The 144,179-nt window shown below is 39.8% G+C and overlaps 5 protein-coding genes across 11 annotated transcripts in view; 3 read left to right on the plus strand and 2 right to left on the minus strand.

Moving 5' to 3' along the window:
- The window catches only part of LOC131234794 (WEB family protein At3g51220), a 760-nt gene extending 101 nt beyond the window's left edge, over positions 1-659 (plus strand). Inside the window, exon 1 of the mRNA XM_058231752.1 lies at positions 1-659. This exon is cut by the window's left edge and continues 101 nt beyond it. Coding sequence (XP_058087735.1) covers positions 1-619 — 619 coding nt within the window. The 3' untranslated portion in view covers positions 620-659.
- A 23,583-nt stretch (positions 660-24,242) lies between these two features.
- LOC131234721 (nifU-like protein 2, chloroplastic) lies at positions 24,243-45,917 on the plus strand. 2 transcript variants are annotated; one of them, XM_058231657.1, is made up of 4 exons: positions 24,243-24,504; positions 24,583-24,685; positions 37,554-37,861; positions 45,527-45,917. In XM_058231657.1, the coding sequence occupies exons 1-4, from the start codon at positions 24,412-24,414 to the stop codon at positions 45,713-45,715; spliced, it is 693 nt and encodes a 230-aa protein (XP_058087640.1). In that variant the 5' UTR covers positions 24,243-24,411; the 3' UTR covers positions 45,716-45,917. The 2 variants fall into 2 exon arrangements, with proteins under 2 accessions (XP_058087640.1, XP_058087639.1); XM_058231656.1 differs by having other exon boundaries at positions 24,244-24,504; positions 37,551-37,861.
- Positions 45,918-54,854: 8,937 nt separating this feature from the next.
- Positions 54,855-75,640, plus strand: LOC131234677 (uncharacterized). Of its 3 annotated transcripts, XM_058231596.1 has the most exons (6): positions 54,856-55,342; positions 59,173-59,409; positions 69,557-69,791; positions 71,477-71,699; positions 72,318-72,472; positions 75,233-75,640. In XM_058231596.1, exons 1-5 carry the CDS (start codon positions 54,929-54,931, stop codon positions 72,460-72,462), a joined length of 1,254 nt encoding a protein of 417 aa, XP_058087579.1. In that variant the 5' UTR covers positions 54,856-54,928; the 3' UTR covers positions 72,463-72,472; positions 75,233-75,640. The 3 variants fall into 3 exon arrangements, with proteins under 3 accessions (XP_058087581.1, XP_058087580.1, XP_058087579.1); XM_058231598.1 differs by lacking the exon at positions 59,173-59,409 and having other exon boundaries at positions 54,855-55,342; XM_058231597.1 differs by lacking the exon at positions 75,233-75,640 and having other exon boundaries at positions 54,855-55,342; positions 71,477-71,682; positions 72,318-72,453.
- A 6,721-nt stretch (positions 75,641-82,361) lies between these two features.
- Positions 82,362-86,080, minus strand: LOC131235054 (pentatricopeptide repeat-containing protein At4g21065-like). Of its 3 annotated transcripts, none has more exons than XM_058232151.1 (2): positions 85,783-86,080; positions 82,362-85,286 (listed from the first exon to the last, which is right to left on the minus strand). In XM_058232151.1, the coding sequence occupies exons 1-2, from the start codon at positions 85,882-85,884 to the stop codon at positions 82,533-82,535; spliced, it is 2,856 nt and encodes a 951-aa protein (XP_058088134.1). In that variant the 5' UTR covers positions 85,885-86,080; the 3' UTR covers positions 82,362-82,532. The 3 variants fall into 3 exon arrangements, with proteins under 3 accessions (XP_058088134.1, XP_058088135.1, XP_058088136.1); XM_058232152.1 differs by having other exon boundaries at positions 82,362-85,109; positions 85,783-86,079; XM_058232153.1 differs by having other exon boundaries at positions 82,362-85,576; positions 85,783-86,078.
- Positions 86,081-121,975: 35,895 nt separating this feature from the next.
- On the minus strand, positions 121,976-141,743 carry LOC131234873 (1-phosphatidylinositol-3-phosphate 5-kinase FAB1B-like). Of its 2 annotated transcripts, XM_058231860.1 has the most exons (14): positions 141,573-141,742; positions 139,827-139,942; positions 139,608-139,748; positions 139,334-139,367; positions 138,576-139,211; positions 131,367-131,511; positions 130,933-131,280; positions 126,178-126,867; positions 125,754-126,088; positions 125,542-125,668; positions 125,296-125,445; positions 123,622-125,157; positions 122,747-123,004; positions 121,976-122,655 (listed from the first exon to the last, which is right to left on the minus strand). In XM_058231860.1, exons 2-14 carry the CDS (start codon positions 139,879-139,881, stop codon positions 122,305-122,307), a joined length of 4,806 nt encoding a protein of 1,601 aa, XP_058087843.1. In that variant the 5' UTR covers positions 139,882-139,942; positions 141,573-141,742; the 3' UTR covers positions 121,976-122,304. The 2 variants fall into 2 exon arrangements, with proteins under 2 accessions (XP_058087843.1, XP_058087842.1); XM_058231859.1 differs by having other exon boundaries at positions 139,608-139,942; positions 141,573-141,743.
- Between the last annotated feature and the right edge of the window lie 2,436 nt (positions 141,744-144,179).

Below are 144,179 nucleotides of genomic sequence, written 5' to 3' on the forward strand. Positions count from 1 at the left end.
AGAGGCTGTAACCATTTTTGGTGAACGTATCCTAGGGGCCCAAAAGTCTAACATTGCTACTTCTTCTAATTCTTCTACTGCTGCTGCTGTTGCTGCTGCTTCTTCTTCTTCTCCTCCTGTTGTTGCTACTGCTTTTTCTTCTTACTCTTATTCGCCGTCCTCGTCCCATTTCAAACAAGAGAACGAACATGAACATAAGTTGATAGATATACTACAAAAGTTGGAGGCTGAGCTGGAGGAGACGAAGCGAGAGTTAAAGTCACTAAAGGAAAGGGAGTCTGAGACCGAGGTTGCATTAGCATCGTTGAATGCGGAACTTCACAAGAACATGTCTAAGATGGCCGAGGCTGAGGCGGCGGCTGCATCGAGAGCGGTGGCTAAGAGTGGTGAAGAGAAGAAAAAGGAAAGAGGAGTGAAGTCAGATCACTCACCTTGTTTAGCTCAAATACTTAGAATTGGAGAGAAGGAAGAATATTTTGAGATAACAAAGGAACAAAGAAAGATGATGAAGAAAAAGCCCATCATTCCTCTCATTGGAGACATGTTTGCAAAGAAGAAAAGCTCCATGTCTCTTTACAATCCTGCTCCCTACAAACACTCTCAAGCTTATGCAAGCTAGGGTGGAAACTAGGCTGGGCCGTGTTGGGCCCCCATGGCCTGTGGCCCAGTAATTAATTTATATGGGCTTGGGCTTGAAACCACCAATGGCCCATTTGGTCCTAAGGATATCCGCTGTGTGCTCAGGTTTTTTGTAATCCAGACCATTGATCTATTGGGTCCTACCATGGATAGACTATGCCCCAGATCTGACTCCAAGTGGGCCTTTTTTTCAGTTGAATGTTTGAACGTTGTTGTATTTCTCTTTTCAACCATCATTTGCATCTCTCAAATCATGATATTCAGGTTTTTCCATGGAAGAGATTGTTGGGGCATGGACCATCCACCGATGGGCCCAATAGATGTATGGCCTGATAATTAGCCTATGGGTCCCACTTGTATTAATTAAAAACTGGTATCCATCTAGGGTCATGCAATTCTACTTGGAGTGAAATTCATGTTGTTTTAAAAAAATTAATTGATCTTGTAAGAAGCACCTATTTTCGATTGTTTTTCAACTAATGCTAGCCGTTGATTTGAAGATGATGAATCATGTGAATTCAAGTGTGTACGTTTGTTCATGTTGGTCCTTTTTCTTCCTTTCTTTTATGTGGAATATTAATTTTTCTGTTCCTTTGGCATGCTTCACGTTTGTATCTTCTGCAGAGAGAGAGAAAGAGGTACAACCTTAGAGAAAGAGAGGCAACCTTAAAAAGATTATTTCAGGAGGGGTGCAACTTGTGTTGGGTCAACCTGAACCCAGTTGGCCCAACCCAAAGTTTGGGTCATGTCGGGTTGAGGTTGGGTTGGGCTTGGGCGCGCTTGAGTTGAAAATCCTCAACCTACCCTTCAAACCTGACCTAGGTTATGTTGGGCTTAGGTTTGAGTTGAAAATCCTCACCCCCACCCTTCAAACTTGACCTAGGTTGGGTTGAATTGGGGTTGAGGCATTAAGTAACCTGGCCCAACCGAACTCAACCTTACATGCAGTAGATATACATATGAGTTATGACTAAAAATCATGGCCTAGATGGAAAACAAAGGTCATGTAAGTTTGACTTGCATGAATAATCGGCCACTATTATTTTTGGTCTATAACATGTTCACATTGCGCGCTACTTGATGAATGACATGGATCTATGATGCATGTTACATCCATTGGGATCTCCGGCACCTGTTCCAACCTCTTACATGAGGGGCTCTTCATTGAATATTCAAGAGTCGCATCTTGGAGTCATGACCTTATTAGAGAGGTCTGAGTCGTCTACGTAGACGTGCAAAACTCGAGCCCTCTATGGCCCACCATGTCATGACATCAAGTCAATCTATTTCTTTAATTTCTTTGTTTATATGCAGTGATTGAGACATTATTTTAGTAGTATTATTGTATAATAGTTACATGTGTTACTTTAATGATTTTATTTGATGGTTACATAATTTATTTTATATGTTAGTTTATTGGTTATAAGTGTTAACCTGAGCCAAATCAATCTAACCTAACCCAACCCGATCTAATTGACCTAACCTAAATTTTGATAGGGTTAAGTATTTAATATCTTGTTTTGGGTTCGGTTGGATAGCTTGGGTTAGATCTAGGGTTGAGTTGGGCATTGAGCCAACTTCCCTTGAGGTTAAGTTGGGTTTAGGTGGACCTTCAACCTGACTTAACTCATTCAACTTGCACCCCTAATCCTAACCATCCACTGGAGTTTCAATGTTGAACACATTTGGTTAACTTTCTTTTATCAATGTCTACTTGTAAGCCATTGATTTCTTTTATTGAAACTCTATCTTATAGTATTTCTATTTTAATAAGGCATGTTTGGATTTTTGAAAAAGAAAAGAAAATGAAGCACTTTTTCAATAATGCGATGTTTCACATGCTTGGATTAAAAAATAGGAACGGAGAGCACATAGCAATCACTACCCTTCTTCTCACAATTAATTTTTGCAGTGAGGTTGAGGGTGATCATTGTTTAACAAATATTAGATTTCACCTGCTATGTAGACAACATCCAAAAAATGAGATCCGTGAGAATCCATATCTCAATAATGCTTGTGGAATTCTTGGGAATTCATAATTGGATAATCATCAAACGTTCTATTCTTTTATTTTCCCACAATTCAAATGAGTCATTGACACAAGAAGAGATTGAAGCAGAAATTCAACAACTTACATGCCAATGTGGCTCATGTTTCTAAGAACCAATCCTTTCATCAGACAAGAGGCCACAACGAAAATGCCCTTGCCTAGAAATTAAGCTTGTCCTACACTAGGTGTGAGAGAAACTTTTATGAGAAAAATAGATGGTAAAAAAAATCATTGCCAACATCCATGTTCAACATATAATTATGGCCCATGTGATGAGTAGACGGTAGGATTTTAGAAACATAGCGGAATATAAAAGGTTTTGAAAATATAGATTTGATTTTATTAGCCTAAGGATCCCATTTAGATATCTTCAAATTTCTATAAACACACACATTTTATGGCTAGGATTACATTGATCAGTGTTGTTAATAACCGAAGACTTTGGAAGAGCGTGATTGTCATGCCCTAAATATAGTATTCAGCGCCCATTCGCCATAACCTGAATTTGGAGTTGATAGCCTCCCTAGTTCTCCAATTTCGGCTCCTAACTTCCATACGTCAAGTTCCAAAAGTGAAATCCCACGGAGGATTTATGAGAAATTTTAATAACCGAGTATAACCAAAAGAACTCCACAAGCAACTTACTTCTTCACTATACAAGTTTGGATACAATGCTGATAAGGAAAATACATAGTATAACAAAATTCAAAAAATTAGCCATACGCTCCGGTATCAGTATTACTAATATGCTCTAACAATGTAAACAAACGTTCATGAGCTTCCTACGAAGTTCAGTAGAGTGCGTGTGTGCATGCGTAATGCATATGACAAATATATTGCTTCAATATCAATATTCACATGAAAGTAAGCAACAAAGATGGATGGTCAATTATGTCAATGTTCATGCCTGCAACCAGGCATACCAAGGCTATGCATGTGTTATGTGAAGGCTAACTGGGCTAAATATCATATGTAGCCATGCGATGCAATTATGCCAATCTTGGTGTCTACCACTTCTTAGTACGATTTTCAATTGGAATCACTGGAGTCTAGTACACAAGCACCAAACCGTATTATGCAAACATGCAACCATAAGAGACCTCACTACTCTCTCGTCAGTGGTATTGCAATGCCCACCCAACTCGCAAGTAGCGGACCCTATTTTTAAGCTGATTAAACTTAGTCTCAATTGCTACCACACACTTCGAGTAGGTGAGGCCATAGCCCTTTCCAACCGACACAATACAGTGACAAATGCGACCTACTAGTATTCTGCACACGGATGCTCATGAATTCACTCGATTTATATATTAGAGCATCTTGTGACTCACAGGGGTTTAGAGACTTTCACCGAGGGACATCCATTGCATCTAGTAAATGTAACCAATTTTTTATGGTTATACTCATATATGTTAATCATGGGAAATGCGCAAATGCTACAACCATGATGTCACTAGGGTGTATGCAACGACCCTAATCCTGCTATGGTGTAGATGCACATGGCTCATGCAATGTGTGAATGCATGTATCCATCATCTGAGTCATGCAACCTGATCTTTTGGATATCTTTACATTCTCATGGTGGCCTATGTTTCAAAATGGGTGGAATCGATTTTATGTAGAACCAACAATCAAAAGATGGTTCTATGATTTTTGAAAGAGAATATTTTGTCTAGATTCATAATGCATATACTCATCATCAGTGATAGAGACTCTCATTTTTGTAATAGGTCAATTAAGAACTTAATGAGAAAATATGATATTACTCATAAAGTGGCTACACCCAATCACCCATAAATGAACATACAAGTTAAAGTTTCAAATAGGAAAATCAAACAAATTTTTAGAAAAGACAGTAAATCCGGAAAGTAAGGATTGGTCTCTCTAACTAATTGATGCGTTATGGGCTCATCGTACTGCATATAGAGCCCTGTTGGAATATCTCCATACAGACATGTCTATGGAAAAGGTTGTTAGTTGCATGTGGAATTGAAATATAGAGTATACTAGACTATAAAGAAATTCAATTTCAACTTAGACAAATCTAACTTGTTGTGTAAACTCCATCTTGTCGAGTTTGAAGAAATTTGGAATGAAGTATATTATAATGCAAGAATTTATAAGGAGCAGATGAAAGTTTTCCACGGTGAACATATTTTCAGAAAGGCATTTGTGCCTAATTAAAAAGTTCTTTTGTATAATTCAAGACTCTTTCTTTTTCCTAGTAAGTTGAGTTCCAATTGAACAAACCCTTTCATTGTAAAAAAAAAAAAAAGTTTATCCATATGGGGTTGTTAAAATTGAAAACTCCTCGAATCGCAACGTGTTTAAAGTAAATGGACAAAGATTAAGGCTATTTGTGGAGTGATTTGAAGGTGATTCAAAAGTTAGAGTGAAGCTTAATGAGTTTAGTTTTATAGAAAAATAAATAAAAATTAAAATATAATTAATTTTAGGAAGATTTGAAAATTATGTAGAAATTATTAGTTTTAAACAGTTATTACTTATGGAATTTTAATATTATTTCTAGAAATTTAAATAGAATGAAATTTTGTGGGATAAGATTAAACTTAATGATAAATTAATATAAAAATTTTAAAAATAATTTAGTAAATAAAAGTGTAAAAAAATGTTACATGCAATAGAGGCATTTTGGAATCATGCAGAAAATCGTTGGTTTCAAATGGGTTATACTTCTGGAATTTTTATAAATTTTCTGGAACTTGAAATATAATGAAATTTTGTGGGATAAAATTAAACTTAATGATGAATTATTAATTTTTTTAAATAATTCTGTAACGCCCTGAAAATCGGGGGTCGAGTATAACTCAGCTCCCGAGTTCCAAAACATCACTTATACAACATATTGAATGATGGATGTATGTTGTCTGTAAGAGTACATAAAACATGGAATAGATTAAGCCAAACTGCAAACATAATTCAGGGATAAGTGAAAAACGCAAGCGGAAGACTTAAAGAAATATATGTGTACATGTGCAAATTCCTGAAATACATATACATACCAGGTCATACTTACAAGTGTTACTATCAAAATTATAAGCATCAAATGACATTCATCTATTTCCAAAAAAGAAATCCCAGAATCTCACGCATCAGGACATGACTCACAAGAACCCGCCTGAAAACTGCATAAAAGAAAATGCGGCCTCATCATCCTCGAACCCCTGCTCTGCCTTAGGGGTCGCATCAACATCTCCATCTAAGACAGAGTCTGGTTGGTGTTTAAACACCGTCGCAGAACGTGGGAGTGAGTGATCAACTCAGTGGAACAATAAAGCAAAGGTTAACATGTTATCAATTCAATCAAGTAGTAATGATAAAGCTGAACAATCAAACATGTCCTAATTACTCTTGTTAGTGCAAGGATGTATGTAGAATGATGTATGCCCTTGCTTGTACACCCTCAGTGTCTTTATCTTACGTTACGCATGACATCACCTCAAGTGCTTCACCTCTTCCAGGCACATGCAATGCGGTGCATGAACATGATTACCAAGTTGTTATTAGTCCTTTTCATACAGCAGGATTGGGAAGCTAAGGTACCTTCCTCATATCAATTTTCAAACAGTGATCCATTCAAAGGTCGTCAGTCCTAAACATCTCAGACGATCATATGGTTTTAGGTCGTTGCAAAGGGCTCGTCACCAATCAATGCACGCCTATCATACCTTCGTTACTACAATAAGGCTTGTCACCTCAATGCGGTATCCAAGTATGCTCGAGGTCACTACAAAGGGCTCGTCACCAATCAATGTAGGCCGACGGCACGAATATAGTGTCCCATACCACCATAATCGGCTCACGAGTTTGGTTGCTCACTGGTCACTACGGGGAGGCTCGTCACCCCAGCGTAGGCCGACAGCTCGACCACGGTGTCCCATACCACCATGTCCGGCTCATGAGTCTTAGCGGATCAATTTACAATGGTTAACAGGATTTCATCGGTAAGTTTGGTACCCTAGATTCAAGCAATAGCGTCCATACATGGTGAACATACATCGGACAATCAGGTTACTTGACGAACTCGACTAGCACGAGCGCACGTTGGGTTGAACGACATAAAGTACGCAAACACTCTGTGTGGCCAAACCACTGCCGACAACTCTAATACGACTAGGGTTCGTCAAATCGTGCCCTTCGTGATGAAAGCAACCTCAGCCATGAACTCAAGGCTGATTACCGATTTCTTGGACTATTCCATAGTCCCAAACACATTCCATTATAACAGATATGCATATAGAATTTAGAACAGTAATGGAACAATAATTCAAATCATGTAGTATATGAGCATTTGCAGAATATCAACTTAACATGGATTTAAACATAAGTAATACTTGAAGTTAAACAACAAGGAATGTGACTTGCATGTAGGAAAACATACACACCAATAGGAGAGTTGAGAATCTCTTCTCAACGCCCGGAATTAGGATAATAAATTACACTTTAGACCATTCAGACATTTCTACAAACACTTAGACTATATAGCGCAACATACATGTAATGACCCGAAAAATTTTGTGCCAAGACCCGAGTACTACCTTTATTTTCCTTAGTAGTTAATTGGGGTAATTAGCGCTAAACTCGATTGCTTGTGAAATTAGCATCAATCACTTTAAATCTGATCTGCATGACTCAAAACCTGTAGAATCATTAGCGCTAGGTTACTCTGAACTCTAGGATTCATCGCTTAATCCAGTTGCTCTTAGGAATTTTTAGAAACTTTGGATCGGACCTGGACCGCGCGTCGTAAGTCCGATAGCGATGATCTTAAGCTGTATTGGTCACCATGTTGGACTTGGCCATCACCTAAAAAATCAAGTCCAGATAATGTTCTGGGTCGATTTGATTGAGTCCGGAGTGAAGAGTGTAAGAATGGTGAGAAATTAAATATGCTTTTATGAAATCTGAGTCGTGTCGCTTGCGCGATGATTTTAAGCAATCTGACCGTTGGATTCTGAACCAATTTCACCCTCTGATCAGGAAAGATGGCCCAGGCATGTCATAGTACTTGTGGTCCTGATCGAGTTTCGGTGACCGTTGAATTGAGTGTGGTCTGCCACGACTGATTTGAAGATCCGGTCGGTACGAAAACTCAGCTTGATCTAGATCCATGGTCAGTGAGCTTAAGTCCGACCTCTCATGGAAAAAGGCCCACCGGAAGTGCTCCGTTGGATCGAGAGAAGCCTGTTTTGGTTATAACCTAAGTATACCTTGGCCTTGTAGTTATTTTCATCAATGTTAGGCCTATATAAAGACCTTAAAACCCTAACTCTCTTTTCCATACGAATTTCCTAACCCTAGCTAAGAAAGAGAGGAAAAGAGAGAGAAAGTGAGAGAGAAGTTGGTGAATTATCTTAGATTCTTTCCTGTTCTTCTTCATCCTTAAACCATCACTTTAGAATCGTTATTCCGGCAATTTTGAGTTCATCCTTGGGTAAGTTAACCTAACCCTAATCTGTTTTAGAGATTAGAATAGTTTATGTGTTGTTGTAGCTCATTTCTATTCTTGTCTTAGGTTATCTAGTCACCATTGACGAAGACATATCGTCTGAATTAGTTTGGTGTTCTATTTCTGGTTTAAAGTGCGGACTTTAATTGTATAGGTTATGGTTTTCAAGGCTTTCAATGTTAGCTAATGGTTTATTTTTGTTATGGATGAGATTTCACATGTCAAATGCTATGTTTATCTTGTATTCCTGATATGCATGTGTTATATTGCGATTTGGGTATTCTATGTATATGTATGAAGTACCGTATACGTATAAAATATGAACTTGTGTTTGCCATGATTAATCATCGTATACTTGTGCTAATTGTATGTGTGATGACTCTTTAGCAAAAGGAATTGTCCAAATGCGTGTATTTCCAACATACATCATGTATATTGACCTATGTATTCTAAGTGTTTGTAGAAATGTCTGAATGATCTGATGTGTAATATATCAACCTAGTATGGGCGTTGAGAAGCGATTCTCAACTCTCCTATTAATGTGTATGATTTACCAAATGCAAGTCATATTCCTTGTTGTTTAATTTCAAGTATTACTTATGTGAAAATCCATGTTGAGTTGATATTCTTCAAATGCTTACATACCACATGATTTGAGTTGTTGTTCCATTACTATTCTAAATTGCTGATATCAATATCTGTTGTAGTGGAATGTGTTTGGGACTATGAGTAGTCCAGGAAATCAGTAATCGGCCTTGAGATTGTGGCTGAGGCTGCTTTCGCCACAAAGGACGTGATTTGACAAACCCGATTCGTATTAGAGTTGTTGGCAGTGGTTTGGCCACACGGAGTGTTTACGCACTCTATGTCGTTCAACCCAACGTGCGCTCGTGCTAGTTGAGCTCATCAAGTAACCCGATTGTCCGATATATGTTCACCATGTATGGACACTATTATATGAATCTAGGGTACCAAACTTATCGATGAAATCCTATTAACCATTGTACCTTGATCCGCTAAGACTCATGAGCCGAACATGGTGGTATGGGACACCGTGGTCAAGCTGTCGGCCTATACTGGGGTGACGAGCCTCCCCGTAGTGTCCAGTGAGTAACCAAACTCGTGAGCCGATTATGGTGGTATGAGACACTATATTCGTGCCGTCGGCCTACATTGATTGGTGACAAGCCCTTTGTACTGACCTCGAGCATGCCTGGATACCGCATTGAGGTGACGAGCCTTATTGTAGTAACGAAGGTATGATAGGCGTGTATTGATTGGTGACGAGCCCTTTGCAACGACCTAAAACCATATGATCGTATGAGATGATCTAGGACTGACGACCCTAGAATGGATCACTGTTTGAACGTTGATATGAGGAAGATATCTTAGCTTCCTAATCCTGTTGTATAAAAAGGACTAATAACAACTTGGTAATCATGTTCATGCACCGCATTTGCATGTGCTTGGAAGACGTGGCGCACTTTGAGGCGATGTCATGCGTAACGTAAGATGAAGACGCTGAGGGTGTATGCGCGAGGGCACGCATCATTCTACATACATCCTTGCATTAACAAGAGTACTTAGGACATGTTTGATTGTTCTGCTTTATCATTACTGCTTGATTGAATTGATAACATGTTAACCTTTGCTTTATTGTTCCACTGAGTTGATCACTCATCCCCTCGTTCTGGGGCGGTGTTAAACACCCACCAGACTCTGTCTTAGTTGCAGATGTTGATGAGTCCTCTGAGGCAGAGCAGGAGATCGAGGATGATGAGGCTGCATTTTTCTTCGTGCAGTTTTTAGGCGGGTTCTAGTGAGCCTTGTTCTGATGCGTGGGATTCTGGAATTTCTTTTGGGATTAAATGATTTAATTTGATACTTGTAATTTTGATAGCAACACTTGTAATACGACCTGGTATGTATATGTATTTCAGGGATTTGCACATGTACACTTATATTTCTTTAAGTCTTCCGCTTGCGTTCTTCACTTATCCCTGAATTATGTTTGCAGTTTGGCTTAATCTATTCCATGTTTTATGCACTCATACAGACAACATACATCCATCATTCAATGTGTTGCATAAGTAATGTTTTGAAACTCGGGAGATGAGTTATGCTCGACCCCCAAATTTCAGGGCGTTACAATACATGACATATGTTGGAAAACACGCATTTGAACAATTCCTTTTGCCAAGGAGTTGACACACATACATTTAGCACAAATACACGATAAATAATCATGGCAAACACATGTTCATATTTTATACGTATACGGTACTTTCTACATATACATAGAATACACAAATCTCTACACAAGGCATATATATCAGGAATACAATATAAACATAACATTTAGCATGTGAAATTGCACTCACAACAAGAATAAACCATTAACTGACATTGAAAGCATTGAAAACCATAACTTATATAAATATAGTCTGCACCTTAAACCAGAAATAGCGCACCGAACTGATTTGGACGATATGTCTTCGTCAACGGCGACTAGATAACCTAAGGCAAGAATAGAAATGAGCTACAACAACACATAGACTATTCTAAGCTCTAAAACAGATTAGGGTTAGATTAACTTACCCAAAGATGAACTTAGAATCGCCGGAATAACGATTCAAAAGTGATGGTTTAAGGATGTAGAGTAACAGGAAAGAATCTAAGGATGATTCACCAATTTCTCTCTTACTTTCTTTCTCTTTTCCCCTCTCTTTCTTAGCTAAGGTTAGGAAATTCGAGAGTGAGGGTTTTAAGGTCTTTATATAGGCCTAACTTTGATGAAAATAACCCCAGGGCCAAGGTATGCTTAGGTTATAACAAAATCAGGCTTCTCTCGATCCAACGGAACACTTCCGGTGGTCCTTTTTCCGCGTGCGGTCGGACTTAAGTTCACTGACCATGGATTTAGGTCAGGCTGAGTTTTCGTACCGATCGGCTTTACAGATCAGCCATGGCGGACCATACTCAATTCAACGGTCACCGAAACTCGATCAGGTCCACAAGCATAATGACTTGCCTGGGCCATCTTCCCTGATCCGAGGGTGAAATTGGGTCAGAATCCAACGGTCAGATTGCTTAAAATCGTCGCGTAAGCGACACAACTCAGATTTCATAAAGTTACATTTAATTTCTCACCGCTCTCACACTCTTCACTCCGGACTCAATCAAATCGACCCAGAACATCATCTGGACTTAATTTTTGAGGTGATGGCCAAGTCCAACATGGTGACCATAACTGTCTAAGATCATCGCTATCGGACTTTCGACGCGCGATCCAGGTCCGATCCAAAGTTTCTAAAAATTTCCAAGAGCAACTGGATTTAGCGATGAATCCCAGATTTCAGAGTAACATAGCGCTAATGATTCTACAAGTTTTGACTCATACAGATCAAATTTAAAGTGATTGATGCTAATTTCACAAGCAATCAAGTTTAGCGCTAAATAACCCACAAATAACTTCTAAGAAAAATAGAGGTAGTACTCGGGTTTTGGCACGAAATTTTTCGGGTCATTACAATCTACCCCCCTTAAAGAAATATTTCGTCCTCGAAATTCGTACCTTCTCATATTCCTCAAGGATCTGAGGGTAGCTCTTTCTAACCTCAGCTTCAGTTTCCCAAGTAGCCTCTTCTTCACTATGATGTGTCCATAGTACTTTCACAAGAGGGATGACCTTGCTACGCAATACCTGCTCCTTCCGGTCTAGGATACGCGTCGGTCGCAGTACATATGTGGCATCCTCGCTTAACTGCACCTGCTCCCAACTGATAATATGCGAAAGATCAAGAACGTACTTCTTCAGCATAGAAACATGAAATACGTTATGCACGCCTGCAAGTGGTGTGGGCAAAGCAAGGCGGTATGCTACTGCTCCCACTCGATCCAAAATTTAAAATGGACCAATAAATCTCGGCGTGAGCTTTCCCTTCTTACCGAACCGCAGAACTCCCTTTATAGGGAAAACCTTAAGAAACACATGGTCTCCAACCTCAAACTCAAGCGGTCGCCGCCTCGTATCAGCGTAATTCTTCTGCCTGCTCTGGGCTGTCAGAAGTCGACGTCGAATAATGTCAACTTTCTCTCAAGTCGCCTGCACCAACTCCGGGCCAATCAAACTACACTCACTAACTTCTGCCCAGCAATGCGGTGCTCTGCACGGACGACCATACAATGCCTCATAGGGAGCCATGCCGATACTCGCCTGGAAACTGTTATTATACGCGAACTCTGCATACTGGAGACAATTATCCCAATTATCTTTGAAATCCAAAACACAAGCTCGCAACATGTCTTCCAGAATCTGATTCACACATTCCGTCTGCTCGTTTGTCTGCGGATGAAACGCAGTGCTAAACTTCAATTTCACACCCATCACTTCCTGAATACGAGTCCAGAAGATAGATGTGAAACGCGTATCTCTATCAGACACAATCTCCAAGGGAGCTCCATGCAGACGTATAATCTCCTTGATGTACAACCTAGCCAACTCGTCTGCAGAGTTTGTAACTCTGATCGGTAAGAAATGAGCCGACTTCGTCAATCGGTCGACGATCACCCAAATAGAGTCATGTCCCTTCCTCGTTCTCGACAACCCTGAAATAAAATCCATAGAGATGAAGTCCCACTTTCATTCTGCTATGGGCATGGGCTGAAGCAGCCCAGGAGGTCGGTGATGCTCTGCCTTGACCTGCTGGCACGTGTGACAACGAGATACAAACTCAGCAATGTGGACCTTCATGTTGTCCCACCAATAAGATCTTCTCATATCTTGATACATCTTCGTGCTACCTGGATGCATCACAAGCTTAGAATTATGGGCTAACTTGAGAACCTCCCGTCTCAAGTCAGGAATGTCTGGGACACATAACCGGCCACAAAATTATAGGCCCCCATCTGAACTAACACTCCAGTCGGAGTTCTCATCTGTACCATCCCGCTTTCTTATCTTCGCTAAAAACTCATCATCTGCTTGAGCTGCAACGATCCTCTCGTCAATGAGGGGCTGTACATGAATGTGTGCGATAACCTCATATGGCTCTTCCACCATAAGTTTCTGCTCAAAGTCTCGCACAAACTCCAACATGTCCCATTCTGCTATCATTAGCGGAGCCGCAAACTCTATAGTCTTCTTGCGACTCAACGCGTCTGCCACAAGGTTCGCCTTGCTCGGATGGTAAGAAACATCGAACTTAAAGTCTTTCAATGTTTCCATCCATCGGCGTTACCTTATATTCAAGTCACGCTGCGTGAAAATATACTTAAGGCTCTTGTGGTCATAAAAGAGCTCAAACTCCTCTCCGTAGAGGTAATGTCTCTAGAGCTTTAATGCGAAAATGACAGATGCTAACTCCAGGTCGTGTGTAGGGTAATTTTCTTCGTGTTTCCTCAACTGTCTCGAAGCATAAGCAATCACCTGTCCTTCTGCATAAGGACACAACCCAGGCCAACGCGAGAAGCGTCAGTATATATCGTATACTTAACCCCTTGCTTTGGCAATACTAGCACAGGGGCGGACGTCAACTTGTCCTTCAGCTCTTGAAAAGCTATCTCTGCCCTCTCATTCCAAGTAAACTTCAAATCTTTCCGTGTCAACTGAGATAACGGCAACACAACAAAACAAAGCAAAGGACGACTACAACTGCATTTACTCATCGGAATCAGGAGATGGAGGCGGGGCACCCTTATCCTGCAAACAACACAGGATAGACTTTAGAGTTTGAGTCACCTTCTTAAACTTATGCTTCACAAGGCCTCGAAGATCCATGATATCCTGGCGTATAACAGCCTGCCCTTCCTCAAGCCGAGCGATACGGGCATCCTTGGCAGCCTGATCTGCGCTCTGCTCTGGTGCCACAGGAGGAGAACTCTCACTCGTATCCTGTGCCTCAACCTCTTCCTTATCCTGCTCTATTTCTTCTTCAATCTCAGCTCCACCCTCGGCATAACTCTCTTCCTCATCGCTCTCTGACTCATCCTCACTTTCTGAGGCTTGCCGACGAGGACCAGTATCCATCTGCTTAAGGGTCGTCAGATTAATGTAGAGAACATGTACCAGCTTTTCTGCCCCAAGCCTATAGCCAAACTCATGTGCAAGCTTACAAATGAGTTGGTCAAATGGGAGCGATTCGGTCCTCCTAGTCGAACGAGCGATAAGGATAATCTGACGCAAGATGTACGTTGGCACACATAACTTCGCTCCTTGTCCCACCTGATACAGAAAATCTACCATCAGGCACGTACACTCGCTGCGGTTGCTCCACCTTGGATATACATTGAAGGTGCACATGTGGTGAAGCAAGCGGAACGTCCGTCATGTTGGTAGCTAGAAGGCTTCTATTAGGCTGCCACTCGACCAGACGACCACACAGGAGCCGGGTGCGGCGATCCCTCTCGCGGCCACTGCTCAAATTCTTCTCACTGGCATGCACCTCACCAAGTGGCACATTCAAGAGTCGGGATATCAAAGCGATGTTGACCGTGGCCTCCCGACCACTTCCACAAGAAATCTTGAACTGCAGAGGCTCCAGCGAAGGATCACGAATGTTGGCATAAAAAGCTCGAACAGTGCTTGCATTGGCGCGATATTCGCCCTCAAACAAGGGACACCAATTGGCCCCTTCCAGGCGCTCCAACAACAGAAACTCGCCAAATAGCCGCGGATCAACATGAACCTCAAAAAGGACCCTAAGGCCTTCATAGACTCCATGTGATAGCTCCGCCAACAAGGTTCTTTCAGCGAGACCTTGAGATACCAACTTATAACGCCCTGAAATTCAGGGGTTGAGCATAACTCAGCTCCCGAGTTCCAAAACATTACTTATACAACATATTGAATGATGGATGTATGTTGTCTGTAAGAGTACATAAAACATGGAATAGATTAAGCCAAACTGCAAACATAATTCAGGGATAAGTGAAGAATGCGAGCGGAAGACTTAAAGAAATATATGTGTACATGTACAAATCCCTGAAATATATATACATACTAGGTCATACTTACAAGTATTACTATCAAAATTACAAGCATCAAATGACATTCATCTATTTCCAAAAAAGAAATTCCAGAATCCCACGCATCAGGACATGGCTCACAAGAACCCGCCTGAAAACTGCATAAAAGAAAATGTGGCCTCATCATCCTCGAACCCCTGCTCTGCCTTAGGGGTCGCATCAACATCTCCATCTAAGACAGAGTCTGGTTGGTGTTTAAGCACCGTTGAAGAACGTGGGAGTGAGTGATCAACTCAGTGGAACAATAAAGCAAAGGTTAACATGTTATCAATTCAATCAAGCAGTAATGATAAAGCTGAACAATCAAATATGTCCTAATTACTCTTGTTAGTGCAAGGATATATGTAGAATGATGTATGCCCTTGCCTGTACACCCTCAGCGTCTTCATCTTACGTTACGCATGACATCACCTCAAGTGCTCCACCTTTTCCAGGCACATGCAATGCGGTGCATGAACATGATTACCAAGTTGTTATTAGTCCTTTTCATACAGCAGGATTAGGAAGCTAAGGTACCTTCCTCATATGAATTTCTGAACAGTGATCCATTCTAGGGTCGTCAGTCCTAGACATCTCAGACGATCATATGGTTTTAGGTCGTTGCAAAGGGCTCATCACCAATCAATGCATGCCTATCATACCTTCGTTACTACAATAAGGCTCGTCACCTCAATGCGGTATCCAGGTATGCTCGAGGTCACTACAAAGGGCTCGTCACCAATCAATGTAGGCCGACAGCATGAATATAGTGTCCCATACCACCATAATCGGCTCACGAGTTTGGTTGCTCACTGGTCACTACGGGGAGGCTCGTCACCCCAGCGTAGGCCGACAGCTCGACTACGATGTCCCATACCACCATGTCCGGCTCACGAGTTTTAGCGGATCAAGGTACAATGGTTAACAGGATTTCATCGGTAAGTTTGGTACCCTAGATTCAAGCAATAGCGTTCATACATGGTGAACATACATCGGACAATCAGGTTACTTGATGAACTCGACTAGCACGAGGGCACATTGGGTTGAACGACATAAGTACGCAAACACTCCGTGTGGCCAAACCACTGCCGACAACTCTAATACGACTCGGGTTCGTCAAATCACGCCCTTCGTGACGAAAGCAACCTCAGCCACGAACTCAAGGCCGATTACCGATTTCCTGGACTATTCCATAGTCCCAGATACATTCCATTATAACAGATATGCATATAGAATTTAGAACAGTAATGGAACAATAATTCAAATCATGTAATATATGAGCATTTGCAGAATATCAACTTAACATGGATTTAAACATAAGTAATACTTGAAGTTAAACAACAAGGAATGTGACTTGCATGTAGAAAAACATACACACCAATAGGAGAGTTGAGAATTTCTTCTCAACGCCCGCAATTAGGATAATAAAGTACACTTTAGACCAGACATTTCTACAAACACTTAGACTACATAGCGCAACATACATGACATATGTTGGAAAACACGCATTTGGACAATTCCTTTTACCAAGGAGTTGACAAACATACATTTAGCACAAATACACGACAAATAATCATGGCAAACACATGTTCATATTTTATACGTATACGGTACTTTCTACATATACATAGAATACACAAATCTCTACACAAGGCATATATATCAGGAATACAATATAAACATAACATTTAGCATGTGAAATTGCACCCATAACTAGAATAAACCATTAACTGACATTGAAAGCCTTGAAAACCATAACCTATATGAATATAGTCCGCACCTTAAACCAGAAATAATGCACCGAACTGATTCAGACGATATGTCTTCGTCAACGGCGACTAGATAACCTAAGGCAAGAATAGAAATGAGCTACAACAACACATAGACTATTCTAAGCTCTAAAACAGATTAGGGTTAGATTAACTTACACAAAGATGAACTTAGACTCGCCGGAATAACAATTTAAAAATGATGGTTTAAGGATGTAGAGTAACAGGAAAGAATCTAAGGATGATTCACCAACTTCTCTCTTACTTTCTCTCTTTTCCCCTCTCTTTCTTAGCTAGGGTTAGGAAATTCGAGAGTGAGGGTTTTAAGGTCTTTATATAGGCCTAACTTTGATGAAAATAACCCCAGGGCCAAAGTATGCTTAGGTTATAACCAAATCAGGCCTCTCTCAATCCAACGGAACACTTCCGGTAGTCCTTTTTCTGCGTGCGGTCGGACTTAAGCTCAGTGACCATGGATCTAGGTCAGGCTGAGTTTTCGTACCGATCGGCTTTACAGATCAGCCATGGCGGACCACACTCAATTCAACGGTCACCGAAACTCGATCAGGTCCACAAGCATAATGACCTGCGTGGGCCATCTTCCCTGATCCGAGGGTGAAATTGGGTCAGAATCCAACGGTTAGATTGCTTAAAATCGTCGCGAAAGTGACACGACTCAGATTTCATAAAGTCACATTTAATTTCTCACCGTTCTCATACTCTTCACTCCGGACTCAATCAAATCGACCAAGAACATCATCTGGACTTGATTTTTGAGGTGATGACCAAGTCCAACATGGTGACCATAACTATCTAAGATCATCGCTATCGGACTTTCGACGCGCAGTCCAGGTCCGATCCAAAGTTTCTAAAAATTCCCAAGAGCAACTGGATTTAGCGATGAATCCCAGATTTCAGAGTAACATAGCGCTAATGATTCTACAAGTTTTGAGTCATGCAGATCAAATTTAAAGTGATTGATACTAATTTCACAAGCAATCGAGTTTAGCGCTAAATAACCCACAAATAACTTGTAAGAAAAATAGAGGTAATACTTGGGTTTTGGAACGAAATTTTTCGAGTCGTTATAGATTCGGTAATTAAAAGTGATAAATACATTAAGAACAAAAGACGTATTGAAACTAAAAAATTTTACAATTACGAGCTGTTGATGGACCAGACGTATCTTTTTCATCTTAGAGTTTTAATATTCAGTGTCTCTTTAGGAATTGCTTCTAATTATGCCAAGAATCCATCCTATATGATTAGATTAGATCTTATATATATATATATATATATATATATATATATGGGAAAAGGTACTATGCGCTCGACCTCATGAGTCCGTCCCATGAGGTCGAGCTGTGTGGGCCCCACCGTGATGTGTTTCGAACATCTACCCCATCAGTCAGATGCACCATTCCATCATGAGCCTAGGTCTCAAAAATCAAGTCAATCCGTGACTTGTGTGGGCCACACTACATACAGAAGTGGGGAGGGGCCGTGCACCATTAAAACATTCATAATCAGTTTTTTGGGCCCACCGAGATGTGGTTTGCAAATCCAGCCCATCCATTATGTGTGTCCCACTTGGATGAGGGTTCAGACCAAGTTTCAGCAGCATTAAAAACTTAGGTGGGCCCCACCAAGTGCTTTTATATGTTTTAACGGTGTCTTCACACGATTTTAGATGGTATGGCCCACCTGAGTTCCGTATACGGCTGATTTTTGGGATATCCCATAATTTAGAGGGGACCCATCAAATGCACGGTGTTAATGGTTGACACGCATCACGATGGGGCCCACACAGCTCGACCTCACGGGAGCTTATCTTGAGGTCGAGCGCATAACACCTTTTCCATATATATATATATATATATATATATATATAAAGTAGTATTCAGTATAGTCAAATTACGTCTCTTGAGTGGGGTTGAGATTTATCGTTAAAATTGATTGAGAACTTTATGAAATTGACCGAGAACTTAATGAAATTGACTGAGAATTCGATAAAATTGATCGAGAACTTTGTGAACCGAGAACTTTATAAAATTGACCGAAAACACTGTTAAATTGATTGAGAAATTCATGAAATTGACTGAGAACTTCGTAAAATTCACCGAGAACTTCATAAAATTAGCCGAGAACTTTGTGAAATTAACTGAGAACTTCATGAAATTCACCGAGAAATTAATGAAATTAATCGAGAATTTCGTGAAATCATGCCAGGAATCATCTTGTATGATTAGATTAAATCTTTTTTATGTATACTTTTCTATTTCAAGTAGTCTCTAGTATAGTTGAATTATGCCTCTTGAGTAGGGTTGAGTTTCATCGTTAAAATTGATCGAGAACTTCATGAAATTGATCGAGAACTTGGGAAAATTAACTGAGTACTTCATGAAATTGACTGAGAACTTTGTGAAGTTGACTGAGAACTTTATGAAATTGATCGAGAACTCAGTAAAATTGACCGAGAACTTCATGAAATTGATCGAGAACTTCGTGAAATTAACCAAGAACATCGTGAAATTGATCGAACTCGCAGAAATTCACCGAGAACTCAAGCAAATTGACTGAGAACTCACTGAAATTCACCAAGAACTCGGGCAATTGCTTGCATACATCCTCTACATTAACCTTCATCCATTGCTTCTTTTTTTTTCATGATGAGGGGAAATATATCTTATTGTAAATGGGTAATGGCTTGAGGGCTTCTCAGTTATAGATGAGCAGTTTTATGGGATGAATATTAGATTATATGCAGATGAGTTGAAATTAATTGGGGTGAGGTTTGAGTCGATGGATGTATGCAGATTAATAATCAATCGTGTTACAACCCTTACTTTATCAAGAATTATTAGTGAACATGGAATTTTATTACTGGAGTTTATTAGGTACTTAAAGAATGGAGAAAAACTCGATGATGAATTTTTTAAAATTTTAAAAAAAGGAGAATGGATAAAGAGCTCTAAAGGGTATGCAACTCCATTTGGGTCAGTTTTTCTTCCATCCATTACAGGAGCTCTTTTACAAAATACAAACCTTATTGTCATCGAGCTATACTGTTGAGCTCAAGTTGTTGGGACTTGACCGAGAACTTGGGAAAATTGACCGAAGACTTCGTCAAATTGATCGAAAACTTCATGAAATTGACCGAGAACTCAATAAAATTGACTAAGAACTCATTAAAATTGACCGAGAACTCGATGAAATTAACCAAGAACTTTGTGAAATTGATCGAGAGTTTCATGAAATTGACTGAGAACTTTGTGAAATTGATCTGGAATTGTATAAAATTGACCAAGAATTCAGTGAAATTGATCGAGAACTTTGTGAAATTGACTGAAAACTTAATGAAATTGACCGAGAACATCATGAAATTGACTGAGAACTTGCAGAAATTGACCGAGAACTTCATGAAATTGACTAAGAACTCAGTGAAATTGATCGAGAAGCCATTGAACTTGACTGAGAACTCCCTGAAATTGACTAATAACTCGCAATGCGCGATTTCTTGAATGAATAATTCAATCTTCTCGTGGCAAATATGAGTTGATTTCCCTATATTCATCAATGTCATATTTAAGCTCAGCATCCACTTTCATGATTATTACTTTTCTTTCAAAGTTCCAATTGTAATAGTAAATCCATAATTGATTTTTTTTTTTTACAAAAGTCTTCAAATTAAATCATTCACTGTTACATTACATTCAAACATAAAATACATTACAAAATACATCATTCAAACATAAAATACATTATTCCTTAGGTATTGAAAACTTGCACTTTCGGCGATTATACTTCGTTTGTTTGCATCTTACGCACTTTACTGTTTTTCATTCCTCTCCATGTGAAGGAATTCATGTAGAGCGGGTCGCAGACAGTTTCATGGCCAAGATGGATCAGAAAAGGCCCGATCGACGACAAAAGTGATCCAGACCCTCAGACCTTAGATCGGGCATATCTCACAATATCGGGCATATATCACAATCCGAAATGAGTTATCGGGCGTAAAATATATATTTTGGGGTAGAACGAGCTACTTTAACTAACCAACCCTGCTACGTTAGGTTGTGCAAGCCGGATTTGCGAAATACCCCTAGATTGACGGTCGTTTCCTTGTTTTAATTTCGTTTTTACTATAAATAGGAAGTTTTAGTTTGATTATAACTCTTCATCCGTCTGGCTTTAGGAGTTACGTCCAACGTGAAAAAAGCTTAGAATAATTAGGAGAATGTTTTGGTGAAGCCAAATAGGACACTTACTATTTTTAGCCGAAAACCTTGCGCACTAGTAGACATCACAACCGTCTATAAATTAATAGTCAGTTTACTATCTATAGTAAGTCGGAATTCTAGGAGTTTTAGTTGTAGTTTGATTCTGATTTCTTTCTCATTGCTTGGTACCCCTATTTAAAGGGTTGTGAACTCATTTTTATTAATTCATTAATCAATTTCGAATTTATTAGAATTTATTTCTATTTTTTGTTTTCTTTCCTCGTAGATTCGAGAAGTCTCTGTGAGGAGTCCAGAGAAGTTTCGTGGATTCAGAATAGTTATCCTCTTGAGGTAGATGGTGCTCGACCTCACGTCCTTCCCTGCATCAAATTCTTGTCTTTTTATCCCACCATCTTTTTAAAACATCCTTACCTCTCACAGTCGTTGTACCAGTGAAACCCGAGTTGAAGAAGAAGAAGAAGAGTGCATTGAAGTGAAAAATGATTTAAAACCCTTTGAAAGATTGTAGAAAATTCTTATAGAAAAAACCCAAAAGATTCCAAGTTTATCAATGCAGCCAGTTTGAAGGAATGAACGAAATCCTAAGCAAGATTGCAGATGTAAAATGATAATATCCAGAGATTCAATAGAGATTTTAGGAAGAAAAACGTTGAGAAGAAGATGCGTTCTTAGGTTTTTGGGTATAAGTGAGTGAAAGGAATATAACCTATAAAGCAAGTGTATTTTCATCTACAAATAGTCAATCTATACAACAGGGGTAATGTCTGGGTCATCAAAAACGATGGTGGGTAAAATGTGAAGTTTATAGTGAGAAAAAACTCTTGGCTCATTAATGTAAACATTTCAAATTGTTGGATCACTGACCCAGAAGTTTCAAACCGTTAGATTAAAGATATGATAATTTAGATCACTGAATGGTTGGCTGTTTTTAGACCATTGGCATTAACCAGTATTAGTCGCCTCTGGAAAGTGCACTACTAACGTCTCTGCAAGTACTCAGCCTCACTACTCATGCTCTTGTGTTCCAGTACTGCGCATTGGAACACGCAACTCAAGCTCTCTTCCTCTTTTCTCTGATTAAGTAAATTCACTATAAAAAAGTTTATAAACTCAAAAAAAAAAAAAAATGCCTATCCCTAAGCAATATAGGATTAAAGAAAAGCCAATTTTTTTCACAAAATTTTAAAATAATTTTTAGATAAAAATAAAATTTCATTTGAAATTTGAAAAGTATATTATTAATTTTAGCCAAAAATTTTCAACATTTACATGCCCTTTAAAGCCTCCCCTCTATGTTGATCTACAGAAATTCCTTACTCTTAGAAGTTAGATAAGGCCCACCATGGTACTTTCGAGAAATCAATCCTGTTCATTCATTTTTTAAACTTATTTTAGGACATGCAGTCAAAAATAAGTTGAATCGAATAATCAAGTGAGCCACATGAAGGAAAAAATCCTTCCCAGTCTCCACTTAGATGTTAATGTGCCATCCAAACCGTAAGTGAAGTCATTCTCACCGGGGTGACCTGAAAGCACAAAAACAACCTGGTACAAAACTTTTGCAGCTGTATGAATGTTTCAACGGCAGTCGTTCAATCCCAATGGCAATATGGTCTGTTAATGCCATCGACAAATCCTGTTTTTCAATTGACTTAAAAAACAGTTAGATGGCCCACCGTAATATTTTCGAGAAATTCACCCTGTCTGTCTATTCATCGTTCGAGCTTATTTGAAGACATGTTACCTATGAGTTGGATCGAATACTCGAGTGGGCCACACGACAGGGAAAACTGAGGAAAACAAATGCCTACCGTTGAAACCTTCCCGGTCTCCACCTTGACGTTAGTGTGCCATCCAAACCCTTGGTAAGGCCATTCTCACTGAGGTGAACTGAAAACACAAACACAACCTGATGCAAAACTTCTGCGGCTGTACGAATGATTCAACGGCAGTCGTTCAATCCCCACTGTTTCCTCTCATGTGGCCCACTTGATGTTTGGTGGCATGTCCTAAAATCAGCTCGCGAAACGCATGTACTGAGTAGATTTCTCACAGACATCACGGTGGGCCCCACCTATCTTCCATCGCAGGAAGCTTTTTGCAGGAATCCGCGTTCCTCTACCTTGCCGTGAAGTGGGCCCACTAGGGTTTGTCCCCAACACGTGTCCAACACGCGTGTCCAGCACATATGGCATGTTAGGGTGCATGCATGCAGTTGAAAAAGCATTTTTTTTTCCTGGTCTGTCTTGGACCGCAAGAAAGTAGCGTTCGTGGGCAACGTTCTCCACCGTAGATTCATCTTACTATCATGGCCAATGAGAATGCCCGATAACTACAGCTTTTCAGCAGGGAATGGACACATGGTGGTCCTTCAACTGGTCAAAACTCCCCACATGGGAAGGGATGAAGAAGGTAAGTTTGGCCGCGGATTTCCTGCTGACAGCCTTTCCGCATGAAGTTCCTGCGCAAGGATGCTAAGTGGGGCCCACCTAGATGTTTCTGAGAAATCCACTCCGTCCATCCGTTTTTCGATCTTATTTTAGGGCTGCAACCAAAATGAGATGTATCCGACACTCAAGTGGGCCACACAAGAAGAAATAGTGGGAATTCAGCGAGCACCGTTGAAGCATTCCTATTGCCATAAAAGTTTTGTATCAGGCTATCTTTATGGTGTCATCCCATTGGGAATGACCTTATAAACGGTTTGGATAGCATATAAACATCAAGGTGGAGCCAGGAAGGTTTCAACGGTAGAAATTTCTCTCCCCAAATTTCCCTCTCATGTGACCCACTTGAGTTTTCCATTCAGCTCATTTTTGGTCAAAAGTCCTAAAATGAGCTAGCAAAACAGATGGACGGAATGGATTTCTCACATATATTGTAGTGGGCCCCACCTAGCATCGTAGCGCAGTAATTTCATGCGAAAGGCTTTCGCAGGAAATCCGCGTCCGGTAAGTTTCCTCAACATTTCTGATTTTGAGAATGTGAGTGGGCGCTACGTGGCTGATTTCGGAGTGCCTGTATATGAAGCGTCCCAGGTTGGCGGAGTATCAAATAACTACCGTCCCTTCACGACTGAGAGGGACAAAAGAGAGGAGAAAGCTACAAAATTTAGAACTCCACAAAAACCAGAACCTTCGCCTCTTCCTCATTTTTCTTCTTAATAAAAAGGAGAAAAAAAGAGGATTTTGCTGATTTTCTCTTTTCAGAGAGAGAGAGAGAGAGAGAGGTGCAGAGATGCAATCAGTGGTTGTAAATCCATGTTATTGCAGGGTCCACCAACCCCCAGAAGCCTCCTGTTCAGGCGGCTCCCGTCTTCCCTCTTTCAAGGTTTCTCTCTCTCTGCTTATTTATTTATTTATTTTTGGTTGTTTTAATTTCTAATTCTTCCGAATATCTAAAATTCAGAATTCGAGTATACATGGCCGCCAGATTTCGTTTGCCCCGATCGGTTTTCAGATACGAAGGAGTTGTTTTCGCACTCGTACCTTTACCAAAACACATGGGCGCAGTGAGTTTCGTGTCCCCTCTCTTTCTCTTTGCCTTTTGTTCTCTTTTTTTTTTTCCTACGTTTCTTGATTATTGGGTTGGTTTTGGTCTAATTCATTTATTAGGTTAGTTGGTGTTATTCATGGATGAGATTCCTAGACATTGATTGCTTTGATTTTGAGCAGAATATTGAACTGTAGAAAAATTGTAGTTGTATGGATGCTATTAATTCGTTGTTTTCCTTTTTTGCTTTCAATTGGAAGAGATTGTGAGATATGAGTGTTGCTGGTTATGGGCCAAGCGGATTCTTAGGACGTCCTTAATAGAAAAATCATGCAGGTTTTTTTTTTGGGTAGGAGGTTTTCTCCAATACATCCTGAAGTATTACAATAAGATATGTTGGGACTCTAGCTGTTTTATTTGGGCCTTTTTCAATGATGCAAATTTTGTATTTGATAGGGCTAGTCTTGCATGGGGGATTCCCCCCCTCCTGGAAAAAAAAAAAAAAAAACTCTGGTAAAATATTTCACCCCTTTTGATTATACAGAGGTTATGGTGGTAACTTGTTCAAAGCAAAAGAGCCAAATTATTGAAGGGATGAAATAATTGAATTGAGAGCTTTTGTTTGTTGTTGTGAGACTTGTCATTTAAACAGTTTGGATCATTGGAGACCCAGATTCAAAGGCTATAGTCTCCACATATGGTATTTCAATATGTTGGGATGTGTTAAATCTAACCCATTTGGGTGGTGCATACTTTTCTTTTATTTTTATTTGAAAATCCCCTCTATGCCAAGAGAAATTTTAACCATCAATTGGATTTGGCTGAAAATTGAATTGTATAAATGGCGTCTTTGTTGGAAAAACCATGAATTTTATTATGTGAATGGAAAAAAGAGGCGTCAGCAAGGACCAGGAGGGAGATGAGTTCACCATTTATCTGAATTATTGCTAAGAAGTCTAAAAGGAAATGCTGAGTAGGCTTGCTTGAGTTGCTTGATGTTTATTCCCCACAACTGATGATCCATTCTGTTCATCCATAAAGCCCTAGTGCAGATAAGCCGCATGGAAAAAGTTGTGCTATTCAGTGATCACACATCCAAACAAAGGTGGGTTAGAAATGTACAGGTTGAGAATCTCTGATCAATGAGATATTTTGTGGCCGATATTCTACGGGGCTTTCTAGGTGAATGGTTCAGCATATCATTCCTCTCAAGAAAAGAAGAATAAGGTTTAGATAAACACATGGTGGGGATGATTGGGCAAGCGTCCCAAATGTTACCAAGATCAATCCCCCTGCATTTTCCGAACCTGAGTCAGGCCATCTAGATTGCTACCCTTTTCTACCTGAAATTATGTTTCTATACTCTTACTGTTGTTTAGGTTGTTATGTAAAGTTGTATTTAGAATATGGAAATTTATAGCAAACGGATATTATAATACCACGCATGCAGGATTTATAATAAAATAGTTCATCATCATATATATCAAGTACAATGTCAGTTTATATGTACAACTATGATATGTATACTTTATAGTATCTACTCTTATGACCAACATGACTGCACCCCTAGCATACCATGCATTGGAGGAAGCAGTGTGCCACATGCCCATTTCTGTGCAACATACCAGAGAGAGTTGCGATCCAGGAAACCTTGCTCCCAATACTTCCTCAACTCTAAATTCTGAAAATGGCAAAAACTTGTCAATTGTCATGGTCATGGATGTAGATGGATACGTTTGATTTGACAAGACCTGTCCCTCAGATTGCCTTAAGATGTCTACTGGACCTCATTTTTATTATTATGACAAGACTCATCCCTCGGATTGCCTTAAGATGTATACCGGACCTCATTTTTTATGATTATCTGTTGGCCATTAGGAAAGAATTTGCTTATATACATGGTTGTTTTTGGAGCTAGGGGGCCACAGGAGCTTCTTAAACTTTTGGTTGCAAGAGCACCCTGCGTGAAGGTGTTGCACTGTTGCTGATAAAAGAAGTTTTTCACTGTTGACACTTTGCTCCTGTTAAGGACCTTGCTGGATGTTGCTAATTGCATTTCACCTGAAAAATTCAGTGCTATTTTGGAAAATAGTTGTGTTGATTTGCTTTTTGCTGCAAAATTAGAAGCACAAGCACCTGAAATGGTTTATGTATCCTAGTTTTTTCATAAGAAGAGAGGTGATAAAGAGATTTGTGCAATGAGGATCGAGTGTTTTCATTGCTTGCTGAAGTGTCATGTTTTTGAGATTTGGGAAAATTCATCTGGTGGGTCCCACTGTAAGCATGCCCTAACCCAAATTCCGGCCTGTTTGCTCATCAAGTTTGCCACTAGTGTACTTTGAATGTGGACCTGACCTTTTTCTTTTTTCTTTTTCATTTTTTAAAATCTCAAACTGTTTATTTTTCTCATACACGTGTTGCCCATATAGTGAGTGGATCAGTCCGATACTTGGGCCATGTCATGTTAACAGGGACATCAGAATGACGAACTTGGCTTTCTCGCGGTAGTGAGGGTGGCGATTCAGGAATGGGGATACCTTACCGGTCAAGGAAATTTTGGTGGATAAATATGGGATGTTGAAGAGTGGGTGGAAATTTTGGGCGCTACCAGGAGGAAGTGGCATGTGATTTGGAGGGGAGTCTCATGGGTCCAATCAATCTGTCTTAGATTTGCTCAATTCTACGTTGGTAATGGTTACAAAATTAATTTTTCGAGCAATATGTGTTGCAGCCACTCTGCTTCAGGAAATATTTGAAGATCTCTTCCTGATTGCTGTTGACAAAGAGCTAAAAGTTTCTGATTACTAGCAAAGGCATGTGGTAAAATCAGCTGGGGCCCTATTTTTCACCTTAATTTGAAGGAGCTAGAGATCCAATCCCTGGCCAGCATGCTTGCATGTTGCATCTAGAAAAAGTTTACGTCCCATTAGAAGGAAGAGAGACCTAGGAGTTTGGACAAAGGAGTCGTACAGAAAGTTGACAAATTAAATCTCTAGCTCGTATCCTCGCCACCTGCCGGTGTTCACCAGACATAGTCTTTAAAAAGGTATGGAAAGAGTACCTTTGAAGGTAATGGCCTTCACTTGGTTAGCTTGTTTGGGGAAAATCCTCATTGTTGATAACGAGATGGATGGCGATGGCAAATAGATTTGTCATGTGCAATCAAAATGAAGAGTTTGTTAATCATCTCCTAATCACCTGCACAACTAGGTTATCAAGTTCGGGTTAAAGTGGGTTATGTAAGGATTGTTGACTCAATTTTGGAGCAACAATCTGTAGGTGGTTGGGGTAATGTCGGGAGGACTATTTGGAAGATGGCGGGGTTTGCTATTCTTTAGGGGATTTTTTAAAAAAAGATGTTTCTTTGGGGGATTTGGCTGGAAAGGAATACTAAAATATTTCGGGAAAGCAAGCTTAGGCAAAAGGAATAGTTCACAAAATCATCAGACTCATTGTGGAGCAGAGCAGTGGTGTTTGGGTGTTGAAGGAAATCCACTGATCATTGTTTGAGATTAATTGGGCTAAAACGTTACTATAGAGGCGGGTTTAGATGAACATACAGAGATATGGTGTCAACTATTTGAAGGCCATTTCAAAGCAAATTTTAAAAGATGCTCCTTTGGCAATTCGGGCTTTGTGTGCATGGGAGGCATTATTCATGACCACAACTGGAAGTCTCTATTGGAGTTCTCGAGCCCAATTGGAATTCAGAAGTCCAATTATGCAAGGTAGCGAGTATCCTTTTGGTGACTTAACCGGTAATAGCAAATAATTTAATTCTTATTTTGATAAGCAGGGGATTCTAGAAATATCATTAGATGGGTCTCCAATGTTCATGGACCTTAGAGAGCCGTGGATTTGATTGCATAAGTCATTGATCCTTATAGAGGTTAGCCACTTCATTTCAAACAAATCAGGAGGGACGCCAATGAGATAACTGACTCCTTGGAAAAAGTAGAAGCCTCCAGGGGGGGTTGAAGGTGTGGGACCTTAGTGAGCCGTAATGTCTCAAGGATTATTTTTGTTTCAAGTTGGTTTGTTCCGGTAGCAGGTTTGATGTTTCTACTATATTTTTTTCCTTTCCTTGATAAAGCATTTTATCCTTCAAAAATAAAAATTAAAATTATACAGCTTAGAAACTTCACCACTAGAAACCTTCTCAAGTATGAAGTGACAATTGACTTCAATATGCTTACTTCATTTGTGAAAGACCGGGTTATTTGCAATATGAATGACTGTCCGATTATCAAAAAACAATTGAATCGGTAGGTTCATTACAAAACCTATTTCTTGTAAGTAGATCTTCAACCACCCAAGCTCACAGGTGTGAGCCATAGCCCTATACTCTGATTCAATGCTGTATCGGGCTACAATACTCTGTTTCTTACTCTTCCATGTAACCATATTTCTTTCCACAAACATAAAATAGCTAGTTAACTTGCTAAATTTGCATTAGAATATCATGTAACTTGTAGATGATTATGTCGCTCATATTAGATTTCTTGGCTTGGAGCTATCTTAAGATACCACAGAATCTAAACTACTGCATCCACATTGGAATCTAAGAGAACTCATGAACCGATTGACCATACTCACAGCATACAAGTAATGGTCTAGTAAATAAGTTTTCCAACTATCTTTCTATACCTTCGTGGGTCTTCAACCACATCTCTTTGATTGCTAACTATTTTTTTATTAGGATCCATTGGTTTATCAGCTGGTTTAACACAAAGAAGGCTTGTCTTTATAAGCAAATCCAAGAGTGTTTATTTGAAATACATTAATATCCACTTCCAGTGTTGTAACTTCCTTCCTAAGGAAATACCTAAGATGACCCAACTATTTTGTCAAAAAGTGACGTTGAAGGTGTTGTTTAAGTTCTTCAATCCCTCCGCTATCACTTCCTGGGATCGAAATATCATCCACAAAAAAAAAGCACAATGAACCCTGACTCATCTCTCCGCATGAAGATTGAGTGATCGACTTGACTCCATTGTAACCCATAGGCCAACATAATCTTATTGAATTTGTTAAACCACACATGTGAAAACTGCTTCAACCCTTGTGCGCTCTAGCAACAAACCCACTTGGTTGCTCCGCATAGAATTCCTTTGTAAGATCTTCATGAAGAAAAGACAAATTTCAAATTAAGGTGGAACATGGGCGATCGCTAATTGCAATTGAAATAATATTACAATCGAGTTAAGCTTGGCAATTAGAAAGAAAGTCTTTGTAGTCAACGTTGAGCTTCTAAGTGTATCCTTGAATGCAAGCAAGCGATCTTTAAACTTTCATGGTACTATTTAGCTAAAATTTAATGGTGTACGCCAACCCACATCCAATAACAAGCTTGCGATGAAGAGCAACCATTTCTTCTTCTAAAGCCCACATCCACCCCTTATGAGACAAGGCATCCTTATACGACTTAGGAACATAATGATACGAAAGAGGGGTTCAAGCCCTTAGCTCAATGGTAGACAGTGCATTTCCACATTTAAGTCTTAGGTTCAAACCCAATTACCTGTAGAAAAATAGAATGTGAGGAAAGGATAATGTAAATTTACGAAATCTTGAAGACAAACAATGAAAGGAGACAAATTTGGAGATTTGATGTTTAGTACAAGCAGTGTTTTAAATATCGATGATATGGGCCGATATATCTCACGATATATCTTGTAGCCCACCAGTGCGATACGAAACGCACAAGTAGTGCGATATATCCCACATGTTTGATCTGGTGAGCATTTTCGAATTTTGATCCTTTATTTTCTGTAAACAATGTTAAATTTGTGTCAAATTGTTACAAATTCATGATTTTTCATGTTTTGCATGAAAAATCACGGATTGGGAACTTCAATTTCGAGATTTGGAGGAGATGGGCCGAGTTGCGGAAAATTTCCTAATTTCTCGCAAATCATTTGTAATCTGTGTCCAAACATCAAATCAAATGTAAGCTAATCTAGTGATTCTTCTTTTGCTTTTGAATGCATCGCTTTTGTTTCTACACGTCTTCTTACATTTATAAATTATATGAATAGACATGAATATACTTGTATCAATTCAGTTAGACAACGCATAAATTAGGACCTCATACAAAGAAAACCTATTATGTGTACTTGCTTTTTTTATAATGTTTTGATTTATAAGTGTGTATTGATGTCTTTTTTAACAATCACCGAAGTTTCGTTGAAAAATTCAACCAATTTCCCAATGTTTCCCCATGTTTTCAACAACAACGATACATTACGCGATACAACCGATATATCCCATGCGATAAACCGATGCATATCCGTATCCCAAGAATGCGATATGTAACGCGATACTGATATTTCGAACACCGAGTACAAGCACATCTACCTTTTCCAAGTGCAATAGTGAGGTCGGAAGGATCATAGAAATTGACCACATGCTTGGAAAAAGATGTGGTGGATGGCACGTTACAGTTAGCTTCACTATCTCCCTTCTTCCATTGTAATTACACTTTGATAGTAGGTTCGACTGTAGGAGTGAATTGACTAGTGGGAGATGGTGACTGGGTAGTGTTGACCTCAACAAGAAGAGGCACTGGCAGAAGAGAAGAAGATTGAGGAGCATTCATCTCAAGGGGCTTTCTTTTCAAATTGAATAGTGGATTCAGAGACGGTAACATTAACCCACTACTGCTTAAGAGAAAGGATGAAAAGAAAAGAAAAAAAATAAAGCAAACACTCCGAGATTTCCTCTACTAATTCAAATACAATTTATAAGTTAGAATCTCATCCATGAATTATCAACTCTACCCAAAAAACATATTGTTTTCTCCCATATTGCTGATCCTGTCCTTTTTTTTTCTTAATATAATCCCGTTATCTTTGAAAAAAAAAAACACAGATGCAGATCTCAAATAAATTATCGACGATCAATAATAACATGTGGCTCGCATCATGATTAGATTGTCTCAATATTAACTAATTGGGCTGTGTACACATTTAACAAAAAGACACCCCCCAACACATGCACATACGCAGGTCTCAAATAAATTGCTGATGATCAACAACTGACGTTAACATGTGGCTTGCTTTATGATTAGATCAGCTTGATATTTCGCTCAAGTGACTTATACAATCGATTTCTTTGTTTCTGATTATGTTTCTGGTATTGCCGATATTATTACTATCAATGGGTTAGCGATATGGATACTGGGGATAAGATAGAACTATCGATATTATGCGATATTATCAAAGATACCAGTGTTTGTACCTACAAAATTTCTGGAATAAAGAATTTAAAAAAAACCCAATGTTTCTTTTTGTTTAAAAAAAATAAAATAAAATTTGGGTATCTTTCCTAGGGGTGTTTAAATTAGTGCATTATATGTGCTAAATTATTACATTATTTCTTAAAAATTAGTGCATTAGACAATGGAAACCTATTATGTATAGTTGTTTTTGATAAAGTGCATGACCATGTCTTTTAATATCTCTTGAAGTTTCACTAAAGAAAAAAAAAACCAATGTTTTATTTTTTTGGGTATCTTTCCTATGGGTGTTTAACTTAGTTTATTATATGTGCTAAATTGTTGCATTATTTCTTAAAAATTAGTACATTAGACAATGTAAACCTATTATGTATAGTTGTTTTTATTAATATTTCAAGTTCTAAGTGCATAATCATGTCTTTTAATATCTCTTGAAGTTTTACTGCCAACTTCTGCGATGTTCCTATTGTTTCCCTCAGACAACATTTTACCTGGTATCTGTGATATTATGGATGATATCATTAGATGTTTTTATATCCTAAGTCATTGACACATTTTCTACTCACAATAAAGTGTGTTTACGTAATTTACCATGAGTCCAACCATGTTCATGGCCTATGGTTGGAATTTTGCTTACTTACCCTTAAGAAGAAAGGATGACAAAGATTCTATCCGCTCACTAGAACCAACTAAATGCTGGCTGAGTCTGTACTCATCCCTCATAAATACGTACATGCATGCATCTATATATGTATATTTACGTTGAGCTTGTAGCCTATGGACCTGGGGTGCTTATGCAATGATCCACACTGTTTTGTATGATGGGCCACATAGGGGATCATTGAACGAGAACAATCTTCAAGACGCAAGATCCCTATGGATGGTCTTGGAGAGAACGTTTAAAGGCAACAATCCATATTCAAAGGAAAGAGTAAATGATCCAAGGGTTGGAATATTCTGATATGAGTTTTTTTTTTCCTTTTTCAATTCATTGATTGTAATCAGCTTATGTAATAGACTATTAGATGGTGCTTGATTGTCATCAACCCATGTAATAATCTCTTGCATTGCGCCTATGGGAGTCAAGGTATTCTGTAATGGTAACAGTGGCCATAACGGCCACCACCATTACCTTTACGATATGGGTCCTAACGGCTGTTATGGCCCCTTGTAACGGCCTTTATGGTCTCTCTGTTCTTCTTCTTCTTCCTTTTAAAGTTTTTTTTTTTTTTTAAATTTTTTAAATTTATTATTATTATTATTTTTTTTACTGAAAGAAAAAACCCAAAAACTTGTATCTGCCCTATAACGTTGAAAAAAAAAATCTGAAAAACCTGTATTTTCACTGTAACAAACCATTATGGGGCTGTTATGGCCAGTGTTTCAAATATCGATACTATCGGCCGATATATCGGCCGATATTATCGGTATCGCACCACTGCGAGACGATATACTCGCGATAACCTCCGGAAGATACCAAAAAATCCCAAATCTAGATATCGGCCGATATTATCGTCGATATCGCACGATATATCGACGATATCGGCTTCGAGCAATGGAAAATCAAAAAAAAAATTGAATTAGAAAAAAAAGAAAAAGAAATCGGAGAGTACCTGGCTGTAGCGGTGATCGGAGGTGGGCCATTCGACAAGTAAGTGCGATTTTCTTCCTATTTTCTTCATCTTCCCTCTTTCTCGGAGATTCCGGGGAGGAATCAGGCCGGATCGACCTTTCAGAACGAGATTTGAGGGGAGGAACTGGGTCGGACTGCGCGGATGGAGAGATTTGAGAGGATGAACCCTAAAATGAAGAGGGAAAGTGAAAAGAGGGGCGGATGGGGAAATCGGTTTGCGTACCGACTTACTCAGTACGCTCTTATCGTACTGAGTAAACTCTGTAGGGCCCATTGTTTGGTATATAGTTCATCCACGCCGTCCATAAGTTTTTCCAGATCATTTTAGGGGTTGACCCTAAAAATAAAGTATATCAAAATCTCTAGTAGACCATACCAAAGGAAACAGTGGAAGTATTGATTTCCACCGTTGAAATATTTATAAGGCCCCAATGATGTTTATTTGTCATCCAAACTGTTCATAATATCATAAAGACATGTATGAATGGAAAAAACAAATATCATCTTGATCTAAAACTTCTGCGGGCCCCCAAGAACTTTTCAACGGTAGTCTTCAATTCAAACTTAGAACTGTTCAGGTGGTGTGGTCCACTTGAGCTATGGATATGATTATTTTTTCTTTAAAAAGCCATGAAATTATATGATAAAATGGATGGCCGGATTTGATAAAATGCATGAATGACAGTGGGCCCCACAGAGTTTACTCAGTACACAGTGCGCAATCCGATTCGGCGGATGGAAATAGGATTGCGTACTAGTTACTCAGTATGCTTTTATCTTACTAAGTAAACTCAGTTGGGTCCAACTTGAATGTATGCAGTTTATCCAATCCGTCCATAAGTTTTTTTACATAATTTTATACGTTGAGCCTAAAATTAAAGCATATACAAAGCCCAAGTGAACCATACCATTGGAAACAGTGTTGAATAGTGATTTCGACCGTTGAAATCTTTCTAGTGCCCAAAGTGATATTTATTTCTCATCCACCATGTTCATAAGATAAAAAAGACTTGGATGAAGTGAAATAAAAAATATCAGCTTTATCCAAAACTTCGGTGGCCCCTAGAAATTTTCAATGGTAGTCACTCATTTCACACTATTTCCTGTGGTGTGGTCTACTTGATCTTTGGATATAATTTTTTTTTTTGATATATCGAACTGAAATTAACTTTTAAAATGGATGGATGGTGTGGATCAAATAGATAAATCACGGTGGATCCCACAGAGTTTACTCAGCACGCTTAACATACTGAGTTACTCCGTACGCAATCCGCTTCCCTGCCGATGGGGTAAATGCTTTCCACCGTTGAAACCTTTCTCCACTGATTTCTATGGTAGGGTCCACTCGAGCTCTGGATCTGACCCATTTTTTGGCTCATGCTATAAAATGATCTCTTCAAATGTATGGACGGTGTAGATAGAAAAAATACATCATGGTCGGACCCACATAACTTGGTGACGTCTCGTGCCTCCGTCACTGACGGGTATTCACGTTCGAATGCGTACTCAGTACGCTCTTACCTTACTGAGTAAACGCAGTTGGCCCACCGTGATTACACGTGGTTTATCCACGCCGTCCATCCGTTTTTAATGATCATTTCAGGCGTTGAGCCCTAAATTGAACCATATCCACAACTCAAGTGGACCACATTACAGGAAACAGTGTTGAATGAACGTTGACCATTAAAAACGTTGTGAGAGCCATAAAAGCTTTGGAACAACTTGATATTTATTTTTTCCCTTCATCTGGGTCTTTAGGACCCAATCAACAGATTGGATGTCAGATAAACAGTACAGTAGGCCTTAGGAGGATTTTAATGGTAGATATCCAATCATTATTGTTTTCCTTTGGTGTGGTCCGCCTTCGATTTACATCCCTATGATTTATTGTATCAACCCCTAAAATGATCCGTAGAAATGGATGAACGGAGTGGATGAAACAAATACATTATGGTGAGGCCCACAAAGCACCGACCATCAGCCATGAGGCCCGTGTCAGGGGGAGTAGCCAATCCGTCTCCCCGCGCACGAGACTGACGGGTTGCGTAGCCAGACTGCCTACTGAAGTGATGCACCAAGTTCTGTGGGGCCCACCATGATGTATGTGTTGTATCTACACCGTCCATACATTTAGGTATATCATTTTAAGGCATGAGACAAAGAATGAGTCAGATCCACTGTTTTCTGGGCCTTAGAAAATTTTAATGGTGGGCGTCACTCTCTCCACTGTGTTCTATGGTGGGGTCCATTTGAGTCTTGGATTTGACTCATTCTTTGGCTCCTACCCTAAATTGATATCTTCAAATGAATGAACGGTGCGGATACAACAAATATATCATGGCGGGTCCCACAGAACTTGGTCACGTCACTTCTGTAGGGGCTAGCTACGTCTCAGCCTGTCAGTAGCTAATCCGCCTACCACACGCAACCTACAAGAGGTGAAAGCCATTGTACATAGGTGTCATGCAAGGAAATGATATATTTATAAATATTATGCTTTTCAATTTAAATATAGTTGCGTTAGTTTAGTTAAACATCGCATAACTTAGGACCCTATACAAAGGAAATTTATTATGTGCATCTTTTTTTTTGAGATGTTATGATTTAAAAGTGTGTATTAAGGGCCTTTTTAACAATCCCCAAAGTTTCATTAAAAAATTCAACCATTTTCCCAATGTTTCCCCATGTTTCCCAAAAAGTGCGATAAACTATGCGATACAAACGATATATCCCGTGCGATAACCGATACGTATCTGTATCCCAAGGGTGCGATACATTGTGCGATACCGATATTTCGAACACTGGTTATGGCCTTTACAGGTGGTGTAACTGGCCGTTAACGGTGGTTACAGATCATTTTTTCCATAACGATTGCTACGACCATTACTACGCCGCAAAGTGTAACGGTTGCCACCGTTACCCTTACGTAACGGCCTCTAACACTCTTTATGGCACACCACTGAGAGTTTTATGTTCTCTTGCTAGTCCCCGGCCCAGAGAAACAAGGGGTTGCATCAGGTTGGCAGCTAGTGTCAAACTGATGCCATAACTTTCAACATGAAAAATCCGATTGGAAAAGGATTTGTGTAGCTGAGGCCAATTAGTTGGGATATGGCTTAGAGTGATTATGATGATGATATATTTTTATTTGGTTATCCCCATCCACAATGAGGCCCATCATATAAATGGTTTTGATTATTGAAACATGAACTCAACTTCAACGACTACAGTCCCTACCTAAAACAACAATTCCTCGATATGTGTTGTAGCAAATCCCTCGTCAATGTGACCTTTTCATAACTGCTTTTCCTCCTGCATTGCGCGTATATCCCACTAATAATCTTATTTCACAAGGTTTGGCATGCATCACATCATTGTTTTGATCTTTTTTATTCTTGTGTTGGGATATGCATGATACACATGCATGCTTCACTTTATCCTAATCTTAGTTCACAAGGTTTGTCATGTATCACATCATTGTTTTAATTATTTTTTATTCTTGTGTTGGGATATGCATGATACACATGCATGTTTCACTTTATCCTTTTTAAATAGTGGGTAGTGCACAATTTACACTGCTGTAGTTCTTCCAGGGTTGTAGAACTTTATCATTTGTGTTAATGTAATTTAAAAAGTGGAGTACAGTGCATCTTGAGGTCTACTGGCCCTTGAAAGCATCTGAATTCTAAGTCCGATGCAAGGACTATTAATTTATAAACATCTGGGTTCCTGCATTCTTTGTTCTTTATTGCTTGTAAGCTTCTATGTGCAACTCCTATATGAAGTTGAGATTTCTCTGTGATTAATTCATTTTTCTTACTTCCTATTCTATGAGATGGAGGTTGATAGATAGAAGGCTTAGTGTGAAGTAAATTGGTGCTGATTGTCTTATTGCTCTTGTTTATTATATTTACTTATTATTCTGTCATAGATGATCTGTTTTATCTTTTTATGATTTGATGCTTGTTTTCTAATATTATGCATGCCTGACATTGCTCCCTCTCCTTGCTGAAGCAGTCAAAGCCATTGCTACTCCAAATTCAGTGGTGGAATTGCCACTGACTGCGGAAAATGTTGAGAGTGTATTGGATGAAGTGCGGCCATATCTCATGGCAGATGGAGGTAATGTGGCATTACATGAGATTGATGGCAATGTTGTGAGATTGAAGCTGGAAGGAGCATGTGGCTCATGCCCAAGTTCTGTAATGACGATGAAGATGGGCATCGAGCGTCGTTTGATGGAAAAGATTCCAGAAATAGTCGCAGTCGAACCAATTGCAGATGAGGAGACAGGTCTTGAGCTAAATGAAGAAAACATAGACAAGGTATTTGTCCCTTTTGATAGTTGTTTCCTTGTCCCATTTATAAATTCGCTGCTCTTCCAAGCGCTGAACTGTTTTAATTCTTATTTATTCCATGGTAGTGTTTTTATCTGAATGATCATGCAAAACTGAGTAGTTTGATTGGTCCTATTTACCAAATTTTGGCTAGTCCGATGAGGGATGCTGTTGGGGTGAGCTAGAGTGGATTCCTTCAAGGTACACATTGAATATGGCGATCATGGCAAATCAAGATACATAGTCAGTCCTTCCTATTTTTTGTTTATTTGGAATAATATGGAGTAGGCCCTTCAAATGTACTTTCTGCACGAATGGTCCTTAAGTTGGATTTGGCCGAGGTGTAAATGTCTCACATAATCCATCCTATGTCGACATGGGAGTAGATGGCTTCAACATTGATATGAAGCAAGTTGCTTCAACATTGATATGAAGCAAGTTGTGGAACTCATTGGACGGTTTTCTGGACCGTCAATAATGTGACACGTTGTCTTCTGAATGTCACAGGCCTACCAATGAGTGGACAATCGATATTTGATAGGTGCAAGAGCTGAAGGATTTATATAGACTTGATGCTCTCAATGATGGTGAAAAGATTGGGTCAAAATGGTCTGTTGGGTCACTGATGCAGGACCATGTGATCCATGCAATTGGTTCCCACATTTCTGGTTGATTAGAGTATTTAGCCAAAGATTCCATCTAATTGGACTTTCGGGCCCACAAATCCTAATCAATGGCCCATATACACAACCTGATTGGACTGTGGGGCCCACCGGTTGAGTCAGATCCCTTTAACTCCATACACAAAACCGTGTAGAACTGGGAGTCCTTGTACCAACAATACAACACAAATATCCCTTTTGGTTGTGTATATACTTCCATACCTTGTCTTTTATTACCAATTTGAGACAATTAAGGAGAGCTATTTATGTAAGCCAATACTTCTAAGCCTAGCTTCTTTTGGTTTCTATGGTGAGATTCAAACTCTAGGAGAGCGATTCTTCTAGAACCTTTTGATGCGATTCCTTTGGGGCCTTGGGTGGAGTGATTTTGCATATTTTGTCCTTATTTGTGGTTCTTTCTTATTTATTGCTGATATTGAATAGATTAAAATCATGAGTCATATTTGAGCATCTAGTGATGGAATCAATTGCCAAACTTGGTTTAGATTTGAATATTTATGCTTCTAGTTTGATTTCATTGTTAATGCTACTTAGTCACCCTCAATGGAAAAATAGGACATCATCATCTATACTTGATTTGCATGGATTGGGGTGCAACCCAAGAGTAGGTCCCATGAAAGCTCAATTGTTGGAATTCACCCAAGAGTGGGTCCTGCAAAATCCTAGCTATGCGTCCCTGAACAAGGGTGTCAACGGGGATGGGGCCAGGCCGAGCTTTGTCCAAGCCCTACCCGCATTGTCCAATGTAGCCCCTAGCGTGGCGTGGGCTCGCGACAGGCCAAAATAGTCTAGCTTGAGTGCAACACGACATGTTTTTGCTGGGTTAGAGAGAGAGAGAGAGAGAGAGAGAGAGAGGCCCTCTCAAACCCTAATTGGTCGGATCAAGCCGAGTTGCTAGGCCATGGTACATGGTCTAAGCCTGGCCTGATTGAAAAACGAGCTTGAATTTTGAGCTCGAGCCTAGCCCTGAGAGAGAGAGAGAGAGAGAGAGAGAGAGAGAGAGAGAGAGAGAGAGAGAGAGAGGTGGTGTGGGTTAGAGCAGGGGGAGAGGAGAGATGGTGTGTGTGTGTGTGTTTTTTTTTTTTTTTGTGTATTACAAAATTGCATTCCCAAGCCCTAATGGATTGGATCCAAGGCGTTCCAAAACGGTAACGGTGGCCATAACAGCCACCACCGTTACCGTTATGATACGGGCTGTAACGGCTGTTACGACCCCCCTATCGGCCGTTACGGCCGTTTTTTATTTTTTGAAAAAAACTGTTATTGGACCATTACAGGGCCGTTACGACCTGCTTTTCTGTAACGACCATTTCGACCTTGTAACGTGTAACTGTTATGACCGTTACTGTTACGTAACAACCGTTATGTAACTAATTTTGAATACCTTGGTCGGATCGGACCGGGTTGATAGGCCATGGTACATGGTCCAAGCCTAGCCCAATTGAAAAACAAGCTTGAATTTTGAGCCCGAGCCTGGTCCTCAGGCCTGGTACTCCATCTATGTACTATCTAATTGAATTGATGCAAGTATGTTCAAAATTTATTCATATAATTTGTAAATGTAAGAAGACATGTAGAAAGACAAGCAATACATTCAAAAGCAAAAGAAGAATCACTAGATTAGGTTACATGTTTGATTTTATGTTTGGACACAAAGATCGCAACTGATTTGCAAGAAATTTGAAATTTTTGATTTTTTTTTTTCGCAACTCGTCCCACATCCTCCAAATATCTAAATGGAAGCTCTAAATCCATGATTTTTCATGCAAAACATGAAAAATCATGGATTTGTAACAATTTGACACTGATTTAACATGATTTACAGAAAAAATGCTCACCTGATCTAACATGTGAGATATATCCAACAACTTATGTGTTTCGTATCGCACAAGTGGGATACAAGATGTATCGTGGGATATATTGGTCAATGTCTTCAATACTTAAAACATTGTAGGAAACCACTATTTACCGCCACCTTGATCAATTCACTGGCACCCATTTTCCATATCGGGAATTGGACTAGTACAAAAGTGTGCTTTTTAGGTCCCAAAAATGGGGATGGGTGTACCAAAGTCAAATAGGACACCTTCCCTTTCGATCAGACCATATGCTATAGAGTTAGGCTGGATGAAAAGGTAGGATAGTTTTCATGGTGTTTGGACTGCATATGGACCATCTTCACTTCTAATTGGTGTTGGCTTTGAGCTAGGCCCATGCCTAGCAAAATCAGAAGAGGTCTAGTATGAGAAAATCCAAGTCCAATTCACATCCAAGCTTGACCATTATTTCATCCATCTATTTCTTAATGTAGGGTCTATTAGTGTAGGGATTCTAAAAATATTGGGATTAAGCATAATCCTGACTTTGGTAAACCTCACACCGTCCACATTAGATTTGTTGTCATAAAGTTGTGCTTCCCTCCACATACTTGGAATTAACAAAGTTAAAACTTGAAACGTCGCTAATTGCAATTATGTAGAGGGTTTTAATGCAAGAAATCTAGCATGGAGAGCATGGGGCCTACTAAAATCCGAAATAGACTTGAACTCGCTTATGCAGGATCACCTACCCAAATGGACCCTTATCTTCGAAGGAAATCAATTGTGATTCTAAAGTTGTAAGATGGTTACGCCCTAGATCTTTCATGCAGGGTTCTAAATATCGGTATCACGTTACGTATCGCATCCTTGGGATACAAATATGTATCAATTATCCCACGGGATATATCGTTTGTTTCGGGTAATTTATTGCACTTTTTGGGAAACATGGGGGAAATTGTTGAATTTTTCAATGAAACTTCAAGGATTGTTTAAAAAGACCTTAATACACACTTTTAAATCATAACATCTCAAAAAAGAAGTGCACATAATAGGTTTCCTTTGTATAGGGTTTGTATAGGGTCCTAAGCTATGCGTTGTCTGACTAAATTAATGCAACTATATTCAAATTGAAGGCATAACATTTAGAGTGTATGTGATGATCATTTCATCAAACACTCTAAATACTTTGAAATTAGCCTCAATTGACAGTTGTTGAAGGGAAATTTTGAAAAAAATAAATAATATTTTATTAATTTCTAATTAAAAATGATTTTTTTTTTTCCCGAAAATTGACAAGGAGTTGATAAATCGGTAGCTCAACCCTCATACATGCTTGATTTCATGTTTGGAGTGCAACATTGCAAGCAATTTGGGAGAGATTGGGGCAATTTCGAATTTTGCCCAAATTGGACCACCTACTCTAAAATTTCAAACTTAGAGTGTATATGATGATCATTTCATAAAATACTCCTAAATAATTTGAAATTAGTCTAAATTGATAGCTAGTTGAAGGAAAATTTTGAAAAAAAAACAAAACATGGAGAACATTAAGAACCAATGGATATTGAAATCAAAGCTCCAATTTCATGCAAAACATGAAGAACCAATTGATTTGTAACCATATGACACTGATTCAACATAATTTCAAAAAAAAGAAAAGAAAAAAAGGATCGAAAATTGAAAATGCTCACCGGATCAAACATGTGGGATAATATCGACACTACCCGTGCATTTTGTATCGCACAGGTGGGATACAAGATATGTCATGGGATATAATAGTTAAAACATTGCTTTCATGTAGAGCTTCCCTCATGCATCATGTTCAGTTCCAACACATTCCCGTGAATCTGTGATCCTATATGCCAATAATCTTGGGCACATGGAGTGTTCCAAATATTGGTGATATTATTGATATCGCTTGGTCAAATATACCGAAACTTTTGGAAGTACAATTTTTTTTTTTTCAAATATTGGCAATACTTGGCGATATTATCTATATCAACAATACTTTGAGAAGAATCCCTTATAAAAGTTTCCTGGCATTGGCTATACTATTGGTAATATCCCACTTTCTAGCGATAATATCCCTGATATCAAGGAAACATCCCTAAAGAGGTTAAATTTGGCAGAAAATTGAAAAAAAATAAAATCAGAAACCCAAAAATCTCCATTTTTTGGGGTCTCTCTCTCTCTCTCTCTCTCTCTCTCTCTCTCTCTCTCTCTCTCTCTCTCTCTCGTGCGCGCACGCCTAATTTTGTTCCTTTAGGTAATTTCGATCACTCATGGTTTTTATTGAAGAAAAAGTTTGGATTTGGGGAGAAATCTCAACTTGAAACAAAGATGGGCTGGAACTGAAAGGTGATGAAAAATTCGGAACTCAAACGTGATGGAAAATTCATAAAAACTATTTTTTTTAAATGAATGTTAGCATGGATTGCAATGGGATGTCTATGCATGATTCTCATGCATTGGCATGGATTGGTGGCAAAAAAATATATTTAAGTGAAAATGGAGGAAATTGGGAAAATCCTAATATTTCCATTTTCATGTTGGAAAATGCTTTCTTTACTATTAACTAATATAGACATTTTATATGTCAATGAGTGTTGGCCAATCTATTGATTGGCTATAAATTTTATATATTTAATCTTATACTGATTTTTTATTTTTATTTTTATTTTGACAGCATGTGGTTAGGATCCTATAAAATGGAAACTTACTATGTATAAATTTTTTTTTTTTTAAACAATATCTTGATTCCTACGTGGAAGCATGGATCTTGTAGCGTCTCCTTAGGTTTCACTGAAAAAATCCACTTTTTTCCCAACATTTCTCCAATGTTTCCCTCGGATAGCGATTTTATCCAAGGATCGGCGATAATATCGGTAATACCAATATATGGTTCGTATCCTTGGTCATCGATATAGGTAATGATACCAATACTCTAAACGCTAGGCACATCTTTGTTACCAAGCGTAGAATGAAATAGATAAGTTGACTGTATTCTACAACAGAGTAGAGTTGACTCAGCAGAATTTCAAGTTGAGTGTCACCTTGAGACTTGCGTTTACCGAAATTTGGCTATGACTCAAATGAACTTGACTAGTGGGACATTGGAGTCTGCTTAGTATGTTTAAGGTTGTAAATGGGCAAAAAGAAAGTAAAAGGGGTGATTTTGGAGGGGTTTTTTTATTTTTTATTTTTAAATCTTCTTTTGATTGGCTCTGGTAATACAGTGGTGAGGTTTGCTAAGCGACCTCAAGCCCACTCGCATGTACAAGGGATATCATCTACACACCACATCTACCAGTATGGGCCGTATGGCAGATGGGCATAATGTCAAGCTGGCCATCAGATGGGTCAGACCTGGAAGATGTTTCTTCCAAAAATCAGGCTGGTCCACTCATCAGGTGGGCCACAATGTTAGAAATAGGTGGAAGGCTTTGAAAACTCAGTAAACATTTGTTCCATAGTTACTATAGAACACCTGATTAGTGGACTAACCTGATTCTTGGGCCGGCAGATTTACGTGATGGATGGAATGGAGCTTGTAGCTGTGTGCTGGGACATAGAGTGCATAGGGGTGGTCGCCTGGCCTGGCTTGGACCCAGCTTGGACCTTATCAGCTAGGCCCAGCATCTAAGCCTGATCGATTTTCAGACTAGGCTTGTGCTTGGCTCATTTTAGCCTGGCCCACCCAGGCCCAAGTAGACTTCATGTGTACCTTTAAAAAAAATAAATAAATAAAATCCTACAAATATACTATTCCAATCATCTGTTAGGCAGCATATGCATCTTACATGGGGACCATTGGTTTTCATTTTTCTAGATGTCTATTTCGGAAGGATGAGGGACATTCACCATTGCTAACCAACAAATAGGGGTTTGATCAACTTTTGGATGGGCCGGGACTGGGCATGGCCAGTTATTTGGGTTCAGTATGTTAAAGTGATAGTCCCTTGATATACATTGATACACCACACTCTGATAGCTTAAGCTTTTGGAGTAAATGGTTGCTTGTCATGGTATTAGAGCCCTTGACTCACGTCTGATCCATATAAGCGAGGCATATTTGCTACTCTCGAGATTCGAACATAGGACCTTCCGCTCTGATACCATGTCAAACAACCATTTACTCCAAAAGCTTAAGTTGTCAGAGTGTGGTGTATCAATGTATATCAAGGGACTTTATCACTTTAACACAGTAGAGCTGGGAAATGAGTTGAGTCGGACCGAGTTAGGGCTGACCCGACTCGATTCGGTTTTGAAATGGGCCTGACCCAAACTCGACCCGACTTGTACCGAGTCCAGCATGCTTGACCCAATCTGAGTCTAGGTCTGGCTTGCACTAATTTGGACCGAGTCCGACCCAATCACAAGTAGTGAGTTGGGTCGAGTCGAGTCGGGTGCAACGGGTATCCACGGGCTAAAATCACAACTCAAAACCTAGATTTACTTGCCAGAATTGCAACCTCTCCATCAACTCAAAACCTAGTTGTTGTTGTTGTTGTTTATTATTATTATTATTATTTTTTGATATATATGTATGAGTTGAGTTTCAGATCTAGTTGAGTCAATATAGTGTTGGATTTCGGGTTGAGTCGAGTTACTGGGTGACTTGAACTCGACTTGGTTTGAGTTAGGATTGGATGAAGTCTAACTCGATTCGGATCGAGTCGGATTTGACTGAGTTGGACAAGTCATCTAGTTGTCCCATGCCCAGCTCTAGGGTTCTGGCTTGGGCCTCTTATGCAGTTCAATGTTGGCTCGGGTCTTGGGTCTTGGGCCTTATAGCATCGGGCCAAGCCCGTCCAAGCCAAACCAGCCCATTTCCAGCCCTACATGTACATGAACTGCCTTGTACATGCTTGTGGACATAGCAAAGCCCTGTGGCTGTTTATTATGCATACCGTTTTGTCCAAATGATAATTTATGAATTAGGTTTCATTGAGAATATGTGCTGAATTTTTTAGTGTAACTGACCAAGACGAACATCAATCCAAGTTGACAAGTCCATTTTCCAAACTATGCTATTCAGTAACTGCAATGATTCAGAGTTTTGCTGGCTTTTGTGGACTGTTTTGTAGTTTTGAACCTTGCAGGCTTTATTACTGATTGCATGCATGCTTGTAACTGTCTTCCTGATTTAGGTACTCGAAGAAATAAGGCCTTACCTTGTGGGAACTGGGGGTGGTGAGCTTGAACTTGTTAACATCGAGGAACCTATCGTGAGGGTCCGAATCACTGGTCCAGCAGCAGGGGTCATGACTGTTCGGGTGGCAATAACACAGAAGCTGCGAGAGAAGATCCCAGCAATTGCAGCTGTCCAGCTGTTATGATTTCTAGGCAAATCAGACCTTGGAACTTAATTGCTGCACGAGTATTGATACATTCCAACCAGGCCGTAGTAATAATAACACTTATAAGATGTACCCAACTATTGTATAGCTGAAATTATTTGTTGGAAAGTATATTTGTATTTGTCTTGTTTTAATCTTCAGCGAGAATGCCATTCATTACCTAAGCCATTTGCCCCCCTCCCCCATGGTCTCAATCGACATCAATTTTTTCTTAAACTTGTTGCAGGTTTGCATGGATTTGATGTAGGAGGGGGAATTATCCACTGGGGAAAACCCAAAAGGTGAATATTGCGACAATTGATGACAATTATCACTTTCTTGCATGCAGTAATATCTGAGTCGAACAGTAACAGCCCTCTCTTTCTCCAGCATTGCATTGATTCTTTTGATTTTGATTTTGTTTTTAATTTTTGTTAAAACGTTCAAATGATGGGATCATAGCTGCTTTCAAGCATTATGCATGCATGGTTGAGATCTTAGGCTGGGCTGGGAGGTTGGATGAAGCAGAGCAGTTTTTGTACAGAATACCAAACGGGTGGAATGCATTTGTGTGGCGAATGTTCCTGACATAAATGCATCACAAGGGATGGTGTTGTTGAGGTTGGGAGACTGATGAGAACAACAGGTGAGAAAAGAGCCTGAGAAGAGTTGGATTGAAATTTGGAGTTAAAAAGAGTAAATGAATTTGCGGGGGGCGACTGTTTGCACCTGCAAAGGGATGGAAATATGCTTGAAATTGAGTTGTGGCAGAAATGAAGCTTGCCGGATATCGATTCTGTTCTCAACTTTGGGGAGGAAATGGAGGATTTGATATGTTACCACAATGAAAGGTTGGCTATTGCATTGGGGTTCATCCATTCAGCACCAGCAATTACAATTAAGGTGTTCAGGAATCTGCACACCTGTGGAGATTTCAATAAGGTCCTGAAATTGATATGTGAGATTGTTGGTTTGGTAATTGTGGCTGGAGATGACACCCAATTTTATCATTTCAAAGATGGGATGTGCTCTTATTTGTACTGAGGCCCTAACACAAAATCCTTGTTAACATTCGTTTATATGATTTTAAAACACGGGCCAGTTTAAAACACATGGCAATAGAAAATATTTGTGTGACATATACAGTTGTCCTAGTATACTTAGTTCAAGATCAGTGTAGGAGTTTAAATCTCTCCTTTTTGTTGGGTTTGAGTCTTATCTATTCCCATTGTCCATACTCTTGCATGCCTGAGCACTACCTCTGGAGAAGCCATTTTTTCCCCTAATTGTTGGGTCAGTGTTTTAGGTTGAAGAGGCCCTTAATATGGATCCTTGCAATCAGGTTGGCCCCATGGCGTGGGGCTCATGAAGGTCCTGACAGGAGTGATATCAACCATTAGATTGAATCAGGTTGGAGCGAACCGTTGGATTGTGCGTGGGTGCCATAATGTCTCCTAGTTTGTTAACTGTTAAAGACTGATTTGGCACAATTGTAAATACAGCAAACCACCAAGAGCCACTACTAAGAGGTTTGTGATTGTTCATCCTGAGCTAATCAAGAATCATCAAAATCTATTCACTCTAATCATTCCTATCAAATCTCTAACATGTTTTTCTTGTTTTACCAGTCTGAAAATAGGTGTTTGAAAATTTTGCTGAAATTGTAAAATGTTATAGGTGAGGTATTTGGATTTGCAAGCCGAAGCCTACTTTTTCCGAGTTGGGAAGGAATGCTTGTTATGCTTCAGATAGCTGTAATCCTCATGTAAAATGGTTTATTTATTTATTTATCAATAGGCAAATATCACCTTAAAGATAGCGGCATTGTAACATGCCTCAGCATACCTTGGAAGTGTAATTTTATATTCTACCTCTTTTATGTCCTCTATTTTAGAATTGCCAACTGATAGGCCCCATCATGGATGTGCGCCATGGGTCATGCCTAGAAACTTTCTAGGTTTTGATGATTCTGTGGCCATCCAAGCATTGGCTTTTTCCTTTCAAACGTGGAACTTTTCTTGGCCAACTATTTGCAGGCAGTAATTAATGTTGTTCTCCAATGGGGAAGCATTGGAGATGTATGCATAAGGGCTTGAGGCAAACTCCATGCAGAAAAAATACAATGAAGGGCACCCGATTGAAAATATTCATATAACAAGAAATGCTCAAATGTTTGGCAAAAACATGCTTTAAACTAGGATTGATTTTATGGATTCAATGGAGTGGATAATTAGCAGAGGGGACATCAGTTTTCGGTTTGATCATGGGAGCTGTGATGGTCATCTCTTTGAAGTGATTATTAAAGTCCCAAAAAGAGAATAACTATGTATCTTTATGAGGTTGTAGAGCAGAATCGTATCTGAGATTTTCACAACAGTAAATCACGGAATGTTGCATGAAATTGGGGTAGATCGGCAAATAGTATGATCTCTCTGAGTTCTGCCGACGATTATATGCTTCCCCAATGGATTATTTATGTAAAATCAGCTGGGCAGCAAACTTGAGCGATGAATGGGCGGTGTTTATTCTAGAAATAGATTTGGCATAAGCTTATAGGCCAAAATTATCAACCTTTGTGTGGAAGGGCTTTCACTTAATGGTGCAAGGTTCTAGAAGGGAGGGCTCACAGGATCTAATGGGTATCTACCTAGGCTAGACCTTTTGATCTCGCTTAAAGATGGAATGATCTTAGAGACCTTTACTCAAAGCTAAAGGTAGATACGTCCATTGATCCGTCTAACTACTATGAGAGTAGAAAGGAGTTAATCACTTCTCTAATTGTATGCTTAAGGTGGCCACTGAATATGATAAATTGTTTAGATCATCTAGAGATAGCTCATTAGACAATCAATATTTGCTTGTTATTTCTCTCGATTCTTTTTGGGGATTTACTCGAGTGCATGCATTTATTGAGGAGATGCCTCTATTTTTATAAAGGAAGAAACCAAGATGATTAGGAGTTTAGATAGAATATGGTAGGATAGGGTTGATCCCTAACATATCCAAATTCTCTACCTTATTACATTTCTCTCTCATTTGAAATTGAATTCAAATTAGAACTTCATGAGATATTGAAAAAGGCGATATTCACTCGAAAATATTTCGGGAAAAATTTATGTGACCCACCAGTGGTTACTCACAAATAAGCTTCATTAGCTCATATTGAATATCTTCCACTCAATCATGTTGAGAGAAGGACACAATGTACACATCTTATAACAATCAAAACCAAAAGATCATGGCCAAAAGCACATGGATATGGATTAGTTAGAGCACAGTTGTCTTCTCATAAGTGTTTGAGTACTAAGTGATTACCTTACTAGTACTCAATAACCTAAACTTTGTTATGCATGTTCTAGTTTACATAACCACATCAGATAGAGTTAACTCTTAATCTAAAGTACTTAGCTAAAATATGCACTTATCTAACATATCGAGTTCATATAGAAAATTGATTTTTTTTTTTCCCACTAATATCAGTTCAATCCTTTTAAAATTAACAATATACTATATATGTACATTTCAAAAGAATATTGTTTGCAAGATCTTATCAAAACTCAATACTATTAGATGATAAGTCTTTAAGTGTGTATTAATAGTTTTATAAAGTTGATGTAGTTATCATGGTCTATTCTCAATACAAATATGTAATTTAGAACCAATCAAGCCGCTTGGGGAAAGCTAATCTTGAGACTTTCGTCACCATACACTAAATTAGCAATACTCAATCTCATCATTTTATATACAAAAGGAGGAAGTTGAGGATACGAAGTCACCTCAAGGACTACGTACTTGCACAATATAGTAATTAGATTGAATTAAAACATTCTACAAGTAGTAGGTCTATGCGCATTGCTATAATCTATGTTGTTTAAAGTAAATAATACAAAGTATATATTGAATCTACAATATGCAAGTAATCATGTGTGAAGTATGACTTATCTCATTTTCTCATGACCTAGCTTTTAAATTAAAACATAATGTTAATCGCATAAAAGAGTAATGAAATAATTAAATTTTTAAAAAACTTTAACTAGTCTTATCTTCATTTTTTTAGGACCGAAAATAAATACAGTGTCTCATCACTCATATCATTATCATTTATTCTTCTTAGCAGAGGAAACCACATCTCAATGTACAAACGTTGCTCTAATTTACCTCTCTTGTACATTTAAGGTTGGTCTATCTGTGCCATAGTGTTCCAATGAGCACCAATGGAGGTAACGAGTCTACCATTCATTTGTTGGTTTTGAGTGATGAGCCCTTACCGATTTGATTTAGTTTTGGGTGACGAGCCTTTACCATATTATTTGATTTTGGGGTGATGAGCCCTTGATATATTGCTTAATTTTGGGTGACGAGCTTGTACCTTTAGATGATTATTCACGTTTGATATTTTGATGATAAACCCTAATTTAGATTAAGATACACTGGCGATGAGCTACATGATACAGTTTACTCAACTTGTGATATAATGGTGGTATCCTAGTTTCGCTAATACGACTGTTTGTAAAATTGAATAATAAAGGTTGGCTAAGGCATGCACGTTATGGTATATTATTGTAGGTAATGTTGGTGACGAGTCACATTACTGTCAATTTTAAATTATTATTTTCACGGGTGATGGGCCACATCAATGTCAGCTTTTATTTAAGCATAGGGCATGCACATTAATCATGATATACCTGCATTAATCAACTAGATTAGAAAATTGTCTGTAATATTGTTTTATTGCTACATTCGTTTGATTGTGTTGATAATACGTGTAACTTAGAAAAATGGTAACATAGATTGATCACTTACTCCCACCTAAGACGGTATCTAAAAACACAAACCAGATGGTATCATTGATGCAAGAACTATCGAGGTCGACATTATTGATGATGCGTACATAGATCCCTTGGGAGGAGGTGCCTTATTTTTAGATTTTGGATGAGTAGTAGTACATGTTCCACCGTAGTTCATTGCTGAGGTTTTTGTGTAAAGTCACTAAACACTTGTTTTGTATATTTTGGATATGTATATTAAGTTTTTAGTTGAGTGGATATTGTTGTTTAGATTGATTATATGTACATGTTGTGATTGTCATGGTTCAACTTTATTTATAGGCTTATTATACACTATTTAGATTAGTTCCATACAGAAGATTTGATGCCATTATGATTACTTAATGAACCCACACTCCTACAAAGTAAAGGTGATGCCTAAAATACCGAAGATTGAGTGTATACTCGATCCTTGAAATTCAAGGTGTTACATTAAGTGACAAAGGAATTATTGTCTTTATGTTAGAACATTCACAAACACAATGGTTGGTGTTTCATATACAACATAGATGGCATTTGACATCTTCTTCTCTTTTCCCTTCTTGGAATTAGGAGGAGGCATTGTGGGCTTCTACACTTGAGTTCTTTCTTAATTTATTGTGACCTTTAGGCTATTTCCTAGAGCCTTCCGCTTGCGAATCTCTAATACAAGGGCTCTAGCTTCACTTGATTCAGGAGTAGTATTCATTTCACCCTCACATACTAGGTGGCCATTAAAGTCTTTAAATGTTGTGATAGAACCAGTATGACTCAATTTTTATTTTATTTTTCAATCGACAAGTTCACGACCTGTGTAAGAAATGACAAATTGCAATAATTTTTTGATTCTTCGTAAATTTGCACCCAATGTTCGTAGATTCATCTATCATTTGCTCGACCTCTTTGAATATAATTTTTGATAATGCAATCGACTAGCATCATATAATCTTGGAACTTGAGTTCCATCACTTAACGCGTGCATTTGACTTCTTTGTATACGTGTTAGTCAATGTATATCACATCTATTTAGTAATCTCATATACCTCATATGTGGGTATGAACTCTTTGTGCATAGTGCTTAATAGAATGTTTGATGATTCATCGCATCCCTATGCCACTTACTTTGATGATTCATCACATCGCTATAGTCGGCTAAGTCATCTTTCAAGGTATGTTCTTTCTCAATTACATCTAGAGTATGTGATATTTCATTCTCATGTTGCAGGATTCTCATGTCATGAGACCAATTGTTATAGTCATCTCTGTCAACTTTTGATTCTTAAGTTGTTCACCAATTAAAGTTCTAGTAACATTTATACATTGCAAAAGTATAACTACCGAGCTAACACTTGACGTTGTACCACATGTGATACATGTAAGGTGCTTCAAGCCATATATAGTGGCTCATGTGGCACAAGACAAACATTGACACATTTGACACATGGGCACTTGAAGCTATATGGCAACACTTGTACACATTGGCCCTTGACAAAGTCACATATTTAGGGTGATTGGAGATGGACAATGGCACATGCGGCATACTGGCACATGTGAAATGCTTTGCACATGTGTGGTGTAGAAGAAGATGAATGGTGGTACATGCAACACATAAATGCATGTGGGGGTGTAAGAGAAGATGGATGGTGTCACATGTGTGGTACATTAGCACATGTAGGATCCTTAACAGGTGGGGTGCAAGATAAGATGGATGGTGACACTAGTGGCACATTAACACACATGGCTTAGTGGCATGTGTGGGGCATAATCGAAGACGGACAATTGTTCATTTCACATCTCGATATATTTGAAACATGTGAAGTGATTGGAGATAGATGATGGCATATTTGGGCTAAACCCTCGAGAAATCCATTTTAGTTGCACTATGAGAAAATATATTTTTTAAGAGTGGAGATTCCAACAATTATGATGAAAAATTGTGTTCCCCACAAATTTTTACTAAGAAAAGCTTCTATAGAAAGTGAATTTCATGAGAAATAATATTTCCTTTTCTTTTTCATCAATACAAGCATGCCTTTGGGGAAGATAAACAACATGGAATGAAATTTCCTTACAACCAAACAGGCCTTATATGTTATCAGTGGAAATTTGGTTAGATGACCCCATCCTCCCAGCCCATGACACGAAACAAACTAGCAGAAGATAAATAAAGAGGCTATCTATACCACATATATATCCATTGATTGGACTTGTTGGGCATACCTTTCGTCCAACGTTCCTTTTTTTAAACAAGACTGGTAATACTAGGCGGGGTTGGGGCTGTCGAGTCCAACTCGATTACAGCTAAATGCATTGGGTTGGGTGGAGTCAAGGCTTGGGCTAGATTAATTTAAGTTAGCCGTGGGGGGTCACAAGTTACCCAGTTCAGTTGGATGCAGCGCTTTGGCTAGTGATCCAACCAACCAGCTAGCATGTCAAAGCTATGTGGACCCACTATGATGTATGTGTTTTATCCACGCTATCCATTTGTTTTTCCAGATCATTAATTTTAGGGCATGAGCCAAAAAAATGTGGCAGATCCAAAGCTCATATGAACCACACCACAAGAAATAGTGGGGATTGAATGGTGACAGTTGAAAACTTCATGGGGCCCACTGCAATGTTTATTTGCCACCCAACTTATTTATAAAGTCACATAATCTTCTATGAAGGGAAAACACAAATATAAGCTTATCCAAAACTTCAGCGGCCTGTCATGGTCGGGCTAAAAAAAACTTTGACACCAGCTAAATAGTTTTGAGGTGACCCAGCCCAAGACCAGCCAAACAGGAAATTGGATTGCGTACTCTTACGGTAGTATGAGGATTTCTTGCTAAGGATGTTGGGTGGGGCCCACTGTGATGTTTGTGAGAAATTCATCCGTTCATCCGTTATGGGAGCTGCTAAAACATAAGAACAAAAAATGAGGCGGATCCAAAACTCAAGTGGATTATAAGAGAGGAAACAATGGCGATTCAGTGAGCACCGTTGAAACATTCTTATGGCCATAAAGTTTTGCATCAGGCTATCTTCTTAGTTTTATCACTTCAGCCCATTGTAAACGGTTTGGATGGCATATAAACATCAAGTGGAGCTTAGGAAGGTTTCAGTGATTGTGACTCACTTGAGTTTTGGATTTGTCTAATTTTTGGTTGCACCTCCTAAAATGAGCTAAAAAAGTAGATTGGTAGATGAATTTCTCATAAGCATTATGGTGGGACCAACCTAGCATCCTTGCACATGAACTTCCTGCAAAATGCTTTAGCATTAAATCTGCATCCCTTGTCTTATTGAGTAAACTCTGTTAGGCCTGCTGTGAATGCGCATGTTGATCTATCTATTTTTTTCCAGCTCATTTAAGTGGTTTATCCAAAATTGAAGTACATCTAATCTTTATATGGACCATACAACAGGAAACAGTGATTCCACCTTTCAAACCTTCCTAAGGCCCACGACAATATTTATTTGTCATTATTTATTCATAAGATCACACAAACATGATGAAGAAAAAACATAAATATTAACTTGATCCAAAACTCTCATTACCTCCAAGAAATTTTCACACTGTTTGCTGTTGTGCAGTTTACTTAAATTTTGAATATGACTTTTATCTATTTATTTATTTATCAAACCCGTGAAATGGATGGATAGAGCAGATAAAATTCATAAATCACGGTGGGCCGCACAGAGTTTACTCAGTACGATTGCGTACTAAGTTACTCAGTAGGCTCTTATCATACTCAGTAAACTTTGTTAGACCTACCTTGAATGTATTTGGTCTATCCATGCCGTCTATACATTTTTCCATATTATTTTAGGGGTTGAGACAAAAATTTAAGCATAACCAAGATCAGTGGACCATACCATAGGAAAAGGTTGGAATAATGACTTCCATCGTTGAAACCTTTCTAGGGCCTACAGTAATGTTTATTTCTCATCCAATCTGTTCATAAGATCACAAAGACATGGGTGAAGGGAAACCACAAATACAAGCTTGATCCAAAACTTCTGTAGCCCCCAAGAAATTTTCAATGGTAGATGTTCAATTCACAGTCTTTCCTATGGTGTGGTCCATTTAAGGTTTCAATATACTTCATTTTTAATCTCAAGCCCTAAAACTATCTGGTAAAATGGATGGACAGAGTGGATAAAATACATAAACCACTGTGGACCCCACAGGGTTTACTCAGTACGCTTAAGCGTACTGAGTTACTCAGTACGCAATCCGCTTCCGGTACGCTGAGCGTATGAGTTACTCCGTACGCAATCCGATTCGACCAAACGGCGCCCGTACCATACGTATCCATTCTCCCGTGAGAGATAGAAAGGCAGGCAGCTGAGGTAAAGAACATTGTCCTTCTTCAAGTGGAAGAGAGAGTATGTGCAGCATCCGCTGCAGAAGTGAATACAGATGTTGGAAGCTGCAGCTGCTGTCGCTTGCTTTCACTGCTCTTTCAGTATAGCCACTTTCCCTCTCTCCAAGCAGCTACAGCTGAATCCTTCTAACCCTTCTCTTTCTCCTCATCTTTCACTGAAGAGGAGGAGAAAGAGGAGTCTGCGAGAGGTGAGAGGCGTCATCGCTTCTTCTCAGAACCTCAGTAGAGCTGGGGTTGATGGGGTAGAGGAAGAGGCGCCGATGAAGAAGAAATGCGGAAACAAGACAAGCGACACCACCAATATCAAGAAATTGGGGACTAGTAGAAGGGTTTTCTTCTTGGACGTGAACCCGCTCTGTTATGTGGGAAGCCGGCCCAGCCTACGCTCATTCGCCCGATGGATTTCCCTCTTCTTCTCCCAAGTCAGCCTTCGAGATCCCGTCATCGCTGTAAGTTCCTCTCTCTTCCCTCTCTAATCTCTCCAGTCCACCTGGCATGTCTGTATGATGATCCCAAGCGTTCGTTAACAACCATGAATTGCAATCCTAACCATTTAAAGAAATGTTGTACACAATTCTGTCTGGTTGGTGCTGTTTCGTATGGCTTCTTTTTTTTTTTTTTTTTTTTTTTTTTTTTTAAAAATAAAAATTATTATAATTATTATTTTTTACATGGATACAATTCTGAGGTCGTTTTATTTTTGGCCCATAGTCAATTTATGGAGCATTATTATGAGTCAATGGCTTGGATATCATATGCATATGTATTGTTGGACATGGGCCTGCGGGGCCTACTTGTGGGCAACCATTAGTGGGTGGGATGTGTCTCCTTATGTGATTCCAGCTAAAGTCCTGGATTGGTTGGTGGAAGCTATCAAGAGAAAACGATGGATTAGGGATGTTGTTGGACACGTCGGGAGATTGCTGGGGGTGGTATTTGGAGATACTGATGAAGACTACATTGCCCTTTTCAAGCTAGTGGCTCAAAGGGGCTTCAAAGTGACTGTCGGTGGGATATCCCTGATTATTTCTCATAGGTCGCTCCAATCTGACAGGGAGCTGGCCAGACTGGGTGTTTCTGAACCAGGAATGACAGTCTCATCCCAAAGAAAAAAGAAGGTGAAGAGGGGCCGAGTTGGTTCACCAATGAAGATCCTCTCTTGGAATGTGCAAGGTTTAGGTTGCTCTCATAAGCAGTCCCAGTTTAAAGAGATGTTCTCCAGATCGAAAGCTCAGATTATAGTGCTGCAGGAAACCAAGCTCCAGTCTATGTCCAGCAGCATTGCTTGTTCCGTCTGGAGAAGGAAAGGTATTGAGTGGAAGGCCCTAGATGTGTCTAGCTCGGCAGGTGGAATTCTAGTGCTGTGGGATCATTCTCTGAGAGCCATAGAAGACAGTTGGATTGGTGTGTTCTCTCAGTCAACATCGCTTTTCGTGAATCACCTGGATTCCGGTGGGGGCTCTCTGGAGTTTATGGGCCTTCCACCCCCGCCAATAGGCCACTGTTTTGGGTGGAATTATCCTCCGTGAAAGATAAATGGGGGCTGCCTTGGGTGTTGGGGGGTGATTTCAACGTAGTGTGTTTCTTGTATGAAAAGTTGATCGATTATGGCATTTCATCTTCTATGAGACTGTTTGCGGACTGGGTTGCTATGCATGGTCTCCTTGATATCCCTATGGGAACTGTTAAATTTACTTGGTCTAACAATAGGTCCTCACCTACGATGTCTCTCCTTGGTCGTTTCCTCTCGTCTTCTGAATGGATTTCTCATTTCAACTTTGCTTGTCAGAACAGAATGCCTAAACCTGTGTGACTCCGACCACTGCCCTATCTTGTTAGAAACCGAAATCATTAACTGGGGCCCTAAACCGTTCAGATTTGAATTGTTGTGGCTGGAGATGGAAGGTTTTAAGGAAATGATTATGGATTGGTGGTCCTCCCTCCACTTTGAGGGAACTCCTGGTTTTGTGTTGCACAAGAAACTTCAATCCCTGAAAGAAAAACTCAAATAGTGGCATAAGGAGATATCCAATAAGCGGGAATCTAAAATGGCCTCCATTCTGCTTCAATCTAGGAGTTGGACCTTATGGAGGAAATTGGTCAACTGTCTGAGATGGAGAACGAGTCTAGAGCCCTTCTGTTAGCGGAATATTGCGCTAGATTGAAGGAAGAGGAGATTAAATGGCACCAACGATCTAGAAAAACTTGGCTAAAAGAAGGCGATCGGAACACTAGTTTTTTCCATTCCTTTTTCAATGCCAGGAGGCGATCTAATGCAATCACTTCCATCATGGTCAAAGATGAGCTTCAATCAGATAAGCAATCCATTTCCTCCTCTTTTGTTAAGTTTTTTTTTTTTTTTTTTTTTTTTGAATTGCTCTCTGTTGACGAGGTGTGCAAACCCTCTCTAGACAATCTCGAGTTCAGGTCCTTACCTGATATAGACATGGATCTTCTGGAGAGGCCATTCTGTATTGACGAAATTAAAGAGGCTGTTTGGGGTCTGGGGAGGTATAAAGCCCTAGGCCCCGGGCCCTGACGGCTTCCCGGTGGCCTTCTTTTAGGTTTTCTAGGACACTGTTGCTCCAGATTTGTCGGCTTTTGTGACTGATTTCTTTTCTAACAATAGAATATCCTCTGAGTTGGGCAATACCTTCATCTCTCTTATTCCTAAGGTGGAAGGGGTTCAGAATGTTAAGGATTTCCGGCCTATTAGTCTTGTTGGAAGTTCGTACAAAATTCTTTCAAAAATTTTGAGTCAAATGCTTAGATATGTGATTCCAAAGATTGTTTCTTCCTATCAATTTGCCTTTGTGGAAGGGAGACAAATCTTGGATTTTGTGCTTATCGCTAATGAATGTCTTGACTCCCAAGCTAAGTCTAAGAAGCCTGGTATCCTGTGCAAATTGGATTTGGAAAAGGTGTATGACCATGTGGATTGGTCTTGCTTGGACCATATGATGGATCGCATGGGTTTTGGCTTCAAATGGAAGGGTTGGATAAAATCTTATATAATGTCACCCAAATTCTCTATTCTCATTAATGGTTCGCCATTTGGGTATTTCAGGTCATCTAGGGGCCTTCGCCAAAGAGACCCTATTTCACCTTTTTTTGTTTGTGCTGGTAACAGAGGCTCTAAGTGGCATGGTCTCAAGAAGTCAATAGATAGGACTCTACAGTCTCCATCCCAAACTTCAACTTCCCGATTTCTCATTTGCTGTTTGCAGATGACACTCTTGTTCTGCGAAGTTGAAGATAAGCAAGTGGCCCTCCTTAGCATTACTATCACTTGGTTCCAAGTGGTCTCAAGCATGAAAATCAATCTTTACAAGACTAAATTCTTTGGAATCAATCTGGGACCTGAGGATTGCTCTTCTATGGCTGATTCCTTTAGGTGCAAGGGTGCTCCTACGCCTCTCCCATCTAATTTGAAAGATGCCATTTGCTGGTCACTATTGCCCTCGGGGAGGTTCTCAGTGAAGCCTTTCTACAATTCTTTATCTGCTTCCTCCTCCTCCTCCCCCTGTCACACCAGCCCCATCTAGTTCTATGGGGTTTCGCCAAAGGTGGCTGCTTTCGGGTGGTTCACAGGAAGAAAAAGAATTCTAACTATTGACAACCTTAGGAAGCGCCGGATGTAGATCCCCAATGCGTTCCCTCTGTCTCAAAGCGGGAGAATCGGTAGACCATCTTCTACTTCATTGCCCTTTCTTGTCCGATATCTGGTGGAGCATCCTCATACTAGCAGGAATCTCTTGGGTTATGCCTAACTTGATTGAAAATCTTCTGTCTGGTTGGCACGCGGAAGAGGGTGGAGCTTTGGGCAAAAAGAAATGGAGGACGATCCTCCTAACCGTCTTATGGGCCATTTGGGCTTAGCGCAATAACAGATGCTTCAAGAATTCTTCAAGTTCAGCAGCGGGAGTGTTCTCCAGAGTGCTAGTTTTCTTTAGAGACTGGGTCCCCTAGCTGAGGGGGATCCTGTTGTTTATTCTGTTTCGTTCTTTTCTGTTTTTTGGTTTTCTTGAGTCTGGGCTGTTGTGAAGGTGCCTGTTCTCCATTTAGACGCTCTTTCTGTTCTTCTTTGTTTTTCTTCTTCTCCTATTGCTTTGCTTTTGTTTTCGCCTTTTTGTGGTCTGTAGTTTTTGTTCTTGCAATAAAATATTACCTTTATACATACATAAAGCAAAAAACTTAAATTTTTGTAACTGTCTGCACACACCTGGAAATGTTTTCGTCTTCTGACAATCACCTTTTGTTTTAACTGGAATTTCATCAGGTTCTCGATGGGGACGAAGCAAATGAATATCGAAGACAAATGCTACCTTCATATAAAGCACATAGGAGGCGATTCTCAAAAGAGTTATCTGCATTGCAACAAACTTCGAGGGGTACTGATGGCAGTCCATACTCAAAAGAGTTATCTGCATTGCAACGAACTTCGAGGGGTACTGATGGCAGTCCATACTATTCCATGCCACGTGTCACAGATGTCCTTCAGAAGTGCAATGTGCCTGTGAGTGAACATTTCTTTTTTGTTTTGAATGCTGTGTGTGTTTGAACAACAGACTAGAGTTTTGTTTTGCCTTTGAAGGGAAAAATTAATTGTGTTATTTTACAAAATTTACTTCATTATATCTTCCATTTTGCAACTCCTATGGGATTAACGCTATGAGTAATTTGTTCTTATTTTTTTCCCCGTCTTCGGTTTTTCAGAAAGGGATGCTTTTTATCTATGAATAGCTGTAACACCGATCAATCGAAGTATTCTTAAAAACTGCCATCCATACACAAAATTATCTAGTTCTACTCAAGGTATTCGATGACAGTAATGGTGGCCATAACGGATAGCCTTATGGCAATTGCGATACAGGCCATTATGGCCCTGTGATGGTCAAAATTCTTTTGAAGGAAAAGATTTATTGGACCTGTATTGGCCTATTTCGGGCCCCTATCGGTCCATTATGGCCTCGAATCAGCCCATTACAAGCCCGTAATGTCCGTTACACACCCATTACGGGTCTTTTTATATATATATATATATATATATATAATTGCGTTATGGACCCATATCACATAACAGGCACTACCATTACCATCACGTAACTGTTTTTGAATGCCTTGGTTCTGTGTATTTGATGAATGACTCCAGATGCACAGACACTTTCTCATTCTGGTAAGAAGATTTAGTCACATTAATATACCTTGGGAAGACCTAAGAATTCACTCTTAAATTCTTAAAGTAACTTCAACTGTTAGTCTTATGTGCTTTTGTTGACCTCCTACCCAATTAAGTGCGCCCTTGTTCTCGAGTCTACTCCCACTCCAAAACCTATTTAGGAACCAATGATACCTGGATCCTATAAGAGAAAATAAATTTTCCTCTAAAATTTTCTGTTCCTTTCTTGTTGCCTTTTTTGGTAAATTATTTCTAATATTTGAAATGAAACGCTCTAGTAAAGAGGCATTTTAGACCACCCCCCATTCCCCCCCTTTTGAGACAGATAAGTTGCTTGAACAAAAGACCTCAATGTTGAAACGCTCCAAGTCTACCATTGAGCTACGGGTTCATACTAGAAGGCATTTTAAACATTTTTTTTCCCTACATATTTGTGTTGTTCTAGTGTCGTTGATGTTAAGGGTTGATTTGTGGGGGAAAAGGAACAGTTGATGCTTTCAGAATAATAGTGGGTTGATGTTGGAGGTGTTCAAAAGGGCAAAGCTAGATGTAGTGGTATGGGCTCTTGTTTAAAGGTCCCTAGCAATTGTAATTTAGTCTTCGTTGTTCAGGCTGTAGCTGTTGTTTTTGACTTAGATTTTTCTTTGGCGCTTTCTTTTTATAAAATTTCATTCGCTTTCAAAAAAAATATATATATAAATAAATAAAAGGTTTGATTTATAAATGATTGGTTCTTGTATATATTTAGGAGGGTTCAAAATCTTCCTGAAAATTATAGAAATATCCTAGATAGTCTTTTATAAGGGCCTGTCCTTATAAAGGGGCCTGCATTGGCTTTAGTACATAGGGAGTACTAACATGCCTACCTTCATGGGGATGTTGGCAATGTCTCGAATGCTTTTGTATTACATGGCTGGCAGCTTATCATTGATTTTGACTATGTTCATTCCATATCATTATTGGCTTGACAGGCCATGATAAAAAAAAATAAAAATCACAAGGATTGGATGATCCTGAGCATCCAAGCAGCATAAAAAAGAGACGGTCAAGATCGAGCATAGAAATAAATAAGTATAACCATCATCTTTGGCACGCATAGAGTTGAACTTCGCCATGGGAGGGAATGTCTCAAAATAGTCAATTTCAAGTATTTGAGACTATCCTTTGGCAACCAATCAAGCCTTTAATTGCTCCATTGAACCATCAGGGTTGTGTTTGACCATATAAACCAATCCACATCTCATTGCATGCTTTCAAGCAGGTAAAATACAGTTAACGTCCAAGTGCAATACTGATGAAGAGCTGTCATCTCTTCTTCCATAGCCTTTCCCCATACATCATGACTCAGCACCTCCTAAAAAAATGAGGAACAGAAACCGACAGCAAGGCCAAAGCAAAAGAATGAAAAGAAGAAGATAAACTAACAAGAGAAACAAATTGAGATATGGAATATTGGGTACAAGAGTGATTACTCTTATGAAGAGCAATTGGTAAGTTAGCTTCACTGGTACTTGATGAGGAATCGGGAAGATGCTAATCTTCAGATGGAGAGGATTGTTGGTAGACAATAGCAAAAGCACCCAGGAGAGAATAATTTACCTTGAAGGAAAGAGAATAAAAGAAAATAGAAGACATTGGGGGGGGCTCAGAAAACCTTGAAATCAGAGATGTAGATCCCCTCGGCCCCTGGCTCAGAGTACCTTCCCAATTATGGCATTTCCAAACACGTTCACATCAGAATAGTAGCCAGATTAGAATTGTTACATTCTTAGATCGCAAGCAAGGCCTTTATCTGAGGAAAGGAAGTGGCACCTCCAAAACTGATGATATAGTGGGGCCAAAGGAGGCCCTTGTGAAGGTTCTTGACATGGGATCTAGATGGTTTCGAGCAGCTCGAAATGCAGAACTTCCCAAAGAGAAGCCCATAGGAGTACCAACATAAATATGCATCTAACGTCAGCAAAAATAGTGCGAAGAATAAGATTCGGAGGAATACATTCTGCGAAAATTGCCACTATTAAGCTCTTTCCAAATATGAAAAATTACACCAACAAAACAGATTCTTGCTGCTTCAATTTCCATAGACTTTTGATGCAGGATGGATGCATGAATTAAGTAACATGTGAGATCAAATAACCGAATTAAGATATTTAACAAAAGAACACAAACATTGCTATATTCATCACAAATATCATGAAAATCAAAAGAAAATCATGCATAATCCTGACCCAAGCTACCAACATCGTACCACAAGATCATTAAATAAAAAAGAAACTAGGATCTAATGGATGTAGGGACATCCAATTAGCATAGGGTATAGTCTATTTCAAAATAGGAAACCTAATACAACGTAGAGTGAAAATTAGGGTTTGAGTAATTTGGGAAAGTAGGAAAATTAGGAAATTTAGGTTTAGGGTTAGGGTTTGGATTACGAATGGGTATGGGAAAGTTGGGTTTGGGAGAAGATGAAGATTTGAGATGGGGGAGAATTAAGAATCTGAAGGAAATACCTGGATGGGGAAGAAAAGTGAAGATGATGTGGGGATAGATGGAGACCTCGCACTTCCGTTGATGAAGATTAGCCTCATACCAATCTTCCTTCCAATTTGCATGGAAGTATCTTCAAATCGCATGAAGATGGGAGAAGAAAGTAAGAGCTTTTCTCTCTCTCTCTCTCTCTCTCTCTCTCTCTCTCTCTCTTTTTAAATCACGAAATTCAATAGGAGAGAGGTCATATGCCCCTCTCTTTATATAAATCCAAGAAGTTTCAAAAATTACAAAAATCCCTGTCTTGTGAACTTTAATGAAAATAGCCTTAGTCTAAATAAAATCAACTAAAACACCCATAATGTGTCCAAATATAAAATAATAAAAACTAAATCCTAAAATATGATAAAACCTAAAATTGATGTGGACGATCAACGATCAATGGCCCAATCATGTAATCCATGCGATCCAATGGCCCGATCGTTGCGTCCCTCTGATCTAACTGTTTGGATCACTCTATAAAGCAACCCATGTGCATCTTCCCAACGTGGGATCTTTCAGATGCTCGCACATGCACATGGGGTCTACAGCACAATCACGGGTACTCGCCTAGCCACAGGGAAATCGGCGCGGCCCGCCTTCTCCTCTGATACGTACGTAGGGTGTACGTGATGTGATGTCCTCATCAACTTTGCTGGAAGAGAAGAAGAAATCACACACATATATCCAAATGGGAGTTAAGAAGCTAGAAGGATAGCTCTATTTCCACGAAGATCTTACTCCAATTCCATCCGGAGAAAATGCAAGAAAAGAAAAGGTGCATGCATGATTCAATCCTTATGGCAAAGAGAACGTATAAGCTCCACCTTGATGCCAAGGGAAGATAGCAACTCCTGGGTTTTTAGTTTATTTTGAATCGCAAACCAAAGAGTACAAGTATGCTTAGCATGGTATGTCAAAACGGTCACATAGTAGAAAAAGATTTGATGAGGATAATGTGAAGAAGAGATGAGAATATTGAGAGAGAAGGAGGAGGAGAGTTTGGGAGAGATGATATGTGTTAGGCTTGCATGCCCTAACACATAATATTTTATTATGAAAAAGCATATAGTACACTGCAGGGGAATAGGGAAGTGTGCAAATGCACTTACACTAAAAGGACACACTATAAATATAATACACTAGCATTCTCTATACTCCCCCTCAAGTTGGAGCATAGATGTTGATCATGCCCAACTTGTCACGAACACGATGAAGAGCATCTTGAATCAAGGATTTTGTAAGAACATCAGCAAGTTGATCCCCCGATCGAACAAAAGGAGTGACAATTTCCTTAGAAGCAACTTTCTCCCGAATAAAGTGACAGTCAACCTCAATATGCGTGGTTCGCTCGTGGAAAACTGGGTTACGAGCAATATGGATAGCCGCTTGATTGTCACAGTGAAGAGGAATAGGACCCGAAGGAGGATAGCCAAGTTCTTCAAGAAGATTGCGAAGCCACACAAGTTCACATGTCGCATGAGCCATAACACGATATTCAGCTTCAGCTGAGGACTTGGCAACAACTGGCTGCTTTTTGCTCTTCCAGGTTATAAGATTGCCACCTAGGAAGGTACAGAAGCCGGATGTAGAGCGGCGATCAAAAGTACTACCTGCACAATCAGCATCGGAATAGCCAGAAAGATGAAGATGACCATGTAACTGAAAGTAGAGGCCAAGACCCGGGGCTGATTTTAAATACCGAAGTATGTAGTAGATAGCCGTGAGATGGGAGGTACGGGGAGCTTGCATGAATTTGCTAACAACGCCCATCGCAAATGAGAGATCCAGGCGAGTAATAGTCAGGTAAATAAACCAGACTATAAGTCATCGATACATCCCGGGATCAGTAAGGAGAGCACCATCATCTGGTCAAAGCTTTTGCGAAGTATCCATGAGTGATAGCGGGCTTGCACCCTAACATGCCGGTCTCCATGAGAAGATCGAGCGCATATTTTCATTGTGATAAGACCAATTTGGATGATGAGCGAGCAACTTCAATTCCGAGAAAGTAACGAAGAGGACCAAGATCCTTGATTTCAAACTTGGTCTTCAAAAAATCTTTGACTTCCCTCATTCCAGCAGAATCACTACCGGACAAAACAATATCATCCACATAGACAATGAGAACCATGATGCCCGTCGATCGACGACATATAAAGAGAGAATGATCAGCATGACTACGAACAAAGCCAAACTCCAAGAGAGCCTGATTAAATTTTTCGAACCATGCACGTGGAGATTGTTTTAGTCCATAAAGAGCCTTCTTCAACCGACATACAAGTGCAGGGTTGTGAGAAGCAACAAAGCCAGGAGGTTGATGCATGTAAACTTCCTCTGTAAGATCCCCATGGAGAAATGCATTCTTAACATCAAGCTGAAACAAGGGCCATGATAAATTAACGGCCAAGGAGAGCACAACACGAATTGAATTAAGCTTAGCCACTGGAGAAAATGTCTCGAAGTAATCCACACCATGAGTCTGTGTATAATCTTTAGCAACAAGACGGGCTTTATAGCGATCAATTGAGCCATCTGGAAGAAACTTGATTGTATAAACCCATCGACAGCCAACAGGCTTATGGCCTACAGGAAGTGGCACAAGATCCCAAGTATGATTCTTCTCAAGAGCAGACATTTCTTCCATCATCGCCTTTGTCCAATCAGGACTCTGAAGAGCATGTGAGAGAGATCTAGGAATAGTCTGTGATGAAAGGGAAGCTGCAAACGACTGAAAAGACGGTGAAAGATGATCATATGAAACGAAATTACTAATGGGGTGTTGAGTACAAGATCGTGACCCTTTGCGCAAGGCAATGGGAAGATCTAAACTCGAGTTAGGAGAGTCACCTGAACCAACATCCAAAGTAAGCGGAAGGGTAGATGACTGAGCTTGTGAAGATTTATCTCGACGCTGATACACCCGCAGAGGCTTAGGCTCAACCATATCACCAACAGGATGCTGAATAGAGGGGAGAGGAGTGTTCCCATGATCATTAGTGGAAAGAGGATAACAGTTATACTCCCCCTGACGTGCAAGAGGATTACAGAGGGATCTGCCTGGAGAGGAGAAAAAAGAAAGATCCTCAAAGAAGGTGACATCGGCAGAGACATATTTCTTGCGAGTCAATGGGTCAAAGCATTTATAACCTTTCTGACTCCGAGTATACCCTATAAAGACACATTTAATCGCCCTGGGACTAAGTTTATCATTACTCCCATCCAAAATTTGAACAAAGCATGTACAACCAAAAACTTTAGGTGGTAGAGGAAATGGGTTATCATGAGGATACAAAATAGTAAATGAAGATTTATAAGACAGAATACGTGAGGGTATACGATTAATAAGAAAAGTAGCAGTTAAAAGAGCATCACCCCAAAAATGTTTGGGTAGATGCATACCAAGTAAAAGGGTGCGAGCAACGTCAAGAAGATGACGATTCTTTCGTTCTGCAATACCATTTTGTTGAGGAGTGCGAGCACATGACGTCCTAGATAAAATACCACGTTCCTGCAAGAAGGACAGAAAGGCAGTAGACATGTATTCTCCCCCATTATCAGAATGAAGGGATTTGATGGAACAATGAAATTGAGTGCACACTTCATGATAAAACACTTTAAATGCATCAAATACTTCACTTTTAGATTTCAAAAGATAAATCCAAGTCATGCGGGAATAATCATCAATAAAGGTAACAAAATATCTAAATCCAAAAGTCGAGGTAACCGGAGCTGGTCCCCAAACATCCAAGTGAACCAGAAGAAAAGGTTGAGATTTCCTCCCAGAAGAGCTAGGAGGAAACGTAGCACGATGATGTTTAGACAATTCACAAATATCACAGCATAATGGTTTAGTGACAGGTAAGGAGGGAAATAAAAGTCTCAATCTAGCAATGGATGGGTGGCCTAAGCAGCAATGCCACCGAGTCATGGACTCTTGATCTAGAGAAAGGGTACTAGAAGCGGCAACAGGTGTATCATCGAGAAGATAAACGCCTCCTCGCTCATGCCCCCACCAATCACTCTCTTCGTCTGTAGGTCCTGAAACAAACAATAAGAAGGAAAGAAGGTGATGGAACAATTGAGTGATTTAGTAAGAGAGCTAACAGACAATAAGTTTAATGGAAAACGAGGCACATGCAATACGGAGGACAAAGACAATGAAGAAGAGAGAGGGATGGAACCAATCCCAGAGATGGGAGATTGGGTTCCATCTGCGACTGTGACATACTGAGTGGGAGAAAAAGAAGAAGAATAAGAAGAAAAGAATTGCAACTTACCAGTCATATGGGAGGAAGCTCCAGAGTCGATGACCCAGGAGGTAGGAGAGGATGACGCAAGAAAGGCGGTACCTGACTGGGCCGAAGCTGCGTGAGAAGGCTCAGGAATATCCCGAATGTGAAGCCGCATAAGGGCATCATATGCCGCACGAGAAATAATAAGAGACTCCCCTGAAGTAGACTGCTCAACTGTCGAGGTGGAAAACTGTGTCTCAGAAGCAACAGTGGAAGCAACAGAAGCAGCGGCATACGTAGGACGACCATGTAGCTGCCAACAATAATCAATAGTGTAATTAGTTCCACCGCAATGTGAACAAATGCGGGAACCATCACGTCCTCGTCCACGTCCACCACGACTACGAAGACTACGGCCGCCGCGACTGCGATCTCCCTCGCCGCCTCTACCACGACCACCAAAACCAGAAATGTGCCCTGAGCTCAAGGATGGTGCCTGAAGACCATGGGAGGACTGATCGCCAACAAGATGTGCCGAACGCTCGGGTGGCACAAATGAATGAGAAGGAAGAGTAGAGATCATAGCACGCTGACACATGGCATAGACTGTCGTCAATGGGGGAAGAGGATCCTGCATAACAACCTGATTGCGAACGTGAAGATAATCAGAACTCAACCCAGCGAGGAACTGCATGATACGAGTATCATCCCGTTGCTTATGAGCATGTTCATGATCCTCTTTACATTTGGAAGGAAGAGGCTGATACATATCCAACTCATCCCACATACCCCGAAGCATCGAATAGTAGTCTTTTAAGGATCTGGAGTTTTGTTGAAACCGACCAATTTCTTGAATAAGCTGGAATACCCGTGAAAAATTCTGAGATTCCGAGAACATATCATGAAGCGTATCCTAAATGCCTTTAGCCGAGGATAAAAACATCACTGAGTGGCTAATCGAGGAATCCATGCTATTCAACAACCATGCAATAACTTGATAATTCTCCTTTGTCCAAGACTTGTAGGTAACATCTGTAGAGCTTGGGGAATCATCTAAAATATACGACAACTTGTCACGGGCTCCTAAAAATACTTTTACAGATTGTGCCCATTGAAGATAGTTGTCACCATTCAACTTAATGGAGGTAATCTGCAAGGGGTTGGATTCAAGAGACCCTATGCCAAGAGATGAGGGCCCTTTGTTAGCTATAATAGAGTCCAAGAGAAATAAACCTATGCCAAGAGAACCCCTATGCCAAGAAAGATTGATTCAAACAACTCTATCTCACTCAATCCTTCAACATAACAAGAGATAAACCTCAAACAAATGTCAATCATCCAAAATACCATGAAATGCAGTCAAATAGGGCCTGACCGAGTGAAAAACGGCCCAGCCGCACGCCCATTTGAGGTTAAAAACCTCTCAAACATTGATCTTAAGTAAAAAATCCACCATGGATAGCTTGGGAGGAAGATTTCGGTCCATCTTGAGCAAAGAAACCGAAGAAAAGCTTACCGATTTGAGGTAGATCGAAGAAAAACGGAATCTGGAACCGATTTTCGAATTTCTCTATTTCGCCCAAAATACCATGAAATGAGGTCCAATAAATTCTGAAAAAATCATGACAAATCTTCTAAAATCAAGATCTATCAAACCCCTAAACTTTTAGCTCAAACAGAGCCCATGCGTCCGTACAACGCTGACGTCAGCAAGGTGACGTGTCGCCTCTCAACCTGTTGGATGCGGAATGCCTTGAACTTGCTCTGATACCAAGTAGAAAAAGATTTGATGAGGATAATGTGAAGAAGAGATGAGAATATTGAGAGAGAAGGAGGAGGAGAGTTTGGGAGAGATGATATGTGTTAGGCTTGCATGCTCTAACACATAATATTTTATTATGAAAAAGCATATAGTACACTGCAGGGGAATAGGGAAGTGTGCACATGCACTTACACTAAAAGGACACACTATAAATATAATACACTAGCATTCTCTATAATCCGTTGTGTGTTATGGGGCCGAAACGGCTGTAATGGCCTTTACAGAAAAAATGACCCGTAACAGTCCTGAAACGGGGTTTTTTTTTTTTGAAAGGCCATAACGGCTGTTACTATCTGTATCATAATGGTAATGGTGGTTGCCGTTACGGCCATCATTACCGTTATGGAACACCTTGATGCTTAGGCATAGCAACCTCCAATGCTTATGCCAGCTTCAAAAGACCTAGGAATAGACATTATAGAATATGCAGAGATAGAGGGAAATCTGCCTTCATTTGTGGAATTCCAGGGATTTCATCAACCACCAACACAAAAGAAGAGAGACCCTCCTGATTTCTCCTAGATACTTTTACCTATTAATTTTATTCATCTTTCCCAACACTTTCACCTATCAAAAGTCTGTATCATTGTTTTACTTAGCTTAAGGTCATTGAATAAGAATTTTCTTTAATATTTTAGTTGTTTCTTAGACTTGTTTGTGTTTTATGAAGCGCACGGATTCACTCCCCTTTAGTTGATTTGCTACTAGACCACTTTCTCATGCTTTTACCAATGAAGAATCCTTATGAAGAACAAACTGCATAATTCACAATAGAATTAGCTATGATCTTAAAATAGCTATTATAAATAATGGGTATAAGATGCTGAATTGTTGATGTGCTGCAATTTGCAGGATCTCTAATCTTCCACCAGTATAATATTGAAACTATTAAGCAATGCAGGTGCTAAAAATTAAAAACTATGAAGCAGATGATACCATAGCTACACTTGTGGATCAAGCTCTACAAAGAGGATACCGAGTTGTTATTGGATCGCCTGATAAAGATTTCAAGCAGCTGATATCTGAAGATGTCCAGATCGTTATGCCCATGCCAGAGTTTGGACGTTGGTCCTTTTACACGCTGAAGCACTACATAGCTCAATACAATTGTGAGCCAAGCGCTGATTTGAGTCTCCGTGAGTATAAGATATCATCATCATCATCATCATCATCATCATCGATCATATTGTCAGTTAAAACATCATCATCATAATCATCTAAGACCATATCCCCTGTTAAACTATAAGTAATCAAGTCATTGTAATCATATCGTCAGTTAAACCATAGGCCATCAAGTCATCGTCGTCACCATCATCATGAATCCTGTTCTGCTTCATCATCATCATCATCATCGGGAATCTTATTCCGCTCATCACATCATCATCATAATCATCAATGCCTTATGCCAACTAATTGAGGCCAGCTTTGTGAATCCTGTTCTGGCATTCCACTCTATCAAGGACCAGTTAAACCATAGGTCATCAAGTCTTTACTTAATACCTCTGCCCACATCCATTTGGGTCTTACCCCTTTCCCCTTAGAGCCTTTAACTTGAACCAACTCACTCTTTCTATACTGTTTATTTCTTTGTCAATAATACCAATGCAATATGCAATTTTGTTCTTCAGAAGGATACCTTGATTGTTCTGAGAGCTGGAATTCGACATGACATTTTCCTCGACAATCTTCCAGTACTCATTATAGCATCTACCAGAAATCTTTGTTTTTTTATCCCCTGCTAATGCAATATGCATCATATCTATACATATCCAACAATACATATGGTATCATATGTAGCAATTGTTAAGCAATATTTATTATCTGTGGGGTGCAAATGTTGATAATTTTTGCTGCTTCATTAGCAGTAAGTAAAAACTGTAACTGTATTTTATTGCTAGGTCAAAAGCAATACATGTCAGATTGTATTTAAATGACAGTACTCCCTCAAGATTCTTATAGATCTTGTTTTAGCAGCATCTGATTTGGCTGGTTGGTGATTTATGCAGTAAGATAATAGTGAAAGGCTTCTATGTATGGCTTTCAATGTTCTGGGTTAATTGTTGCTGACAAGCAACTACACTTGTTATCAACTTGTCAGCTGGTCCTAAGCATGGCTAAAGGATAGTTAATGTTAGGTGGACAGTCAATTCCCAAACTTCTGCCAACCAATCATGGCAATTCCTGTTTCTAATTCTGAGATTGGTGAAACAGGATTTGTAAAGCCAAACCCAAATAGTCGGGACAAGGCTATGGGGATGATGCTCTCAAGAACTATGTGGTGTGGGCGGTGAACCATTTAGTGGCTTCCCCATAAGGGCCACAGCCCAAAATGCAGTTACCAATTAAATTAGTTAGCTGCTTCCATCTCTGGCACTTCTTGCACCCTTCAAATTTCCAACCTATGGATAATTAAATTGAGGCAGCATTCTGCGTTTGAAGTCCAAAACAAGAGTTTTGCGTATCGTTAAAAAGAATTCCAAGGCCTTGCAGGCATACACTTCTTCCCTATAATATATGCTACCCTGGTGAGGAGCTACATATCTCTCTTTTTATTTTTATTTTTTAATTTTTTTTAATTTTTAATTTTTAATTTTTTAAAATTTGTTATTTTATTTTATTTTATTTAATATATTTCTCAGCCAAATTTAAAATGGTTTCTCTATCTGGCTCATTCCCACTCACCTATAAAATGCAAGAAAAAATAAATCCGTGATATAAAGAAATTATCATATTCACAGACTTTCAATCATGTATGCAGTTAGGTTTCTGTTGTGCTCAATGAATGTTAGTGACTATATCCAACTGAAACTGTAACATGTAGGCTGTCTTGTGGGTGATGAAGTTGATGGTGTTCCTGGAATTCAACATTTGGTTCCTGGTTTTGGTCGAAAGACGGCCCTGAAGCTCTTAAAAAAACATGGTTCATTAGAGAACTTACTCCAGACAGCTGCAATCAGAACTGTGGGCAAACAGTATGCACAAGATGCTCTTACTAAGCATGCCGATTATCTGCGGAAAAATTATGAGGTGCTTAGCCTAAGGAGGTAGCTGGTTCTCCCATCAACAATAATGACATGCAAACTCTTTCCCAATTAAGATTTTTGTTTTGAGGAACTATTAGATCCTCAAGCTGAATATTTGTAAATATACCATTCAGGCTTTCAGTTTGTTCAAGTGTCACCCATGGTCTTGTATTGGTTCAATAGGAGCATCTCAGAAAGATTGAGAAATAGAACCATCTAATTTGATTCATTCTCAATAGCCACAAGATCCAAACCATTGGCATGACGACCCTTACCTTTGATGGCCCATGCACTAAAAAATCCAGATTAGCAACTCCTAGTCATTGACTATTTGGCCTTGATTAGTTGAATTGTTCAATGTGAATTGTTGTTATCATTTCTTTCTTAGCCATCAATTCCTTGGCCACCTATTTAAGAACCAATGTTAGGTTTTTTGGTGCATGGCCATCCATGATGATGCCATCATGTCAACAGTTTGGATCACTGAAACATGGGCCCCACTTGTACAAACTGAAAGCCAGATTAGTGTTGTACGAACATTCTGCCCGAGAATTATATAATACCTCTTCTCTGATTGGCTTTCCTACCTGTTTCTGAGTTGTATCACATCTTCAAGTCCATTATTCACCCATCTTACAGGGATGTTGATGTTCATCTTGAGGAGGAATGGTTATCTGAGAGAGACACCTGCAATGACTCGGCTGTCCTATCTACCTTCGTAGAAAAGTTGGGACAGGTGCAGAAGCTCAGTGTCAGAAATGCTGCTTATTTGGTCAAAGATTAACCTCTAACTTGTAAGTGCTTTGAACTTCTTAAGACAAGTTCAAGAAAGGACCTTTGCTCTGACTTCATACACACACATAATGTGTGTGTGTGTGTGTAGAGAGAGAGAGAGAGAGAGAGAGAGAGAGAGAGAGAGGAATGCTCACCTGCGCACCCTCTTACGTGAGCACCTGTGCCCACCTTTGCACATGTGTCATGAGCACAAAATCTGAACGGTCCATGTGATGCGGCACCCCTTGAAACCTCACCAGCCCTACTTTCAGCCCGATACAAAACTCTGGTGGGCCATGGCAAAAGGAAACAGTTTCCTCCCTTGATTTGCATTTCTCTTTGCTATGGCCCACTAGAGTTTTGGATCAGGCTGAAACTTAGGCCCATAGAGTTTCAAGGGGTGCTGCATCACGTGGACCATTCAGATTCTGTGCCCATGACACATGTGCAAAGGTGCGCATGGGTGCTCACATAAGAAGGTGCGTTGGTGAGCATTCCTCTCTCTCTCTCTATATGTGTGTGTGTGTGTGTGTGTGTGTGTGTGTGTGTGTGTGTGTGTTTTACATAGCGTGGCATTTGGCCCTCTATAGCGTGTAGCGTAAGCTACACAATCCTTAATAATTTTAATTAAAATAATAGAACATATGATAAAATTTACAAAATGCATAATTTCTATGAGTTCTTGACTACGAATCCAGATCATCAACCACTTATTTCCATGCAAAATCCCTTTATCTTTGCCTTTAGACATCTCTAAGTATGACTTCTTTTTTATTTATTGAAACATCACAAATTCATGATATAGACCACAATTTGGATGGTCCGGATTGATCTAAGTGCTCTATCTATGATATGGACCACAATTTAGATGGTCCAGATTAGTTTAATGTAGTGCCATGTGTCATATGTATAAGTCATCACCATTTTAAAATAGGTGTTTAACTAATATAGAAAAACACTGGAAAAAAAATGAGATTTTAGGTAGCTTACGCTATCCACACTACGCTACGCTACATGCAGTGTAGCTTACGCTACATACCTTGTAGCTTACGCTACCAGGGAATTACGCTACACGCTACACTACAGTGCTACTGAAAACACTGATATATATATATATATATATATATATATATATATATATATATATATGTCTATATATATATATATATATATATATATATATATATATATATATATATATATATATATATATAACATACTCCAAGATGACATTCCATTCGGTAAACTCATTACACACATGTGATGGAATCAACGGATTCTAAAGTATTATATAATCAAATTAACATAAACATGTAAATGGTTGATGGGTTTAAATCAATTCCTTTGATGAGGCTGTATGCTACTTTGCGTATGGGACTTGTATGGGAAAAAAAAGCATTATAGATTAGGCAACTTTGTTGGGAGCCTAATGCCCAGGATCTTGGATCAGTTTGCATCTCATTAGCTGTTGAGCATTGAGTGTCAGTGGAGTATGACTTCTAGATTTTATTTTCTTGTGAATCTTTGCGTAGAATTGAAGGTGGCATGAAGATTCAGTTTTGGCTAAGTGATTCACCCTGTTGTTCATAGGACTTTTGGTAGTATTTGAGTTGGAGTCAAGCTGTCCTGAGTTATCTCAGCAGTATTGCAGATGGTAAAATAAGCTTTTTTTTTTTTTCCATCATTTGAAGTGGTATGAAGTCTGTTATTCAAAGGATAGAGCAGGCGCGGGGTTGAGGAAGCTAGAGGATATGACTTTAGCTTTGTTAAGAAAATGGGTTGAGAGGTTTGGGGTGGAGAGCAATGCAAAGTGGAGGGAGGTCATATCTAGAAAGTATGGGGTGGAGGATGGGTGGTGGTGGACAAAGACATCTTCTCTATATCGATCCTCTTACTTTTGGAGATTGCTAGCACCCCTAGAAGAGTGTGGGAGGGTATAGGTTTTAATTTGGGAGATGGTAATAGCATTAATTTTTGGGAGGATAGACGGGTGGGGGAAACAAGTCTGAGGGATACATATCCATCTTTAGGGGTTTTAGCTAGGAAAGAGTTGGTGAAGGTGAGCAATTGCTTTTCAGTGAGTGTTGAGGAAGTTTCTTGGACCCCTATCTTTAGAAGAGATCTTCTTGATGAGGAGATAGAAGAATTGGTTCACTTGCTTCAGCTACTAAGGAATTCCCCCCTAGTGCTATTAGATGCGGAGTCTTTGAAGTGCTTAAGGGGCAGTTTGGATAGGAGTAAATGGAGGTAAATAGGTGTAATTGGGAGTAAATGAAGGTAGATGGTAATTGAGGTGTGTTTGGATGGGAGTAAATGCATGACATTTCTTTGGGGGCTTTGGAGGGAAAGAAATAGTTGATACTTACAAAATATTAGTGGGATGGAAGGGGAAGTGTTTAGGACGGTTAAAGTTGAGGTTTTTGGGGTGGGCTTCGAGTCTGAAGTCTTGTTATTCAAATTATGTTCAAAGGTTGTTTGCTTTGTGGTTCTTTGTCAGTTTGGCATGTGTTTAATAAAATTGCTGTTATCTTTCAGAAAAAAGTATATAGTGCAAAACCTAGGGTCAAGGATTCTATAATTCCTCAAAGAATTATCAAATGCATGTGATGGAACAATCATGACCAAAATCCTCATATGATCTGCATGCTCGTAATCTTCTGTGATTGCATTCATGTCAACATATATAATCCCCATGCACTGATGCCATAAACCATGCTTTCTTGTGATTAACTCTCAATCAATAACCTTGTGATCTTTGGTCCTTGTTACAAAATTTTCAGGTGAAGATGTTGCCCATGATCGCTCCAAAACCAAATGATTGGTTTGGTTTGGGCAACCAAAGGACTTTGCAAACCATTGCAACCTGAGTTAGATCTTGAGAACAGTCACAGCATCATCAGAGCTGAAGCTGCATTGTGTTCTGGAATATGGAATAGGTCCTTCCCTAGGGGGGGAAAATCTGCCATGTTTTGGATGTGAGGTTGATCAGGAAGAAATTGCAGTTTTACCTGTTCTCTACCTCTTTCTTTTCCTTTGGATGTTTAATGGAAAAAAGAAAAAGAAATGAAACAGAAATTGTTGTGATGCTGGAGAAGGAGAGATGTTGTTCCACTCAGATGTCTTTAGAGGCCTGTATTCTGCTGAGACAAGTGCTTTGTAGGAAGAGCCCTTGGGTCCCAGTTCTATAAGATGACATGGTCCTTGCTGTCCTTTGGTTAAAGATCACTAGAAAAAATATCAAGAATATACCGAAATGCCATTGAATTCTTGCAATAGTTAGAAGTTTGCCCGAATACATCCTGGCATATTGCAATAAGATGCACGTTTGCATAAGATGAGTCCGGAGCTGTTGGATTTGGGTTTTTTAAATGACCAAAATTGTTTATTTGATGAGTCTCCCCTTGATGGGGAATGCCTGAGAAAACTCTTGAGATTGAATATTTCAACCTTTAACGGTGACCATGCAATTCAAAGCAAAAGAGCCAAAGGGTTGAAATATGTCAATTTAGAGTTTTTATTTGTTGACTTTCCACCATAAAAAGTGAGACTCATCTTATAAACGGTTTGGACCATTGGAAATGGCCCAGATTCAAAGGCTAAAGTCCAGACGTATTGTATGTACATCAGGCTGCATTTGAGCTTCCAGGTAGAAATGCCTCCCGTGTATTCTTCAGTTCTTGTCTTTATTAAATGGGATGGGATATTGGAGGTCTTTGGCCCATGATTTAGGGGAGATCTAGCTTGTTCTTTTTCTTGGTCCAAACCGTTTCTGTCTCCAGCCGTGCAAGGAAGCAGGTCACTCAGCCTACACTCACAGGTTATGACTGGGGATTTTGAGTCCTGGTGGGCCTCTGCTATTATTAAAAAAAAAAAAAAAAACTGTTTATATTTGTTTTAGGTTTTTTTTTTTTTTGGATGGATTCATAGAAAGCATGGAAAGGAAATAAGAAATTGTGAGAAAGGAAACATTGTTTTCCAACAAGATTTTCCTAGAAAATTTGGGGCCTGATTCTTTTTTTTTTTTTTTCGGAGATTTTCTTGCCAAAAGTTTCTTGTAGTCATCGCTAGTTTAGCATGTGACACGTGCACACTTGAAGATGAACGATGGCACATGAAGAGAATTTGAAGCTGAATAGTGGTACAAGTGGTGCATGTGAGGTGGTTGAAATAAGAAAATGTGGCCCAAGTGACAAATGAGCATATATTTGACTTCTGTGGGCACTTAAAGCTAGGTGGGGGTAGAGTACCCATTGGCACATGCACATATGGAGTGGTACAAGATGGACAATGGCACTGTGTGATGGGTCGAGTGCGTGGGTGTGAGTGCATGTGTTTAAAAAATAAAAAATAAAAAGAAGAAGAAAATGAAAAAGAAGAAAAAAATGGACAATAGCAAATGTGGGATGTTTTGCATGTGCTGGGGCTCATGGGGCACATATAAGGCAGTTGAAGATGGACTGTGGCCTATATGGGTTTTAACTCTTGAGAAACCCATTTTCCCTCCATAGTAGGAAAATGCCTTTCTTGGAGGAGGAAATGGGAATATTAATTTGTTGATTTTCCCACAAAGAGGGAAGTGGGAAATGGTGTTTGGTAAATTCCCGCAAGGAAAGTCTTCACAAAGAATGAAAAATTAATTTCATAGGAAATGATGTTTTCTTTCTTTACCTTTCCCTTTGCTCTAATCCAAACATGATAGGAAAAGTATCCATATGAAATCTTTTAAACCAAAGTTGGATGAGGCTGCGTTTGAAAATGAAAATGACAGGAAACTAAGAGATATCTAAAAGGAAAAGTAAATAATAAAATTGAAACTCTTAAGCCATGTTTGGTAGATGCCTAAAAATGAGTTATTTCATTTTAGTTTGAATTACTTATGCCTTGGAGATCTGGGTATCTAATACATAATTATTGTTAACTGAAATGAGATGAACTGATATTTTGGCTTTTACAAAACAGAGCTTGAAGTAATTAGATTTACCTTATAGTGCCCATCCTCGCTAAACATTTAACACTGATATGCAAGTTCTTGGAATCTCCACTTTCTCTCCTACATCTAAAATATTTATTTTGGAGCCTAAAACCCACGAATAATCAATGGTCACACTCGGTTCTCATACGCTAACACATCTCTTCAAATAAACAGAATACCAGATGAATGCGTACTTAATTGTTCTTTTATATAACTTGCTTTTATACTTCTAACCTGTATTTCTGAAAATAGTTTGAGTACTTGCGAATTTTTAGAAATTAAATATATTATTCCATATGACGACTAGTCATCAACAAAAGTTAAAAAATACTGATAGTCATTCCGGACGCACATATTCAGAGGTTCACATATATCACTGCATATAATTTTGAAAAAGTTTTTCAAATCCAGTTGTCTTACAAAATGGTTGTCTAGTTGCTTTTCCTAACACAATATTTGCAAAAGGGCAAATCTATTTTTGCAAATATTTTTAGTAATCCATCCCATGCTAAGCTAATCATTTAATCTTTTCTTATGTCCCAATTTGTTATGCCACTTAATAGACTCAGATACAACATTAAAATCCGATGCACCAACAAAAGACAAGTTGCTTGATATAATGAAAAACTATTTACAATACTTAGCTTTAAAAAAACCTTCCATAAATTCTCTCCAAGCAAGTATTACATTGTTTTTTCTTGGTGAAATTCTCTCTTTATAAAATCGTACATTAAAATTATCTTTAACTAAATAGCTAGCAAATATTATTATTATTTTATTTTTTTTTCATTTCGAGATAAAAAAAAGAAGTCTTTAAGTAGTAGAGAATTATTACCTTTTACTAGAGGCGATAAGTACCAACTCTGATGACATCATCTGATGCATTGTTTTCCAAATACAACTTATGACGTTCGAGTGAGATAGTTCTAAAGTACACAAAACCTCATATGTCATTTGTCACGTGCCTAGTTACCCCTTAATCCACAATCTATTAATTAAAGGTTATGTCAACTATCAACACCTCTGTACAAATACACTAGTAGATGGAGAAAAATTATCATTTTATGTTCGAGGCAAGTCCTAGCTAAATGATCTTATTTTTCACTCACAAAACAGGAACCATCAGCCTATCCTCTGGCTCTTTGTTATTATCTTTTCTTGGTTAGATAAATTAAATATACATTTCACGGGACTATAGCAATTGTGGATATTTCATGAGTTGATATCTAGTTGGATACGACCGATTTTTAAATGGATATGGTTAATACCGTGGTAGTTGTGTTGGTAATGAGGTGGGTATATACAAAAATAATGAGGAATGGATTACTGGTAGGGTAGATTAGATTGACTACTAGGAGCACTCTATCTGCCTGATTTCCTAAACATTTTTTTGATTGAATTCCTCTTTTAACTTTTGGCAGCAAAAACCACACTACTTTCACACTCAACAACTTTTTGAGTAAATCTCATATTCTAGATACTGGACTAAGTCCTTGGCAGTCTTGATTGCCTCGTTATGATTTAGGAAGTCTTCGATATGGGATCAAGAATCTAAAAGAGATAGAAAGATCACTATAATTTTCTGATTTTACGTCAAAAGACATCCTACATTTCGATACTTTGTAGATGTCTTGAATGTTATTTTGTTGTCTATTTACTATAGACTTTCATTGTCGATGTCATGAAAGGTTGGGGTGGAATCCCTTTCTAAGAGAGAGGGAGGACCTTGTGGCAAATACTCTCTACTATTCTCTCTTTGGCAAATATGTTCCATTATTAAGGGGCGCGGAGAGATTGAGGAGGATGTTTCACATAAAATTCAATCAGGGTGGAAGAAATGGAAATGTTCCTCTGGTGTTTTATACAAGTGTTGTGCACCACTCAAATTGAAAGGAAATTTTTATAGGATGACTCAAGACAAGCCATGCTTTATGGGACAGAATGTTGGGCTGAACATGTTCATAGTATGACAGAAATGAGGATGGTGAGATGGATGAGTGGCAAGACGAGGATATAATTAGAAATGAATGCATTTGAGGGAATTTGAGAGTAGCAGCACTACATAATACGTGAGAAAAAACTAGACTTAGATTGCTTGGTCATGTATGAGGGAGATGACTGCGCCAGTTAGGAGTGAGTTGGTACAAGTTGAACGCTCTAGAATGGCAATGGGAAGACCCAAAAGGACATTGGTGCAGGTGGTAAGAAAAGACTTGTAGACCTATGGCCTAACTGAAGTTATGGCCTTTGATAGAGTGGAACGGCGGAAAAGGATTCATGTAGCCAACCCTGATTAGTTGGGATAAGGCTTAGATGATGATGATGGAAAGAAAGGAACAATCACATAATTAATGATGTTAAAGTGTCAATTGGCAATGTAGTAGAGAGAACCAAAATTAAGATAATCAAGTGGGCCACTATTACACCCATGTTTTGAGAGGTTGCAAGGTAGGTCTGACCTGTATGTCAATTGGGATTTGGTGGTAAATAGTGATGAGGTGATTGTTGGGGATCTGCCTAAATGGAAGTTAGCACCAATGGTCTGGTCAAAGTTCAACTTCAAAAGCTTGTGTATTGGTTTCTGGGCAAAGTGGTATTGGCAAAGTGATTAGAGATGCTAAAAACAAGGCTCTTGAAACATTTTCCTGTCCAGCAGGGCAAGGCAATTCTTGAAAGCAGAGGCCATGACTCTTAGAGAATGTTTGAACTTTTCCTTTTTTCAAAGATTCTTGGTGGTAATCAATTGTTGAAGGTGACTCCAAGACCAAGGTTACTGGACTGCGGTTCACTCTGGTACATGTTTCAGGAAAGGGTATGCGTATTTCCTTCGATACATAGTATGCTAGTGGTAGGATCATGTGGGTTGTTCCAATACATACACTAAATGTATGGAATATACTTTTAAATATAATTCATATCACAATTTATATCTGAAATTATGATTGTTATTGTTATAGACCATTCATGCGTATTATTATATCATGTGCATGCTACTGAATAAATCAAAGTGTATATCTCTACTTTGTAAGTTTAAATTTGCAATTCAACCTAATCAACAATGAGAGTATCGAAACAAAATTTTGGGTTGCTGCAAATAGCGATCTGGATCACAAGTGACCCATAATCCGGATCGTGCTATTCTTAAATGGAAAATGTAGGGGTTTGGTGATTCAGATAATATACAAAGAATAAACTCAGTTGGAAGAATTTATCGACATTGACGAGGAAGAAGATAGCAGTGAGGCATTGAATGACCTTTCCTTTCTTTCTTTTCTTTTTTAGGACGGATTTAATTAAAAGAAAGAGGGACATTGGGAAATAGGGAAAAACTTCCTAATATAGAGATGGCCATAAGATGCCTCATTAGCCTCTCTGTATTAGGAAGGCTGGGAGGCAATGCTAAGAGTTTTTAAAAGGATGAAAGAAAGCTTCCGAGCATCACATCGCCTTTTTGGAGAAAAGGCTAATGAGGTTGTGGGTGTTTTGGCCTTCTCTGTATTAGGAAGTTTCTCCCTATTTCCCTCTTTCTTTTAATTAAATCTGTCCAAAAAAAGAAAAGAAAGAAGGAAAGAAAGAAAAGAAAAAGAAAAAAAAGGAGGTCATTCAATGCCTCACTGCTATCTTCTTCCTCATCAATCTTGATAAATGTTTCCAACTCAGTTTATACTCCTTGTATTGTTGGAAAGCCTCAACCATATATTTTGTAGCTAATTAACCTCTTAGAAAAGTTGTATCTATCCATCATTCCCTTCAATGCCCTCCTACAAAGGGAATTGCACAGTCAGCATTGACAAGGAATTGACTGTATGCTCACTATATATCTTATATTACCATGGAATTTGTTACTTCAAGCTACTTGATGATAATGATCCACAAAAGCACTTCTTAGCTCAGTACTATCATAATTATGTGCATCATTAGTCACTGGGGATTGTAGAGCAAGAACATTTTTATGGTTCCATATTTTAGAAACCATATGACCACCGGAGAAACTCGATGAAAGGAACATTAGCAATTTGCATAAATCACTCAAAACTCTTGGGAAATATGATAGTGCAACCAAACACAAATTTGAGGTTTGAGATTTTTTTTTTTTTTTTTTTTTTTACACACGCACACACACCCCCACACACTCACGCTGGTGGGATTTCACCACCTATGGATACTCGAACCCTTGACCGGGTGTTGAAACTCCTAAGAGTATACCACCTGAGCAAGAGTAAGGATCCACTTGAGGTTTGAGATTAGCATATTGGCAATCCCAGCTTTGTATTGTTAATAACATTTGTGTATGATGAGTGATAGGCTTCACTGATGTTCGAGTTGTCTACTTAATAATCATGTACAAATTCCCCTTTTATAATATTAATAAAGCATACCCTCTTAAATGTCTCTTGTCTATATTAATTTGATGTGTAGGGACTTGCTCTAGTTGATTGTTTAGATAGCTGATGGTTTAGCTAAATTATCTTACTTTATTTTTATATTTAGCCCAACTAATGATTCTGATTTCTATCACATCCAGACCTAGAAGCATGCAACAAGAACATTAAAAATTATACACATCTAGGGCCACTAGTGGCCAGCCTGGGCCAAAAACTGAGGTCCGGCCCGTCGATAGATCTATACATGAGTGTACCAGTGGATCTTGTGTTGGGGTGCTTTGTATAGAGTGTGGTTAACATTCTTCTATTGTATTTAGGGTGCAGTTGGTATTTCATGATATACTGTGAAATTTGGTGGGCCTCAATTAAATAAGGGTAGGATGAGTTTGGTTGCATCAAATATCATAAATATTCATGATATTTCATTCCAATTTGGTGCAAATTTTGATGATATTTCAAGAAATTTTATACAGCCAAACCAACCCTAAACCAAGTGAAATTTCACTTGATAAATTGAAAGTGATCATCATTGTCAAGAGAATATAATAGATGGGGACATTGAAAACACCTTATTCTTCTTACTTGGGATTAAACCCTCCCAAAGAATCAATAGAGCCTCCTAAGCATGTCTAAATACAATGTAATACAAAAGAATACAGAGCGGGCACAAATGCTCCCAAAATCCTATGCCACAAATGCAAACAAGGATTTTGTTATAGGGCCTCACCAGTAATCTGAACAAGAGCACATACCATCTTTGAAATGATGAAATCGGGTGGAATCTCTAACTATAATTTCCCGGCCAACAATCTTAGATATCAGTTTCACGGCCTTATGGCAATCTCCACAAATCCGCAGATTCTTGAACACTTTGAGGGTAATGCCAGGCGCTGAGTTGATGAGTCCCAATGCAATAGCCAACCTTTCACTGTGGTAACAAATCAAGTTCTCCTTCATTTCCTCCCTTACATCATGGAGAACAGAATCAATATCTGGCATGTATCCCTCAAGCTTCATCTCTACCATTAACTGGTTCAGTTTTGAGTATATCTCATCTGCTTGCGGATGCGAATAGTCGCCCGCCACAAATTCATGTACTCTATTCCGAATTTCAATCCAACTCTTCCCAGGTTCTTTTCTTACCCCAGTCGCTCTCATCAGTTTCCTAACCTCAACAACACCCTCCCATTTCCCTTGCGACGCATAGATGTTAGAAAGCAATACATATGCCGCAGAATCACCAGGCTCTAGAGCCAGTATCTTTTCCATTGACCTCTTCCCTCTATCAAGATCACCATGTGTCCTGCAGGCACTCAGCAACATTCGCCACACCAATGGATTTGGCCCATTTGGTATTCTGTATATAAATTGTTCTGCTTCATCCAACCTCCCGGCCCGGCCTAAGATATCAACCATGCATGCATAATGCTCGAAACCAGGTATAATCCCATACTTCTTCTCCATCGCATGGAAAAACATCTTGGCTTGGTCTGTCAGCCCTGCGTGGCTGCAAGCTGTCAATAAAGCAACAAATGTTATGCCATTTGGCTTCACATCTAATCTTTCCATATGATCAAAGAGTTCAAGAGCCTCCCTGGCACAGCCGTTCTGTGCATAACCTCCGATCATCGCACTCCAAGAGACTATGTTCTTAGACGTGAGCTTGGAAAAAACTTCTTTTGCTTCCTTTATGCTTCCGACTCTAGCATACATTGTTATCAGGGCATTGGCCACAGCGGTATCTGTGGTTATCCTCGATTTCAGAATCAGTGCATGGAGCTGCCGGCCTTGCTGTACTGCTGTTATGTCGGCACACCCAGCAAGAATGCCAGCAAAGGTGAAATTATCCAGTTCTAATTCATCTTCCCGCATCAAACAGAGGAGCTTCAGAGCCTCATCCCCGTTCCCATTCTGAGCAGACCCCACAATCATGGAGTTCCACGTGATCAAATCTTTATGCTCGATTTCATCAAATACATGTTTAGCATCTGATATAGCCCCGGATTTTGCATACATATCAATAAGGGCACTTCCCAAAAAAGCATCCGGTAACAGACCTGTCTTGATCAAATTACCATGAACTTCTTTACCAGTTGTGAGCTGTGCTAGCGATGTACAAGCAGCTAAGATGCTAACAAAGCTGAATTCATCAGGCTTGATTCCTAGGTTTCTCATTTCCAGGAAGAAAATCAGGGCCTCTTGAGATCTATCATTCTCAACGTATGATTGAATCATTGCATTCCAAGATATGAGATCTGGCCTGGAAATGTCTTTGAAAGCCTGCTGAGAGTCACCAACTTCTCGATGTTTGGAATACATGGTGATGAGGGTGTTTCCAACCGAGGCATCAGTGTGGAGCCCAGTTTTAACTGTTAGCGCATGAAGCTGCTTACCCTCCATCATCGATTGAACCACCATTGCCTTGAGCAAGATGGATATAGTATACTCATCTGGACAAATCCCCACCTCCTCCATTTGCAGAAAAAGCTTCAGACCTTCATCCACCCGGTCGTTTTCCACACATGCGGCTATCATGGTGTTCCACGTCACTATATTCCGGGCAGGAATCTTATTGAAAACCAAGTTTGCAACTCTGAGATTTCCGCATTTTGCATAGGCATCAAGAAGAGCACTCCCAACAAACACATGGGCCCCGAACCCACTTTTGGTAATCTGAGTATGGAGCTGTTCAACTATTGCTGCATCTCTCAATCCCAGCACACTTCCAAAGGAAAATTCATCGGGTATCAAACCTTCCTTTTGCATCTCCACAAACAAAAACAAAGCTCGATAGCTGCATCCATTTTGAGCATTTGCAGAGATGATAGAATTCCAAGAGACCTCATCCCACTCGATCATGTTTCCGTACACAGTTTCAGCATCTTCCAAGTTGCCCAATTTTGCATATGTATTAATTAAAGCATTCCCGACTTGAATGCAATACCAAAAACCCATTTTTATTACATGGGCATGAATTTGTTCACCATGTTTCATATTCCCCAACCCAACAGAAGCCCGTAAAGCACTCAAGTACGTCGACTGGTCTGGAAGCAGGCCTGCATCGAGCATCATTTTGAAGAGACACAGAGCTTCAAGAAAGTGCCCGTTTAAGCAGTAACTTGCAATCATGATGTTCCAAGACACAGTATTCCTCTGATGCATTCTGTCGAACTGCGCACGTGCAGTGTCTATCTCACCACATTTCACATACAGATTAAGGAACTGGTTTTCCAAGAAGACATCGGGCTTGTGGCCAACGTTGGCCATGTGAGCACGAAGCCGGGCCCCATCTTGCAGCGACTTTTTGGATATACATAGAGAAATGACAGAGTTATAAAGTGCAGGATCGAGCTTATCTCCATCTTTCAATGATGAATCTAATGTTAGCATAGCTTTTTCTACATCAAGCCAGTGCCCATGTGTGGAAAGATTATAGTCAGATTTTGTTTTTTCAATCAGAATCGGGAAATGGGTTCCCTGCCAATAGATGATTTAGATCAATAAAATTAGATTAAATTAAATTAAAATTTAAAAAAATGGAAATTTCAAGCTGTGCTTGAAGAATGGAAAGAAGTGGAATATATGATGCATCTGCAGCTTTTCAATTATAACTACTGTTGCCGATGATTATTCAGTGATCCAGACCATTGCTCTGTTGAATCCCACCATGTATAGACCAAACCCCAACAATCACCAAGATCAGAATATTCTGTTATATATCTAGTTGAAAGTGGACCGTTGTTGTATTTCGCCTCTCGGTCGTCCATCTGTACGCCAAAAACAGAAACATTAAGATTGGGCTATCAAGGAGATTTTTGGGGGCAGATTCCATATAAATGGTGAAGCGCAACCAATCACGGGCTCGATTAGGAAAATATGGGTTCTACTTATCAGAATCCAAAAAAGGCATATAAGGCAGAAAAACGCAGGACGCCCGTAGTATAATAATTACTGTGGAGAAAGGAAGAAATACCTTGGGAAGGTGTCGATTGTTCGAAGAAGCAGAAGAAAAAGAAGATGTTTGCTTGAAGCAGTGGAATTGAGGAGTAGATATTGCCAAAGGTGGAGTAGCCATGGCTTCAGGAGCTTTTCCTCCCCGGAAGAACGTTGGCCTGTCAGAGTTTCAAAAGAATAGAGAGAGGATTTTTGTAATAGAAAGATCGAACAGCCGTGGATATGGATGTAATAGTCGGGAGAGTTTTCTACAATTAGCAGCCTCTCTTTTTGCTATATGCCAAATAACCCACTATCATTTTAGTATTGCGAAGTGAATCCTCTCTATTTTTATAGAGAGCGAAAAACACCTTATGTATAATTTTTATTAGAGTCTTGACTGTTACAGGAAACAATTGACCATTAAATATTACTATTAATAATATAAATAATAAAACTTTTGTCCTTATCTTTGTAAAGATGAGAGGTTTTCAGTTTACCCCTAAATAAAAATAAAAGAGGTTTCCATGGTGTTTGAACGGCTTTGATTCACCATTTTGTACATTTAGATTAGATGCCTGGATGATCCACCATTGGACGGTTTAGATTATGTGGCCATGTTTTCACCCTCATAAGAAGCGCTTTGATGTCAACTATCCACTATAAGAGTCAGCTGCAACATAAGTATAGTATAGAGTGTTTTATAACCATGTATGAAAAAGGGGAGCATTTGTACGACGATATTGGGAAGAAAGGGGTTTTTCAAGCCAGGAACAGTGGTGGTTGGCCATTGAAAACTTCTTCTGGGCTATAAAAGTTTCGGATCAAGCTGATATTTGGTTTTCCCCTTCTCTCAGGTCTGTGTGAACTTATTAACATATTGGATGGTAAATAAACATTAAGGTGGGGCTTAGGAGGTTTTTAATGATGGGCATTCAACCAGCATTGTTTCCTATTGACTGGTCCACTTGAGATTTGGATCTCCTTCGTTTTTAGTTTTTGTAGACACCCTATCAGAATCACATGTACCCCGTATAATCGTAGCAAAATTTCAAAATGGGCACCTAATCGGCCTAAAGAATTATTACAAATGAAAATAAATTGCACTGAGAGAAAAGTATCGCAAATGAAAATAAATAGCACCGAAAGATTATTTGTGACCGCTTGGAGGTGACCAACCGATGACCGTCAATCCCAAAAAGTCCACTTATTACCTGAAGGACCTTAAAAAACATAAAATCAAGCCACATTAGTATTGAAGGGAATTGGATTTATGTTAATCACCTCTATAAAAATTTGGCATCTCTTCTTCATTCGCAACATACTTGTGAAATTGTATTGGATGAGACACCACGACTATGTGCAAAAGCTTGGCAGAGCTAAGGAGTGATGGTTGTCCTAGAATTGGAGGGAGGAGAGTAATTAGGACCAAATAAAATTTTAGCCAATTAAATTAAATTGCCTACTTAAATTAATATGCAAATTAAACTAAGTAAAGCACTTAACTCTAAGGCTTCCAAGTCAGTAGAGGATCCAATCACATATACTATAAAAGATGTGGTAATTAAGCAACTATTCTATAAATATAATATTGTACATGTGTGTGTGGGATATGTTGCCCATCAACTCCTAGCATTCATTTAATCATGCATACATATAATTAAACATTCAATCATATAAGCATAATTAAATAAGTATTCAAATATAATCACAAACACAAGCATGTATAGTAGTTCGGTTTTCCTACTTCATTCCTGGCAGACGCACTCAACTCTTGAGTATACCAGATTTTACTATCAGAAGTTTTAAATCCGTTTCACCTCTGACCTTTACAGCCCTACACAAGGACCCTACCGTACACTTAATTAGTTTTCTATCAACTAACCAACAACATTGGTCCCTACGTTTACTCCTGCCAGAGGCTCCTTCGGAGACTAACACATACGCACCCATGTCAGGTGGCCTATACAAGGACTTTGATTTAAGCCCTACATAAAAGACAATGTCCTACATAAGAATCTAGTTGAGTTTGACAATTCAAATTTTTACACTCAATCTTACACAATGAATGAGTATATATCGACTCTTACTCATAATAAGTTACTTGTCAGATTGAGCCTATTTTACAGCGTCTTCTTGGGTTGCTTAATCGATGCTCTCCCATGCTTTAATCACCTCTCCCTTTCTTCCTTGATCATGATGTTGATGTTTTGTCAATGCTTCAGCTCTAAGATCAAACACCTTGTATGTGATACTCTGATGCGTTGACCAAGGTGATGGTAGGTTGGGTAAAATCTCCTACAACTAATAGAAAGTTGTAAAGCCTAAGAGATTCTATTTAATGGACACTCTAGAGGTTGATAGACACTTAGATTTTTTAAGAAATATGGTGTCTAAACTCTAAAGATGGCTTAAGATCGTAGTCTTCTTGTAGATGAGCTTGGAATGCTCATTAGAGTAAATAATCACTAAAAAGAGAACATGGATTTCATTAGAATAGTGCCTAAGAGGTTTGGTAGAGCTCGGGAAGTACTAAAGTCTCTAAAATGCCAAAATTCATCATCTGCACAAAGATCCGATTGCTAGATTTATAAGAAAATGGCTCCAACTAATCTATAACAGTTAGTCTTTGATCGCACCAAATGGAGGTTTGGTCACACCGAAGTATGTTCAGTCACAATGAATTTGAAGTTTGGTCGAACTAAATTAGACAAGAAAGTCGTTGGACAAATTTTGGCACTTTCAGTCCCACCAAGGGTGGTCTTCGGTGAGACCAAAAGTGGCACTCGGGTGTAGCCGAATTATCCGAAATTCTACGTTAGCATGTTGTCTTGTTTTAGCCGTTTTTTGTTAGACTGAAGGTGGGTTCGGTGAGACTGAAGGTTACTGAAATTGTGCAGTTTTCCAGCAACACGAGACTTCTAAAGCCAATCTAAGGATGATCAATTTAGGCTCATACGGCCTAAGGGATGATCAATAAAGGGTTTACCTATAAGGTTTAAGATCATTTAGAGGTTTAGGTTGTTTTCGGTCAAGGGTTAGGGTCACTGAGGCACCATGTTTACCTGTTCTTTATTCATTAATGCTCCGCCTTCACTTGTGTTTTCAGTCTTCAGCTTTCAAGGGTTCAATCGACCAGATAACATAAGGACTCACGTGATTGACAAATAGGGTGAATAAATCAATACACTAACAATAATTTTCCTTTGTCAATTATATGATAGAAACCTAACCTAGACAATGTCATGATCCATACCAATGACATACCAAAACAACATAGAATATTACACGTAAAATTACAAACAATTTACAACTCGATACAAACAAGACATGTAACACATATGGTGCTCTCCCTATCTTCATCAATCCCTCAAATAACAAATAAACCCTACAACACATAATTCATTGTTTTAGTGAGACTTAATCTTTCTTTTATTTTTATCAGTATTTGACAAAGAGTTAGTTCCAATAAATGTACCAATAAAAATATAATATGAAACAACTCCATATGTCATAGAATTACCAATTATAAGGCATACACTAACAGGGGTTAAAGGGTGCATATGATTATTAAAAACATGGAGCATACTAATTATGGTCATTCAAAAGATATACCAATTAAAATGAGAATGACCAATGATAGTCTGTACTAAAAACTTGTGATATTGAAATTCAGCAACTCTAAAGCTTAATCTATCAAACTAAATGAGGCTTAATCATCAGATTTACCAATTAAGCACAATATGAGGCCAGGATCCTCATGTTTTCCTATATGCTCACTACAGAGGCTGAAATTCTCTGATTTAACTATAGAGCACAAATATGAAGCTGAAATCCTCTAATTTACAATCAAGCTCATAAATAAGGCTGAAATCCTCTTATTTAACTAATCAACCCAAAGGTGGGGATTGATCCTCTGATTTAACAATTCAATCTAAATAGACCTTTTCAAAATCACATATTCCTCTTCACAACCCACTTGGGTGTGAATTTCTTAGGACCTGAACTACATTTGGGAGGGGGAATGATATTCCTAAATGCATCTCCCTTAGGTGATTTCCTGGTTGGATATTTATGTTTGGTCTTTGATTTATTTATATTAGTCATACCCTGATTATAATTTCCCTTTATTAGTATTGACTTGACATTTTCGTTAAGCTGGACAATTAGAGTTAGCAACACCTTCATCCGATCGGTCTTTTTAGGAATTGTTGAAAACTCTCTCTTTTTCTCCATTAGTGTGTCATTTTCTTAGTCACGAAGAATTCTCTAATTTGGTTTGGGACTGAGGTGGATTAGGCCCTTTTAAAGCTTGCACATTCAAATTTAAAGTGTTTGATATCTTCACAAGTATAGCACACAAGAGAGGCCCTCGAGCTACTTCTTGAAGTAGATGAGTCCCTTTGGATTAACAGAGGGGTAGAGGCAAAGATATGACTATCAAGTTCAAATCCTCTATTGTCCCCAAAAGGCTTACTTATCCTATATTTACAAATATGTTCACATTCTTAGGTAACCTTAGCTTTTCCTTCATAGAAAAATATCATTTTAATGCTCATTTGGATATAACTCTGGACGGTTAAGCCTTTCAAGAGTAATTCACTTTGATACGAAATGAAATTACGTGAAATGTGATACCACGACTACGTGCAGAAGCTTGGCAGAACTAAGGAATGATGGCTATGTCCCAGAATGGGGATGAGTGATTAAAACCAAATAAAATTTTAGCCAATTAAATCCAATTTATCTACTTAAACTAATATGCAAATTAAACTAGGACAATTAACTCTAAGGCTTCTAAGCCAATAGAGGGTCCAATCATATAGACTACAAAAGATGTGGCAATCAAAAAACTAGTCTATAAACATGATGGTTTACATGTGTGTGTGGGATGTGCTACCTATCAACTCCTAAAATTCATCTAATCATACATACATATAATTAAACATTCAATCACATAGGAATAATTAAACAAGTGCTCAAATACAATTCCAAACACAAGCATGTATAGTGGTTCAGTTTTCCTATTCCACTCTCGGCGGACGCACTCAACCCTTGAGTGTACCGAATTTCACTATCGGGGGTTTTAAATCAAATTCACCTCTAATCTTTACAACCCTACACAAAGACCCTAGCGTATGCTCCTGCAAGAGCCTTTAGTTGATTTTCTATCGGCTAACCAACGACATTGGTCATAATCCAAGGACCTACATTTATTTCCGCCTGAGGCTCCTTCGAAGACTAACACGTACGCACCCATGTTTAGTTGTCTACACAATAACTTTGATTTAGGCTATATACAAGAGTCAATGTCCTATACAAGAACCTACATTTAGGCCCTACACAAGAACCTATTCGAGTTTGGCAATTCAAACTCTTATACTCAATCCTACACAATGAATGAGTGTATAAAGACTCTTACTCATGATAACTTACTTGTCAGATTGAGTTTCTTTTACAACGTCTTTTTGGATTGCTTGATCGATGCTCTCCCATGCTTCAATAAGCTCCTCTTTACTTCCCCAATCATAATGTCGATGCTTTGCTAAGGCTTCAACTCCAAGATCAAACACCTTACATATGATGCTCCGATGTGGTGATTAATGTGATGAGAGATTAGGTAGAATCTTCTACAACTAATGGGAAGTTGTTAAGCCTACATGATTTTACTTTACGAACACTCTGAAGGTTGATAGACATTTGAATTTTTCAAGAAAGATGGTGTCTAAACTCTAAAAATGGCTTAAGATCATGGTCTTCTTGTAGAGGAGCTTGAAATGCTCATTGAAGTAAAGACCCACTAAGAAGAAAGCATGGATCTCATTGGGATAGAGCGTAAGAGGTTTGGTAGAGCTTGACATGCACTAGGATCTCTAAAATGCCAAAATCCGTCATCTGCACAAAGATCCGGTTGTTAGATTTATAAGAAAATGGCTCCAACAGATCTATAATGGTTAGTATTCGGTTGCACTGAATTTAAAATTCAGTCAAACCAAATTAGATAGGAAAGTCGTTGGACAGATTTGGACACTTTCGGTCCCACAACCTCTAGTTAACTATTGCTACGACTTAATGTAACTTTAGTATAGCAGATTGATAGTGACCTTATAGAGAAGAAACTGCATTAAGAAAGTGTAAAGTTGGGTATTGCATTGAAGTTGAACATCTGTTGGACTTCCCCACGTACAATTCCTCATATTTACAAAAGCCAAGGGAGTCCGAATGAGTAGAGGAATGACTAGATATAGATGTTTATACCTACAATGTATTTACAAAATGAGTAAATAAAATATCATTGAAACATCAATTGTGTCCTATACAGTAGAATTCATAGAGCAATAAAGATTGAAAAATAATCACTGCTTTTGAACACATTTAACAATGAAAATTGCCACATTATTTTTTGATCTGCAGAAATGAATTTTATGGCCCAACAGGGCAAGGTATAATACACTAGGGGGGTAGCAATGGGATGGGTAGGTAGGCTAGGCCCTAATCGCCCTAGACTTGGCCCGAGGGCCAGGCTCAGGCTTGAAATCTAGGCCTTTTGTCTAGGTCAGGGCGGGCCAAGGCCAATGATGAATTGCCCACTAGCCCAGTTCAACCATCAAGTGGGTTGTTGTTATACACGAAAACGGACAATTTGAAGACACTTGTGAGTGGTCCCATTCAACATACATGTGTAGTTTAAAAGCACCTTTAGATTTGGGTTCATGTTCCTATGATCAAAATCATTTACGTGATGGGATTCATAGGAAATGGAGGGGATAGCACAAGTAAATAAATAAATAAATAAATAATAAAAAATCTTAGACCCGCCCTATTGTAGACCTTTGATCATGTCATTCTTATCCTTACAGGGCTGACCCAATAGGGCTAGGGCTAGGGCCAGGGATCAAGGCCTTTTTAGCCAGACCAGGGCAATGGCCGGAATAGGGCCAGGCCTGGGCTAACCCCAGCCCAGCCCTCACCTGGTCCATTGCCACCCTAGTACACACCATGCTCATTAACAGCCCCCATGCCTGCATTACAATATTATCATTCCAAGATCCCACCAAATTCCTCATTTCAACATCCCACAAATTCCTTGAGGTCTCTTGCCTAAAAAGAAAATTAGTTCTGAATTTTAGCAAGGCTAGTCATTGCTGCATCAAATATGCTAAACTAGAAACAAAGCAAGAGTTGTGAATGCTTTTATGATGGCTGCCACAACATATAAATTTTTAATGTGTGTTGTAAACGAAGAAAAGATAATTTCTACATCAGATGGTATAACAGTTGACAAAGAGGAAGCAACATCTGAAGTCAATAAGCTCAGATATTCTCCAAAGTTAACTTCTTTATGCAAGAATCCATTCTAGTCAAAAAATCAAACATCTAAAGTGCTATCTCATAATGAAATTTCAATCATGGAAGGTTGCTGAATGAGCAACATTACTACTTTAGAACTACAATTCATCATTCTATTATAGGCAAGATAGATATCAACAATCAAATGAAGAACAGTGAGAGAAAATTTTGACCATCTAAGAAAACAATTGCTTCTTTCTTGGATGCAATTAGGGCTGCAGCTTGGGTTTGGTCACTTGAAAAGGTCTGAGGGTTGGGTTGGGGTTGGAAAACACACCAACCCGATTTGAGATTGGGTTAGGTTCAAGTTGAGCAAATTAGGTTGGGTTAGGTCAGGTTAGGAATAGTCACATATATGTAGATCAGGTTATGTTGAGCATAGAGGAATTTGGGTTAAGGTTGGACAACTTGGGTTGGAATTTGGGTTGGGTCGGGTCCCCTTGAGGTTAGATTGGGCTCGGGTTGACCATCAACCCAATCCAACCCGCTTGAGTTGCACCCCAAGATGTGGTATGAAAGCATATTGTATTGGTTACATAACAATTTTTCCACCAGTCTAGACATGAAAAGCATGAATGGTTTCAGTCCATTAAATAAGTTCTTTGAAAAGAAAAATCTAACACTAAGGCCTCGTTTGAAGACTGAATTCGAAATCTGAAAACTTATTTGGTAATTGTATGAAAGAAGTGCTGAAGTTTGAAAATTAAGTGTTAAGTCTGAAACAACATGTTTGTTAATAAACGTCTGAAATGTAAGAAATCTATTAATTTGACACATTTGCCCATAATTTCTGTTTGGAGATATTTTACATTATAAAGGGTTTATTTTTTGTATTAAATGAAAATAAAACCATTAAGTTAACATCCATTTAATTCAAATAAACCGAAGTACTTAATAGAATATTAAAATGTTATTGTCCATAAAAACATAGCAAAAAAATCAATGATTTGAAATGTATACGTATGGCAGCAATTTCTTCTCGATATTAGAAATTGGGCGCTTGCCATTGAAAACTTCTTACGGCTAGAGAAGGCTCTGATCAAGCTCATATTTGTGTTTTCCCTTCATCCAGGTCTGTGTGACCTTATGAAGAGGTTAGATGGCAAATAAACCTCACATTGGACCCTAGGAAGGTTTCAACGGTAGTCGTTCAATTCTCGTTGCTTTCTGTAATGTGGTCCACCCGAGGCCCCAAAATCTGGTTTGTACACTGGATAGCCGTTGGTTGTAAGTCCATTGGCCCCGAGAATGTTTTGACTTGATCATAATGTTGTTCTGTTATCTATTCGCAAGCCGTATTTCAACCCAATGTTTGAATTTTAAGATACAGACTTAAAATTAAAAAATCGAAGAAATGACAATTATGTCCTTATTTTATCTGACGGAGCTCTACCATCGAGTTTTCAAAATCTGTTAGGTTCGAGAGCCTAATCGTTGTGGCCGTAATCAAGTTACGGAGTTACTGGCGAAAACAACATGTCAATAGGACACCCGGATTGTAAGTTATGCATAGATATGCACATGTATATTTTGAAAAAATATACTCAAATGATCTTGATGTTTTTAAACTCCTTGGAATATGTTAGTACAAATTACTTAAATAACATTTTTATATTGTTACCATAAGCTTACACTTCTCAAAAATATCACAAAACACCTCTCAAACATAAACATAAACATAAAAACACTGTTTAAATATCTCATTTCCAACACTCTCTTTCTTGTTGAGTGTGAAGTTGAGAAGAAGAAGAAGAAGAAAAGGAAATAGAAGCTGAGGTTGAGAACCAACCCTCTGATAGTTACAGGTGAGTGCATAGATTAGGAGCACGCATATGTGTACGTTGGGGTTTCCTTGAAAAACCTATTACTGAATTTTCTAATTTTGGGATAGATTATTGCTGGATTTTCTGTTTTAGGGTTAGGTTATTGCTGAATTTTCTGTTTTAGGGTAGGTTATTGCTGGATTTTCATTTAGGATTAGGTGATTGCTAGATTTTCTGTTTTCGGGTTAGGTTATTGTTGGATTTTTTGTTTTAGGGTTAGGTTATCGTTGGATTTTCATTTTAGGTTGGGTGATTGCTGGATTTTCTGTTTTAGGGTTAGATTATTGCTGGATTTTCTACTTTAAGGTTACGTTATTACTAAATTTTCATTTAGGGTTAGATGATTGCTGAATTTTCAAATTTAGGGTTGGGTTATTGCTAGATTTTCTGCTTTAAGGTTAGGTTATTGCTGGATTTTCTGATTTAGGATTAGGTGATTGCTGAATTTACTAATCTAGGGTTAGGTTAGGTTATTGCCGGATTTTCTGAAGGTTCTTGCTGGATTTTCTGATTACGTTAGTGAGATTATTAATGGAAGGTTGGATAATAGAGATGATTTGGTTTTGTTTAAATTCATACATATTGCCATTGGTTTCTCTCTGTCCCTTACAAAGTTCGCCCGCTACCTGTTTGACAAAATGTTTAAAAGAATTATCCTTCCTCCTTTTGATGTAGTTAATTTTTGAGAAAAAGCATGCTTGTCGCATGAAGTCTTATAGCGAAATGAATGGTGAACCGTCTAGATACAAGATGCATTACATGAGACCCCGATGAGACACTTAAAATTCATAAAGAGATCACATAAGGAAGGTCATCCTTTTCTTGTCTTGAAAAATATATATATTGTGATTGTGTATAGACTCATGCATATGATGATTATAAATGCGATGAAACATACTTTGTTATGACTTGAGTTGGACACCACACCAAAAATGTGAAATTCAACAGGACATGATTAGAGGGTCTATGGGTGAAAGTCCCTAAACCCCGATGGGTACCATTGGGAGTAACCAATGCCTAGACCAGGTAGAAGAATAGAGCACTGAAATGCCGAAAGACCAAAGTAGGCAGCGACTCCCATCGACGCGTGTCGATTGGTTGAGAGGTTTGACCTGACGTGCTTATGGGCAAGCAAAGATAGGTTGTGTGTGACGAGCTCGTAAATTGTCCGCTATCATTTTACCAGGTGACTTATGACTTCTCGCTATTACGCAGATAGTGAGGTTCGACACAAGTGACTTAGACTAGTTTGGCCCGTGAACTATGTATTCTCACCTCTGTAGTTAACCACGGTGGAAAAGTCTATACAAGTGGGTAGTAATCATATGCAAGTCGCACCTCTGTTTAAGACCTTGGTGATCCAATTGGGAAATGTGGAAACTCATAAAAATGTTGAAAGAGTATGTATGTTACAAGTGGGTCGAAGTCCCACCTCTATATATAAAAATGATTTGGAACATAAAAAGTGGCATAATGCATTGTATCTTTATTTTATTGTTATCGATCCAGGCTTTGACATGAAATATACATTTTCACTGCACACACACACTAACTGGGCTTAGTACCTCAAGCTTTCCTTTCTATTTTTTGTTTACTGGTGAGAATAGGGAGCTGCAGGAGTAGAGGCTACAGACTCTAATTGTCCTTCTTGTTTTGTATATATCAGTGTATATTTTTTTTTTATAATACCCTGAATATGTACATCAGGTATAGTAAATATGACATAGTTTATGTTTTGGTTTTATCTTAATGTGCTCAGTTGTACACAGTAACACATGCTGAATATGATAAAATTTTGAGAAATGATACGTGTTTGTCATCTTTATTTTCAAAATCCTCCTTGTGGAGCCCCGCTTATGGGACTTAGTATGTGATAGATGAAAGTTCCAAAATCGAAGTTCTATGGAGCCTGTCAACTAAAATTTGGTGTATCATAATCATGGATTACCAACACTAGATTTAGGGTCGTGACAAAAAATGGTATCAGAGCATGATCTGGGAAATCTCTGCATAAATCATATAATGTATTTACTATATGTTGGTGTGTGTAACATCCTGGATTTTCACTGTTTTGGATTTCTAAAAAAATCCTTAAATTTTTTTTAATTAACTCATATTATCGCTTATTGACCATTAGCACTCGATGTTAGCTTATACACGGGTAGACCAGTCTGGTCGGGATTGGACCGAGTGCGGGCTGTCAAGCCGATGGCCCGTTTACACTTAGCAACAGCCCGTACAGGCCATATAGCGACCAAGGAAGGTCAGAAAAATTTTAAAAGGTTAGGGAAACATAGATCTCACTAGGCTTATGGTTCATCGCGGACCACGGACTTAGTGGACGCCTAGAAATTAAATTATCTATGCCGCCCTAGCGGCACTTGCAAAGTGCCACTCACCCCAGCCTATTGGACTCAGAATCTGGCACTCTTAATTGAAATTGATACATTAGGCATTTCAGCCATCGAGTTTCTTCTAAATTTACGGTGAGGGCCTAATATATTTTTCTACACCCGCCCACAAAATCTGGGACCCGATCGTGAAACGGTGACCGTTAATCGCAAATCGGACCATTGCGGTAAAACTCCGCATCCGTTTGCCTTCAAATTTTGCATTGCCCTTCATCAGGCCATGGAGCACCTGTCCTATAAATTTCGTGATCAGGGACCCATCAGAGCAACCTCGTTACTCTTTTAGCCTAAAATCGACAGTTTAGAGTAAGCATGACCAAATCTCCACTTTCACTAATTATAAATAGGCCACACTATGAATATAGTTAATCCAAACCATAATCATTACCCTCGAGAAATCTCAATACTTAATTCATTCCAGAAATGCCCCGATTTTTCGAACAAGCTCTAGATCGCTCGTTGGCGGGCCACTAGTTCCAAAACTATAGAATAATGTCCTTCTCATTGGGCTTGACGTCCATCGCGGGAGTCAGACCTGGGTACTGCCCAGAACTGCTCAACTTGAGACATAGGACGAGTGCATGAGAAGCGTAAATACCCTAAAGAAATGAGCTAGAACTTAAGTGAATTGAGTCGTCCACTCTTATATAAAGTTAAAGATTTCGGACCGTCGGTTTGCGACTAAACTTCACACGTGGAGTAAGGATATTTCCCTGCTCATATCCGTATAACCGCGGCCCCGATCGACCCTCGGTGACCGTTGAACAGACTTCTAATCATATATGTCGATCGGCGCTTTCAAATGGTGAGCCGATCATGTCCATACGTAGATCATCATTAGGGCTGTAAGCCCCGTATCCTAGACCATATTGCTCCATAGACTTCCGCGGTCTTCCTGGTCGAATTTCGACAACCTTCGACCCTTAACCGGTATTTGCGCGCGACCCTACGTCACACGCTGTCAACTTGAATCGACTCAAACCGAGACTTATACCCTTGCGACCGCGTCGTCGCCGTGGTTCCGATGCCGCGTCTAGCGCCCCGATCCGATACTCTAGCCAGGAAATGTGGGCCAGCGCTCAGTGCGAAGAAACGCAGCGCGTGCAAATCTCGAGAGAATCTCTACGAGATGTCACCTCAATCAATCAATCAATCAATCCCATCATATCAAGTACACATCACCTCTCACCCTTCCCCAAGCAACCCCTAAAGTCAAAAAGGTTCTTATACACCCATACTTCTCTTACACCATTTACCACAAAAGTTAAAAAGTCTCTTACACATCCATCACCACTACATCCATCACCCATCCCTCTCTTTACTTACAACTCTCGCTCTCATTTCTCAAAGTCATTCCAAGCAACTACGAGCCTCACGTCCAAGCATTTTCCAACCTCCATGAGAGGATTTTGTATGGCCCACTTCCTACCATTTCATCTCCCATCTCAACCATCCAAACTCCATCTCTTCCGTTAGGATCGAAGCTAAGGAGCAAAGGAAGCCTAGGGAACAAGAAGGAACGGTGGGTGATCTTGAATCTCCACTCCTTTATCTTCTTTGTGATGTAAGGGCCCACTTATGGTGGGACTCATCTTGATGTAGGCTTTGTATCAAAGAGGGGCCCATAGTGGCAGGGCCCCTCCATCTTTGTCGGTGTCTTTCTCTTCCTCTCTCTTTCTATGATCATGGCCCACCTATAATGTGTGTATTTCATCCATGCCACCTACCGGTGGACCCCTTCCATATAGGACACACCATGATGTTATATGTGATCCCAACCGTCCCTAAGGTGGCCACCTTGATGTGGCTAACGGTGGAGCATGGCTGTCAGTGAAGTGTGATCTGACGTGGGCCCCATAGCTCACGTGGTGGACTAAGTGAGGACGCCTCGTTTCAGCACTGGGGGTCTTAGTATTGCTCACTGTGGAGGTGCTAACATTGAGTGTGTGCTGACATGAGTGTGTACTAACATGGAGTGTGTGCTGACATGAGTGTGGACTGACGGTGGGGTCCATGGGACCCACCCACGTCATCCATCCATTTTGGTGGGCCACACCATACCGTAGGTGTTTTATTCGAACCGTCCACCACCCTTGGACGGTGGGGCCCACGTCTGTGTGGCCCTCCTTGGTGCATGTGCACACTCAGGTCCATGGCTCAATTGGCAAACTGAGTGGAGATACCACGTTGCAACGCTGGGGTCGTGGCATTCCCTAGTGAGGGTGGCTGCCACCTGAAGTGGGACCCGGATCCCTAGTTCCAGAGGTAGCCTGGGTGAGAGATACCTCGTTTCAACGCTAAGAAGGTGGGTCGTGGGACCCATCTATACCGTCCATCCATTTGGAGTGGGCCACATGTGCTGGTGGTGTCCACCGTCCTTGGACGGTGGGACCCACCCCACGTGTGGGGCCCTCCTGATGTATGTGACCGTCCAGACCACGCCCTGGACGATTGATATATAATATATATTATATCATATTATATATGTTATATATTATATTATATTATATATTTTATATTATATTATATAATATATATCTTATATTTTATATGTTGTTGTGGTGGGCCCTACGTGGGACCCACCTCTGTTTTGTTGCAGAGCAGAAGAGAGAAAAAGAAAAAGAAAAGGGGAGCTATGCTGCTCATTAAAGTAGCACGTAACTGTTCTTGTAAGACCCGTGTCCTAATCCGTACTGTTCCGTTAGCTTCCGCGGTCCTTCCGGTCAAATTTCGGCAACCTTCGCACCGTATTCGGTGTTTGCGCACGATCTTAAGCCAGGTCCCGCGCACCGACGTCGACTTGATCTGAAAGTTGTATCATAGCGACCGCGTCGTCGCCGCGGTTCCAATGCCGTAACTTGCGCACCGAACCGATACCCAGGCAAAAAGATATCGATCTGCGTTTATTCCGAAGAAACACCGCGCGTTGCGGATTTCGAGGGAATCTCTACAATTAGTCCCATCAATCAACCATTAAATGTAACCATACCTCAAGTACATCAACCCATTCCCTCCTTTTTCAAAAGTCTACCCTCTTTCCACCTCACCACTCCTCTTTTTCCCATTTTCAACAACAACCATACACCTTTTACAATTTTTCAACCCAACCCATCACTCCATCATCTCACTTCACCCATCCATATCTTCTCTCTCTCCCTCATTTCTCCAAAAAGAAAATCTCTCCCAAGCAACTCAACCCCCACACGTCCAAGCTTTCTCTCCCTCCCAAGTGTGGTCCACCTTCCCATCTTCCATCTCAACCATCAAAAGTCCATCAACCTCCATCAAAGTTGAAGCTAAGGAGCATTGGAGTCTTAGGGACCAAGAAGAAGGAAGATAAGGTGGGTGATTTGTCATTATTTTAAATTTTATGGCCCACTTGTTGGTGGGACCCATTTGGATGTATGTGATTTAATCAAGAGGGCCCATAGTGGCGGGGTTCCTCTATCTCACCATATATATATATCTCTCTCTCTCTATCTCTCTCCCTCTCTTTCTTTGTAATGGTGTGGATCCCACCAATATGTGTTACATCTATCCCGTCCATCTACATCAGACGGTGTGGCCCACTCTATTACAGGTGATGATCCACACCATCCACTGTTTGGATGGGCCCAATGTATCCTTTTTGTTTAAATATATGTTATATTTTATAATATATATATATATATATATAATATAATATGATATGTATTATGTATATATATATATATATATAATATAATATAAGATGTATTTTATATATATATATATATATATATATATATATATATATATATTATACGTATACATGTTGGTGGGCCACATCCACGTGGGACCCACCACGATAATGTGTTATGCATGCCGTCCAGCGTCCCTGGACGCTGGACGTTGGCAAACAGTTAAGTGTAAACTGGCATGGGCTGTACTAACGAGCTAGCCTAGAGGAGGGAGTGGTGGGCCACTCATGCAGGCCCCACCTTGATGTATATGTAAAATCCAAGCCGTCCATTTTGTTCCCCATCTCATTTTAGGCGTTGAGCCGAAAAATGAAGTTGATCCCCTTCCTTAGCGGGCCATACCATAGGAATCAGTGTTCTTACCTTCAGTTTACTCCCTGATGCTCCTGTATATCAAAAATAGCCCAATATTGGACTCTATGGGCTTGTATCAAGCCACAGGGACCCATGGCTGGAGTGGATGTTGCTAATGTGGGCCCTACCATAGAAAATCCGTAGAAAAACGGTTTTCCAAAAAAAAAAAAAGGAAGGCAGCAGCGCTGACGCTGCTGCTGCCACTGCCGTGCTGGCCGCTGACGGACGGACGAGCTGGGGCTCACGGCCCCAGCTGTGGGCCCCACTTTGATGCGTTTCGATGATCAACACCGTGCATTTGATGGGTCCCCATGGACCACCCGTTCACCCCAAAAATCAACCATAAACGGAACTCAGGTGGGCCATACCATCTAGAATCATGTGAATATATGCTTAAAACATATAAGGTCATTTGGTGGGGCCTACCTGAGTTTTGGATGTTGCTGAAACTTGGTCTGTACCGTCAGTTAGATAGGACCCACATAATGGGTGGGCTGGATTTGTGAACCACATTTCGGTGGGCCCCACATCCGCCCCAAGGTCCAATGACCTTATCAACAGGTTGGACGTTAAATAAACATTACAGTGGGCTCCCTGCCCACGTTACCTGCTCAACAGGTTAGATAAAAAATAAATATTACGGTGGGCCCCTCCCTGGCTGCATGGCACTGTGAAAGGGTTGGGTGCACCTAAACATTTTAGTGGGCCCCTGGTCCACACGACCTATCAACAGGTTGTATGGAAAACAAACATTGCAGTGGGCCTATTTTAGACGGAAAATAAATAGCAGTGGGCCCTATCCAAGCCCACGTGACCTTATGAATAGATTGGATGATAAATAAATATTTTGGTGGGCCCTACCCTGGTCCACATGACCTTATGAACAGTGGTTGGAAAATAAACATTATATTGGGCCCTAGGCAGGGTGGAAAACAAGCATTATGGTGGGCCCCGCTTATGTATGTATTGTAAATCACACCCTCCATTAGTGTGGGCTCCATTATGATGCATGTGTTTCATCCAACAGTCCAACCGTTTGGAGATAAATTAAGGCCCATTGTGGAGGCCCATATTCATGCATTGGTGGTCCTTGTCGAGGCCCACCTTGATTTGTATTAGGGCCCATATCGAGGCCCACTGTGATGTATGCAAGGCCCGTGTGACTAGGCCCATGTTGATGTAATTTTGGCCCGTCATTGAGGTCCACCTTAATATGTATCTGTGAGACCCATGTATGAGGCCATTTGATGTATTAGAGGCCCACGGGTCAAGGCCCAATGGGATGTACATAAGGCCCAATGTAGTGTAATTCCACCATGGTATATGTATTGATTTTGTATCGGGCCACGCCTTGGGAGCAATGCTGGTTTGACGTCCACATTGATAATGTTGGTTAAATGTCCGCATTATAACTCTCCCCAAGGCCCACTGATAGGCCCATACTTGTGGCAAGTAGGCCGTCTAGGCCATCTCCGTTATACACAGAGCTCATCTCTTTATACATGTTTAGTATAGATCCATGATTCATGATCATCTGCATCATATGTATGCCTGATGTGAGGAGTGACCGATCATATCATATGCCTTCGGGCGGACTGCTTATGGGCTCCCTGATAGTCGGAGTTGCCTCATATAAGTGCATGGTACACGCAGGATTGTTGCATGACTGATAGTGTGACTCATACACTTGCATTTGTGTGATTGTAGTTACTGTATGCCCTAGCGACATCAGGGTCATAGCCTCCACAGACACATCGTGGATGGCGAGATTGGATACCGAAAATATTTGGTTCTAGCATACGGGCACCATAGATGTCCCTGGGTGAAAATCCCTAAACCCGATGGTACCAGAGGATGACTCCAACGTCGAGACCGAGTGGATATATGAGCACACGAGGGCCGAATACCAGGAGGCCGCGTCTCCCACTATGTCGTGGTCGGTTGGAAAGGAGTGTGGCCTTACTCGCCCGAGGGTAGGGGGCAATACTAGGCTGAGTTTGACCAGCTCGCGAATGGGTCCGCTATCGACGTGCCGGATAGGTATTGGTAGACTATTGGCCAGGCGGATAGTGAGGTTTCTTACGCTCTCTTGGACTGTACGGCTAAGAGAGCGACAGTGCCATTTGAAGTGTATTGAACCCCGGTGATTATCCAGAATGAGAACTGTACTGATACATGTTGAGGATTGTCATGCTTGAGTTGCATTTCGCATCGCATGGCCGTGTTATGGCCACTAGCATTCATATCTTGCACCGCATAGCCTTGGTACGGCTGATTGCATTCATGTACTCATCACCATGATTCCGCATTACTCTAACCTTGCATTTTGAGCACGCTTATATTGCGCACATACTCACACCACCCTCTAAGCTTTCTATAAGCTTATGCACGATTGATGCGTGCAGGTGACGCCAGGACGCAGTCGCAGCCATAGTCTCGCTGTAGTTGGAGCGTGCAGCCGAGCTTCTGGAGTTTTGTTTCTTTTGTTACATTGTATTTTCCCTTTCTATCGCATTTTACTCAAAAGTTTTTGATCATAGTGGATTTTGTGGTGGTGTTCTTGTGGTTATTTTTTGTAGGTTATGCTTTTATTATGCTCATTATGAATCAGACTAATGATTTGAAATCCTCCTTGTAGTATCCCAGGATCAGAACCTGGTGAATGGGTGCCGGGATCCGAAAATGGGGTTCTACGGAGGCTGTCGGCACCGGATTCTGCCATCGGAAATTTTGTGAGCCCGGTTTCCGAGTTCGGGGCGTGACAGTTCTCTCTCTCTCTCTCTCTCTCCTTGTAACGTCAGTGGGATGTAGGCCCCACATGATGTGTGTCTTGGCAATTGCCGTCCATCTGTTTTGATGGTGGGGCCCACTGCCATCTGGCGACAGCCAGTTCTGTGGGTCCCACTACTAAGGACGCCTCATATAGTATGAATAATATATTATATATTATATTATAAGATTATATTATCTGAGAAAGGTGGGCCCTAGGTGGGACCCACCTCTGCCTTACAATGGGCAGCGGGCTGCACGTGGAGGCCCGCATGGTGTGTGTGTTTTACACACACCATCCGTTTGACGGTGGGGCCCACTCCCTATGTATAGGCTTTATCTACACCGTCCCCTATTTGAACAGTGGGGCCCACCATGATGCAAGTGTTGTATCCATGTCATCCAACCGTTTGTGAGATCATTTTACAGCATGGGAAGATAGTGTGAATCATATCTAAAGTTCAAGTGTACCTCGCCATTTAAATAGTAGATAGTGACATCCACCGTTCAAACTTCTAGGGCCGTGGTGGTTTCTAAATAAGCTGATATTCTTTTTACTTCACTTATCTCTATGTTAACTTATGAATAGGTCGGATCTCACATATACATAAGGTTGGGCCCAAATGAGGCCCACCAGTGTGGCCCATTTGATATACATGAAGCCCGTTGGTGCGGCCCACGTAATGCGGCATATGTGATGTGGTCCGCTCGACATAGGAGGCCCATTGAGATATATTTGAGGCCTAGGTGCAAGGCCCACCTGATGTGTATTTGAGACCCGATGCGATGTATGTGAGGCCCATGAACGAGGCCCAATGTAATGTATCAGTGTGGCCGTTACATTATTTATGAGTTCTTCATGAGGGTCACTCCCTGGGAGCAATGATGGTTGGACATCCATATTGATGGGCAATGATGGTTAGATGTCCTCATTGTGACCTTCCCTTAGGCCTTATTAGGCCCCTTTCGATTTGTCGAGGCCGATTGTGTAGGCCGATTCAGATTATCGGTGCCGATTATCGAGGCCGACGCCGGTTATCGATACCGATTGTGTGTATGTGACAACATAACATCATGATATATGCCTATACGCATCATCTGCATGCTTGTGATGAGATGAGTGATTAATCATAGCACATGCCCCTGGGCAGATTGTTATGGGACTCCCTGGTGGAGGGAGGTGCCCACATGAGCGCGCGATACGCGCATGACTGTTGTATGACTGTATTGCGTGGCTCATGCATCTCGCATTGTGTGACATGTATACCGTATGCCCTAACAACATCAGGGCCATAATCGCCACAAGCATATCGTGGTTGGCAGGATTGGATACCGAAAATCTTATTCTATATGGGGTAGTATAGATATCTCTGGGTGAAAGTCCCTAAACCCTTATGGTACCAAGAGGTTGATCTAACGTTTAGACCGAGTGGGTGCATGAGCGCTTAGTGCCGATTACCAGATGATCACGCTTTCCACTGTGTCGTGGTCGACTGGAAGGGGGTGCGGCCTTACCCGCCCGAGAGGAGGGGGCAAAGCTAGGCCGAGTTTGAACAGCTCGAGGAATGGGTCCGCTATCGACGAGCTGAGCCCAATATTGGTAGGCGGATAGTGAGGTCTTTTCCACTTACCTTATTACGCGCGATGGGGCGACAATTTGGCTTAGAGTGTACTAGACCTCGGTGATATTCCAGAGTTGAGTTATATTGATATATGGACTTAGATGAGGATTCGCATGCTTGAGTTGCATTTCGCACCGCATGGCCTTGGTATGGCCGACATCATTCATGTCTTGCACCGCATGGCCTTGGTACGGCTAATAGCATTCATGGATTCATCAGCATGTTCCGCATTGCTCTGATACTGTATAATTATATTAATACCTTACGCACACACTTACATCACCTTCTAAACTTTTCCTAAGCTTATCACGACCGTTGCGTGCAGGTGACGTTGGACCGCAGTAGCGCTGAGGCAGCAGCACATAGCAGATCATCTTGGAGCTTTTTGTCCATTATTATTGTATTTCCTTTTATGCTTATTGTACTTGTAAAGTTTCTGATCATAGTGGAAATGTGATGGAGTTTTTGGTTGTTATTTGTGGGTTATGCCTTTGGTTATGCTTATTACGAATAAAACTGATGTTGAAAATTCTCCTCGTAGCATCCTAGGATTTGAACCTGGTGAATGGGCGCTGGGAGCTGAGAATGAGGTACTGCGGAGGCTATCGACACTGGATTCGGCGATCGAAAATTTTGTGAGCCCGGTTTCGAGTTTGGAGCGTGACAAGGGCTAACTATCTAACAATGTATATCAATATGTACACCCTATAGTGGGCCCCAAAGCTTAGAAAGACCCTCCCATAGGTCTAGTATAGTAAAAACTTAACACTTGGGGCCATTTCTACCAAATCTGGCATTATAAAAGGGCCTCATTTGGGCACCCCCTCTCCCCATACGATTTTGCCCTAGAAGAGAGAGAAGAGAGAAAGGGGAGAAGAGAAAGAGGAGAGTAAAGAGAGGGTGAGTGAAGAAGGGAGAGAAGGTGAACCATAGACAAGGTGGGGCCGAAGAAAAGTCGATCCTTGCAACTCCTTCCTTCTTCCTCTAGAGATCCCACATCCACAGCTCTAAATTTGAATTCCAACCGATTGGGGAGGTAAGCATCCATCTTCTTGAGATCCTTTGTGTTGAGCTAGATGTTGCATGTAATCCTAACATGTAAAGTTCCTTTGACTCAGGGTCTCTACGAATCCACCCGCAAGTTGGCAATCCTAGGTCGTTTCCCAAGAATCCCAACGATCCATAGGTGTGGACTATTATCCTTAGGTGGTCTAGCACCAACTATATTATGAGCCTAATGATTTTGATTGCTTGAATGATGTATTTAGAAATTCTAGAGAAATCCTAGGAATTGTATGTTTTGTTTGGAATTGCATGGAATGGTGTGTTTGTTTAGTTCTCACATGATGGTGTTCTTGCCTCTCACATGATTTACTACCATGGTTGATTATATGTTCATGTCTTGTTTGATTTTTCTCATAAGGCATTGTTTTGTAACATGTGTAATTCCTTATTGCTTGTGCTATATGATTCCATGAAGTGTGGGAAGTGTTTAGCTTCCTCACAAACCCACACCACACACTTGCACCCCTAATTCATATCATGAATTGCTTTGCTTGGTAAAGAAATTTGAGATTCTATGTTGGAAGTTACGGACGCATGCTTCACTTATGTTAGATGTTAACCATGTTTGTGGCATATTATGAATTACCCTCCACCTTTTGGTTGGTCAGGAAAAATGAGGAGAGTGAGGGTAGTTCCGTTGGAAGGACTACCCCGGCCTAAACCCATGGGCTTGGGCGAGTACGAAAGGACGGCAGTAGTTGAACTACATGGGTCGTTCGTACCCGATGTCGTCTGTCCCATGTTTGCCTGGACCTGTGCAGTATAGCCTGTTACTAACCAACTTTGCTTGTTAACCCTGTTTGCTCACATATGTATGGAACCTGGAACACCCTACAACCGATGTAGCCCATTGATAATCAAATTGAAATTGGTCCACCGCCTCGTGAGCTGGGCATGGGGGAATGGGACACTGTGTCTGAGCTGTCGGCCTACGCTGGGTTGTCGCACCTCCCTGTAGTGACCGCGAGCAATCCCTTTCTCTCGGCACTCCCCATGTGCTTGAAGTCAGGGATGGGGAACCCGACAGGATAACAGACCGCGGGGTCTCGGCCTCACACGTTGGGGGGCCTTGGCCTCATAATCAGTTCAGGGCATTGATACGTGGGATGTATCAGAATCACCAACTTGCTGGATGAATGAACTTAACTAAGAACTCGACTAACACGATCGCATTGCATCGCACTAGTTAGGGTGGCGACTCGGCAGTCGAGGTCGCTCTAAGGGAGTGTTGGTCATACGCGATCGTTAGATGGAGTCGCTCGAGGGAGTGTTGTGGCGAGGGCATGCATCATATCATCTATCATGCATATGCATTAACAAAATTAGTTAGGTAATTATGAATGATAGCTTTTCATTAAGTTCATAATGTAATTGATGTCTGTTACAACTTAAGATTAATAGCGCCCACTGAGTTGATCACTCACTCCCACTCTGGGATGGTGTTTTAAAACACCAACCAGACATTTTACTAAATGCAGGTGAGGCGGAGCTCGACGACCCGAGCGAGGTGAGCAAGGATAGGGAAGAGGAGCTTCTCTGCTTTCAGACTTTCGACGAATCCTTTTAGTTGAGTTCGGGCTACCGCGGGGTATGGACCAGGGCCCTAGTCACTTTGGGTCATGTATGGGTAGGACTAGTTCCCTATTTAGATGATTTGGATTCGCTGCCTGGATATTTTTATATTTAGTAGCAATTGATACTACTTTATAACGTAGTTATGCTTCCCGCCCTGCTAAATCTTCCATTTTTGATGAATCATCTAAATGTAATGAAAATATGAAGCCCATTAGGGCATCTATGACACCTAGGAATTCGAGAGCCGAGTTCTTACACGGCCCTCGGAAACCCGGGGTGTTATAGTGTGTGAGAGATGTTAGGTTCATGCTTTTCGAAGTAGAGGAGTTGTATAGTTATTTAATATTGTGTATATTGTATAGGTTTACTTGTTCTTTTTAGGCTAATTCAGTGTTTTATCTATAGGATGCCACCTAGAAAGACTCTTGTTCAGACTCCTCCAGTGCAACCCAAGTCTACGTCAAAATTCGTTCAGACTCCTCCAATGCAACCCAAATCTATGTCAAAATCTGTTCCAGATCCAGTTATACATGTTCCTGCAACACAACTTCAACAACTGTTGCAGACTATGTCAACTATAACGGCTAATCAAAAGCAGCGATCTAATTATACTCTAGAGACATCAGCACAGGAGTGGGCCAGTGCTCTTTTTATGGATTTTAGACGTCTAGATCCACCTTATTTTTCTGGCAAGCCAGATCCTATGGCAGCCGAGTTATGGAAGTCAGAAGTAGAGGAACTTTTTCAAGTTATGGGTTGTACTTCCAAGCAATGTGTTACCTTAGCGACTTATCAGTTGCAAGGAGAGGCAGAACAACGGTGGAAGTTAGTTGTTTGTTCAGTAGATCCGAACTTTGTGTGGATATGGGAAGCATTTAAAGACCAGTTCGATCGTAAGTTTTTCCCCGTAGCTGTTCGTCGTCAAAAAATACATGAATTTGATTCTTTGGTTCAGTGTGAGATGTTTGTTGCTGACTATGAGGCTTGTTTTATAGAATTATCTCATTCTATTCCACATTTACTAGCCAATGATGATTTGAAGGCGAGGAAATTTGAGGAGGGTTTGTGTCCTAGTTTGCAATCTTGAGTTAAAGGGTTTGAGTTATCGACTCTTGAGGGAGTAGTAATGAAGGCACAGATTTTTAAGTCTGATTGGAACCAACAACAAAGTACGCATCCATCTACTTCTAATCAGCAAAGGAAGAAGAGATTTATTTCAGAGAGTGGTAGTAGTTTTCAGCCCTTTTCATCCCCAAAGAGACGTACAATTAGATATGATAATGCATCCAGACCTGATATAAGACCTCCTGTATCACTGTCTGTTCCTCAAAGACAGTTTTTAGCCAAACCTGACGTCAGATCCCCAATATCACCGTCTGTTCCTTAGCGGCAGTTTTTCGGAGCCTGTTATAATTATGGTGGTGTAAGGCACCGTAAAAAGGATTGTCTCAATCCGTAGAAACAGCAGCCATATCAACTACCTAAACATTAGCAACCCCAGCAGCAAAGGCCATCATATAGGACACAGTATAGGCCCCAACAACAACGATCTCAACAGCAGTCACAACGGCAGCAAGGTAGATAACCCTTACCCCTTCAGACGCAACCTCGTGTTTATGCAATCCAGAAGAGAGATTCTCAGACTAAGGGAGGAGTCATAGAAGGTATATTAGTAGTATCATCCCTTTTTGCACATGTCCTTTTTTATTCTGGTGCATCACATTCATTTATAGTAGATAGTTTTTGTCAGTCGTTGGAATTGCTGAGAACATCGATGACCAAGGGATTAGAGCTCCTGACTCCTTTAGGGAAAAGAATGGTGTTGAGTTCTATATGCCAGGACTATCCTGTTTACATAGCAGAGTATGCCCTTCCAATCGATTGTTATGTTTTGGAGTTGTTAGAGTATGATGTGATTTTGGGAATGGACTGGCTATCCAAGTACCATGCAGTGTTAGATTGTACAGCTAAGACAGACACCTTTTCTATACTTGACCAGCTTCGATTTCAATTTGTGGCTGATCCTAAAGATAAGTTTATAAAGACCTTGATGTCCTGTATTCATAACAAGTCCAAAGGTGTATGTATTAAACAGTTGCTGGTAGTACATAATTTTCCAGATGTTTTTCAGAAAATTCCAGGTTTGTCACCCGTTAGACGTACAGAATTTCGAATAGATCTTATCCTTAGCACTGCCCCTATATGCAGAGCTCCTTATCGTATAGCACCGTTAGAGTTGTATAAGTTGCAAAGATATATAGATAGATGAATTACGTCGTTTGGAGTTTATTCACCCGAGTACTTCGCCTTGGGGAGCGCCTATACTTTTTGTAAAGAAGAAGGATGGTTCTTTACGGTTGTGTGTCGATTATGGACGACTTAATAAGGTTATGTTAAAAACAAGTATCCGCTCCCAAGAATAGATGATTTATTCGATCAGTTGAGTGGTGCGCAGTATTTCTCGAAGATAGATTTACGGTCTGGGTATCATCAGATTCGGGTTCGGGAGGAAGATATCCCAACGACAGCTTTTGTGACTCGTTATGGACAATTTGAATTTCAGGTCATGTCATTTGGTCTGACTAATGCACATATAGTATTTATGTAGTTAATGAATGAGGTATTTCGTCCTTATTTGGACCAGTTTATTATTATTTTTATTGATGATATTTTAATATATTCAAAGACAAGGGAAGATCATGAGTGTCACTTAGAGATGACGTTGCAAACCCTTCGTGCCCACCAACTATATGCTAAACTGAAAAATTGTGAGTTTTGGCAAGAAGAAGTGAAATTTTTGGGGCAAACAGTTTCGAAGAATTGAGTTTGAGTTGATCCAGCTAAGGTTGAAGCAGTTTTGCAATGGAAATAGCTGAAGAATGCATCTGAGATTCGGAGTTTCTTAGGTCTAGCAGGGTATTACAGATGTTTTGTTAAAAGATTTTCTCGTATAGTTGCCCCAATGACTCGATTGACTTGAAAGGATGAAATGTTTATTTGGAGTGGAGCCTGTGAGTGGGCATTCGCGGAACTAAAAACTCGTCTTACGATGGCACCAATTCTCACTCTTCCATCTAGGAGTGAGGGATTCGTTGTTTATATAGATGCTTCGCTTATAGGTTTGGGGTGTGTCTTAATGCAATAGGGCAAGGTAGTAGCATATGCATCTCGTCAACTTAGGCCTCATGAGCAGAATTATCCCGCACATGACCTAGAGTTAGCAGCGGTAGTTTTTTCCCTCAAAGTATGGAGGCATTACTTGTATGGGGTTAGATTCGAACTCTTTTCGGATCCTAAGGGCCTGAAATACCTCTTTTCCCAAGCCGAGTTGAATATGAGGCAGAGACATTGGAAGGAATTGATGAAAAACTATGATTTTGATCTTTAGTACCACCCAGGAAAAGCTAATATGGTGGTGGATGCTTTAAGTCATCAGCCACAGGCCCAAGTGGCACAAATGATGATGCGAGAGTGGAAAATGGTAGAAGATATAGCTGAATTTGATTTCGAGATGACTTTACAGTCCTCAGTTGTACAATTAGCAAACTTGACGATTCAGCCCTCTTTGATATCTCAAGTAATAGAAGCCGAACAGTTTGATCAATGGGCGTTGTTTTGTAAAGATGTGATAATAGGGAAAAGTCAACCAGAGCGGCAGATAGGTTTGGATGGTGGACTTCGGTTTCAGGGTAGATTATATGTTCCAGATATCTCAGAATTGAAGAAGGCCCTTATGGATAAGGCACATCGCACTCAGTTTACTATCCACCCAAGATCTACGAAGATACATAAGGACATGAAAAGACAATTTTGGTGGATTGGAATGAAACGTGAAGTTGCTAGGCATGTGTTAGAGTGTGACGTTTGCAAATGAATAAAGACAGAGCACCAAAAGCCTGCAGGGGAATTGCAACCTTTGGAGATACTAGTATAGAAGTGGGAACATGTAACTATGGATTTCATTGTGGGTTTACCAAGAACCTTATGTCGACATGATGCTATATGGGTTATTGTAGACTGTTTGACAAAGATCGCCCACTTTTTTTCTATTTGTATTTCTTGGTCTAAAGATCAGCTCACAACTTTGTTTATAAATGAAATTGTTAGATTACATAGTGTACTTGTTTCGATTGTATCTGACCAAGATCCGAGGTTTACATCAAAGTTTTGGAAGAGTTGTCAAAAAGCAATGGGAATGACTTTAAGATTTAGCACAGCATATCATCCACAAACAGATGGGTAGTTCGAAAGAGTTAACCAGATTCTCGAGGACATGCTCAGATCATGTGCATTAGATTTCTCTGGTAGTTGGGACGACCACTTACCGTTAGCAGAATTTACGTATAATAATAGTTTTTAAGCTACTATTGGCATGGCACCTTATGAGGCGTTATATGGTAGACCTTATATGTAATACCCAGTCCATTCCGTACTAGTTTTTATGCATATATGCATGATGATCGACACCCTTAGCTAGACCTAGATTAGCCGTTCATAATACACGCCCAACTGACCGGGACCTCAAGACCTTGAAACCTATCTCATATCGACCGCCCCATCGCGGCGATTGTGGAGGTACCACCCATTCGTCGGTATGATAATCTGTTAGTGAGATACGCCATGAAGAATAATAAGTGTATCATGTGCGCATGGCACCATGTATTTCATTCCACACATGTGCACAACACATGTCATACACACATGCACATGCCACACGTGGGTGAGAGAATCTCTACCCATGTGTGTGATGTCACATACCCATACCTCTTCTCTCTCATGTGAATGAAAAGTCAACCTTTCTCCATGCCATACACTATGCATGACATCACCACACCATACCATCCCATGCTCCTTTAATCCACCATTAATTACAAAGCATGAATTAAGTACCATAATCCTAACCTAAGCTAATATTAATCACATTAGCTTAACTTAACCAAAAATTTATCCATTTCTTTATAAATACCCCTCCATTCCTTGGCATTTCACCATTTTTTTCCATAAGAAAGAGAGAGAGAGAGAGAGAGAGGAGTGATCTTGGTGGGCCATCAACTCCATCAATCTCATACCTTCCATCCATCTCAACCATCAATTCCATCCCTTCCATCCAACATCAAAGTGAGTACACCAACACTATTCATTCTTATTTTGTTTTTGTTGTGTTTTTGTATGGTGGAGATGATGTTGATCATAATGATGTGATAATGATGTGTTTAATGGTGTGGATTCATGGGAGAATATAAAATAATAATAATAATAATAACAATGTTTTTATAGACTTTATGTGGGACCCATTGATTGTGGGCCCCACTATAATTTTGTAGGCCATCCAAACCATCCCAAAGTGAGGCCATTGTGCTGGCCAAACACACATGTGCACACACGTGCACACACTAAATAAATAAATAAATAAATAAATAAAACAAAAAAAAAGAGAGAGGAAGGCTGGACGCTGCAGCAAGTAGCGTCCAGACGCCCTTGCCGCTTGAAAGAAAAAGAAGGAAAGAAGTTTGGGTCCCCAACGGGCCCCACCCATGATGTATGTATTCAATCCACGACGTCCATCCAATTTCCCAGATCATTTTAGGCGTTGAGCCGAAAAATGAAACTAATCCAGTTCTCTGGTGGGTCACACCATTAAAAATCATGTGAAGACATGTTAAAACATATAAAAGTACTTGCCGGGGCCCAATTGAAATTTTTATGCATTTGAAACTTGGATTGAATGCTCCACCACGTGGGACACACACAACCGATGGACTAGATCGTCCTGTTGTGGGCCCCATATATGAGAAACAAAAAAAATAAAAAAATAAAAAAAACAGCACTCTGACGCTGCAGCAAGCAGCGTCTCTGTTGACGCTGGAAAGAGGTGGGCCCCACCACAGGCCCTACCTTGATGTATGTCGAACATCAGCACCGTGCATTTGATGGGTCCCCTCTTAAAAATGGGTCACGCCAAAAAGCAACCGTACAAAGAACTTAAGTGGCCCACACCATCTAAAATAATGTGCAGTCATGGCTAAAACATATAAAAGCACTTGCTGGGCCCCACCTGAAATTTGGATGCATTTGAAACTTGGACTAACCCATCAACCACGAGGGCAACAGTCGGACTGGATCGTCCTATTGTGAGTCTCATATTTGAAAACAATATATATATATATATATATATATATATATATATATATATATATATATATATATATCCGTATGGAACGTGACGCTGGAGGAAAGTGGGCCCCATCACAGGCCCCACGTTGATGCATGTCGACCATGCATTTGATGGGTCCCGTTTAAAAATGGGCCACCTCCAAATTTTAGCCAGACATGGAACTCAGGTGGCTCACACCATAAAAACAAAAAAAAATAAAAATAAAAAATAAAAATAAAATAAATTTATGAAGCTGAATAAATCAGCAATTTTATGGGTCTGATCATGTGGTATATGTTATATCTAAACCATCCACCCATTTGGTGAGCTTGACCTAAGGCTTGAAAGAAAAATAAGATAGATCTAACTATCAAGTGGGCCACACGACAAAAGGAGCAAGGATTGAACATCTACCATTGGAACCCTTTTTTGGGTCAGAAGTTTTGAACCAATATAAAATTTGTCTTTCCCCTTAATTCAGGTCTTTATGACCTTATGAACAGATTGGGTGGAAAATAAATGTTATGGTGGGCCCGATGAATGGTTTAACGGTGAAATCATTATCCTAATTGCTAATTGAGGAGAGGTCTAGATAATCTTTGGTTATGATTCATTTTTGGATAATTTTCTAAAATGATCTCTAAAAATAGATGAACGGTATAGATATAATAAATACATCACTTTAGCACCCATGTAACTTTGATCTCCTTGAACCATTCGTACAACTCGAAGCTCAAGCAGTAAAATCATCTGTTAGGTCCACCTGAAATTTGGATGTATTTGAAACTTGGTCTGACCCCTCAACCAAGTGGGACACACATAATGGATGGGCTAGATTTATGAACCACACCTCTGCGGGCCCAACAAATAATTATGAATATTTAAGGGAGGGTAACCCTCTCAACTTGTGTGTGGTATGGCCCACTTTGATGTAGGTGTTATGCCACTTAATCCACCATGGTTATGACATGATTTATATTCAAGATCATCATCATTTAATTATTTTATCAGCCCCTTTAACGGTATGTTACCAAGACTCAGGCCCATCTAATGATTAGATAGTCGTTCATTATGAAATAATGTAAATTGAACTCTCATCACTAAAAATTTATTATGGGTCATCCTGATGATGTATTAAATATTCAACCCATCTAGCCCATGTACCGGGTCCCCTCTAGGGCATTGTCCCAAAGATCAGTCAATTCAACCTGAATTGGACCACAATATACAAGGCTGTGAGAATAAGGACTTAACTATTGAATCCAACCTAAGGCCACCATGGTGTATCTATTTAATCTATGCGGACCATCCACTTCCTCATATCATTTTAGGATTTGTACTAAAATCAAAGTAGACCTAAGTCTTAAGTGAGTCACATACGACTTAACCTCATGGGAAAGCCCCATGAGCTCCACCATATAGAACTCATTGTAAATTCCATTTATTTGTGGGTCCAAGAATGTTAAGGCCCATTTTAAGTGAATGTCATGTGAGTCCATCAGTGGTAGCCTTAGGCCAACCATTAGGTCTCTTCGACAAGAGTTTGTAATATGACGAACTGGTATTGTAATTTTTGAAGTAATGATGGTTAATCCCTTAAATGGGTTGATCGTGGACAGCCCTTGATCACTTGGCACTTTGGTTAAAGTACGGCCCTAAGTAATAGGATCATGTGACTTGTGTCTAAACCCTTAAACATGTTTAATTATAATAAACATGTAGACTCTAGTGGTGTAAGGGTGTGATATACATGTTTGGTCCATTAATCATGTAGGTATTTGATGTATATATAGCCGCCTAATCATAGGCAATGGTGGAGTATATGTAGCATACGTAGTCATCTAATTGTATGAATGTGAAATATTTATAAGGCCACCTAACTGTATGAAATCAAGTGGCATTGATGGTCATTCAATGACGTAGATTTGTGTTTATCGATATAGATACCGCCACTTGAATCACATATAACTAAGTTGTACACTAACTGAATGTGATGTACAGTTATATTACCCAAGCTAATGCTATTAAGGTCTTGGATTCTATACGCTGTGATCGCTAAACCGTAAATGGTACGATGAAACGTGGCTCTTGGCCCTTAACTATGCAGCACCAAATATGAGCCATTAACTATGTGACGTGTGAAGTGGTTGTAGTATAAGACTTATCATAATTGGTATAGTCATGTATTCATGGCCTATGAGCAAGGCCCATTGAGATATATTTCTGGCCCATATGATGAGGCTCATTGTGATGTATTTGAGGCCCATGTGTAGGGCCCACCTATTATGTATTTGAAGCCCATGGGTTGTGAAGCCTGATGTGGTGTATTCTTGGCCCATGTGTCGAGGCCCATCGCGATGTGTAAGGCCCATATGATATGGCCCAATGTGATGTATATGCGGCCCACGAGTGAGGCCCAACGCCCAATGCGATGAATGTGTGGCCCTTGCGAGAGACCCAAAGTGATGTATATAAGGATCAATGTGATGTGTGATTTCGCCGTGATGTTTGTATTGATGTTTATGTGAGTCACTCCTTGGGAGTAATGTTGGTTAAATGTCCACATTGACAGGCAATGATGGTTGAATGTCCACATTGTGACCTTCCTTTAGGCCTTATTAGGCCCATTCTCACCGATTCCAATTGACGATACCGATTACGAGTATATGATAGCATAACATCATGATACATGCCCATACGCATCATCTGCATGTTCGTTATGAGATGTGGTTGATCATTGCATATGTCATTGAGCATGTTACTATGAGACTTCCTGATAGACGGAGGTTATCTCACATGAGTGCACGGTATGCGCAGGATTGATGCATGACTGGATTGTATGACTCATGCATCTTGCATTATGTGCCCTAGCGACATCAGGGCCGTAGCCTCCACAGGTATTTCGTGGATGGCTAGATAGAATACCGAAAATATTTGGTTCTAGCATACGGGCGCCATAGATGTCCCTGGGTGAAAATCCCTAAACGTCCGAGGCCAGGAGACGCCCTAACGTCGAGACCGAGTGGATATATGAGCGCCCGAGTGCCGAATACCAGGAGGCCGCGCCTCCCACTGTGTCGTGGTCGGTTAGGAGGGGGTGTGGCCTTACTCGCCCGAGGGTATGGGGCATTACTAGGCTGAGTTTGACCAGCTCATGAATGGGTCCGCTATCGACGTGTTAGATAGGTATTGGCAGACTATTGGCCAGGCGGATGGTGAGGTTTCTTACGCTCACTTGAACTGTACTACTGGGAGAGAGACAGTGCCATTTGGAGTGTACTAAACCTCGGTGATGATCTCATAGATGAACTGTACTGATATGTGGACTTATTGAGCAGGAGTTGCATACTCATTCATTCATTTATTCACTATCCACTCGAGCTGGTGGTGCGCAACTATTTGTTACGTGTACCTTCGCAATGGCCAGGATTTCGGTTGGGGCGCGCGACTAACCTGAGATCAAGAGTTTACCACATTGAGTCTGATTATCCAAATTATGTATGGGACTAGTTTGTATAGAAGTCCTTTGTGATAGACCCCATAGTCTGCGATACTACGTACTACCATCCCGACTTCACTCCAGCATAGTCATTTCATTCGCATCACATATTGCATTGCATTAGTAACATTTAGCATTTCGGGTTACTATGTTTCAGTATTTAGATACGACTGACGATATTCGTGAACTCATCAGGAACTGTATATTGCATTACATTCCTCGGCATCTAATATTTGGCTCTTTATAACTCCTCATTTACATACTTGTTTATATTGCGTATTTTGATATTGTATGACTTATGGACTTGTCAGTATTTCTGATATTGTATAATTATGGCATGACAATATGATGATGATGATGCGATAACGGATGCATGTAATATGGTTATGGCTGTGGTATGATTTCCTTGTAGCATATTTATCTTGCCTGCATATAGGACACATTGCACACACGTGTGTACTCACTAGGCTTTTTACCTAAGCCTCATATTTTTCATTTTTTTTCAGGGTTGGAGTAATTTGGAAGACTTAGCTTTCTCAATGCATTGCATCTATTCTTCGATTTGGCAATGTTGACGTTACGTACCTTCTGTAAAGCATTATACTTGTAACCATCGGGACTTATGATGGAGAGTGTTGCTTGGTAGTTTGATCATGGATCTCCATGCTCAGGTATTACTATGTATATAAATAAATAAATAATTCAGTCAAAAATCTTCCTTGTGGTGTGCCGAACTCGGGTCTTGGCGTATGGAAGTCGAGTGTCAAATTCGGGGCATCACGGAAGCTGTCCGTCCCCGGGTTTGGGGCGTGACATTATAGGTCGCCAAGTTGTTGGACTGAGATTGGTGAGCGATGTCCTTTAGGTCCTGATGTTGTCCGAAAAACGTCTGAAAAGATTAATCTTATTTGATAACGTATGCTTACAGCTCAAAGTCGGCAGAAGAGTTTTGCAGATCGCCGGCGTAGACCCTTAGAGTTTGTCGCGGGAGACCGTGTATATCGCCGAGTTTCACCAGTGAAAGGTGTAGTACGATTTGGTGTTAAGGGAAAGTTAGCCCCGAGGTTTATAGGGCCCTTTGATATTGTTGAACGAGTTGGCACCATAGCTTATCGTCTCGCTTTGTCACTCCAATTATTTGGACTTCATAATGTTTTTCACGTCTCGATGCTCCGTAAATGTGATCCAAAGATAATAGCACCTGTTATTGACTGACAATCCTTAGCAGTTCGGGAAGATGCATCCTATATCGAGCAACCAATTTGTATCGTGGATAAAAAAGAATAAGTTCTTCGTACTAAAGTCATTCGCTTAGTTAAAGTCCAATGGGGTTATCATTCTGTAGAAGAAGCAACCTGGGAACGGGAAGCAGAGATACGCAATCGTTACCCTCATCTATTTGATTCCTAGGTACGTATAAGTATGATATGGTTATTGTTGTTATAACCGGATATGTTTTAAAATTTCGGTGATGAAATTTTCTTTTAGAAGGGAAGAGTTGTAAGACCCGAGGCTCCGAAATTTAGTTCGTACACTGGATAGCCATTGGCTATAAGTCCATTAGCCCCGAGAATGTTTTGACTTGTTCATAATGTTGTTCTGTTATCAATCCACAAGCCGTATTTCAACCCGATGTTCGAATTTTAAGATACGAACTTAAAATTAAACAATCTGAGAAATGACAATTATGTCCTTATTTTATCTGACGGAGCCCTATCATCGAGTTTTCAAAATCCGTTAGGTCCGAGAGCCTAACCGTTGTGGCCGTAGTTAAGTTACGAAGTTACTGGCGAAAATGGCATGTCAATAGGACACCCGGATTGTAAGTTATGCATAGATATGCACATGTATATTTTGAGAAAATATATTCAAATAACCTCGATGTTTTTAAACCCCTTGGAATACGTTAGTTCAAATTACTTAAATAACATTGTCACATTGCTACCATAAGCTTACACTTCTCGAAAACATCACAAAACACCTCCCAAACATAAACATAAAAACACTCTTTAAATATCTCATTTCCAACACTCTCTTTCTTGTTGAGTGTGAAGTTGAGAAGAAGAAGAAGAAGAAAAGGAAATAGAAGTTGAAGTTGAGAACTAACCCTCTGATAGTTACAGGTGAGTGCATAGATTAGAAGCACGCATATGTGTACGTTGGGATTTCCTTGAAAACCTTATTGCTGAATTTTCTAATTTCGGAATATGTTATTGCTAGATTTTCTGTTTTATGATAGGTAATTGCTGGATTTTCATTTAGAGTTAGGTGATTGCTGGATTTTCTGTTTTAGGGTTAGGTTATTGCTAGATTTTTTGTTTTGGGGTTAGGTTATCGTTGGATTTTCATTTGGGGTTAGGTAATTGCTGGATTTTCTGTTTTAGGGTTAGGTTATTGCTGGATTTTCATTTAGGGTTAGATGATTACTGAATTTTCTAATTTAAGGTTAGGTTATTGCTGGATTTTCTGCTTTAGGGTTAGGTTATTGCTGGATTTTCTGATTTAGGGTTAGGTGATTGCTGAATTTACTAATCTAGGGTTAGGTTAGGTTATTGCCGAATTTTCTGAAGGTTCTTCCTGGATTTTCTGATTTAGTTAGTAAGATTATTAATGGAAGGTTGGATAATAGAGATGATTTGGTTTGGTTTAAATTCATACGTATTGTCATCGGTTTCTCTCTATCCCTTACAAAGTCCGCCCGCTACCTATTTGACAAAATATTTAAAAGAATTATCCTTCCTCCTTTTGATGTAGTTAATTCTTGAAAAAAAACATGCTTGTGGCATGAAGTCTTATAGTGAAATGAATGGTGAACCATCTAGATACAGGATGCATTACATGAGACCCCGATGAGACACTTAAAATTCATAAGGAGACCACATGAGGAAAGTCATCCTTTGCTTGTCTTGAAAAATATATATATTGTGATTGTGTATGGACTCATGCATATGGTGATTGTAAATGCGATGAAACATATTTTGTTATGACTTGAGTTAGACACCACACCGAAAATGTGAAATTCAACAGGACATGATTAGAGGGTCCGTAGGTGAAAGTCCCTAAACCCCGATTGGTACCATTGAGAGCAACCAACGCCTAGACCGGATGGAAGAACAAAGCACTGAAATGCCGAAAGACCAAAATAGGCAGCGACTCCCACCGATGCGTGTCGATTGGTTGAGACGTTTGACCTGACCTGCTTATGGGCAAGCAAAGATAAGTTATATGTGACGAACTCGTAAATTATCTACTATCGTTTTGTCAAGTGACTTATGACTTCTCGCTTTTAGGCAGATAGTGAGGTTCAACACAAGTGGGTTAGACTAGTTCGGCCCATGAACTATGTAATCTCACCTCTGTAGTTAACCACGGTGGAAAAGTCTATACAAGTGGGTAGTAATCATATGCGAGTCCCACCTCTATTTCAGACCTTGGTGATCCAATTGGAAAATGTGGAAAGTCGTAAAAACGTTGAAAGCGTATGTATGTTACAAGTGGGTCGAAGTCCCACTTCTGTATATAAAAATGATTTGAAACATAAAAAGTGACATAATGCATTGTATCTTTATTTTATTGTTATCGATCCAGAAAGCCTGTGCATTATATGAGCATGACATGAAATATGCATTTTCACTACGCACACACACTCACTGGGCTTAGTACCTCAAGCTTTCCTTTTTATTTTATTTTTACAGGTGAAAGTAGGGAGCTGCAGGAGTAGAGGCTATAGACTCCAGTTGTCCTTTTTGTTTTGTACATATCAGTGCATATATATTTTTTGTAATACCCTGAACATGTACATCATGTATAGTAAATATGACATGATTTATGTTTTGGTTTTGCCTTGATGTGTTCAGTTGTACATAGTAACACATGTTGAATATGACGAAAATTTGAGAAATGATACGTGTTTATTGTCTTTATTTTCAGAAATCCTCCTTGTGGAGCCCCGCTTATGGGACTTAGTGTGTGATATATGGAAGCCCCAAAATCAGAGTTTTACAGATGCTGTCAACTAAAATTTGGTGTATCGTAATCATAGATTACCAACACTAGATTTAGGGTCGTGACACTAATCCCTGATATTTGCTAAAAAAAATTGCAAAAGTGGGGGAGGAAAAAACTGCGAAAAAAAGACAAGAAAAGAAAACTATGCACAGTTCTTCTGAGGCCTTCCCAGCTTTGTGGAGATTGACTCATCAGACTTCAATTCTGTAGAATTCAACATCGCTGTTTATTTGATATCTCTGTCGGCCCTGCATTATTGGACCAAGTAAAACCATCACCGCCTTCACCACAATACTTGTGAGGGCCAAAAAATCGATCAGAGCAACAACGATCTGGAACGGTAAAGAAGTAAGTAGACATAAACTTCCTGAATCTTTTCCTGTACTCCTTCGGGGAAATAACTGTTGGCAACTCATTTTTCGGCACAACAAGAGAAGTCTTCACCCACGTTTCAAGATGTTTGTCCCATGTATACTGCCTCAGATAATCAACAATACCATATACAAGTTCACGCCGATCCTTGTCCACTCCCAAAAGTAATGAGTAATCCATAACGTCGACTGACTGCAGAAAACATCGATATAAGCATATATATAATCATGGCCCAAGTATCCATTTCATGAAAAAGATTTTCAAAAACAAACTGTTCACTCACTGTAAGGAAAGATGTGTCATTCCAAATGGCTCTTTGTAAGTGCTGCTTGGTCTTTCCGCCAACAAAATATGGAGAGGCAAGCACATCGGCGACAAAGTTCTGATCCAAAAGGGTGCCATTTGCATCTGAATTGTATCGAGAATGAAGAACACCTTTAAGATCATACAAACGTGAAATGTTCCGGCCAAAGAAAATATTTTCCATCACCATCAGGTTGACTTTCACATGTTTTCTACTTTTAGACTTTCTGATAATAACCTACAATGCAAAGATCAAATCATAATAAGGGTGAGTACACTGTCACAAAGTAGTACAGCCATCAATGGACCATGCTAGCCAGAGGCCCGTTGAGCTGGACACGGATGTCTGCAGCCTTGATGTCACCCAATGCAAAAGCAACACATGTGCATGTCTGATCCACAGTGAAAAGAAAAAGACTGCCCTGCGTGAAATGATGTTTTAGCCCTTTTCACTTCGGATTCCACATCTGACAGGTGCATGGCGGTTTTAATCAGGCCACATCAGGGCTGCAGGAGTATTCTTGCATCTCCCAGTTGCAGGCCGCATCCTTTTGAGCTTGGCACGACCCTGGCCAGTCTCAGGCTGAACATCAGTCTTGTCAGGCTAGATAGGTAAGTTGGATCTCAGTTTCACAGCCTGACGCCCAAGTTCAACCCCAGATTCAGGCCTCTTTATTTCAGTCATGAGTCGGGCTTAGGCTTGAATTTTGGGACTGCAAACTGGGCTGGACCCTAATTTCACACCCAAAAATGATGCTGGGCTTCAGCTCATCTAGCCCAACCTGAACAAAGCCTGCCGATGGTCATACACCAAAGGGTTTGATTCAGAAGAACACGAAATACAAGTCAGCAGACCTGATATATCCCTAGAATTTTTGCGAGGCATGTTTGGCTCCCCGAATTCAAAGACTGCGAAATGTGCTTGAAATACTCCAGGCCAAACTGTAAGAATGATTCGAGTTCAATCTTCTTGATTTGCTTTACAATAAACCGATCATCCAGAGTCTTTGCAAAAAAAGCTCCACTCTTACCCCCTTGGGCATCCCACTTCTTGGAACGACAGAGGGAAGAGATATAATCAATCTCGGATGGACAACAGTGCCTTCGAAGAGCATAGAACTGTTTTGCATAAATGCAAATCACTGAGTATTTACCTTTCCTTCGTAATTTTCCAACCCCAAGTGAGACTTCAGTGTGTAGAGACTTTGAAAATAGCAAAGAGTCAACAGAGAAGAACCCCTCCAAACCCAATTCAGTCAATTCTTGAGAATGTATCCCTTCAAGATCTAATGGCCCATTTGAGGTCCCGAGAGGGAAAGGCATGACAACATTGGGAAACAGACCATATGTATTCTCATTCGATTTACTGGTTTCTTGTTGTTTGCCAATCCTTCTATCCTTTTCAGCAGCGTTTTCCGCCAAACTATATTGGTCCTGCAATAAGGCGAGACCACAGGCAATTATGCTCGAAAAATCTTCCTCATATGCAGACACAATGTTATCATCAGCATCCACTGGGAAGTGAAGCGTGGACCTTTCGCCGGAAATCAGTTGATTGGACAAGGAGAGGTATGATGGAGTGTAGCTATTGACAAAATCAAACTTCTGTAAGTAACCTCTCTGGAAGTCCTTTCTGTATGCCTTGCAAGTTTCCGAAAAAGGGGTCCACACCCATTTTTCATAGTCGTCTAAGTTAGAAGGAAGCCGTTTCAGGGGTGCCAGTGTGCCAGGACACAATTCCTTCAACGGAGCATAAACATCATCTAATGCTGAGTTGTTAACTGCATACTCGATTTTCGGATTCAAGTCTGTGACAGTTTCGGTCTGTCCCAGAGCATCCCCAGAAATAGGGATGTCTTGGCCCGCCTGTAATTGATCAGAAATGGGCATGTACTCCTCGTCGTTGTCCTTACCAATCAAAGGAAGAGTGATCAATGCAGCAGATGGCTGAGATTCCACTGCTAGCCCTTCAGTAGCCTCGGCATCAGTAGAATTACAGATCTTACTTCCTGTATGCTTAGAATTTGGGAAATTATCATCTCCAATTAAATTATCAGCTGATATAGAGGCTTTGGCTGCCTCGATTTCCAGCTCTGTTTTCACATTGGAAAGGCTTCTGGTGTGGTGGGCAATATGTGGAGAGTCTTCAAAAGCTCCATCTCCACCATATTCCAATGTATTTCTTCTCTGAGTTCTTCCATCAGAAATGTCATCCTTCTGCAATCGTAATTGCTCTTCATGTGTAGCATTGTTATCTGCCGTGGACAACCGAAGAGATTGCAAGCGGCGATCCCAAACATACAATTCGAGCAGAAGTTCATGGTTTAAGCGATTCAAATTAAGAATCTGATGGACGGTCTGGCCCAGCTTCCCATTCTTATCAATAGCTTCCTGCAAAAATGGGAAAGGGAACACAGTTTAATGTCTCATAGATGGAACCTAAAAGAAACCCATTCTTTATTTTTAATCGGGATTCTCCATGGTTCTTAATGATGCAAGACGTCAACATCCAACACGCACAACACAAACCTCAAAATCAGATTTTTCTTTCTGCAACATCGCTTCGATTTCAGAGAGATCTTTTATAGGCTGATTCACGCCCGAGCTAGTAACTTCAGACATTATCTTCTGCAGTGAGTTCATGACCTCCATGAACAATAAATTCCCTTTTTCAAGCACCTTGAGATATCAAACTTGTAAAATGTCAGTGGTGACAAAATGGCAACAAGACCATTACATACAACCACAAGAAATGAAGACCACAAAAAGACATACATCTTTTGCTTCGCTATGAAGCCACTCTTGTCCATTTGGGTTATAAAACTCCAAAACTGGCGGTGGCTGACATGCCGTGTAGATGTCAATAGGAGAATAGCTGAACATTGCGACCACAGAACCCAATCTGCTCACCGTTTGCAAATATCAGCAGAGGTATGATAATCAACAAATTTTGAAATTTCAAACAACAGGAAATAATATGCCTGTACCCGTAGAATTGGAGGCAATCTCTGTGAAGCAAATGGCCACAGGTGGATAACCTACTCAAAGTTGAGTCATCTGAAATGCAAAGCTCTAGAAACTTCCCGAATGATAGGCCACGCGCTGCACTAGACATCACCACCCTGCGTGTATGTTTTAGGATCCCATTCTCCCTATTACATTTTAAACAAAGGGTCCACATCCAAAGTTTCCTCTTTGCTTCACCAGGCAAAAGCATCTCAGGAGGAAGCCGTTTGACTCGTATCGCAAGCTTCCCGTTCTGGTAAGTGTAAGAGTATGAATGGGCATCTGGTGATTCACCGCATGTGGAGCAATGGTGTTTCTGCCATAAACACAACAGCTTCTTAACTCCTGACAAATGCACTAAAGAACAAGTGACAATTATATATGAATTGGCAAGCTTCAAAATACCTGATTGAGTACGACGTCATGCAAGAATCGTCCTAGGGAGATGTCAGAATCCCTGTAGAACCTAACACGATAAAGATGGTTTTGCTTACAAACTGTCCCCTTCAAGACACACCGGCTAGTTAGCAAAACTAAAATCCATTCAGGATCTAGTAGCATTTCCACCTCATCCTTGTGTAGCATTTCTACTTCATTATCAATATCAATTTTGCCGCTTTTAGCTTTTCCACAAAGACCAACCACGCCACATGATTTCTTCTCTAGGTTGGTCCTACCCCTCAGTTCAACCTCATGATCAAGTCTTTCAAGAAAATAAGAAGCAGGAAATGCTCCTGTGCTCCGATAATCTGGTTCCTTTTCTTTGAAACTGACGTGTGTGAAAGTGGACGGGTCGGAAATGGACTTTTCTGGGCATTCATTACAAATGGGTATATCTACAGCATGCAATGAAGAGATTCCAGCAGTGGAACTGTCAACACTAGAATCATTTGAATCAATTGCACAAGAAAAACCAACGAATGGCATTTTTTTCTCTCTCAAAAGACCGATTTCTAATCGAGTGTTAGAAAAGATTGTCCTTTGATCTACCAGAAAGGAAGTTTCTTGTATCAAATGATATGCCTGAGATACTGCATGCCGCATCACACATTTAACCTTCTTCAGTTCATCATTGCGAGCTCCTTTCAGCAGAATCTGTGACAAAATAAAACAGTTTGATATTAAAATATAACGGATGCACAATAATTATAAGCATAAAGACAATGATGTGCTTATATATTGATTTATACCAGATGCTATTGTAAGTACTAGACCAAATATAAGATATGCAATCCACCAGAAACCAATGATTACAAAGCAACTTGAAAAATGACTAATGACAGGCATTTCCTTCTGACACTATAACCCACAACTAGGATTCTCTTAACCCATAAACGTCTCTCTAGATAATAATCTCCTAACTATTTTTAATTCAAATACGTGGGAAGTGGTTCTAGAATAACATGTCTACATATGTGTGCTGTGCACATAGGCTCCTGGTTTTATGGCATTGAGGAACGTGGGTTTATTGAGGCTATACAAAGAAAAGTCAATGATTTAAAGAATGTGAACATGTCAAAGTATAAATGCTAATATCAAAGTTAGATATCTCTCCGCACATGGTACACATGTATAAAATCCAAACTGTTTATCCATTGTGCCGTATCCATGGCATGCCAAAACGGTTACGTAACGGTAACAATTGTAATTGTTATGCATTATGGGGCCAAAACGGCCGTAATGGCTGTTGTAGAAAAAATTGACTCATAACAGTCCCATAACAGCCCTGTAACAGCCCCCTAAGAGTCCTGAAATAGATTTTTTCGAAAAAAAAAAAGGCCATAATGGTAACCGCAGTGGCTTTTATGGCCACCATTACCATTACGGAACACCTTGGCCTTATCATAGATAGGTCATGCACCAAAAAAAATTTAAAAATACCTCTCATGAATCAAGCCAGTGATTGGAGGATTTTTATCCATTGAACGTCAGCAATTGGTCGAACTTTTTCCTACCCAGCTATTTATAATCCTCAAAAGTCCAGAGGTAGTGTAATTTAGAGCTACTCTCTATCCATGATAGAATAGTTGCACGAAGCGTGAAGCGAAGCAGCAACATATTCGGGTGGAGTAGGGAAGAGCTTGTTTCAAATTGTAAACAAGTATAAATGGATAGGAAGCAGGAGCAGGAATGAGAGTCCGGATTGCAATTCAAAGTGGGAGAGGCACATAGAAGGATCCTGCAACTAAGGATAGAACCCGACAATCAGAGGTGCTTAACTGCTTATACAAATATTGAATGCTCGATACCTAACTCATATAATACTTCCTATCACTCATGCCCTCTCTCACGTAATTAATGCTTGAAGCCTGAAAGTACATTCTTTGCTGGTGAATTATGCTAATATTACACTTCATTTCATGTATATATTTGTGGCAGTGTTTTAAATGGCTATGTTATGTAGCATGTAGCTTAGCCCTAACACTATGTAGATAATGAAAATAGTGTCATGTGTAGCCTACGCTACATGATAATTTCCATACGCTACACACTACATAAACTACACTACATGCTAGATGGCTCACATTACGAGTTCTTTTTTACTACGATATTAAAAATCAATTAATGTTTTCAATGATTTGTTACATTTTTCTATTTTCAAACTTGATATTTTCAATGCTTTTAGTAAAAATAATATGAGTAACAGTATTAAATCAGTTTTGTTATTCTTTCTTTACCTTTATACTTAATCATTACCCTTTCCTGTTGCTTTTGGTTGTACAAAATATCATGAAATTTTGTTAAATTTCATTATTAATCAGTCTAATTTGGTGTAGAATTTCATGAAATTGGTGCAACCTAGCACAACCTTCATTAAAAATTTAGAAGTAGCATGTAGCTTACACTACAAGCTATGTAGCTGACGCCTCACGCTTCAAAGGGGTGAACACTATGCTACACACTATTCGCTATTTAAAACACTAATTTGTCGGTTTTGGTCATTTCGAGCATCAAGAAAGGCTAGTTGGTGCTTCATGAAGATACTTGTGGAGAAATAAGCTTAAAGAATGTGAAAACAGCAGAGCTTTGACATAAAGCTACAATAACAGAGAATGCTGCTGGTTTATTCACACCGGTTGGTGGGTTTTCCGGGTTAGTGACATGTCTTAATGACAAGAACTGGATTTTCTTTATTAGTTGTTACATGGTTTCCGAATTTTCCATCATCATCATCTAAGCCTTATCCTAACTAATTGGGGTCAGCTACATGAATCCTTTTCCGCACTATCAAGGGCCATAACTTCAGTTAGACCATTGGTCATCAGGTCTTTTCTTATTACCTCCACCCACGTCCTTTTGGGCCTTCCCTTGCCCATTTTGAGCCCTTGAGAAAGGAAGTTGTCAAGGTGGGTGGAGATAGTAAGAAAAGACTTGATGACCTATGGTCTAACTAAAGTTATGGCCCTTGATAGCATAGAATGGCGGAAAAGGATTCTTGTAGCCGACTCCAATTAGTTGGGATAAGGCTTAGATGATGATGATGAACTTGTACCAACTCACCCAGTTCTTGGTCTCTATCGCGCATGACCAACCAAACCATCCAAGTCTACTTTTCCTCATCTTATTATCTGTTAGTGTTACTCCAAGATTCACTCAAATGCATTCATTTCTAATTCTCTCCTTCCTTGCCTTGCCGCTCATCCAGCTCAACATCCTCATTTGATATACACTCATCCTATGAATTGTCCATTGACTGCCCAACAATTTGTCCCATAAAGCATGGCTGGTCTAGCCATCCTATAAAATGTCCCTTGCAGTTCAAGAGGGACACAACCATCCCATGAAACTCTAGAGGCACATCTCCATTTCTTCCACCCTGTTTGAATTCTATGGGCAACATCCTTCTTAATCTCTCCTCTCAGCTATTTCTATTCTGCATGCTTTCATCAAAATTTGTGAACCCTTGGCTAAAATCTCGAAGGTGATGTGATGAACCTGAACTTGTGAAAATATGAAATGCGATGAAATGATAAATCGTCTCAAACTTTGCAATGTAATGGTAGAAAACTGATCTTAGAGAATTTGATTCACTGGAAATTCACAAATCACAGACTGCAAACCTGACAAATATGATTATCATATCTAGTGGTGATTTATGATAGTGGTGATTAGATTAGCGCCCAGGTATGAGCGGTCATTTTCAGCATGTTATCAATTGAAGCTTTAGCCCATTTGCTGTGACTCCAAAAAGTTATATTTGTTCTCATGAAATAAAAATGCATAAAAGATAGATGTCACTAAAAACATTATAGTCATTCTAATGAAAATAACAATGCATAAAAGGTAGATGCCCTGCAGAATGCTTTGGAAACCATGTGATTTAAACTACAGTTACCATCAGTTGAACAAGTTGGTAGGTAAGAATTGAGACCAAGCTTTGCTAAGAGCACATGCATGTGCAATAAAGCTCGTGTACAAACCACACATGTGCCTGCATGGCACAATAGGTCCAAGACCCAAACCATCCATCAAAACAATGGCACCTCTCTATTGATGCCCTAGCCCAAGAATCAGGTTGATCCACTGGTTAGGTGGGCCACAGTTTGCAAAATAAACGTACGGATCTCAAAAACTTGGCTGAAGTTTTCTAACCCATCAACCTGTTTCCAATCTTGGGGCCAACATGCTGATTGGAACCGATTTTATTTTTGGGAAAGCATGTACAAGGTCTGACCAACCTGATGGATAGCCAACATGTTGATCGGAACCGATTTTATTTTTGGTAAAGCATGTACAGGGTCGGACCTACCTGATGATGAATGGATTAGATCTCGCATGTATGTGCCATGATGACACATGTTTGGTATCTACACACCTTGTTGGACAAGCATGTCTACTTAGCAAAGCTCATTGGGACCTCACGTTAAGGCATTTTAAGATTTTCTTCAGGTCAGTCTTCATTGAAATGTGCAACTGAATATTTATTCATAAACAAGAGGCCAAGAATAAGTCATTTGGTAATAGACAAGGTCAATAGTCAATAGTGACCAGAATTGCAATCTCTTGTGACTTGCGAATTTTTTACAAGAGAGACATCTGTCGTCCTGGACTTCTAAAAAGTAGTCCTGCAAGCATATATGCAGGTAACAACAAACATAACTAACGGGAAAAAGTTCTGAAGCTTGGGAGCCAGATCTAACATGAAAGCAATCAACTCACCGTGCAGCCCAAAGGTCTTGGACAACCCTCAAAGAACATTAAAGTTTTAATGGGGTGCTTTCCACCTTCTCCGCAATTTCCATGTTCCTCGATAACTTTCTCGATATGGAAAGAATCACATGTTTTCAGCTTCGGATCAACCAAATCACTAGCAGCAGGAACAATCTGTGAACCAGTGCAACAAGCGATCCTCTCTAAGCGCGAGAGCTTCATATCAAAAACTAATGTCATTCCTTTTGCCAAAATGGACTCTTGCACATCACGGGAGACGTTTTTCTCAACAAGAATCACATTCGGATGACACAGTTCTATCATATCAATGATCGACTTGAGATAATCCTTCTTTTCCTGTTTGCAATGACTAAAAAATCAGGACCAACGGACTGGACCCTCGTACACAGAAATGAGGATCGATGATATCTTTAGAAACCTACCTGTTTCATCGAATCAAGCGACAACAACTCGCCTGCATGTTGTCCAAGAACCCCCTGAAGCAGTAACAATCTAGGGTTCATGTACTTGGTGGGCATATGCTTGTGCGCTGCATTCTTCTTAAAAACCAGACCCCTGATCACTTGACTGCAAAGTTAAATTATTTGAAGTCAAGAAATCTAATCATTTCAATATTAAGAAACTACATCAGGTTTTGATGCAAAGGGAAGAGAAACACAGCAAAAACATTGTCCGGCTATCATATTATTCGCAATTGAAAGAAACGGCATTTTCTGATTCTTGGGTTTCGGTGGGTTGGTTTTTGTGGAAGCTAACTAGTCAGGTGGCAATGTGGTGTATGTGGCTTGGAAGAAATAATAGGAGTTTCAATGGAAAAGCTTCTCTAATTTCTGTAACTGTTAAGGCATTTTTCAGTTGGTTTTCAATTAAGCCAAAGCATACTTCAAGTTCAAGGAACTCCATTTCAATACCTTTTGGTCCAACCTGACTGACCTTATCGTACGGAATTGGAAGCTTCAGAAGAGTAAGGAAGGATGACAGTTGCCACCGATTGGGTCCTTTAAGTTGAACTTTGACGGGTCACTGATCGAATTCTCTGATTTATTGGGGTGCATGACTTAAATTTTCTGAAGTTATGGGCGTACTCAATTGCTCCATGGAACCAAGTTGTGTTGAATTTATATTGGTTTCCAATTATCATTGAGGTGACTCAGAAAATGTGATCAAATGTGCCAAGTCATGGAGATATCCATGGAGCCTTGCAAGTCTAGTTGAGAAAGATCTAGATCTTTGTGGGCTCTTTGATGTGTCCTTTCATATTCACCAAGAAGCAGATGAAGAGACAGATTGTCTGGCTAAAGACAGGGCTTCTAAGGATTCCCTTCTCCTGATTGATAGTAAAGAGTTATAAAGTTTCTACACATTTGGTTCTTTGTTGTAGTTGTAATTGGGTGTTCTGTTGGGAATTTTACAAAATAGCACCCATTAATATGGTATTTACATTCAGGTACCATTTTTTATTCACTTTTCCTTATGCTACCTCACTAATCAAGTTATTGGCAACGAGGTACCTTCCATAAGTTTTCTCGGATGTCCATCAGTCTAAAGTAGGATTTTTCCTAAAATGACGAAAATGCCCACCAACGCAGAGCCTTTAACTGGACGCGAAATGCATATGGTCCAATGTGGGTCCCAATATGATGTTTGTGTTTAATCCACGCCGTCCATCCAATTTGCCATATCATTTTCGAGCACGAATCCAAAAATAAGGCAGATCCAAATCTCAAGTGAACCACACTGCAGGAAACAGTGGTGATGAACGCCCACCATTAAAAACTTCTCGTAGGCTACAAAAGTTTTGGATCAAGCTCAAATCCCTTTATCCAGGACTCTGTGTCCTTATCAACAGGTTGGATGGCAAATAAACATTATAGTGGGCATTATAATGGGCCCTAAGAAGTTTTTAATGGTGGGCATTCAATCAGCATTGTTTCATATGGTATGGTATAGCTGAGATTTGGATCTACTTCATCCTTTGGGTTCATGGCCTAAAAGGAGCCAACAAAATGGATGGACGGCATGGATATGCAATATATACACCAAGGTGGGGCCCACAGTCAAGGTCACACCATGTTGGGTGAAACCGATGGCCCGAGGCCACACCTAATCAAGAAAGCTTTAACCTGCGATCGCAACTTTGCTGCGACTCCAAAACCAGCGATGTGGATGGGAACCTAACCGTAAGGTTCACCTTGATGTATGCATTGTATATCCACGCTGTCCACCTACCACCATAATGTTTATTGACCAACCAACATGTTGATAAGGTCACACAGATTTAAATGAAAGGAAAAGACAAATATTAGCATGATCCAAAATTTTTGTGGCCCACAAAAGGTTTTTAATGGTCAATAACCATTGTTTCCTGTGGTGTGATCCACCTGAAATTTGTATCTACTTCATTTTTGGGACCATGCCCTAAAATAAGCTTGCAAAACAAATGGATGGCATGGATATACAAGGCATACATGGAGGTGGGCCCTACGGTTAGGGTCCCACCTACATTGTTGTTCTAGGGTTGTGGCCAAGTCGCGCTCTAAACCAACAACAAAAACGGACTATGTTCTTGAGACTTCCCATAGTCAGAAACTGTGAGGCCCACAGAGATTTTCATTAAAAACCTACCACATTCATTTATGCTGCAAGACAACAATAGAACAAGAATCTAAAAATCACACAGATCCAAAACTCATAGGGCTCACACCATACAGAACAACGGGGATTGGATGCCCACCATTGGAAACTTTGTGTGGGATACAAGAGTTTTGTATTAGGATTATATTTATGCCTAAAATTTATCTGAGTGGTAATAACCCTATGAATGGTTTGGATAGCCTATAAACATCATGGTTGGCTCCAAGGTTTCAATAGTGGACATTTGCGCTACCACTGTTTAATACGGTGTGGCCCACATAAGTTTTGGATTTGCTTGATCTTTAGAATCCAATCGTATTGTGGTCTTGCAAAACTGGAGTGGATTTGTGGCAGGCATCTATGTGGGCCCCACATCGTTTCTAATTACATGAACTTCATGTGCCCAGGGCATAGGCAATCCGTTTCTAGCAAAGACACCAAAGCGGTGCCTTTAACCTAGATTGAACATGGTGCTCTATGGGCCCCACCATGATGTATGTGTTTAATCCACGCTGTCTATCCATATTTCCAGACCCCAAATGATGAGGATATCCGAGAACCATACCAGAGGAGGGTTGAGTCAGTCTCCTTGTTCCTATACGACTATTATATGGGGCCCGCTTGGCCCAATTCACGTTCGTAGCCACGTTGAAAACCCCACATGCATGTTCGTGCATCTTTAAGGACCCCACACTAGGAAGATGCACACGGACTGCGTAGAGCTTGATGGACACATCAGATCATTGGATTGAGTGGACACGATGATCGGACCATTGGATTATCATCATTGGACATCTTACTCGTGGACCCCATGAGCCACGAAATATTTTAGTTGTTTACTTTTCTTACATGTTTTGTTATTTTTATATAGCTCATATTTGCGTTAAGATTAGAGAGTTACGAATAACTTTTAATTCATTAAGCGTCTTTATGTTGATAATCTTATCTGAGAGCGCCTTTTGTAAAAGGTCTTTTCTAAGACTATAAAGGATTTAAGCATCTCCACCCTGGTCAATATGCATGTTATGAATTAAAAAGATTCTTCTCCTTTTGCTTTGAGATTGCGCAAAAAAATAAATTCATCCGATGATTAGATTGGTGGTGCGAAATCACAGGGAGCAATTCCCTAGTTTTCTTTTCTACTTTTCTCCCTTCTCTACAAATTTTCAAAGCCCTAATCTCAAAACCCTAACCCTAAATCTCTAAAACCCTAATCCTAATATCTCCAAAATTGTTGAGGGTCAAATATTGCATATTAGACCCCAGTTTTTACTCGATTTTGCGAACATGATACTGTTTAACAGCCTATTTTAATCGTGTTTGTGATGCAGGGTGTAGTTAGGAGCCTGGACTGAAAAAGGGCACTAAAAGCGTGGATTTGACGCTCATAAATCACCAAGGCAAGGGACGAACCTCAGGGGGCCGAGATCGAAGAATTTACACACCAAAGATCCGAGAAAATCAAGTATTGGGTTAAAACAGGCCTGAAAGTCATCCAAAATGCAAGATCACAGGGTTCCCACCATCCATTCGGCTCGAAACTTCAGTTATGGCCTGAGGGCCATAAATTAACGGTACACGTTGAATTTCAGCCACCGGATCCCTGTGGAAGTGGCCCAATGGATAAATCAGCCAACAGATCGTCAATCTGGGGCCCACCTGATATCTGAATATACTTCAATTTTGGTCACAACCCCTTAAAGGAGGTGGTAAAACGGATGGACGGAGCAAATTTTTCACACGCATCAAGGTGGGACCCATTTGCATGAGTAAGAGTGCACATTGGCTATGCACTCGCATCGCACCGAACCAGTGAAGCCGATCAACAGACTGTTGACCGACTCAAAAATAGCAATTGCATCCTCTATTTCCGTCTGCGAAATAGAGGCTGCGGATGATCTCAGTGGGCCATCATCATGGTCCAAACGATCAATCTGAACCGTCCAAAGTGTCCAGAGGTGGGTGCTGACCAAAACCCAAGAGTTTTCATGATTTCATGCTCATGTTCAAGGCTGCAACAGTAAGGAAAACGCTGCTAGGTCCAGTGATGGTGTGGCCCATCTGGATCACGGATTCACGCCAAACTTGGGCCCGTGGTCCAGAGCTAATGCAGATATCCGAAGACAGGAGTGATTCCCTGGAAGGATGGCTGATGTGGACCCCACCGACTTCAGCAACAACAAAGAAATCAGCGTCTTCCGCAATCCATCCGGTTTGAACGAGTTGTGGCCCACCAAACAGATCCAATTGAAAAATCCAGACCGTCTATCTTGTTCACACCAGAAAATCGTCCGTAGGGACGTTTTACTTTACGTCGTTTATGGATGCCAGGAAGACCAGCGCGAGCGACAATCCCGATCTCTCACGTGTAGCTGCGCACGTTCTGCAAAAGGAGTGCTCAACTCCTTACGCAGCCACCGCCTCTTCGCACGGAAGCTGCCTGCTGTCAACAACCGACCTCTCCACGCACCGACTCCAGTTCTACATCAGCCACCGATTGGAACTTTCTATAAAGGAGGGAGAGAGACATGGAGAGAAAATTCAATTTCCAGCCCTGGACGTCAGTGAGAAAGAGTTTGAGTTTTTTTTTTAGTTTTTATTTGTTTAATTACTGTTTTTTTTATGATTATTTTTTAGAGATCTAGTCCCATCATGTTGGGCTAAACCTCTTAGCTAGGGCTCAGAGGTGAAGCTTGTGGCATGATGCGGATGATCCTACGGCTCTAATTCATGTTAGATTGATCAAATTTTGATCTGGTTTGCTTATAGGAATATTTCTAGTTTTTAATGGTTTGTTGTGATTGAGATTGCAACAAGTCTGCGATAGCTTTGAGTATTTCTTTTACATTATTTGATTGTGAAGTTAGGAAGTTCTATTGTTCATCATTGCTCCTTGGACATGGTTGGATGATGGAATCCTTCATAACATTCATACATCTTCTGATTGGTTGTGAATTGGTTTAATTATGTTGTTTGCTTTGTCTCATGGGCATGGTTTTGTGATAGAATTATTTCTAAATCTTGTATCTTTCACCTCTTTGAAAACTAGATCAAAGGAAGTTTAGATCGAGCTTTAGTAATATATCTTCCAACCGGATGAATATAGGAATCGAAGTCCAGTTAAGTTCATGAATCAAGCGTAGATCTCCCTGATCTCTACAAGTGGATCCTCTGAATCCCTAGTTTCCCACTTTTGAATTTTACAAGTTTTAGCGTATTATTTCACCATTATTCCCTCATATTCATCTAATTTAGATTACATCTTATTCTAGTTTTAGTTCTGGTTATTTTCATCTTATGTACAAGGTTCAGTCCCTATGGATTCGACCTCCGTCTTACCGAGATTATTACTACATCACAACCCTATACTTGAGGTGTGAACAAAAATCATAACCTTAAAAGAACAAAATTCAAAAATCCCTCGTCCAAATCATAAATCCCTAATTCCACAACCAAAAACCCGTATTCCCAATCCTATAAATCCTAAATCCCTTAAATCCAAAATCTGAAATCCTAACCCGAAACTTCCCAAAACCTCAACCCTAATGTTCCAAACCCTAATTCTAAGCCTAGATACCCCAAACACATTTCCCATATTCCCTAGCCTTTAACAGTCCCAACACGTCAAAACTCTTACAAGACGCATGATTTCCATTGAATTCATATTTAATCCTATGCTAGAATGGGGGTTCTATCTCCCATAGGTCCCGATTAATCAGTAATTTATGAGATTTGCATCATGGGACTGTCATAGGCTTGAATTTATAGATGTCATGAATTTAAGATTTCTGAATTTATTAGCTTTATTTGTCGTTCCATTGCTCTAGTTAATCTATCTTTTAATTTCACGGCATCATTTTAGGTTAAATCATCCCATCCTGCATTACAAAAAATGAGGCACATCCAAATCTCAGGTGGACCACACCGCATGAGATGGTGGTGACCGCATGAGATGGTGGTGATGAATGCCCACCGCTAAAAACTTCTTGTGGGCTACAAATGTTTTGGATCAAGCTGATATTTGTTTTTTCTCTTAATCCAGGTTTGTGTGACCTAATCAACACATTGGATGGAAAATAAACATAAGTGGGCATTAAGGTGGGCCCAAGGGAGTTTTTAATGGTGATTGCTCAATCATCACTGTTTCCTATGGCGTGGTCCACCTGAGATTTGGATCTGCGTCATTTTGGGGCTCATGCCTAAAATGATATGGAAAAATGGATGGACGGCATAGATGCATCATGGTGTGTCCCACAAAGCACTGACTAGTAACCACAACCTCTCTGTTATGCAATCATCATGCAGAGATTTTTTTTCCTTTTTCATTTTATTTTTTTTTATAATGACACATCATTAATGATATTTACATCTAGGAACCTATTTAATTCTTATTGAGCAACCTCATTAATTAGTAGGCATTTTCGTCATGTTACGAAAATCATTCTTTAAAATGGCCAACGTTAGAGAAAACTAAACTAGCAGACATTACCCATTTGACAACAACTTGATTAATGAAGTAGTGTAATGAAAATTTAATTAAAAAAGGTACAAGGATGTAAATATCATATTAATGAAGTACTATTTGGTAAAATTCCCTTTTGTGCTTCTTCTTCTAGCCAGTGTTTGCGTGTTTGTTTTGCTTTGAATAGATTCCCAGTTATCCCATTTTTCTTATTTATTTATTTATTTTGTGTGCATGTGTATATGTGTGTGTGTGTGTTGGCCCCAATCACACAATCCTTTCCATCCAATGAAAATTGACTCTTACAACCAGTTGTCCATAGTTAGTGGCAGCCAAATTCAGTGGTTAGGATCATTCAGTGGAGGGAGATTCAGGAGTATCTTGCATCCACCCTGGCCCACTATATGAATGACTGTATCACCAAAAGTTCAGCCCCACATGCAAAGTTAAGATTGTTTGGCTGACAAAAAGCTAGACCAAAATGACACATATTTCCTAATGCCTATTAGAGGAATAACAGCAATAATTAAAGTACCTTTGGCTGCGAGAACCGGATTCAATGCATTTCACTTTCACATAGCTTCCAGGATCCATGGGTTTCCCATCAGTAGCTTCAGGCTTTACGAGTATAGCAGCCTCCCATGATAAAGAAGTGAGTATATCAAGCCAATTCTCACCAGCCTCCTCAGAAAGAGAAACACTTGCCCATGCAAGAAGCTGTCTCACAAGGGCACGGAAACGGCCATTCATTACCTCCACCATAGCCTTTTTGCGTTCCTCTCGGAACCTGTAGCTGCTGCTAAGAGAACTTGGCCAACCCCATTCCATACCGACATTATACTCATTGTCATCATCATCAGTGTCAGCCACACTGCTCTCAATGTCATCGTCTTTGTCTTCCGGTGGGGGTGGTATCCAAATGCGCAAATCGGTTTCTATATCAAGGGGTGGAGAGAGTTCAATGCTTTCTTTCTCTACATTTTCAACTGTTTTTGAACTGAACTCATCAACTTCATCCACAGACTTAGCAAATTTAAAACCATCTGATTCATTTTGAGCATCGTAATTTTGGATGTCAATATTTTCCAATTCTTGGTCTTCTAAATAGCCAGAAAACTCAGGGTTACAATGCTCTTGACCGGTATCAGGAGTTTCTTCATCTCCATCTTCCCTACCAATCAGCAAAGCGGAAGTTGGAGATGGTGTAGGTCACTTAGAAGCATGAAACAACGGAAATGAAGATGACATATCACCATTAACAATAGATTTCTGCATTGCATAGACACCACATACCTGCTTTGGAAGTTCAAATCAGACAAAAAATCACCTGAAAGTGGAAAGATGGAAAATGAAGAGAAGATCCAGAAACATAGTTTTTTCAGAGAAACGAAGTAGGTATTGAAGTTGTCATCTTTATAAGATGAATCGAGATATATATACAAAATAATAATAATAATAATAATAATAACAATAACAAGATAAAAGAAGTTGTCATCTTTATAAGATGAATCGAGATATATACAAAATAATAATAATAATAATAATAACAAGATAAAAGATATCTTACCAAGGCTAGAGATACAGCTTTCATAGCAGCTTAGAGAAGGAGCTGGACTGGTCAATGGTGTTGCATAAGCACTTGAACTATCCTCTTTTGAAGGCTCTAGCTCATACTTCTGCAAGCAAATGTTACAGAGGGAAACAGAATCTTCACCATCCAATATTGAAGAAGTGACTTTCTTTTCACACTCTTGGCAGAAGAGCCGGCAACAAATTCGACAACGACATTCAATGCCCGACTCCATCAACAGCGCACTACAAACATGGCACATCGAAGGCATCTGGTCCTGAACGAACTTCACGGCTCAGTCAATTCAGATTGAGAGACCAACCTCAATTTCCCTAGTAAATTCAATATACAAACAAAACAGAATAAATCCTGACGCCTCCAGAATGAGAGAACAGATGACAGAATGCCCATCAACAGCATATAAAGTTGCAAACTACAAAGAAAATCAACAAAATCATGAAATTAAGACTCAAAAATGACCACATAATGCAGGAAACCTGAAAACCAACAATCCAAATCCAAGGACTCCAGGCTCAAGAATCAAAACCCATCAAGATGCATTATATATAGCTCAAGTCCTGAATTGCCGGTGTTTCGCATGTGAGCAAGTAGTCCACAAAGTGGAGACCATCTTCAAGTGATCAAGATAGTTTCATCTGGTGTGTCCCGAGGAGATGGGCAATGAACTATGTGTTTCCTACCTCGGAAAATCCCACCCATTCAACTGGTGGTCTTCTCATTGCATATGGACTGGTGTTGAGTAGGTTTTATTCTTTAACTCCAATTGCAGGTGAACAGTCAGGTGGCCGGAAGCTAGCGATTGGATTGTTTTGCAGCATTGCCAATCTATAATAGGACCCACCAGATAAACGGCCTGGATCACTTTAAGGTGGAGCCTGCCTGCACCGTATGCTGTAATGAATCTGAGTTCCAGTAATCCGCAGCAGTCAGGGGAAAAAAATCATCCACCAATCCTAAATTTTCAGCGAAAAGCAATAATAATAATAATAATAATAATAATAATTTAATTTCAAAAAAAAAAAGATTTTAGGTTTTTAAAAAAAAAAGGAAAACAGAAACAAAAATAGACACCAACAGCAAGCAAATGCTAAAATTCATATCCCAATGACCAAAAAACCGGAAAAAAAAAAAAAATCCCGAAAATCCAGATTCAAACAAAATCCAATTTCAAAACTCCATTGATGCAACCATAAGTTGATTTTCAAACTCCTTTGATTGGTCCTTTTGATTCTAGTTGCATCATCCATACTCATTATTCGAAACCCATTTTCAGAGGGGTAAAATATATATATATATATATATATATATATATATATATATATATATATATATATATATATATATAATAAAACAAAACAAAACAAAACAAAACAAAACTAAAAAAGAAGAAGAAGAAAAACCCAAAAACCCACCCAATTATTAAACATCCAGACCCAAATTCAAAACCCAATTTCAAAATCCCAAACGAAACTCAAAAGACCAAAACCCAACTCCAAAAAAAACAAAAAGAAAAAAAAAAAAATGAAAGAAAGAAAGAAAGAGAAGAACAAAAAAAGAAAAAAAGAAAAAAAGAAAAAGAAAAAGAAAAGAAAAGAAAAACTCACCTCCATAATTCCAAACCAAAAAGACCCAACACCCTCAATCCCCAAAAATCCAAATTAAATAAATACCCAAAACAAAACCCCACCCACCAACTATTCAAAACGTGTAACAATCCCATCTGTCAATCCAAGAAACCTTCCAAAAACTCCCATCTGATCATAGCCATCCAAGCACGCCTTTCCAGAAACAAAATCTCAGGAGAAAAAAAAAAAAAAAGACTTTCTTCCCGAAGAGAAAAATGGAAAGCATATGAATTAGAATCCATATCCACATTCCAATTCCATATATAAAAGGAAAGCCTTCAAAATTCAAATGAGAGAGAGAAAAAGAATGCCTTACTCTTGAAGCAAACCCAAAAAAAGAAGAAAACCGTTGCTGCCTTAATCTCGAATAATCGGATTTCATTTTTCGAAAGAAAGGAATAGAAATAAAATCACAGCAGAGATGCAAAGATAGAAAAAAGAGCAAATGATAGACAGGAAGAAGAAAGCGTACGTAGTGGGGCCCATAGTACAGTACCGGAGTGGGCCTACACAGGCCTTACGGGAATGGATTCGGATTCGGATTCGGTAGCGACCCTTCCACTCTAGTATCCATAGATCTCGGTATCGGTTGGTATTGTAGGCCCACCGTGATGTATGTGCTTTATCCACGCCGTTCATCCATTTTTCCAGCTCATTTTAAGGCATGTTCCTAAAAATGAGGCAGATCCAATTCTCATGTCGACCACACCACAGGAAACAGTGGTGATTGAATGGCCACCATTAAAAATTTTCTAAGGCCCCACTGAGATATTTGTCTGCCATCCAACCTGTTGAATAGGTGACACGCACCTGGATGAAGGTAAAACACAACTAATACAGATATCAGCTTGATACAAAACTTTTGTAGCCATTGGTGGTTCTTAATGTTTGTCCTTTCAATTACCATCGTTTCTTGTGGTCCACCTGGGATATGAATCTGCTTCACTTGCTAATAGCAGAAAATGGACGGGGATTTTCTGGGAAAGCATTTGGCAGGAAGTTCTTACCTTGAAAGCTAGGTGGGATTCAATTTAGGGTGTGTTTGGACGAGCACGCTGGACGGGATTGGGTAGTATTAGGGTGGATTGCACGCCTTTCAAGATGGTGTCAGTGGATTACATGCAATTCCACTGGATTGCTGTATCCAGCGGCCGAAGTATAGCGTGTTTGGACGGGCGGATGGCAATCCAGAATACATACAGTGATGGTGTTTAGACGGTTGCTGGTCGGTGCTCCGTGGGACCCACCACAATGTATGTATCTCATCCATGCCGTCCATCTAATTTAACAGATTATTTTATGATCTGACAACAAAAGTAAGTTATATCCCAATCTTAAATGGACCACATTACAGAAAACATTATTGAATGAGTGTAGACTTTGAAAAAACAATTTGGGGCCATAAAAGTTTTGGATCAAACTCATTTTTGTTTTTTCCCTTCATCTGGGGCTGTACGACCTAATCAACCTATTGGATGTCAAAAAAACAGTACATTGGGCCTTACGAGGATTTGAATGATCGATGTCCAATCAATATTGTTTTCATGTGGTGTGGTTCAACTAAAATGCATATACCTCTCATTTTTTGGATCAAGCCATAAAATGATCGGTAAAAATAGATGACCGGAAAGGATGAAACACATACATCATGGTTTTCAAAAAAACCCCTATTCAGCATTGAATCTTACAGGATTGCACCGTACGCCCAAAAACCCCCCCACAATCCCGCGTCCAAATCCCTCACAATCCAGCGGATTTTCATCCAGTTGCAAATTCAACACCCATCCAAACAAATAATTGCTCGGACGCTATGGGATTCGAGTACCCAATCCAAGTTAATACGGGCTACTCCAACGAACGGTGCCCGTCCAAACACGCCCTTAGTGTTTGTGAGGAATCCACCCATCCATTTGTTTGATGAGATCATTTTACTACATGGGATAAAAAATGAACTAGATCTAATACTTAAGTGCGCTGAAAATGTGAGGATTAAACATACACAGTTGAAGAGGCCATGGAAGCTTTGAATCTGGCCAATATTTGTATTTTCTGGGTTCATCTCATTCAGAATGACATTACATATGATATGGATGACACGTAAACATCACTGTCGTTTTCCTCCGGTGCAGCCCACTTGAGCCGAAGTATCTTTCTATTTTTTGTCTCAAGTTCGTAAATGAGCTTAAAAACTAAGTGGACAACTAGATTTGTTACAAACATCATAGTGGCCCCAGCTAGGTTTGGAGCACAGTAACATTTTTATGAAAGCCTCTAGCAGGAAATCCACGTCCCCAAAATTGGGAAGCGTCCTGCCCCGCCGGTTTCTCGCCCAACAGTTTTGTGGGCGGGCCCACCTTTATGTATCTGTTTATCCATGCTATCCATCTCTTTTCTCGTTTCATTTTAAGCCATGTATGCAAAAATGAGAAAGATCTAGCCCTCATTTTTGGTGTGGTCCACTTGATTTGTGGATCTGCCTCATTTTTTTTTTTTCATGCCTGAATGATTTGTGAAAAGGGATGGATGGCTTGGATAAACAGATACATCATGGTGGGTCAGCCCACAGAAGCCGGAGATGGGCGAGGGTATGACGCAATCCGCGGGTGGAAAATGGATGGACTGCACGACAAAACACATTCCTCATTGTGGGCCTACAGCACTGACTAGTACCGACATGGAGGGGTCGGTATCGAATCCGAGTCCGGCTTTACGCAAGAGGCCTGCTACCATACATCCGGATGTATTGGTATTTTTAATGTAGGGATTTCGGCAGTTGGATCTGGGTCCGTATTGCAATTATTCAATCCATTGATGGAGTGGACTTCGTCATGGACGGCTGGTACTAAAGAAAATCTTTATGTTGAAAGATCTTTTCAATAGAACATAAAGGACACGGTCAAAATTCAAAGGAGACGAGTTAACT

This window comes from Magnolia sinica, chromosome 19 (genome assembly GCF_029962835.1).
Source record: "Magnolia sinica isolate HGM2019 chromosome 19, MsV1, whole genome shotgun sequence".
NCBI lineage: Eukaryota > Viridiplantae > Streptophyta > Magnoliopsida > Magnoliales > Magnoliaceae > Magnolia > Magnolia sinica.

What these genes read in the sequence shown, in the direction of transcription:
- LOC131234721 (XM_058231656.1), top strand. Translation starts at nt 24,412, where the DNA reads ATGCAATCAGTGGTTGTAAATCCATGTTATTGCAGGGTCCACCAACCC. An exon ending in CCCGTCTTCCCTCTTTCAAG is followed by an intron (nt 24,505 to 24,582) that starts GTTTCTCTCTCT and finishes TCTAAAATTCAG; the next exon opens with AATTCGAGTATACATGGCCG. An exon ending in ATGAAGAAAACATAGACAAG is followed by an intron (nt 37,862 to 45,526) that starts GTATTTGTCCCT and finishes TTCCTGATTTAG; the next exon opens with GTACTCGAAGAAATAAGGCC.
- LOC131234873 (XM_058231859.1), bottom strand. Translation starts at nt 139,881, where the DNA reads ATGCCTTCGATGTGCCATGTTTGTAGTGCGCTGTTGATGGAGTCGGGC. An exon ending in AAGAAAAATCTGATTTTGAG is followed by an intron (nt 125,158 to 125,295) that starts GTTTGTGTTGTG and finishes CCATTTTTGCAG; the next exon opens with GAAGCTATTGATAAGAATGG. An exon ending in AAATTCTAGGGATATATCAG is followed by an intron (nt 123,005 to 123,621) that starts GTCTGCTGACTT and finishes TTTGCATTGTAG; the next exon opens with GTTATTATCAGAAAGTCTAA.
- LOC131235054 (XM_058232151.1), bottom strand. Translation starts at nt 85,884, where the DNA reads ATGGCTACTCCACCTTTGGCAATATCTACTCCTCAATTCCACTGCTTC. An exon ending in ACAATCGACACCTTCCCAAG is followed by an intron (nt 85,287 to 85,782) that starts GTATTTCTTCCT and finishes ATCTATTGGCAG; the next exon opens with GGAACCCATTTCCCGATTCT.
- LOC131234677 (XM_058231596.1), top strand. Translation starts at nt 54,929, where the DNA reads ATGTTGGAAGCTGCAGCTGCTGTCGCTTGCTTTCACTGCTCTTTCAGT. An exon ending in TTCAGAAGTGCAATGTGCCT is followed by an intron (nt 59,410 to 69,556) that starts GTGAGTGAACAT and finishes TAAGCAATGCAG; the next exon opens with GTGCTAAAAATTAAAAACTA. An exon ending in AAGCGCTGATTTGAGTCTCC is followed by an intron (nt 69,792 to 71,476) that starts GTGAGTATAAGA and finishes TGTAACATGTAG; the next exon opens with GCTGTCTTGTGGGTGATGAA.